Here is a 121,333-nt window from a genome sequence, read left to right as displayed (position 1 = left end):
TCTTAGCCATTCCCACAGCGTTTAAGTAAATCAAGGCAGAGAGCTACAGTGCCATGCTGTTGGGGGCATTTATACCCGTTGGATCAAGTTTTGGATGTACAGATATTAACCACTACCCCAAACGACAGAGGATGGGACCCGGCCAGAAGTACACGTAGCCCAACCAAAGCCTCTCGTGTTCACCGGATCATCTCTGGGCTTTTTGGCAGAATTCCATAACATGATTAACCAGAGAGGTGATGGGTGTTTCTAAAAATAAAATTGATGACATGGCGAGCTAATTCTTAGCCATTTCCACAGCGTTTAAGTAAATCAATATTCCAGCTGAAATTTTTGTCGGTTTCCATCAGTAGAAAGACAACCCAAAATAGAGAAGGTAATCTTTGTCGGATCTCGCCACGTAAAAAAAAGTACTCCGTACTCTATTATCTTTCTTTATAGGGATGGATTACATTAGCAGCAAGAGGCTCACACCCAGAACGTCGCGAGATCGCCCATAGAATTATTCCTATACGTGGACACGTAGGGCCTATCTCTTTCCCGTAATATACTACTCCGTATAAGATTTTCATAGAGATAAGGTGTACTTCCTCCATTTCATATTATACATCGTGACACTTTTTCTAGTATAACTTTGTTAAGTTTGATCAAGTTTATAGCAAAATTTAGCAATATCTAAAATATTAAATTAATTTTATTAAATCTAACATTGAATATATTTTAATAATATGTTTATTTTGTGTTGAAAAATACTACTATATTTTTCTATAAACTTGGTCAGATGAAGTGCGTGTGTACATCCAAAGGAATATCTTTTCTAAAAAATAATAATTTCTAGATAAAATTTTATGTATATGTTTTTAGCAATTTAGACACTAACGATAAGAAATAAACTTGGACGAAAAATAAAAAAAATAATTTCATGCAAGGGAAACGCGCTTGGCCGTAGCGGTCGTCTGATTGGGGGAAAGCGCCAGACTTCCGTTCTCCCGAACGAGACGTCGCGTGGCAGCACGCCCCAATTCCGGTACACCACGAGACGCACGACGCCGTCCGTGCGACGCAGCGGCGGAGAGATACTAGTAGGAGTAGTAGTACTACACTTTTGCTTGGTTCTTTTCCTCGCGGGGCACGCAAGGGTGCGGTCCGTGTGATGACCCACCCCCTCCTCGCGGCCGGTCATTGCGCCTCTCGCCTCGCCTCCATCTCTCTCGCTCTACGCGGCGCAGTGGAAGTGGTAGGCAACGCAGCAGCAGCGGGAAGTGTCCCTGTGTCCGTCTCCGCTTCTCCTCCTGCCTCCTGCCTGCAGTCCCGTCTCTCCACCGACTGCAACTAAAACCCTCCTCCTCCGGCCCCTCTCCACTGCAGAGCAGAGCGCGACCACCACCTCAGACAAACCCCGAGGTTTTCTTCTTCTTCTTCTTGATCGATGCAGCCAGCAGCCGTCGTTCTTGCGGGGAAAGGGTTCTTTTTTCTTTTTCTTTTTTTTTTTGACTGTTGATCGGGGATTATCACCACCTTCGTGCGATCTCTCGTTTTTCTCTCTGTGGAATTGGGGGTGGTGGATGGATGGATGGATGATACTCCTGTTCATAGATGGCGACGGTCCAAGTTTATTCCTTTTAATTTTTTATTTTTTTGTTCTGTTGCTGTAGTTGCCGTTTCTTGGCTTCTTGCTTTCAATGCGTTCTCTCTTCTCCTTTTTTTTTCTTTCTTTTTTTTTTGTTGCTGTTGTTGTTGTCTGTTCTTGGGGGTAATGGTGTCCCGATCGTATTGGACAAGCCTTCGTGTATGTCACTGATTGGAATTGGAGTGTGGAGTTAGACGCCGACAGGTGAGGCAGATGAACCAGAGTTCCAACCCAAAAAAGTTCACTGATGAAGTGGTGTAAATAAAAGTAAATAAAAGGGAGAAAATACTAGTTGCTTGGGGGAGTTGGGATTCTCCAAAAGATAGTGATTTTTTTTCTTCCTTTTTGGTTACGCTTGGTGAGAAGATGATTTTATTTTGGAGATGGTGGACGACGCCTATTTCTGTTTTTCTGGCTGTCTAATTCTGACGATGGCGTCTCATGTTTTTCAGGTGCGTTTTGCGTGAAGCGGGTTTTAAGGATGGTTCTAAACAAGGTGCTCGAGCTGTTTTGTGTGAAGAAGAAGGATTCCAAGAAGAAAGGTGCTGTACAGCTGCACTACTGCCCCTATTTAACATCATCTTTACATCAGCTGCTTCTGTTTGTTTGATTGATCCAAGGATGCTTTCCTCTTTTGATGGCATATTATTAGTTGTCTTGTGTACTGTTTCTTCCATGAATTCTGCATTTTTTTAAAAAGAAAATATGAATGTGTTTTCCGGTGAAAGGATAATGCAGATTAATGAGGTGGTCATAATGGATTAAAATTGTTGCTAATTGTGGCTGCTGTACATTGGTCTGGATTGCTATACCAGATGCTTCAAAGTATACCAAAATGTGATGTGTAAAGTATAAACTTAATCTTGACAAATTCAGAGTGCTATTAGGCTCCGTTCGGTAGTCTAAGTTGCCAACTCCTCCTCCTCGTTTTCCCCACGCACGCTTTTCAAACTGCTAAACGGTGCATTTTTTGTAAAAAGTTTCTACATGAAAGTTGCTTAAAAAATCATACTAATCCATTTTTTTAAAAAAATTAGCTAAAACTTAATTAATCACACGCTAAAATGCTTCTTCGTTTTACGTGCCGGGGAGTGAGGGTTCCCAACCCTCACTCCCGAACACAGCCTTAGTGTGGTTGGATACATCCACTGGAGAGTGAACTAGTGGATAGTCTGGTGTTATGAATCCATGAGTCTTGGTTGTCAACACTGTTTTGAAGTTTGTTAAACTGTATAAAGAAAAAACAAACTTAATATTTCATTAGCCTGTATACCCAGCCACAAACTCTGCATCTGCCTCTGAAGCACGGAGTTCTTCTCATTTTGTTTCAGAAAGATAAAATCAAGTGTTTTGCTCTTCTGCCTGGCGTTTTCTAATAAAAGAATATTTTTCATGCAGGCAAAGCCATTAATCCTCTTTGTAAAGGTATCTTTTCATGCAACTTGTTCCTCCTTATTTGTTTTAGTAATTCTCATGCTTCATGTTGCTGAACCTGTTTTTTAAAGAATAAAATCAATGAAAATTTAGGGTCCTCCCCTCCCGTTCCCCAAAAGGGGGATATTTGTTACTTTAACAGAACTACACATTATCTAAATGTTCATCACTCTGCTTTTCTGCCAGTAGTTAGTACTGATGCCAAGTACACCTCTTTTTTTGCAGTTAAGCGAGCTTCCATATCCCATTCTGTATCTCTGTCTTTAAGATTGATGTGCTTTTTTTTTATAACATCGTGGTTTGAAATTAGTTACTCTACTGACTTTCAGTTGCCGCTCCACACCCCACTGCAAATGTCAGTACAAACAACAGCCTTTTGGATCCCTTTTCAAGTGGGAATGGTACTGTGCTATTAGTGCAAAAACATGAGCCTGAATGTTCAAGTGTTGTATCATCAATGACAAGGACAGAATATGGATCTGAAAGTGATGGTTACAATTTGTTTAACCAATTTGATGTTGTGCAAGATTTTTCTGATCATTACTATGCAAAGAATTCACCAGGGAAGGTAAGCTGTGCCGCTTTATGAATTCTATTTCTATCACTAGATCCAACTGTGAATTAATTTCCTGTCTTTACTTGTGACCACCGACCAGACCTCCAAAGATTGGGTGAAGACAATCCAAAATGAATGGAAGCTTCTACAGAAAGATCTACCTGGTCAGTACATGCTTTTATATGGCAAATCAATGTATGCATTTTTATCAAACCGCCAGTGCCTAGATGGTGAATACATATAATGGTCCTTTCTTATACTAGACCTGCTGTTTTATGCCAATTGTATCTGATCACATGCCAACAGAATACATTTGAGATATTTCTAGACTTAAAGATAGTTGGATGCTCTGTATGGGTTATACCAATTTGCTTGTGTGGTTTGGAGTCTTGGCATGACTGGTGCTGAGTCCCAAACTAGCTAATGACATTGTCTAGGTTTGATGTATAAAATACTTTATTGGTGCCGTATCTATTAGTTTCTGTTGTGTGCCACATATCTTTTAGTTATGGTCTGCATTTGTCACCCTTTTCCATGTAATCTTGTCATAGCAGCATATAACATGTATTCAGAAATTAATCTTTTTTAAGTTTGGGGAATGGGACAAATAGAAATTAATCTCTACATATATCAAATCATGTCACCGAAGGGTATCACAAGTATCATTACATACAATTTACTTTTGTGCCTTAAATCTTTCGTTTAGAGGAGCTGTGCCTGAAATTATATGATGTCTTCGGTACTAGAAACTTGCATCTCAGCATGGTTTCAATCATGCAGAATCTATCTATGTTAGAGCTTATGAGGATAGGATTGATCTGCTGAGGGCTGCTATTGTTGGGCCAGCTGGAACTCCATATCATGATGGTCTGTTCTTCTTTGATGTTCGCTTTCCTTCTGAATACCCACAATCTCCACCGGTATGTAACCACTTCACACACGCTTTCCACCATTATTTTCATGTTACTACCATCATTAATATAACCTCTTTAAAATCATATCCAACGTGTGCAGAAAGTTCATTACCATTCGGGTGGGCTTCGGCTAAATCCAAACTTGTATGAGAGTGGGAAAGTTTGCCTTAGCCTGCTGAACACCTGGTGGGGTACTGGATGCGAGAAGTGGGGCAAGTCAAAATCAACCATACTGCAGGTGCTGGTTTCCATCCAGGGTCTTGTGTTGAATGATAAACCATACTTTAATGAGCCAGGCAACAAAAATTCGGCTAATACAGCTCCTGGAGAAAAGTACTCGTTGGCTTATAATCAGACTGCCTTCCTACTATCCTGCAGGACAATGATGTATTCACTTCGGAAGCCTCCAAAGGTAACTACAGAACCCCATCTCTTGTCAAGTTAAAAGTGGTAATTTCACAAGTCTCCGTGCTGGAAAAGATAGTAATAGAAGAATTTCAGCTGTCAGGGTTATAGCAGTGCTTCTACAGTTATCCAGATAAATGAACTGCTCTCTGTGCCTATATGCTTTTAAATACTGATATACAGTTAGGAAACTACTATAACAATTAGTCATGCTGTACCAACCATACTTGTCACTCCGTGAAACTCTTTAGCAGGCATCCAGTTGCCAGGAGAGCGGTTTTCCGGCTGGAAAATTGTGTTGTGTTGCGTCATGAAATTGCCAACTTCAAAATTTATACATGGCACATTTAACTAACAAAGACAGGCATTGTGATAATGTATTTTGGAGTGTTGGCAGTATGTTATTGCAAATAAACAGCTGAATAAGTGAGCGCATCAGCGCAAGAACTTTTGTTTCTGAAACATCTTCAGTTCATCACCATATGTACCTTCAAAGTCCTATAAACACAATTCAGTTCCATATACCTCTTGCAGTGCTGTTCTTTTTCTTGATGAGATCGATTCGCTCTCACACACACCTTTCATTCACTGCAGCATTTTGAGTCCCTTGTTGCACGCCACTTCCATGAGCGTGAGCGCGTCATCCTGGATGCGTGCAACGCATACATATCTGGCGCAGTTGTTGGATCATCCTCTGCGAAGGGCACCAAGCATCCCCGCGACAACAACAGATCGTTTGCAGATTTCAAGAAGTCACTGGAGAAGTACTCTGAACTGCTCAGGAAGGACTTGGCCGCGAACCGCACACACTTCCTGAAACTGACAAGAGACTCGCCGGCTGCCGCAGATGAGATCGTTGAGTGTACCAGCAGCTAGAATCGTCAGAGCATTTGACCATTGCAGTTCACCTGCCTAACTCAAAAGTGAAAATGGTGTATAGATCATAGCACTCGTTACACATACTTTGTAGGTTTTTTGTTTGGAGGCAAGATCGTTCGGATTAATTATGCAAGAATTCGGGTTGAGTTCAGTGCTAGCCATTTTGTTTAGTAGCTGTTTCTGGTGATACACCATTTGAATGATCGAAACGTGGTCCAATTCTGCCAGCCTAGTCTTGAACCTGTTGCATTTTGAATTTTTAACAGAACCTGTTGCACTAGTTTATATATGCCTATATTTACGTGGTAACAGACAGAGCAGAGCGTGTTCTATCTTTGGTTTTGAATGCATTTTGATGACGTTTATCTACTCTAAGACATTATTATTTATGCTCGAAATTGTAAAGTACCGCAAATTTGGTTTGTGCGGAGGTTTTGCCAGGGTTCCAAATATGAAATGAAATATTCACAGTAGACATCGATGCCGGTCTGGTTTGTGAGGCCTCTTGAACAACAGATCAAGTCAAAATCAAACTAAGGGTGTGTTTAATTCATACCAAAATTGGAAGTTTGATTGAAATTGGAACGATGTGACGGAAAAGTTGGAAGTTTGTGTGTGTAGGAAAGTTTTGATGTGATGGAAAAGTTGGAAGTTTGAAGAAAAAATTGGGAACTAAACCAGGCCTAAAATTTAAATTTTTGCAAAATTTTTCTGGGTTTTACTAGTTTTTTTTGTTGGTAACCACAATTACCGACCTGGGGAGCGGTTTTTTTAGCCTACATTGCATTTGTAAACCCTTTATCATCTAAGAGCAAGTTTAAACTGATGAAACTCACGTAGATAATTTTTTTTTAAGACTGCAAAGCAAGTTTGATCAGCTAAGCTATAGCCTATAATAACAGAGGAACATCTGCATGAGTCGATTTTGTTCAGCTAAGTTGTATAGTAAGAAATGAACATCTGCATGAGGCAGGTTTGATCAGCCAACAAATGAGCTGCATATGAGGCAAGCTTGATCAGCTAAAGAAATGAACATCTGCATGCATCTGTCAGTTGTGTAACAGAGAATATTTTACAGTTCATTAATCATTGTTAGCAACAAGCTAGTATCACATTGTTTGTACATGTGTATACCAGGATTCCAAGAATCATGTATGGGTGTACTGTAATTAAGGAGCAATACAACAGTAACAAAGAATCAAAGACTGTATATATTTTTTCTGTATCTAAATGTATTTCAGTTCCTAGAAATACTCACAGATCGAGCTAGAAATACTCGAAGTCGCCGGAGGAGGAATCGCTCGCCGCCGGCTTGGCCACCTTCGTCGGCGCCGCCGGCTTCTCCCTCACGCCGAACTGGCTGAAGTCGACGGGGTCAGGCACCGATGGCGGGTGGGCGCTGCGCACGAGCGCCCAGTTGACGCCCTCGAAGAAGGGATGCTGCTTGATCTCGGTGGCGCCCCTCCTCGACGCGATCCTCTTGCCGGGGTCCTTCACCAGGAGGCCCCGGATGAGGTCCCGCGCGACGCCGCTCGCCGCCGCCGGCGCCGGGAACGCGCCGCCGTCGGGGAACCGGAGCGGCTGCTCGACGACGTTGCAGAGCGTTGCGCGGTTGCTGCTCCCCTTGAACGGCGTCATGCCGTGGAGGAGCTCGTAGAGGAACACCCCGAACGTCCACCAGTCGACGGCGCTGCCGTGCCCCTCGCCGCGGATGATCTCCGGCGCCAGGTACTCGTGCGTGCCCACGAACGACATGGACCGCGCGTCCGTCGGCTCCGCGTTGAACTCCAGCGGCGAGCCGTGGAGGAGCCCCAGGTCCGACTTGGACGTCTTGCGGCTCCTCTTGGGGAGGATCCGCGGCAAGAACGCCGACGGCTGCATGCAGCCGACGCCGACGCCGACGCCCTCGCCGTCGCCGCCGCCGCCACCGGCGGCGAGGCCCTTCACGACGCCGTTGGCGCCCGCGTGCACCGACGACGACTTCACCAGCATCGGGCACACGGAGCACCGCAGCGACAGGTCGAAGTCGGAGAGCATGATGTGGCCGTCGTCCCGGACAAGGACGTTCTCGGGCTTGAGGTCCCTGTACACAATGCCTAGCATGTGCAGGTACTCCAGCGCAAGCAACACCTCGGATGCGTAGAACCTGATGAAGAAAAACATTCAGAGACTTTCAGAATCATGGTGAGCAAATGATTTAGAGTAAGGCAATTTACACCGAGTTACCAGGGTGTTTTGAAATACTCTGCAATTTGTACTATGCTGCATCGTACTACATCGTTGTGAAATCTTGTAAAATATCAGTGGAACTTATGAGGCTTCTTCAATTTAGACCATGCTTCAGAAAATTCCATTCAGATTTTTATAAAATTTCTTGAAATTTATATAGGTTTAAGGATGTGTCCTAGTGTTAAGTGAAACTTACTTCGATAATCCCCGGTGTAAAGCTAAAACATGTGCTAAACCTCATGTAAAGGAAAAACAAAGTAGCACGTTTTACCTGGTGTAAAGTGCAAATTTACTCAATGACATATATCCATGTCAATGTGCAAGCATTGTATGTAGTATGTTGAGGCAAAGAGGATATATGCTGGAGTGATCTTGAAAATGTGACCAAAACCAACCTTGCAGCTTGCTCGTTGAAATGCTTGTTGAGCTGCCTCTGCCGGAGCGAATGGAGGTTGCCGCCGGAGCAATACTCCATGACGAGGCAGTAGAACTTGTCGGTCTCGAAGTGCGTGTACAACGTAGGGAGGAACGGATGATCAAGGAGGCCGAGGATATCCCTCTCGGTCTGTGCCCTGACCAGCTTGTTCCTGCTGATGAGCGACTCCTTGTCCATCACCTTCATCGCGAAGAAGGCGTCGGTGTCCCTGAGCTCCACGAGGTAGACGCTGCCGATGTCGCCGTAGCCGAGCCGCTTGAGGAGCCTGAAGTGGACGAGGCCGAGGGGGCAGTCCACGGAGCTGGCCGACCGGACGGCGTCCCACCGGCTGTCGCCGCCGGTGTGCCGCTTCGCCTGGCCGTAGCTGAAGCTGTCCAGGCTGTTGCTTCTCGCGATGCTGCTTCTGTCCACGCTGATCGCTGGCGATTTCGTGGTCGTCGTGACGGTCGCTGCTTCGGATCTTGGAGCTGATGATGCTGAATTCTGCGCTGGATTTGGGGTTGTTTTGTCAGCTTGATCCGGTTTCTTCTTGGAGCGTGCTGTTGGTTTGGAGGCTGAGGATCGATTGGCTGAAACACCTGACTGATTCCGATCTAATTTGCCATTGGGGACTGCATTTCCACGGGTATTGAAATCCATTCTGTCATTCGTTATGGACAGCTTGTTGTATGACATGGAGTTCATCTGAAACTTGCACAAAATGCACAGATTAGGATAGTAACAAATCAGTGATGATAATGGTTTATTGATCATTTACTGCCTGACCTCATAAGTATCAGCCAGAAGCAGAATTCAATGGATTTCAAAATCAAGCAGAATGTGAGACAACAGAATTTGTTCCAGATACATTTATATGGAACTCAAACAGACAAGGCCAATGAACAAGAGCATCTCCAAGAACGGTAAATGCAGGTCCGACAAATGCATATATACGGATCATCAGATCATATGCGTTCACCTTTTTTTTAATTCTTTTTTTTCTTTTTACATTTCCCCATGTCTCCTATAGCATACTGTCCATCATGATAGTTTTTCAATATCGAGCCAAACAGGGCATACTATGTGTTTAGAATATAATACAACATGCAGGTATATATAATATAGGTCGTGCAAATGTCTTGAACGCATCACAAAATATACTTTTGAAGCTTTATAATTGAAAAAAAAAAGAATCAGCTAGAACAACAAAAGGCACATCTATACTTGATCCGTTTTGAGTTGCTTTGAACAAAACAACATGTGTGCCATTTCCTACCAAAGGTCAAACCAGCACGTCGACATGATCACGATGCCCAAAATTGTAAATTCTAACTAAACAGATACAAACGAACATATTAAATACTCCCTCCGTTTTTTAATAGATGACGCCGTTGACTTTTTCTCACATGTTTAACTATTCGTCTTATTCAAAAAATTTACGTAATTATAATTTATTTTGTTATGAGTTGTTTTATTACTTATAGTACTTTAAGTTTGATTTATATCTTATACATTTACATAAAATTTTTGAAAAAGACGAATAGTCAAACATGTGAGAAAAAGTCAACGGCGTCATCTATTAAAAAACGGAGGTAGTATAAACCAATCAAACTGAAGAACTGAGGGGCTGTTTGGATGCTTGCTTCAGTTTACCAAAGTTCTATAGCTAAGGTGTGGCATGCCACAATTTATGTGGCTAAGAAATTCTTGGCCACAAGTTAGGCAAATGTTGGCAAAGGTATGTGCCTATGACAAGTGGGGTCACAAAATTAAAAAGTGTGGCATGACAAAGATGTGGCAATCAAGCAAACACTAGGCTAAATTGGTTAAAGTAGCTTGCCAAAGTTATGGCAAAGTATGGTCACCATCCAAACAACCCCTGAACCTAACCGATCGATACCCAATTCCCTACCTCCCCAATGCATGGGAGAGAAGAAAAAAAAAAGAGAATTCATCATCCGCAGAAGAATCTCCCACCAATCACAACAAATTCGAGCAAAGAATGGTCACACAAGCAAAGAACGAAATTTACGGACCTAGCAGTGACCGAACCAACGGCGGCCTTCAAGCTCCACGGCGAGACATCGCGGTGACAGAAGAGAGGCCAAGGCGCGCAAGGTCCATGGACGCACCGCGGTCGCGGCGGCCGGCAAGGGATCGATGAGCCCGCATCCAGCGGCGGCGGGACGGCCTGGATGTGGGTGCGGAGGAGGAGGAGGAGGAGGAGGAGAGGGTGGGGCGAGAATAGGTGGATGGAGAGGAGGAGAGGAGAGGAGAGGAGAGGAGGCATCGGCTAAATTTAAGAGGACGCGCGCGCGCGTGGGGCGGCGGCGGCGGGGGGAGGAGAAGAGTGGAGAAGAGAAGAGGAGAGGCGGTGGTGGAAGCGGTCGTGTCGTCGGCAGGGGAGATGGCCAAGCGGCGGCGGTGTTCCCGAGAGGCTCCGGTCTCCGGCGTACGGCCGGCGGCGGCGCTGGGAGTGTGGTTAGGTGGGCTTGCTTCGACGGCCCAAGGCCCAGGTTACGTTGCTATACGTCATGGTTCCATACGATTTTTTGATCCAGATTGTAATTCTTCGTGATGAGGAGGAGAAAAATATCATCATTACTCCAGGTAAAGTGATTTATTTATTTATTGTGAAAAAAATTGATTTATATAGCAATGACGTAGCATTATATGAAGAGAAATTCTACATTTTGCTATTGGTAGGCGATCGATCATATGAATTGTCATCGACAAACATGGAATATGTTGGTCGGGAATAAGTTCACTTTTACTCCCTTAGAAGTGACACAAATCTAATCCATCACCAATTTGACTCCCTAAGCGGTTTTGGAGGACGGTTTTGCTGATGTGGCACCTACGTGGCGGTATTGACCGGGTCTTCTTTACACGTGGTGTTGACGTTGTGCTTAAGTGCCATTAGAATTAAAAAATATGTGTGGGACCCATTAGTCATTCACACAAAAAGAAACATGGGCCCACTGACATGTGGAGCCCACATGCCAGTCCTCCCTGACTCCTACCTTTTTCCTCCTCCGTCTCTCCCCTTCTTCTTCCCCTTCGGCCTGTGGCGCGTGGTGGCAGAGGAAGTGACAAAGGACAGCAACGGGCGGGAGCAGGCCGACAACGGCAAGGGAGTTGGGTGGCGAGCGGGGGAGGAGGTGGGGGGCGCGGCTCACCGCGAGGAGCAGGACGATGTGGTCGCAGCGCCGGCAGAGTGATGTGGTCGCGGCGGCGGGGTTCCCGGCGAGCCGCGCAGACGAGGGGGAGCAGCGAGCCACGCAGACGAGGGGGAAGAGGCGGTGGCGCAGCGGCGTGAGGGCGGAGGCGAAGCACACGACCGGCCTGCACGCCATGGTGGCGGTGGCAGACGTTGTCGAGGAGATCCCCCACCTCACCCTATCCATGACAGCCACCGCCAAATGCCGCCGCCGTCTTCACTCCCCGCCACGCTCGCGTCTCCTCCGCTCGCCGCCGGCTCCACTTGCCCACCGTCGCGCGCCACAACCGCCTTTCCACCGTCTCCCAACCGCCGGACACCGCCGCCTCTACTCCTGATTGCCGGACGCCACCGCCGTCACTACCGCTCTAGTGGTGAAGAGAAAGGTTGGGGGAGAGAATGAAAGAAGGGAGAGAGAGGGAGGAGGAAGAAGGGTAGGAGAGAGGATGACATGTGGGATCCACATGTCATCCTTTGTGTGAATGATAAATGAATTATTTTTTTAATTCTAATGCCACTTAAGCGCCACGTCAACGCCACGTGTAAAGAAGAGCCAGTCAATACCGCCACGTAGGCGCCACATCAGCAAAAAAAACCGCCCTCCAAAACCGCCAAGGGAGTCAAATTGCACCGGTTTCAATAGTTCGGGGGTCGAGATATTTAGTTTTACGGGTTAGGGTCATAGATTAGATTTGGGTCACATTTTAAGGGAGTCAAAGTGAACTTATTCCATGTTGGTTGCCTACACTAACCCAAGTGAGCCTAGTGGGTGCAAGCACTCCAATAGCCCAACAACCCGCCTCCTCCTCTCTCTACATTACCTTTTTCTCGATCATTCGATCCCCATGGCTCCACGCCTTCACCCACCATGCACGTGAAGACATGAGAGCGAGCGAGTGAGCACGTCCTTCCTCCGATGAGCTCACTGCACCTCTCTTCGGTGAGCCCCCTTCTACCCTAGTGAGCTTCCACTAACGAAGAAGAGGAGATGCAAACGAGCTACCTCTCTCAGGTGACGAAGGGCTCACTCCGGCGAGCTTCACCACCAGGTCAGTTCTTTTCTCCACCAGCACCCCCCACCGTGTCGCCGCCGACCTCGCCGACGCCGAAGGGCATCACCATGCCAATGAGGCCCGCCTGGCCGGGCTCCTTCCCTTCCCATACGCCTCACTTTGCTCCACACCAACACCAGCCCACCACCCGCTGCCAGCCTCTCAGATGCCTTGCCACCCGTCCTTGTCCACCACCCACCGCCTGTCTATTGCCTCCTAGGCCATCCCTCTAAACCCGATCCTCCACTTTCCCCTCCCAAGTGCCAACCTCCCCCTCCCACCCTACCCATGAAATCCTAACCCTAACCCGACATTTGTCGTTATGTTATTGGAAAGCATTCGCGAGATGCCCATGTTGAGAGCGTTCGCACATTAGGCTTTCCGCACTAACCTTGTGCAAAGAGTCCATTTTTCCTTACAAGTGAAATATCAGCCAATACTTTACATATAGACATGACCTCATGCCAATAAGGACAAGTATCTCACTGCCACGCTAGCAGGGCCTAGCTTTCTCAAACTTTGTTAGGTCGTTCACAGTGCGGTATCGTGTCGCGTGGATTCATCGTGCCATGTAGGACAAGTGTTGGGGTGGAAGAGAGGGAAGATGGGGGACCATGGTTTTGTGAGGTTGCTCGGATCCTAGTAAAGAACCAAGTCCATCAACTGAAAAGCCTGCAAAGGAGGAGGAGGAGGAGAGAGAGAGAGAGAGAGAGAGAGAGAGAGAGAGGAGGTCTAGACCACCCATACCAAGCCCCAGGAGGCGGCGGCGAAGGAAGCTCGATGATGGTGGCGACGATAGCTCGATGATGGCGGCGATCATCACGCGCCACCGAGCTCACCAGATCCAGCATGGGGCTCGCCGGATCTGGCCTCGGGAGGTGGCGGCGGCAGTGGCTCGACGACGGCAATGACAACGACAGTGGGACCACCTGACAATTTCTGACGAGGTTCGAGCGTCCAAATAAGGCTTCGCGTTCTTCTTTCAGGCACGACCCACGCCAAGCTGGCTCAGAATCTCCGAGCTGGTGAGGCGAGTCCAAACGCCAAGTCACCGCACTGTGAATGGCCTTACTAGCGCCGGTGTTGCTAGCACACTGGTGCAATTGCAATACAGGGGTGCGACGTACAGGGACAAACCACGCAGGACCTGAAGGAGGAGGAATAAACTAATTTCTGTTAGTAGTTTTGTATGGGATCCACCCTTTTGTTTTAGGGAGGTGATTTTACCCAATCTAATGGAAAGAGAACCATTTTCACACCTTAAATTTTGTTTAGGATTCCCATAAACAGATTTTGGGGGTAAGATTTAGCCATTCTCTTAGGCTGCGTTCGGGAGGAGGGGTTAGAAACCCCTTCTCCCTGGCACACAAAACAAAGCACGTGTTGTTGCATAACTAATTAAAGTACCGTATTAGCTATTTTTTTAAAAAAGATTAATTTGATTTTTTAAGCAACTTTCATATAGAAACATTTTGTAAAAAAATGCACCGTTTAGCAGTTTGAAAAGCGTGCGCGCGGAAAACGAGGGAGAGGGGTTGGGAACTTGGAGATAAGAACACAACCTTATAGCAAGTTTAATAGTATAGCCAACTACTAGCTCCAATTCATCTATAGCCAATCTAATAGCTCACTTATACAATAGTTACATACTACACTATTAACACCTGGTTACACCTGTCATACACATAGCGTCTTGGAGTCCGTGTTACAGCTGGTTACAAATCTGTAGCCCGCTACTCTTCTCTCTCCTTATTTATCTCCTTAAAATATGTTTATAACTGGCTTATAGTGTGCTATTGTACCTGCTCTTAGTGATGCTCTAAGGCTGTGTTTGAGGGAGAGGGGATTGGGAAGATACGCAAAACGAGGTGAGCCATTAGCGCATGATTAATTGAGTATTAACTATTTTAAACTTCAAAAATGGATTAATATGATTTTTTAAAGAAACTTTTCTATAGAAAATTGTTGCAAAAAACACACCGTTTAGCAGTTTGGAAAGCGTGCGCGTGAAAAACGAGATGCTTTTCTTTCTCAATCCCCCATATCGCCCAGGAATGAACGAAGCCTAAGAACAATAGTGTTTCGTTCCCACCAAATTCCAAGGTTGTACTCCAAGGATCTTCAATACACAAAGCACTTGCATTTCTTTTCATGGAAAAAAAATAGTACTACCGTTCTATTCCTACGAACAATTCAATTCTCCCCGAAAAGGTATTACCCTAAATCAAGAGAATAGAATCACACACGTATCCTTTTTAGCATTTAGTCTCATTTACAACATAGGATTTGCCTTCTATTTTTAGAGAAGCTATCAAATCATTTCCTACAAAATCCAAAGATAAAAAAAAGATGTGCAAGTGCAAACACAAACATACTATGCGATTTTTCCACACCCCGTTCACCAGTTCACTACGCACGCATGAACAAACGGTCACTGAACAAACGGCATCGCGGCCACGGCGACAGGCAGGTGGGCCCCCCACGTTGTCTGTCTGCCTCGCCCTCAACGTTCTTTTTGAACTTTTTGAAATTTGAACGAACGCACACCCCGAGATCCCAAATCACACTCTCCTAGTCCTCCCCCAATCAGTTCAAAAAAAAAAAAAGAAGATTCAAATCCAGATGAAGCCCCTTCCGCTCACCTCCCCGGTAATCCTCTCACCCTTCTGCCCTCTCACCCAGACGAGGTGGGGCCCAGCACGCTCCTCCAAGCGAGGGCGTTTCCCCGCCGTCGCTGAGCGGATGGACGGCTGGGATGGATCGAAGATTCAAACGTGCCCGTTTCCCTCCACTAGATGTGGCGATAAACAAATGGGGATTTGTTTTTTTCTTCTTCTTTTTTTTTTTTGAATAAAGAAAGGGAGCGCACCGTTGAAGGTTGAACAGAACACTCCATCCACGCAGCCTTTTGCTGTTGCTTTGCTCTCTTTCCATGCAGTAAGTACATTGATGAGTGATGACCTCTTTCTTGGTCCTCCCTAAATTGCACTGTGACAAAGGAGTCCTCCACCACCATCTCACCCTGGGGATTCAGATTTCAAAATTCAAAAACAGAAGCAGGAGTATCAACTGGCCACAAGGGACAAAAGTCAAATCTTAATCTTAGTGCTTTGACAGTTGATGATTTGAGAGTCAATGAACAGGAATTTGGAATAACCAAAGCAAAAAAATGAAACATTGTCCATGTGAAACTGTGGCCGCAAAGTTTTCTATAGGTGCAGGATTAGGTAAATGGTGTTTATATAGGGTATTTTCATTGGCAATATTGTGCCATTATGGCGTAATTAAATTTTTCCATAGTAGCCTTTCACACAGTTAAGAAAGGTTTAATCTTACGTTTTGACCCGTCTATTAATTATTAATTATAAATATATATAAAACATGTCTATTAGGACATATTTTAAACTTTCCGACCGTTGGACATTATTTTAAACTTCTCAACCGTTAGTTATAAACAATATATGGTATTATATCATGGTACTCCCTCAAATATTAAAAACATGTCGTTTTTGACACATTTTGAACTTCCCGACTGTTGTACACATTTTAAACTCCTCGACCGTTAGTTATAAATATCCGGCATGTATGGAGTAACAGAGTAACGCCTTCAATCTTTAAAACACGTCGTTTTGCACAAAGTTCCAGACCTTCCTGTCCGTTTGTAATAAATCTCCGGTATGATACTTGTAGTATCATAGCGCTCCATCCACTATCGAAAAACAAAGTTATTTTGGACACACTCCAAGCTAAAAACATGAATATCTAAGCATCAATATCATGTTAAATATCCATTACCGTCCACGAACAAAAGAAGTAACACATTGCAATCAATTCAGCTCTACATCCACAATATCCATAAAAAAACGGTCGGAAACATAATAACCCACCCACGAGGCGACCGAATAACTAAAAACCGTTTACGGATAAAATAACCGCAACCCAACCCGATGATTATTAGTAGCAAGGTTGAAGCACATGCCACTGCTTGAAATTTGAACAACTGAACTGCTTACCAGTACAACCCTAGAAGAAAATGTGAGTAGAATGGTAGGCCCTAAACTGCAAAGAATCGAAAGTACAGGGTGTATTCTTAAAGTAGCACTCCTCCCCCTTTTCTTTCATCCCCTACCCTCCCCTCTCCTCCCAATCCCCCTGGCCTCTGTCGGGAAGAGCACCCAAACCCTCGCTTCCGCCCTCGCAAACCCTAGCGCCCGGAGGAGGAGGAGGTGGGTTGCGGTGGTAGTTTGCAGTCCGCCGATGTCGAGCAACCTAGCAGCCTCCCGCCGCTCGTCGTCGTCGTCCTCGGTGGCGGCGGCGGCGGCGGCGGCGGCGAAGCGACCCGCGGTGGGGGAGGGAGGAGGAGGAGGGAAGGCGGCAGCGGGCGCCGCCGCGGCAAAGAAGCGCGTGGCGCTTAGCAACATCAGCAACGTCGCCGCTGGTGGTGGCGCCCCAGGGAAGGCCGGCAATGCGGTGCGTGATGGATCGCTTGTGGGGGGGTTGGGGAGTTTCTTTTTTCTTTTCTCGAAGGCTTTGTTATTTGCGCGGTTTGGGTTCGAGATCTTTCGGTCCGTGATGTGGTTGGAATGGTTTTTGGGGTGGCCTTCTTACTTTCTTTTGCTTTTGGTGGTTCCTCCTGGGCTCTTGGGACGGATCGAGTTCGCTTTTCTGCAGTTCTTGGATTGGGGGATTTCTTGATTCGGAAATTGCCGAAGCGATCTGTATATGATTTTGCTTCTTTTTTTTTCCATCTTTGTGGTGGGCATATGCCTTGATCTGTTGGTTTCAAGCGAAAAATAGTGTTTCTTGAATCCGTCTTCTTGAGTTCTTCCAGAGTACAAGATTTTCGTTTCTTCAATTTCTCGTTGTTTAACCTACAAACGGTTCTTCTCTTCCAATCCCCAAGATTTTCTTGCCTTTTGGTTTTCTAATTGCTGTTCCCATTCAAATTTGGACCTCTGCCAAATTTTTCCTTGCTGATTTTGAGGATTCTCCTCTTTCAATCCACAAGATTTTTCCTTGCTGATTTTGAGGCTTCTTTTCATGGTTATTTGATTGATTGATTTCTTGGGGAGCATCCATGGTCAACAGGTATAAAGTTTATTGGCACCTTCAAAAGTTCAAAAATCAAGCTTTCTTGGTATTTGTGAAGTGTTTTGTACGTTTGCTTGCTTTGGAATCTTCTATTGGTAATATGATACTTGCGTGCTGCTAATGTTTCTAAATTTTTATTCCTTTTCATGCTTGTGGTCTGTGGAATCCCAAATGAACAGATTGAAATAAATTATAAATTGATTTCTCTTGTCCCATCCTCCTGCAGAAGTTGAATTTAGCTGCCTCAGCTGCACCAGTGAAGAAGGGATCTTTGGCCAGTGGCCGCAATGTGGGCACGAATCGGGCCTCGGCGGTGAAATCGGCTTCCGCCAAGCCGGCTCCGGCCATATCCCGCCATGAGAGCGCCACACAGAAGGAGTCTGTTCTTCCTCCTAAAGTGCCTAGCATTGTGCCGACTGCTGCACTGGCACCTGTCACTGTACCCTGCAGCAGCTTCGTCTCCCCTATGCATTCAGGAGATTCAGTTTCGGTTGACGAGACGATGTCGACGTGTGACTCAATGAAAAGCCCAGAATTTGAGTACATTGATAATGGGGATTCCTCCTCAGTTCTAGGTTCCTTGCAGCGAAGAGCAAACGAAAACCTGCGTATCTCAGAGGATAGAGATGTCGAAGGTGTGTTTTGGTTGCTGAAATGCACAGTTATAGCTAGAAAAATTTGTGCTATATGGTGCATTCTATTGGAATGGTTGATCGATCTTATCCCTTGTTTGTTTCGCAGAAACTAAGTGGAAGAAGGATGCTCCTTCCCCAATGGAAATCGACCAAATTTGTGATGTTGACAATAACTACGAGGATCCGCAGTTGTGTGCTACTCTTGCTTCTGATATCTACATGCACTTGCGCGAGGCTGAGGTAATACATTCTTGTCTACACCTTATTTCTCTGAAAACATTTCCCTTGAGCACCTTATTGTAGTATGCTTTCATAGGAAGGCTTTGTTTTGCTTCCTCATGATTTGGGACTTGATTGCATCCATATGAAACACAAGTAAAAAAAGTTTACTTTGATGAGACCATAAATTAAGAAGAGAATAAGTGCACATCACTGATATAAGGCAGTATTCCAATGTAATTTATCAGGATATTTTTCACATTTCACCACAATCCGTTCTTTTCTGCTTTTCGCTTTGTTGGTGCACCTTATCATCTAATACCAGACATGCTTTGTGACCATCAATTTTCAGTAGTTTTGTTCTGCATATTGTGTAAACACCTTACATAAAACATTCTAGAATACTTTTTTTTTCTGAATAGTGGGTTCCATTTAACGGCCATCATATTGAAATTCCTTATAGAACCAGTAGAAGCACATCATATGTTATGAGCACCGGTGAGCGAACAAATTAGGTATGAGTGGGACACAGGAGGTCGAGAAATTGTAATGGAGTTATCTGCTTAAAGCATTGACTGAACCGATGAATTGATACATTTCAATTGTTGTAATCAATGCTCTTGAAGTATTTTTCAATTGCTCATTGTTTTTGCTGTGACATGGATTTCAAATCTGACCTGAGCACAGTGGTTTCAAATCTAGGTTGAATTTCATATTTACATTGTGATTTTCTATTTGACTTGAAGCAGACCAGGAAACGTCCATCAACTGATTTTATGGAAACAATCCAAAAGGATGTAAACCCAAGCATGAGAGCGATCCTGATAGACTGGCTTGTGGAAGTAAGCTTTTATACCAAACAAATTTTTTTAGTTGATTGGAGCCTAAAGACCACAATCGTTACTTACCACTCTATTTGTGCTTTTGCTTTGTGCAGGTAGCTGAAGAATATCGTCTTGTTCCTGATACATTATACCTGACAGTTAACTACATTGATCGTTATCTTTCTGGCAATGAGATCAATCGTCAAAGACTGCAATTACTTGGAGTTGCTTGTATGCTTATTGCTGCGTAAGATCTGACTAGCAATTTTTTTAAATGTGTTTCTCAGTTTGCATCTGAGTTTTGTGTACTGATTTTGGCTTGTTCCTATATCAGAAAATACGAGGAGATATGTGCACCTCAAGTAGAAGAATTCTGCTATATAACTGACAACACATACTTCAGAGATGAGGTTTGTTTTGCATTTCTGTGAGCATTTCTATGTTTATCTCCATGACTAACACATAGATTGTCAGGTTTTGGAAATGGAAGCTTCTGTCCTGAATTACCTGAAGTTTGAAGTGACTGCACCTACAGCAAAATGCTTTTTGAGGTTCTATTCTCTTTCATCTCATCGATGTCTATAATGCTGGAATGAATCGAACTTTAATAACTCTCTTGTTGCCTACAACAGGAGATTTGTCCGTGTTGCACAAGTATCTCATGAGGTGCTGCTCTCTTAATCATCTCCTGCTTGCTGCAATTTCATACTATTTATATGCTGCATTGCATTAACAGCTTTTCATCGTGCAGGATCCAGCATTGCATCTTGAGTTCCTAGCCAATTATGTTGCTGAGCTATCACTGCTGGAGTACAATCTACTTTCTTACCCTCCTTCACTAGTAGCGGCATCAGCTATTTTCCTGGCCAAATTCATACTGCAGCCAGCAAAGCACCCTTGGGTACGTGGTGGCATCATCATATTGAACTTTCCATACATCTTTTATATCACCATTCAAATAAAAAATTTACAAGAGCTAACATATGCTTCTCATTGTGAATTGGAAGCAGAATTCCACCCTTGCTCACTACACACAATACAAGTCGTCAGAGTTAAGCGACTGCGTTAAGGCATTGCACCGCCTTTTCAGTGTTGGTCCTGGGAGTAACCTTCCTGCAATCAGGGAGAAGTATACCCAACATAAGGTATAAACTGCATATCCTCCCCATTTCTTCAGTTATCTGTACTGTTTCTAATGCTGACCTTCTGTACCTTTGTTTCTGCAGTACAAATTTGTGGCGAAGAAGCCCTGCCCACCCTCAATACCGACCGAATTCTTTCGTGACGCAACATGCTGAACTAGAAAAATAAACCAAGGATTAGTTACAGTTGCTGACTGAATTCTTCCTCCAGAGGCACCTATGCCAGGTTGTGCCGTAGACCGTTCAGATAACCTTGATGCAAGGCATGCTGCTTGCCCCCCCCCCCCCCCCCCCCCCCCCCCCCCCCTGTTCTTTCAGGCGGTTTGGCTGAGTGTAGATAGATCGATGCTTCTGCTGTGTGTGGTAACTTTTATGGTACTGATGTGCTTTCTTCTATCTTCTTTTCCCTGTACCTAGATGATCCATGGTTTTCAGTACTTTGTACATCGGAGTCCTGCAGCAAAGCTTTAAACATCTTGTTTGATATTAGCTGCCAACCTGGGCGTCTCCTAGGTTGATGTATGATAGAGTCTCTGTTCGTGTTGCTCTTGTGAAATTCTCAATAAGAGCACCACATTTTCAACAGTGCTCATTCTGAATAAGTGCTACTAGTGTTCTTGATGTTTCTAGTAAAAAATATCAGCTTCAGCTTTTTTTTTTCAACCTGTTCTGTTCTTCTGTTGACAGATATATGCAGCTGATGTGATCGACTTAAACATGATGATTCAGCGAGATTCTTAGATAAAAGCTTCTGACATCTTTTCCAAGAAAGATGTTTTCATGGACAAATGCATTTAAGATTTTGAAAATGAAAAATACTACCTCCATCTCAAAATAAGTGCAGTCGTGGAAACCAGTGTCCAATGCTTGACCGTCCGTCTTATTTGAAAAATTTATGAATTATTTTTTAAAAATAGTCACACATAAAGTACTATTCATGTTTTATCATCTAATAATAATAAAAATAGTAATCATAATTTTTTTTTAAATAAGACGAACAATCAAATATTGAAGATAAATAGTGCAAACCTACACTTATTTTGGGACGGAGGGAGTATTTGTCAATGCAACCTGTTGAAGAAGTGATGCTCAAGCTATTTCCATACTTGAAGCTAAGCACAGCTGTTTAGACATGCATGCCTGCGTGTTGCACCATCATATTGTACTTAGAGCTAATTAATCACCTATACTAATATAAAAAGCATTACTTGTAGTCTTTGCTAGCTACACTAAAAAAAGTGTACACAAATTAACCTCAGGCACCCTGCAATCTAATGGTTGAGATTTCAAGTTCCAGCTTGTCTTGCAATGCAACAGGTGAACTCACAGATTCAACTCCACCTTGGCCCTTGCAAACGTGGCGGTGTGCCGGTGTGCTAGCAACTACACGTCCCAAAATATAAAAACCTATAATCAGATGAGACATTTTTTTCTAGTACTAAGAATCGGCCAATCCAGATTCTCGTCTCGCTGGAGTCTCATCCTCGTCTCACTGGAGTCTGGAATCTATAGCAACGTTGTTTACAGTAAGAGTTAACAGAAATTATCACCGTCTAATTAACCTGCTACTGCTTTACAAAACGGGAGACAATCAGACAACGCCGAGGTGGGTTGAAAAGGAAGAAAATGCAAGCACAGGCAAATGCCGATGATAAGATACTAGATGAGCAAGGCTACTCCCTGGGGAAAAGGCTTTGCTTGCCATGGATTGCAACACAAGATTAAAAAAAATTACAATACAGAAAGAATGATTCGAAGCATGAGTCTAGCAAGGTTAAATCATCACTGAGCTAGGCCTACAACATGTCGAGTTAGAAGTCCTCTTCATCGTCCAGATCTGGATCATTTGATGGCCGTATTCTCTTGCCGTCTCTCCCTCCAGGGCGACCTCCTTTCTTTGGTTTTCCTCTGTCCAAACACACGAGGGGTCAGAACTAGGCAATTCAACTAAAAGGGTTGTTCCTAGAAACACTGGTATTTTTAATATAAAGAAGTGTTAGACAAACACTGCCCCTGGCAAGAATGTATGTAAAGTTGAGAACGATAGCACATTTTTTGCCGCAAAAGTAATCTGAGCACTTACTGCCCGTTTGCAGGAGTGGTTGCGCCTTTCGAACGACCTGATCCATATTCTCTTCCATCTGCCAGGATGCAGCTGGTATTGAGCCCAGAGTCTCAATTGTTCCTGGTTTCAGCTTAATGAAAACAAGAAAGAGAACTTACCATCTCGTCCAGCCATATGTTCGTCGACCTGGAATGAATAAAAAATAATGGTATGTATTAGCAACCTCACAAATATCGGTATAGCACAGGGGGAATAACAATCATCGATCAAAGCAAACCAACAGATTAAAAAAACGGGCACTGGCTTTTCAGTGGCATTAGGATTTAGGATCATTAGTCATACCGCTGGAGATGTAACCGATGACAGGGAGAACAGCCTCTCATCAGCCTGGAACTTCCTGGAGCGCTTGAGACTGAAATTAATAAGACAGAAACTGTCATAACTAATTCTATGTGACCTATTAGCAGAACAGGCATGATAAAACATTTGCTTGTGCAGAATAATGAACACGGAAGATTATGCCAATGGTTATCATAAATCCAACCCTCCCTTGGTGATGCTAGATAGTGCATATAGAGCACCCCTGCAATTGGCCACAACTGATATAACACTATCATAGCATATTTTGGGTTATGAATCTGTTGTATAATACCTGCCACTGCCACTAGAGTGATCAGAGGATCTTTTGTTCATCTGATCATTAGTAAATAAATTATAAGTGATCAGAGGATTTTTTGTTCAATATCTATAACTATAAATTATTCATCTGAATATTAGCTAAATTATATGTGATCAGAGGCTGGTAGAAAGTTCAAGGGCAGGACAGTAGGTCATTCAATCAACAGTCAGAAGTAAGCAAAGAATGTGGCATGAATTCTGAAGGTTTCGAACTGGTAAGTATACAGTGGGATGTCAAAAGAAAATGAATGAAGACCTCCAAATAGTAAAGGGCATAGCAGTCTAAGAAAAGGTTTCTTACTTGGAAGTGTTCTTTGACGATGATAAGAATGATTCAAAACCCTTTAGCACACTTCCGAATTGATTAGACTCTTGTAGGTAGGTTGTCTCCATTTCATAAACCTGCAACATATGGACATAAACATCATTTGCAGGTTGTATAAGAACAACTCTGTTAAAAGCATGAATAGATATTTTGTTAAATTATGAGTGTTTAATATCATATACAAAACTCCCCCTTAAAGTCAAGCAAAGATGGTTGACATTATAGATCATGTGTTGTTCCTGGTATTAAAGAGCGACTGTTTTGTTCTTTCTAAAAAAACAAATATCTGTGCCATTAAAATACTTGATATGAGAGCAATACCCATTTCCTCCCTTTTTAGGATTATGGTTTCTACTAAACCAAATGCTCCTCTTATTTAATGATTTTGGATGACACACCAAGATTCACCATCACAAACATAGATTGGAAGTTGGACCACATAGTGTAACTTTGAAATACTTTGAATAGAAGTAGCTCATTTGATACTTGTTGCAAATAATTTCTGACTAAGACACAGTAGAAACTCCACATCTTATCTTGATAATAAGAACAGATGGAATTTACAGGTTGTAGCTAACTGATTTTCATTTTTACCCTAGAGCAACAAAGTGTTCTCAGGCACAAAGAACAACATACAAGAAATAGAATGGTCATATTCGACAAGAATATCAAATTGATACTTTCTTCCCTTCCTCCTAATTCTATCCAAATTGTTCGTCACAACTGATCCTCTCTGTGAAATGACAATCAGTGGTCACTGGTCCAGCATATTGGTTCCAAATAGGTTCATATTTCTATCATTCCCAAGGCATTAAGAAAGATTGCACAATAAATTGGGGACTGTGTGTAAGACCTAACCTGGCGCTCTATGGAGCGGAGCTCCTCCTGGAGCTTGGCGCGCTTGCTCATCAGGGCGGAGAGCATCGCTGTGGGGTTCGCGGCCGCCGCCCCCAAGGGCGCAGAGCCTGACGCTGCCTTGTGCGATGCCCCTCCTCCGCCTCCCGAGTCCATGGTTAGGGTTTCTAGGGTTCGAGTTCGTGGTTTGCCTGTTTGGGCGTTCGTTCTGTTTTGGCTCGGACACAGTTCACTGTTGTGGAGACGACTAGCCCCTCCTCTCCAATAATCCGATCGGTCCTCTTAGCCAAGGTAATCAATATCGAGATACTAGGTAGGATCCTTTCTCTTCTTGATTTGATCCTTCTCGATCGGTTTGATCCCTTCTAATGGAGAAAGATTCTTGTTTGCTGCAAGTCACACCTGAGCTGTCAAATGCACATGTGAAAATGTTTAGCAATCAATGCATACATACGCATGAGTATAACACAGAAAAGGTTAATAGAGTATTTAGCAGAAATTTGTGTTTCAATTTTTTTTTCTGTTGATGGATAAATTTCACTCCAAATAACATTATTGGAATACATTTCTGCCTATAATCTAAGATGCACATGTTTTATGAGCGATTTGATCATGACCACAAACATGAGATAATGTCCATACCCTAGTTAGGTGCCCATGTGTTGCAATGGGAAAAGAACATTTGGCTATGTACAATATGAATACCCTAATACTCCTTCCCGTCAGGATTATTTGATCCAAAGTACTGAAGTATCCCGCGCCAAATAATATGACTCGAGGGGCAACAAATGAAACATGCATAACAGTTCAGGACCTTGAGCTGTTGAGCATATAGAAGAAACAAATGATACAACCTATGTCACTTATTATCTACAACACGTTGACCTCTGTAATAACAGAATGACATTATCACCATAGATGGTGAAACTTCCTTGAAAAACACACAAAAACGAAATCCAGAACAAATGTGGATCCCCTGGCAGTGATATCACACAAAACACATAAAAAGGAATGAAACCTCTCTCCCTGGCACAGCAATCAGCACAATCCTTTCTTTTTCTTGATTTGCAAACCCTTTGCAGGCAATTTTAAACATTACGAATTCTCATCAGATCTACAACAGTGCATAACAAAAATAAAAACTACATTATTCCACTGTATGTAAACAAATTAGTGAAATGAGTGAAATAACAGGGGCGGATCCAACTTGGGACATGAGGGTTCAGTTGAACCCCCCAAACTTTTGGGGGAACAACAAACAAACTCAAACTGTTACTTGTATTAAGGTTAAGGCTCTGGAATTAAAAGAAGAGCTTCTTCCAGATCTACAAGAGAAGCTAGGGTTTACGCAAGCAAATTCCGGACAGAAGCACTCCCGGTGGGAGGGAGAGATTAATCATCAGAAAGAGGATGTGGATGCTCACCAGGATCCCTTGCTCGCCGGATGGAGATCGGCGCCCCTCCCCTCCCCTGTTCAGCCGCGAAGGGCGAAAGAAGCGGAGGAGACGACGAGACGGGAGATTTTTTTTTTTTTTCTCTTTTACGCGAAGGGAAGGGGGAAGAGATACTGGAGTACTCCACCTTTAGCTCAGATTTACTATGTTACCCATTATGTGTAGCAGGCCAAATGGGCGGCTCGGCCCATCACGGCAAGGGGCCCGCTGATGGCACGGCAACTGTAATGGGCCGTGCGGTGCCAGGTCTTGGGCAGAACGGCCCAAGGAGGTGTTGGGCCGTGTCGGGCCGGCAGGCTACTGTTGCATGGACCGGTGGCCCACCCACTAGCACGATAACGTTATTCGTGTGAAACTACAGTCGCAAGTTTTCTATAGTAGGTAACACAATTAGGCAAAATTGTGTTTTTTTAAGATGATGGAATAGAATCCAGCCTTTAGTCAATAAGCTACAACCAATTATTACACCAATTCATACAAATAAAATCGCATGGCAAAAAAGTTATAAAAACACGGTCCTAAAAGGTCAGGAACACACACCAAGTACTAAAAACCAACCAAGAAAAAGATCACAAAATTATTAAATTTTATTTGTGAATCTCCATCCAAAGTTGGTAAAAAAAACTGCATAACCGTTGACTCAAGATTACGACATGTAGCTTTTATTAACTTGATATCTTCTTCACACTTTTGCAGTTGTGCTCAGGACCGAAGCCAGTGTGTTGTCCTGAAAAGAACCTGCATATAAGATATAGATGGTGATTTGTCAAAAAAACCATATTATTTCTATTCAACCATAGAGCCTAACATATAGCGGAAGCTCCTACCAGGATAAGTTTACTGGTTTTTTTTTTTTGTCAATCCCAACAAGCCAAGCAAAATTGTGTTTATAAGGGTATTTTTCATTGGCAATATTGTGCCATTATAGCCGTGTTAAAAATTCGCATAATTTCCTTTGGCACAACTAAGAAAGGTTTAACCTTACGTCCCGACCCAAGCATTCGTTGTAGATATCCTGAAACACGAGGTTCGGACCTGTTTTACACTTTTCGACCGTTGGACACATTTTGAATTTATCGGCCATTAGTTATAAATATATGGTCTTATATCATGTTACTCCCTCAAATATTGAAAATATGTTGATTTGGATACATTTTAAACTTCTCGACCTTTGGACACATTTTGAACTTCTCGACCTTTAGTTATAAATATCTGGTATGTACGAGAGCAATGGTTTTAATTTTTAAAACACACCGTTTTGCACAAGTTCCAAACTCCCAAACCTCCTATCAAAGTGCTCCATCCGGTCTTAAAAACAAAGGTCCGGTTTCCCACACAAAAATGTTACACCCTGTCACATCGAACGTTTAAAGTATTAAATATAAGCTAAAAATAACTAATTGTACAGATTGCGAATAATTTGTGAGACGGATCTTTTAAACTTAATTGCTACATGATTTGACAATATGGTGCTACAGTAAACATTTGCTAATGATGGATTAATTAAGTTTAATAAATTAGTCTCACGGTTTACTGACGGATATTGCAATTAGTTTTTTTATTAGTGCCCGAACACCCCATGCGACACCCTATATAATACCCGATCTAACACGCAAAAACTTTACACTCTTGGATCTAAACACCCCCAAAGTTATTTTGGATACTACATTCCAAGTTCAAATATAAAACTCTAATGGCAGGTACAATAATAGACTATAAGTTGGCTACAATCTTATGTGGTGAAGATAAGAGAGGAGATAGAATAGAAGCGGGCTACAGATTTGTAGCCAGCTGCAGCACGGACTCCTAAACGCTATGGTGGTGTTTGAATCTCCTGAAGATAAAGATAAAGATGAAGATTAAGTGTTTCACGTAAAACGAGGTGGTAATAACGTGTGACTAATTGAGTTTTAATTATTACAAACTTGAAAAGTGGATTAATCTGTTATTTTAGAACAACTTTCATATAGAAAGTTTTCGCACGAAACGGACCGTTTAGCAATTTGAAAAGTGTGCCACTTTAATCCAAAATTTAATTCACCCCTTTCATGAGTTTCGAACGGGCTTTACGTGTGTATGACAAGTGGGACCAGTAATTAATGATGTAGTGTATATCTGTAGTTAACTATTGTATAATTTACTATTATATTAGCTATAAATAATTTGGAGCTAGTAGCTGGCTATATACTATTAAAATTCCTTTAAGTAGCAAAGGCCGTGTTCGATTATTAGTGTTAGAAACTAACCCTCCAGCACGTAAAACAAAACGGTTCATTAATGCATAATTAATTAAGTATTAGTTATTTCTTAAAAAGTGAGTTAACATGATTTTTCAAATAACTTTCATACATATATTTTTTTTAAAAAAAACGCACCGTCTAACCATTTGACAAAAGCACACATGTGAAAAACGAGAGAGATAAGTAGGAAAATACGATGAGGAATATTTCTTCCGACACGGTTCTAAAGATGCTTCTTTGACAAACGATATTTATAAAAGTAAAATATTTTAAATAAAAAGAGTTACATATTGTGATAGTTTATTTAATGATAAATCTAGTAACATCAATTTCTTTTATGATTGATCTTTTTTTATTTTTTTTCTTATTAATAATTAAAGTTACAAATATCTGACTTGACACTATACTTAAAAAATACTTAGAGCCCCTTTGAATCGTAGTGTAGAAAAAACGGATGAATAGGAAAAACACAGGATTCTGACAGGAATTGAAGCGTAAAACAGAGGATTGCAAAACACAGGAAAGACACAGGAATGGTCGTTTGATTGGAGCGCAGGAAAAATGCAGGAATCAGATGAGAGAGATAGACTCAAAGGAAATTTTCCAAGAGGTTGGAGCTCTTGCTAAATTTCCTCAAAAATCCATACGCAATGTGCCATTTCATAGGAATTTCATAGGATTTGGAAAACTTCAATCCTTTGAATTAAAGGGCCAAATATGAAAATTTCCTATAGGATCTGAATCCTATGAAATTCCCACGTAAATGCTTTGATTCAAAGGGGCCCTTATATTTTAGGAATATAAGGACGGAGGGAATACAAAGTTAAAATCCGTCATCTTCTACGGCAGAAGTAGTAACACACGAAATTAATTTAGCTCTACATCCGTTCTGTTTATGAATAACGGTCGAAAACGTAATAACCCAACCACGACGACATGAAAAAAAGAAAGACAGATAAAACGGTCGAATAACTAAAACAACTTGCTACTACTATTTGAAATTTGAACAACTGTAACGGCCCAAAAACTGGAAATAATCGAAAGAGTCGTCGCCATTTTCTTTCTCTTCTCCTCCTCCGCTCCTCTGAGTCCTCTCCTCTCCGGCTCTCCCCCTCCTCTGTCGGGAAGGGAAGGATCCAAGCCCTCGCCCTCCTCCGCCTCTGATCCCCGCCGGCCGCCGCCGCCCTCGCAACCCTCGCAGCAGCAGCAGGAGGAGGAGGGTTCGGGTGGTGGTTGCCGTCCGTCGTCCGATTTCGAGCAGCCTAGCCTCCCGCCGCTCGTCGTCGTCGTCGGCGGCGATGGCGGCGAAGCGGCCCGCGGCGGGGGAGGGAGGAGGGAAGGCGGCAGCGGGCGCCGCGGCAGCCAAGAAGCGCGTCGCGCTTGTCAACGTCACCAACGTTGCCGCCGCGGCCAACAATGCGGTACGTGAAGGATCGCTTGCTGCTTCTTCTTCTTTTTTTGTGCTTTTTTTTTCTCTCTCCAAGATTTGTTCTTTGCTTTGCGCTGTTTGGGTGGAGATCTTTTGGTATGTGAGGTGGTTGGAATGGTTTGGGGGTGGGTTTTTTTTTTTTTTTTTTTTTTTTTTTTTTTTTTTTTTTTTTTGCTTCTTGGTTGCTCTTGGGGCATAAGTGAGTTGCTGTTGCTTGATTCTTGGTTCCTCTTGGGGCACAAGTGAGTTGCTGTTGCTTGATGCGGAAATGGCTGAAGCGATCTGTGTATGATTTTTTTTTGGTTTTTTTCCATCTTGTTTGTGGAGGACATACGCCTCGATCTGTTGGTTTCAAGCAAAAATAAATAGTGTTTCTTGAATTCGTCTTCTTGAGTTCTTTCTTTCAGCCAACAACAAGATTTTCATTTCTTCAATTTCTCCTTGTTTAGCCTGCAAACGATTCTCCTCTTCCAATCCCCAAGATATTCTTGCCTTTTGGTTTTTCAGTGCTCTTCACATTCAAATTTGGACCTCTGCCACATTCTTCCTTGCTGATTTTGAGGATACTCCTATTCCAATCCACAAGATTTATCTTGCTGATTTTCTGGTTTCTTTTCATGGTTAATTAATTGATTGATTTCTTGGGGAGCATTCAGGTCAACAGGCTAAATTCACTTGAGGGTTTATTGGCACCTTCAAAAGTTCAAAATAAAAGCTTTCTTGGTATTCGTGAAGTGTCTTGTATGTTTGCTTGCTTTGGAATCTTCTATTGGTAATATGATACTTGCGTGCTGCTAATGTTTCTAAATTTTTATTCTTTTTCATGCTTGTGGTCTGGAATCCCAAATGAACAGATTGAAATTTAAGTTCTAAATTGATTTATTTTCTTCAATCCTCCTGCAGAAATTTAATTCAGCTACCTGGGCTGCACCTGTGAAGAAGGGATCTTTGGCCAGTGGCCGCAATGTGTGCACGAATCGGGTCTCAGCGGTGAAATCGGCTTCCGCCAAGCCAGCTCCGGCCATATCCCGCCATGAGAGCGCCCCACAGAAGGAGTCAGTTATTCCTCCTAAAGTGCTTAGCATTGTTCCGACTGCTGCACCCGCACCTGTCACTGTACCCTGCAGCAGCTTCGTCTCCCCTATGCATTCAGGAGATTCAGTTTCGGTTGACGAGACGATGTCGATGTGTGACTCAATGAAAAGCCCAGACTTTGAGTATATTGATAATGGGGATTCCTCCTCAGTTCTAGGTTCCTTGCAGCGAAGAGCAAACGAGAACCTGCGTATCTCAGAGGATAGAGATGTTGAAGGTGTGTTTTGGTTGCTGAAATGCGCAGTTATGGTGCATTCTGTTAGAATGGTTGATTGATCTTATCCCTTGTTTCTTTCGCAGAAACTAAGTGGAATAAGGATGCTCCTTCCCCAATGGAAATCGACCAAATTTGTGATGTTGACAATAACTACGAGGATCCGCAGTTGTGTGCTACTCTTGCTTCTGATATCTACATGCACTTGCGCGAGGCCGAGGTAATACATTCTTGTCTACACCTTATTTCTCTGAAAACATTTCCCTTGAGCACTGTAAAGAATTGTTTTTCATTGTAGTATGTTTTCAGACTTGAGACTTGATTGCATCCATATGAAACACAAGTAAAAAAAGTTTACTTTGATGAGACCATAAATTAAGAAGAGAATAAGTGCACATTCCTGTTCCAGTGGTTATAACGGATATAAGGCATTATTTCAATGTAATTTATGAGGATATTTTTCACATTTCACCACAATCCGTTCTTTTCTGCATTTCACTATGTTGGTGCACCTTATCATCAAATACCAGACATGCTTTGCGACCTTCAATTTTCCGTAGTGTTGATCTGCATATTATGTAAACACCTTACATAAAACATTCTTGAATACTTTTTTTTCCCCTGAATAGTGGGTTCCATTTAATGACCTTCATATTGAAATTCCTTATAGAACCAGTAGAAGCACATCATATGTTATGAGCACCGGTGAGCGAACAAATTAGGTATGAGTGGGACACAGGAGGTCGAGGATTCGGTAGCCTCTTCGACGCCCTACCCGTGGTGGCCATTCAGGAGAAACGGGGATGAGATAGAAAAGTGGAGATGAGAAGTATAGATTGAATCTTGCTTGCCTTTAACCATAAATTCATGGTTCTAAATAGCCTTACATCCAAACTAACTTTGTTAATAAAAAGGGATAACACTCGAACTAATCGCTAGCAATTTGCGTGGTACTGTTCCTCATCCGGCATGACATCAGTCGGTCGCTTCCTCACTTTCTTTGCCGTGTCGCTTCCTCGAATACGTGATGCCGACCATGACATGTCTCCCCTCCTTCGCAAACAGCTCGTCCTCAAGCTGGAACGTAGGATAGGTGCGACAAAACTCATCTTCGTCTTCCCACGTTGCATCGACAGCCGGTTTGCCGGCCCATTGGATGAGCACATGGCATACTCCGGCGTGTCAATTGACCATGAACAGCCGTAGCTGGAAGCAGGAGCACTCTTTCATTCGAGAGCGCTGACAATGCAAGCAACTGGTCTAGCGGTGTGCCCTTGAACACCTTGAGGAGTCCAACGTGGAATACATCATGTATCTTGGCACCGGCCGGCAACTTGAGGCGACACGCCACATCGCCCACGCGAGTGACGACTTGGTAGGGACCGTAGTAGCATGGTGCCAACTTGTCGCGACAAAAGCATAGTAGGAAAAACCGGACCGGTGGGTGACCCGGTCGACCTTTGGGTTCGCCGGTCCAACCGTGAACCGGACGGTCGAACCGCGGTTTAATACATATATGTGTAACATATGTAATTGCTAAATCACAACTGCTTGGATGGCTCGGTGGTCTACGCCGCTTGCTTCTATCCTAAACACCAGAGGTCGAACCCCCACAGGTGCATATTTCCTCTGATTTTTGCCAACCAAAACGCTCTTGGCAGGCTAAATGGGCCTTGAGAGTCTGCCCGGTGATGGTTTAATGGCCTGTGCATAGAAAAACCGTCCGGTTCAGCCGGTTCAAAGCGGGTCACATGCATGTCCTGACTTTTTTTTAACCGAACCAGAAAGACCTCTGGTAACGGTTTTTCCTGGTTGAACCACCGGCCCGGTCCGGTTTTTTCCACTATGGACGGAAGCCGGGAAGGGATGCTGCTTGGCGATGGAGTAGACGCACCTAGACCCAGTCACAGACCTAGAAGGTGACGTCACAATGCTTCTCTTCGTAGTAGAGCTTCCAATAATCCTGTGCTTGGAGGAGGTGTTCCCGGATTTCCTCAAGGAATTCGTCCCGCTCGACGAGGGCTTGATTGACAGCGCGCACACGTGCTGTGCCGTGATCATACACACGGACTTGGAATGGCGTCGTGCGCAGCGAGCTCTGGAACACCGTGTTGAAGCAGTATTCTGCCCACGGAAGCCATCACAGCCAGTGACGAGGATGGTCTCCGGTCAGGCACCTGAGGTACATGCTAATGACTCGGTTGGCTGCCTTGGACTGGCCGTCGCACTGTGGATGAAAAGCTGAACTCAGGTTGAGCTTGATGTCGGCCAGGTGTAATAGTTCGGTTCAGAACGTGCTGGTGAACAGGGTCCTGATCGGCGATCGCTGACAATGGAGCTTGGGATGCGTGGAGCAAAGTTATTAGGACCGGACTGGACCGATGGTCCGACCGGGAAAAACCGGAACTAGGGCCTCGGCCGGTCTGGTCCCCTTAAAAGATCGGATGTGTAATTGAACCGGAGAAAACCGTTTGAACCGGTCAGTTTTTATGTAAACCGGGCTTTAAACCGGAGTGGTCAGATCGGGCTGTCTTTTGGTGATGGGCTGAGGCGTTTTGCCGGGCTTTTGTTGATGGGCTGAGGTGAGGCCCGCTAAGCAAACTCAGCCAAAAATCGGTGGAAAAGGACGTGGGTGTGGGGATTTGACCTTGGGTCATGTGGTTGAGCGCTGCACGCGCTAGCCACCACACCATCTGTTCACTTTTGTTGGTCTAAGACATTTGCATCCTATAATACATCGAATCGTGGTTGGACCGGCCTAACCAATGGTTGAACCGCTAGACCAGTGAACCGAGAGCTTGACCGGTTCATTCTCCGGTCCGGTTTTAATAACTATGGCGTGGAGGCAGACCACCTTGTTGAAGAACACACACGCCGCTGTCGTCACCGTGTAGGGGTGGCCGAGCAGAATGAAGTGGGCGTACTTGGAGAGGCGGTCAACCACAGTGAAGATGGTTGTCTTGCTGTGCACGCGGGGAAGTCCTTTGATGAAGTCCATGGCAATGTCCTCCCAGACTTGCGTGGGCACCGGCAGCGACTGAAGCAGGCCCGCCGGATGAAGGTGTTCGGTCTTGTTGCGTTGGCAGGTTGAACATGTGCGCACGAATTCTTGGATGACTTGCTTGGCATGGGGCGTGAAGAAGTCCGTGCACAGCCTGTGAAGTGTGCGCTTGACGCCTTCGTGGCCGGTGTGGGTGTGGTCGAGCAGCGCGGGCAGTGTCGGGGAAGACGTCGGCACGGACACGGTCATTGCGAAGGATAAGGCCGTCGCGGAAAGCCCATGGCTAGCCCAACCAACCCAGCGTGCCACTGGCAATGTCGGCGGCGATCTTGGCTAGGTCCTCGTTCGTGGTCACCTCACGCCTAGGGATGGCAACGAGGCGGGGCCGAGTTGGGCTGAAACGGCCCCGCCCCTAACCCTTGACTTCATCCCCCGCCCCCAGCCCCGACTGGAGATGTGGGCCAAATCAGGCCCTGTACCCGACCCCTCTAGGGCCCCGCAACCCGACTGGGGCCTCGCATTAGGTAGTCGAAAGGCCGGAGGGGAGAGGGAGAGGGCGACCGGGACGACGAGACCAGAGGAGTGCGTGGTGCCGATTTGTGGGACTTGGGAGGCTGGAAGAGAGAGGAGGGGAGGGGAGAGGGAGCGGACGGCGAGGGGTGCATGGTGCCGGTGCGCAGTGCGCCGCCCCTGGTGCCCTGTGCTCCACTGCCTCCGCCTATGTGATGTGGGTGCGCGTACGGGAGAGGAGAGGTCACCCGCGGGTGAAATATGTCCCCCGTTCCCTCCCCTCCCAAATTGCCATCCCTACTCGCGCCGGAGGTTGTCGAATGCCATGAACGTCAGCTCGGAGATTGCCAAGGCGATGAGCTCGGCGTCCTTCGTGCGGTGGGACAGGGTGTCCGCCACGACGTTCGTGCGACCCGGTCGATATTCTATAGTAAAGTCAAAACCAATGAGCTTACTTACCACCACCGATGTTGCGAGATTGTGGAAAGGCGTTGATCCAAGAGAAACTTCAGGCTGTAGTGGTCGGGGCAGACGAGGAACGCCCGTCCCCAGAGGTATGCGCGCCAATGGCGGATGGCTTGGACAAGGCTGATCAACTCCTGCTCGTAGGATGAAGCGACTGAAGCAGGCCCGCCGGATGAAGCGACTGAAGCAGGCCCGCCGGATGAAGGTGTTCGGTCTTGTTGCATTGGCAGGTTGAACATGTGCGCACGAATTCTTGGACGACTTGCTTGGCATGGGGCGTGAAGAAGTCCGTGCACAGCCTGTGAAGTGTGCGCTCGACGCCTTCGTGGCCGGTGTGGGCGTGGTCGAGCAGCGCGGGCAGTGTCGGGGAAGACGTCGGCACGGACACGGTCATTGCGAAGGATAAGGCCGTCGCGGAAAGCCCATGGCTAGCCCAACCAACCCAGCGTGCCACTAGCAATGTCGGCGGCGATCTTGGCTAGGTCCTCGTTCGTGGTCACCTCACGCCTAGGGATGGCAACGGGGCGGGGCCGAGTTGGGCTGAAACGGCCCCGCCCCCGACCCCTGACTTCATCCCCAGCCCCCGGCCCCGACTGGAGATGTGGGCCAAATCAGGCCCCGTACCCGACCCCTCTAGGGCCCCGCAACCCGACTGAGGCCCCGCATTAGGTAGTCGAGAGGCCGGAGGGGAGAGGGAGAGGGCGACCGGGACGACGAGACCAGAGGAGTGCGTGGTGCCGATTTGTGGGACTTGGGAGGCTGGAAGAGAGAGGAGGGGAGGGGAGAGGGAGCGGACGGCGAGGGGTGCATGGTGCCGGTGCGCAGTGCGCCGCCCCTGGTGCCCTGTGCTCCACTGCCTCCGCCTATGTGATGTGGGTGCACGTACGGGAGAGGAGAGGTCACCCGCGGGTGGAATATGTCCCCCGTTCCCTCCCCTCCCAAATTGTCATCCCTACTCGCGTCGGAGGTTGTCGAATGCCATGAACGTCAACTCGGAGATTGCCAAGGCGATGAGCTCGGCGTCCTTCGTGCGGTGGGACAGGGCGTCCGCCACGACGTTCGTGCGACCCGGTCGATATTCTATAGTAAAGTCAAAACCAATGAGCTTACTTACCACCACCGATGTTGCGAGATTGTGGAAAGGCGTTGATCCAAGAGAAACTTCAGGCTGTAGTGGTCGGGGCAGACGAGGAACGCCCGTCCCTAGAGGTATGCGCGCCAATGGCGGATGGCTTGGACAAGGCTGATCAACTCCTGCTCGTAGGCGGCGAGCCCGGCATGGCTTGGTGCTACTGCCCGGCTGAAGTAGGCTAGTGGGCCCGTCCCTTGGTGTAGAACAACGCTAATGTTGGACCCCGACGCATCGCACTTGACGACAAACGACGTGATGAAGTCGGGTAGTTGCAGCACGGGACCCGTCCACAGGGCATGCTTGAGCTCGGTGAAGGCTTGCGCTGCGTCTGGCGTCCAATGGAATTAGGGGTGAAAACGGTAACGGTAATTACCGGCCGACCGGCGTTCGTTTTCGACTTTCTACCGGCCGAGCCATATGGAAATGGTAATCGACCGAAACAAAAATGGAAATGGCAAAAAATATGGAAATGAAAACGGAAATGGTTTTGCTGTTATACCGATCGTTTCCGTATTTATCGTATTCTCGTGGAAATTACCGTTTCTTATAATGTGGTAATTACCGTATTCTAAATATATCGATATTTATAGGGCATGTCTATACTTATGTATACATATAACATACTTATGTAAAGTTAAATATATATTTTTATAGTTTAATATTTCCGTATTTGTTACCGGCTTCCGATCTGTACCGATATGTTTCTGTCCGTATTGTTCCGTTTCCGGTTTTTCGATATTTCCGATATCGTATCCGAGAAAAATATGGTTACATAAATGGTTGAGGCTATTTTCCGATCGTTTCCGACCGTTTTCATCCCTAAGTGGAATGCTTCGCGCTTAAGGATAGCCGTCAATGGTGCTGCGATCGCACCGTAGTTGCGAATGAACTTACGGTAGTATCCAGCCAGGCTGAGGAAGCTGCGGACGGCTCCCACGGAGAGGGTTGCGACCAGTATGCCATTGCGCACACCTTCTGCACATCCATGGCCACCCTGTTTGCGAACACCACATGGCCGAGGTAGTTGATCTGCTGTTCGCCGAAGTGGCACTTGGAACGCTTCAGGATGAGATGATTGGCGCGAACGACGCTGAGCACTGCCCGGATGTGCTGAAGGTGTTGGCCCATGTCCCGCTGTAGATCAGTATGTCGTTGAAGAACACCAGGACGAACCGGCGTAAGAATGGTTCGAGTACCATGTTCATCAGCGCCTGGAACGTCGCTGGCGCGTTCGTCAAGCCGAATGGCATGAACAAGAACTTGAAATGGCCTTGGTGTGTGCGGAACGCCGTCTTGTGGACATCGTCGGGGTGCATGCGAACCAGATGGTACCCGAAACGGAGATCCAGCTTGGAGAAGAAGTGGGCGTCGTAAAGTTCATCAAGCAATTCGTCGAGAACCAAAATGGGAAACATGTCCTTGGCAGTCACCGTGTTGAGGGCTCAGTAGTCCATGTAGAAGCGCCATGGCTTGTGGACCAACAGAACCGACGACGAGAATGGTGACGTGTTGGGGCAGATGGAGAGCATGTCAGCGCATTATTTCTCCAATTCCTCGTTTTGAAGCTGTGGGTAGCGATACGGTCGAACCACTACCGGGGGCTTGCCGGGCTTGAGGTGGATGTGATGATTGATGGATCGGGTCGGTGGGAGGCCGGTTGGAGCGCGAAGAGGTCGTCAAATTCCGCCAGCAAGGACGAAAGGAGATCGTCGGCGTGCAGTGCAGCGCAGGTGGATGTGAATCGGTTGTCGAGGCTCACGTTGACGAAGTCCCACAGGATTGGTCCCAGCATTCGTAGCCACTGAGTGCCCAAGATGATGTCGACGCAGCTGAGGTCGAGGGCGAAGCAGTCGACGTCGAACACCTCGGTGGCCACCTACAGGCGAAGCCCGTGCATGACACCCACGCCGCGGATGCGATCGTTGTCAGCCACCACCACGCGGAGACCTTGGCGTACCGGTTGGAGAGGTAGGCCGATGCGCTGGGCCAGCTTGGTGGTGATGAAATTGTGTGTTGAAGCCGGAGTCAACAAGGGCCATCACCTGCTCGGCCGCGATATGCGCCACGAGGCGCATCGTGCTAGTGCCATTAACACCGAAAATCGCGTTGAGCGAGATGTGTGGTTCATCGGTGTCGTCTGTGTCGTCCCATTCGCCGAAATTAGCCGTGGTGTCGTCGTACTCAAGTTAGATCAGGCGAGTGCACTTGTGACCTAATGAACTTCTTGTCACATTTATAACATAGGCCTTGTTTACAGTGCTCTGCTAACTCTGCTGGCGAGAGACAACGAAATTGGTGTCCTGGCGTGTCAGCCGCCGTGGTTGGTGATGAGGTTGCGCCAGTCATCGGAGTTGACGCCGGGGCAGGAGCGCGCGACGCGTTTTGCTGGCCCTTCCGTTTGTAGGCACGAGCCAAGGCCATGGCCTCCTGGAAATCCTCGGGCTGTTGGAGCTCGACATCGATGCAGATGTTGTCGGTGAGCCCCGCTGTGAAGAGCTGAACTTGTTGGCGGTCGGTGAGGAGGTCGGACGTGCAGCTACCCAACACCAAAAGGCGCTGCTGGTACGTCGGCACCGTGCCAACCTGAGTGAGATGCTTGAGTTCACCCAGGGAATTGTTGCGGATCGGCGGTCCATACTGACCGTAACAGAGCTGCTTGAACGTATCCCAATCCGGAGGACCCATGTGCTGCTCATAATGGAAGTACCATTCCTGTGCAGCTCCAGTGAGATGGTATGTGGCCATCCAGACACGATCCGTGTCCGGCGTATGTTGCCCCCAAAAGAACTGCTCACAATGATTAATCCAATTGAGCGGATCATCGGTGCGATCAAACTTGGGAAACTCCAATTTGTGAAAAGGAGGAACGGCGCCACCGGAATTGGTGTCGTGCACTGAGCCAGTTCCAGTCGACGGCGGAGGTGGTGGTGGTGGCGGCAGGCAAGATGCCGCTGCCGCCCAGGCGAGGCGCGGACAAGGTGGTGGAGGACTGCTCGAGGGCCGTGATGCGCGAAGTGGCCACGCGACGGAACGACTGAGGTCGGCGAGGTCGCTTTTGGAAGCCAATAGTGAAATGCTGCTCAACACATCCGCCATGGACTCCTAGAGCTTGGCCAGTGCATCAGCACCAAGGGATGGCTGCTTGGAGGAAGAAGTTTCCTCAAGAACCATGGTCTATGATACCAAGTTGTTACGAGCACCAGCGAGCGAACAAAGTGGGTATGAATGGGACACAGGAGGTCAAGGCTTCGGTAGCCTCTTCGACGCCCTGCCCGTGGTGGCAATTTAGGAGAAACAGGGGATGAGATAGAGAAGTGGAGATGAGAAGTATAGATTGAATCTTGCTTGCCTTTAACTATAGATTCGTGGCTCTAAATGGCCTTACATCCAAACTGACTTTTTAACAAACTCGAACTAATTGCTAGCAATTTGCGTGGTACTGTTCCTCATCCGGCACGACATCAGCTGGTCGCTTCCTCGCTTGCTTTGCCTCGTCCTTTGCCGCATCGCTTCCTCAAATAGGTGATCCTGACCTTGACAGTATAATATGGAGAAATTGTAATGGAGTTATCCACTTAAAGCATTGACTGAACCGACGAATTGATACATGACTTCAATTGTCACAATTAATGCTCTTGAAGTATTTTCAGTTACTCATTATTTTTTCTGTGACATGGACTGCACTACTGCAGTCAGTTTGACCAAATGATAATTAATCTGGCCTGAGCACAGTGGTTTCAAATCTAGGTTGAATTTCATATTTACATTGTGATTTTCTATTTGACTTGAAGCAGACCAGGAAACGTCCATCAACTGATTTTATGGAAACAATCCAAAAGGATGTAAACCCAAGCATGAGAGCGATCCTGATAGACTGGCTTGTGGAAGTAAGCTTTTATACCAAACATTTTTTTAGTTGATTGGAGCCTAAAGACCACACTCGTTACTTACCACTGTATTTGTGCTTTTCCTTTGTGCAGGTCGCTGAAGAATATCGTCTTGTTCCTGATACATTATACCTGACAGTTAACTACATTGACCGTTATCTTTCTGGCAATGAGATCAATCGTCAAAGACTGCAATTACTTGGAGTTGCTTGTATGCTTATTGCTGCGTAAGATCTGACTAGCAATTTTTTTAAATGTGTTTCTCAGTTTGCATCTGAGTTTTGTGTACTGATTTTGGCTTGTTCCTACATCAGAAAATACGAGGAGATATGTGCACCTCAAGTAGAAGAATTCTGCTATATAACTGACAACACATACTTCAGAGATGAGGTTTGTTTTGCATATCTGTTAACATTGCTGTGTTTATGTCCATGACTAACACATAGATTATCAGGTTTTGGAAATGGAAGCTTCTGTCCTGAATTACCTGAAGTTTGAAGTGACTGCACCTACAGCAAAATGCTTTTTGAGGTTCTATTCTCTTTCATCTCATCGATGTCTATAGTGCTGGAATGAATCGAACTCTAATAACTCTCTTATTGCCTACAACAGGAGATTTGTCCGTGTTGCACAAGTATCGGATGAGGTGCTGCTCTCTTAATCATCTCCTGCTTGCTGCAATTCCATAATAGTTATATGGTGCATTGCATTAACAGCTTTTCATCGTGCAGGATCCAGCATTGCATCTTGAGTTCCTAGCCAATTATGTTGCTGAGCTATCACTGCTGGAGTACAATCTACTTTCTTACCCTCCTTCACTAGTAGCGGCATCGGCTATTTTCTTGGCCAAATTCATACTGCAGCCAACAAAGCACCCTTGGGTAAGTGGTGGCATCATCGTATTGAACTTTCCATACATCTTTTATATCAGCATTCAAATAAAAAAATTACAAGAGCTAACATATGCTTCTCATTGTAAATTTGAAGCAGAATTCCACCCTTGCTCACTACACACAATACAAGTCGTCAGAGTTAAGCGACTGTGTAAAGGCATTGCACCGCCTTTTTAGCGTTGGTCCCGGGAGTAACCTTCCTGCAATCAGGGAGAAGTATACCCAACATAAGGTATAAACGGCATATCCTCCCCATTTCTTCAGTTATCTGTACTGTTGCTAATGCTGATCTCCTATACCTTTGTTACCTTTGTTTCTGCAGTACAAATTTGTGGCGAAGAAGCACTGCCCGCCCTCAGTTCCATCCGAATTCTTTCGCAATGCGACGTGCTGAATTAGAAAAAAAAACAGGATTAGTTACAGTTGCTGACTGAATTCTTCCTCCAGAGGCATGCTGATTGCCCCCCTGTTCTTTCAGGTGGTTTGGCCGAGTGTAGATTCTAAGATCGATGCTGCAGCTGTGTGTGGTAACTTTTATGGTACTGATGTTCTTTCTTCTTTCTCCTGCTGTTCTTTTACCTGTACCTAGTAGATCTATGGTTTTCAGTACATTGTACATCTTGTTTGTAATGGCATGATTCTTGGAAATATTAGCTGCCAATCTGACCTGGGCGTCTCCCAGGTTGATGTATGAGGGAGTCTCTGTTCGTGTTGCTCTTGTGAAATTCCCAATAAGAGCACCACATTTTTTAACAGTGCTCATTCTGAATAAGTTATTGATCATGTCCTTGCTATCAAGTGCTAGCGTTCTTGATGTTTTTAGTCAAAAGGAATATTTGGACGAATTGCTTCTCATCTTCTACACATATCGGCTTTACTTTTTCTTTTTTCAACTTGTTCTGTTCTTCTGTTGACAGATACTGCATGCAGCTGATGTGATCGACTTGAACATGGTGATTCAGCGAGAAGCTTAGTAGATCATTGTATCTGGACATATCTTTGCCAAGAAAAAAAATATGTTTTTATAGGCAAATGCATTTAAGAATGTGAAAATATTCTGTCAATGTCCCTGTCAATGCAACCTTCTTGAAGAAGTCATGCTCAAGCTATTTCCATACTGGAAGCTAAGCACAGCTGTTTAGACGTGCATACCTACGTGTAGCACAATCATATTGTACTTAGAACTAATTAATCATAGGGAAAAAATGTAATCTACAGAGATCGTGCCAGCTGTGCCTTTAGCAAATCACGGTTAGCAACGACAGGTATATATCGCCTCTCTTCCAGTTGTTATTATGGCAGCTAACTAATTGGCCTGGAGGGTTCGAGAAGATTGCGTTGCATGTTCACCACAGCAATGTTTTGAACTTGCATGATTGATTTGAATTAATTTGAGCCTTGATGGGTTCATAAGCATGATTGGTTCATGTATTTATTAGTTCCTGTATTTTTCATGATCTGTGGTTAAGGGTCATTGTGTATATATGCGTGTACTTCACTGCTTACCTAAGAGAATATTTGCATGTATTTTGTATATTCGTTGGAAAACAATAGCTAGCCTACTAAACTTTTGTGTTTTAGCAGAAGTAGTTGGACATAGATGCTCAGGGGGTGTCACTGTTTATAAGAATTTTATTAGTGTAAAAGCAACTAACACTATTCTTTATGTTGTGAAATATTTGTAAGAAATTGTGATTGCATGATTCCTAGATCACTGTGATCACTTCATACGTACAAAGGAAATATGATTACAAATGTATCTTCAATCATTGTAAGATGGTGCTCCTAAATCGGGTGGCTTGAATAATTGATATCAAGTGTTCCAGAATAAATAGTTGTACAATTAGGAATACATGTACAATGCATTTTTTTTGTGGGGGCAGATGATTACATATGATTGATATTCTATTGCCAAGAATTTTAGGATGTGAATAAGTGTTTTCTTGGCAAATGGCTTTTGCATGTCCCATTGCCATGGCAAATGCGCTGGCACAAAGAGGAAGGACCTTAATATTTCTCCTCACGAAAAATCCCTGCAATTTCTCTTTTAATTATGAGGAAATTGCAATTTCTGTCCTCAAGAAAGCAACAAAAAAACTTACTATTTGGATGGATGGTTGGTTATCCTGAATAATAACCTGATTTGATTGTAGTGACACAAACAGCATTTGCAAGGAAAGTTTTATTCAGTTGGTATTAAACAAACTAAATCTTAGCTCATCAGTTGAGTGTTCAGTTATCACAAGTAACTTGACCTGGAAAATTTGATTCCTGGGGCTCCCTGGTTATCTTTTTCAGGAAGCCATTTCTGACCTAATTAATTTGTGTGCAGGAAACAGAGTTGAAGTACACCACCATTGTTGCTTGTGTGCTGCACACACTCAAGCATAGCTTGCTGACTAGAACTAAAAAATGCTTAAAAAAATAATTTTCGAGCTAAGAATTGGTGTGTTGATTGAGGTATATGCATCAGTTAGCTGGTCTCGTTACCTGGCTCATAAACAGGTGACAGCAAATGAGGGCTGTCATGTGACAAGTGGATACGAATTTTAAAATTATTTAGGACAATAGAGGATGGCCTACGTTTTTGTTTTGTTTTCTTTCATTTCTTTTCATGGTAGTTATCAGTATTATTAGACTAACTCGGCAGTTTGTCATTCAAAATACAACAAACATTGGTTTTAAAAATTTTGAGTCTTGTGAATTCTGTATAAAACATTTTATTCGTGCTTATAAAATTCATAAAAGAAATTCTTACATCCCCAAAAGATCACTCGAGACACGCATGCTTCTTCTACTTCTTCTTCTTCTTCTTCTTATTGACGAGTGTGGAAGTTCTCACCATTTACCATAATTTGCGAGAATCACTTAAGAAATACTTTGCTATAATTTGCAACATATTGCTATAGTTTGCAAGCATCACTTAGGAGTACAAGAGAACACAACAAGACTTCTCCCTTAATGTAGACATACATGGTGTACATTCGATGTGGCAATGCATACGTTCACTTGGGAAGGAGAGGAGCTGTCATGCTGGTAGATGTACCATTCATGCCAGCACATTGGAGTACAACACCCTATTTGTGTATTCTCCCTCCTCTCCTCTCCTCTCCTTAAAACCCTAGCAATAAAAATCTTGGAGAAGATCACAAGAGTATTCTACTATAGCAAATAATAATATAATGATGCAAGTTAACTAAACAATAATACCAGCATGGCTGCTGGATTTTGTCCAACCTGAGACCATTAGGTGGCACTATGGCAGGTTAGCTGGGGCATTGTTCTATTAAACTTCTGATTAATCCAATTTCTTTTTGTGATTGCGAGTACTCTCTTGGCTTCTTGGCCAGGATGAGGCGCTGTGATTGGCTTGGGTGTGGTTGCTTCTTCGAGGTGCTCACGCTACTTCTCTCTCGGAAGGTGTGGGCCCCACCGTCGAGCAGGTGTGGGGCCACACGCAGGAATGCCAGTGTCATGGACAGTGTTAGGATTATCTATCTGGTTGTCCCTGATCTTCTGTGGGGGCAAGGGTGTGTGTTAATGTGTAGGTAGTTATAGCCGATGACAAAGGTGAAGTTTTAAACGGCGTGTTAACATATTGTACTTGTGATGTGATCGCACGTATTTTTTCTCGATCTATATAAAGAAATCTAGAACAATTCGGATAGTGATATATTAGTTAATGCTATTTAGCAAAAAAAAAATCAATTGATATTTAGTTGAATTAATTTGCTATATAGACAAGGTGGTAGTGTTACAATGAAGTTTGACCACCAACTGTCATTGAGTAAACACTATTCTTTAAAAAAGGTGAAAGTTATCTAGGAGAGGGATATTGTCCTTTTTATATCATTCTAACTTCTTCCAGGAAAGTTACCAGTTTGATGTGAACTCGTTATCAACGAATGTCAAAATTAAAGCTAACACTATCCCGGAATAGTTATTCTAGTACTAAAAAGGAAAAAATATATTAGACAACTATGTGATCTTCTAGGGAAACAAGGAACAATAAATAACTCATTAAATTGCATAACCATATCACATATAGTTTATTAATATCTAAATTGGACTCTTCGATTTTATAAAATAACAGTTAAGCATAATCTATGAACTCGCTTGGTTGTGCTAGCTATGGGCAATACCAATAGTTAAGCCAAGCCAAATTTCTTGTAGCAATAATAGGGCGGCTGCACTAGCCGGCTAGCCCTATATTTTTGCTATTTTTTTCCTTATGTCTTTTTTTTTTGCAAATAAATTACTTAAATTAAAGGGGTATTCGATAATGTTAGATGTGATTAATTTACAACCTACAGCTACAGTAAAAAACAAGAGGATCTATGGTGGCAGCTGCAGCTACGGCTGTACAATTGCAATGTAGCATAGCCGAACATCCTCTTTGTAATTTTATTGGCATCCATTCAGTTGATAAAGACCACAGAGTCATAGTAACACAGAGGATCCTAGCAAAAATACTCTTCCTCTTTCTCTCCCCTCCAGCGCAGCTTGCAAGCCTCCACGACCCACCATCATGTCATCCGTAGCTTAATGACACCCCTTCCATAATCTTCTCCATTTTGACACTTATGCCCCTGCCACCTCACTGCAACCATGGTGTCATCTGCAGGGGTAGACATGTAAATCTCTCCCAAGTTCAGGGTGGCTTTCTGGCCAGCCCATTATATATCACTCTCATGGCAAGGTGGCTCCTGTACTACTCTGCCCATTGATAGGCTGCTGGTGATCACAAGCTACACAACACATCACACAAGCAATAGGCATCTCTCTCTTCTTTCTCTTTCTCCTCCTTGCTTCATGTAAGCTTCTTCTTCTCTAGCTTACTTTGATCATTTCCATGGTTTCATGCATGCATGTTTAGTTTCATGATATATATGAAATATCCTATGGATTTTTGTTCTGTACTTTTTTTAAGAAGGGGTTTTTGTTATGGATTTTTTATTGCTGTTGGACAGTTGGAGTACTAGAGATTAATTTCTTGAAGAAGAGAAATGACAAGTGTCTGGAAGACCAAGGTTCTCACTGGACTCAACAAGCTCTTTGACAAGGATGGAAAGAAGGCTGCTGCTGCTGAGTTCTTGAAATCATTCAACAAGGTAGCTACGAATTCATACACAGAGATACTTGAAAGTTGTAAGTATAGTTTGTGTTTATTTTCACAATTTTTTTTATTGATTGGGTGTCATATGTATTTGTGTAGGAGGAGATTGGCAAGGAGATTGATGACAAGAAGACAGAGCTAGAGCCCAAGGTTGTGGAGGTTGTTGAGTCATCTCCTCCTGAGATTAAGGTAATAATTTTTCAGGTGTTTCATAGGTTGCTTGAGGACATCCTTGCTCAAGAAATAATAATTTGCATGCTTATCTGTAAAAATATTGCAGGCTTTGTTGAAGGACAAAAAAACAGCCAGCAAAATCAAGAAGAACGGTCCTGCAGTCACTAAGTTCCTTGAGGAATTGGCTAAGATTGGTAAGAATTGGCTAAGTTCTAATTGGCTTGTATTTGATTGCATGGGGTATTGACTAGAATAATCACAATATGTAACTTGTCCCCTTTTTTTATATTTTCGTTCAAAAATGCATTTTTAATGAAAATAAAGAACCTTTATCACTTATTTCCAAAACGAATCGTAACATAAAAAATGAGTTATTTTTTTAAAAAATAATTTAGGTGTCATTTATGAATCACCTTTTTTTCCCTTAAAAAATAGTAGAATCCGTAGTTTCTTTTAGCAATCATGTTTATTCATTTTCTTATGTTTTTATTCGATAGAGACCTATACTATTTGCCCTCTGAGCAACAATCTAGACTTTATTCCCTCTTGCTAGAAAATTGAACTTCAGAGGAATCTTCTCGTCTACCATGTTTCCTTGAACAGAATCTCACATGCAAATTCCGTTTCTTTAGCTGACGCAGACAAGAGGCCAAACCAGTCGAACAAAAAACAAACGAAACTAACACAGTTTTTTTTTTATTAAACTTCAGCCACTTATTTTTGCAATCATATATAAAAACCAATCCTTTTATAGTGGATTAATTTTATAGTCTTAAGAGGTATTGGGAGACATCAATATTTTTAATACAAGTTTTGGTACCTCCTAATACTGGAGGTATAGATAGGTATTAAATTTTACGCTAAGAAATACCGGTAAAATTAATTTTTTATATATCTGAAAATATTTGAACATGTCTGTTCCTGAATAGACATATTTGCTCGTTAGGTAGTCCTAAGAATTATATAATTTTTATGCAAACAATAAAAGATATTTTAAATTTCCATTAATATTTTTACAATGAAACTAATGCAATCCTCTTTTTTTTTTTCAGATTTCCCCGGAGCCAAGCCGGTGAGCGACGCGGTGGCCAAGTCCGGCACGACGCCGCTCTCCCCGGCGATCGCCTTCATCCTGGAGAAGGTCGCGCCTTTCGTTCCCAAGGAGGAGCCCAAGCCCGAGCCGGAGGCGGAGGCGGCGGCGGAGACCACCTCCCGGGAAGTCGCCGTGGAGGAGGAGAAGAAGGAGGAGGAGGCGGCCCCCGCCGAGCCCGCCGCCGCCGCCGCGGAGGCGGCGGCGCCGTCGACGGAGGTGGTGGAGGAGAAGAAGGAGGAGGAGAAGCCGGCGGAGGCGGCGGCGCCGGCGGCTGAGCCGGAGAAGCAGTAGTGATCACTCCAGAAGCAAGCAAAGCAAAGTTAAGCTAGCTTAGCTAAGCTTAGCTGATGGTAATTAAAATCAAGATTAAGGTTAATGTGATCACACTACTCTCTCTCAGTCTCTGCACAAAAAGTAAGTAAAAATCAAGATACACACACTTGGCATGCAAGAACATTTGTTATTGAATTCTTTCACCCTTTGATCCTTTCATCTCTCTCCTATATATATATATGGTCGCCTCATCGGTTGTAAATTAATTTATGTGGGGTTTCTTGTTTTTTGGGGGTGATTAAACATGTGTAATTATATTCATATGTTTGTTGGTCATGATCATAAGGAGCTTGTGTATATTATCCATATCTTTTTTTTTCTTTTGTTTACAAATTTTCGGCTTGAGGTGTGATGAAGATAGACATATATATGCACCCTCTCCAATTGTAATACAAATTAATGGCTGTGGATATATGTTCATATGGTACAGTTTGTTGTTGTTGATCCATTGGTTACCTTGGGGGGAGAAAACCTTTCCTTACATGTCGTGATCAACTTAATTTGATTGCGTATACATACTACGTAAACAAAAATATGGATAGGTGGGAAGGACATGTCTGGCCTTTGCAATTAATTGTTCCATGAGTGATACCATGTATGATATGCATCTTCTCGTACATACTAGTACGTACTTCATCTGACGTTTGGAGCAATATTCAATCAAATTTGTAAAATTTTGACCATCAAATCTAATGATATTATGATGCCAAGGCAAATCTAGGTATATCATTTTTTTAACTCAAACATTTGGAAAATTATTGATAGTCAAAGCTTTAAAAGTGTAACTAAATCTTATCCTAAATCTTTAATTCGGATCTATAGAATCTTATCCTAAATTCGTGGTAAAGGCATTATCTAGAAAATTGCCACACATATAGATTGTTGTTCTGCCGGCCAATAAATTAATTTGACCATGGTATATGTATAAAATCTAGTAACAAAAGTGTATTTCTCAAATATCAATATTACACATATATATCCCATATTTATGTATCAAACGTTTATACATAAATAAAGTCCACCAATATTCTTTTAGGAAAACATCAACGCGTCATATAGAAAAAAAAATCAAGGCTTGAACATTGGACTTCAAAGCTACTGGACCTAAGTAATGACATCACCTTGATATATATATATCCAAACTTTTCCTCACAAGATAAGCACGAGGAATAATATAAATTCAGTGACAAATAAGCTGGGCACTCCTACTGCTGCTGCATGTGTACCAAATCATGGCACGGAAGCTTAATTATTTAGAGATAATTACTTAGGAACCTGAAGCAAGCAAGCAAGCAAGCAAACTGAGCCAGATATCAATCAGTGCCACGGCGAAAACGACGTGAGCTTGATCCTAATCACGCTCTGCTTCTTCAATCGATCGTCACTGCACGCATATCTTTAAAGGGGAAAAAGAGAGAGAGAGAGAGATTGAGAGGGGAGTTCTAAAAAGAAAAGAGTTCTTAAAAAAAGATTGAAAGGGAGAATTAATTAATTAATTCAACAAAAAGAGAGGACAGAGAGTGAGGGCTCAAAAAGAAATTAAGAAAAGGAGGAGTAAAGATGTTGATTGATATTTAAGTTTTGCCTTGATATTTTCTTTTGTTGTTTAGGTCAGGGGCAAAGTAGTCATTTCAGCTCTTTAATTTTTTTTCCCTTCTAATACCTTGGGCGCTTTGTCGCTGTTTTAGTTCATCACTCAAGCTTGCATCACAAGGTCCACACACATGGAGTACTTCAATGACAATATACCCTGTCGCCAGGAATGTCACCGTGAAAAATAGGCTCATAGTATGATTAAATCTAGCTAGATTATTCATCTATTGGCTTAATTAATTGGGATTTATTCACTTTTTACCTATGAAATAACTTCTTGTTGATTCGCTTCGTCTGGTTCTATTTACTGAGAGTTAGGCTGTGTTTGGAAGTATTGTTTAGGTGGGCTAATTCTCTTTTTTCACCGTTAACATGCTTTCCAAACTACTTAAAAAGTGTATTTCGTAAAAAGCTTTCTATATAGTTTTTTTAATCAAATAAATTAATTTTTTTAAAGTCTGTAGTAGTTGATAATTGATCACGTGTTTTTCCTAGTAGTTACATATACCAAGTTCGTTTAGCTAGAATGGATTAGCTGCAACCGAGCTTGAACATAAACAGATAAATACAATTGCTTACAGCTGAATGAATTGCACAAGAATGATGTGGCTATTTTTAAGTTTATGCACTCGGTAGAAAAAATGGGAAAGATTCATAGGAATCTAAACCATAGGGAAAGCTGGTTGTCAAAGGCACAATACATAATAAACCATGGGAGCTAGATTCCTTCCATTGGTCGTTTTCGGAAAGGATAGGTTTTTGATAAAGACAAACAGGGGATGGAATATTCTTTTTAGTGGTATTTACCTTTTCTTTGACTCGCTTTAGTTTGTCTTTATATAATTTGTATGATCATATTATCTATTATCTAGGGAGTAAATACCATAAAAATATATTTCCTAAAGAAAGTGTATTATAGAAAAAAAAACTAACTCGACATATATACTCTTTACAAGTTATGGAGCATGCTGCTTAGAAAATATCTACCATACAACACTATCGAGTTAGTGAGAGGAACTATTTCTACATACAGTTGGAAAAGGAATTGAAGAAGATATTTCCATGTTTTTTCCCTAATATTAGCTAGTGCAAACAATTCTTTTAAGATAAAACTGATCTCATGTTATCATTTCTTTTTGGAGTTTAGTTGGACAAATTACATAGAGTTGTCTTGAATGATTGTGATGTGTTGGTGGTTGGTCTGGTGGTTTAGCCAAGCCAGGAAGTCCAGGGGGGCCACAGGGCTAGGAGACCAGGACCACCATAAGTATGGCTCAAGAATAGAGATTGATGGTTCCCAGGCCTAATTACCTCATGATGATAAATTGAATATTTGAATTTACTAGTTATCATTACAATTATGAATTTCAAATCTCACTGATTGTCCATATCTCCTTTTTATTAAAAAAAACTTAGAAAACCCATGCTCCCCTGTCATGGAAACATGTTATCGATATATTCATTTTTTTCGAACACACAAAATAATTACACGTCAATTATATTAGAAGAAAGCAGAGTGTTTGATACACAACGCAATCAGCCCAACATGCTTATCGATATATTCGTAAAGCCGAGAAAATCAAGACATTTGAAAATTAACATAACGGCTCAAATTAATTAGTCAAATGTTACTATATCTGATATTTATAAACAATCCAGGTAGTAGCATGTAATTAGTGGGTGAGTTGAACTTTATTAAGGTTTAGCCCAAGTGACACCCACACTGTATGGATTGGATTGATATAGCTGGCAAGAAAACTTGTTATCCCTGAATGTCCTTGCTTGTAGTGTGTACAAGAAATTGTGTCATGATATAGTAGCAAGTGTCACTGTTGATGTAGCAAGTGATGCATGTATGCCATCTACCCAATTTACATGACAGTGCTATGATTATGATAATATGAAAATTGAACCACAAGCTCTGATCACTAAGGAAACATCAGCAGTGCCTCTTCTAGCTGTAGGTTGCTAAATACTCCCGTTGGTTAGGTCGTTATTATGCCATGGTGGTGATAGCCAGAGTTTGACACTTCGGACCGAAATTTTGGATATTTCAGTCATTTCGGACTCCCCCCCCCAGCGGATACGATATTATTTTGGCCAAAAATTTTATTTTTAAATTTTTTTCGTGAATTTTGGTAATATTTGTTCAAATTTGACTAATTTTGGTTCTAAATTTCGGAAATTTCACCATATCGGCGCTGCCCGATACAAACACCGAAAACAAAAAGTTGAATCCTAGTGATAACTACTAGGAGTATTATGCTGTTATTGATTAACTATAACTAACTAGTATTATGTTGTTATTGATTACATGAATTGTTTTGTGAATGAAATAAAACTTTTACAATGTTTATCTATTGATATTAGAAGTAATCTAGACCTTTCAAAAAAAATTCATCCAAAAGTGACATGTAAAACATGTACTCCTATTTCTGCATGAAGAAGTAGCTCAAATGTCTTAATATATTTGCCACAATTGCATGACAGTGCCCTAATATACTAACATTTATGCGGCACAATAATCAGCAGAACCAATTATCACACGTAGTTAATTAAGTTGAAAACAATTGCTATTTTGGACGGACAGGATCATTGCCAGATGCAAAGACAACGTGCATCCCGGGCCTCCGAACATCGCGGCGCCAATCACAGCCACTCATCAGGGCGAGGCGACACAACATGTGCAAATGCAGCTAATAATTCTGAAAACTAACCAACATATAGTTATATGGTCTCATATCATATGATCTGTATATTTATATATTTACCGCTGTACGTGTGTGTGTATGTACCATTTGAAAATGTACATATCTGAATTGGTCCATGGCTGCATCTTGTTACTTTTGATTAGTAGGACTGCAGGAGCAGGAGCAGGAACAAACTTTCTATCCTGATTATTTTCTGACGAAGGGCTGGTTTAGTTTCCAACTTTTCTATCCCATCAAAACTTTCTTACACATACAAACTTTCAACTTTTCCGTCGCATCGTTCCTATTTCAATCAAACTTCCAATTTTAGCGTTAACTGAACACATCCGAAGTGAACGTTTTGGTCTTGGTGCTCTTCAGATACCTGATCTATCCCTTCACAGAAATGATAGAAAGACATAGGAATTCATAGTTCTCTGTGGCATCTAGGAAACCGAATATTTCTCGGGAAAAAAAACCATGTTGATAAGGTAGAGATACGCGGTGCTTGTAAAATCTGCATGGGGCAGTGCAGTAATTTTTTTTCTTTTTAGAATTCCCTGGGACCCTGGCTGTTGTGCGTTGCTGATTTCGGATTTGCCGTAAATCAATACAGGTGAGCAGAGTAGTGCATGTGGGGTGAGTAGCAGAGTAGGCTGTTGTAGGTCATGGTGTTGGAGACATGTAACATGGCACTGCACTATCGCCATGGATTCACAAGTTTTTCCTTTTTCATTTTTTTGCCTGGTGATGATAGCAAAGTGGTTGTAGACAAATGTACTGTGCTTACAGATTTGCTTATCCCATATTTCTATTTAGAGCATCTCCAGCAGCTCATCTAAATTTCAACTTCCATATTTCTAATTAGATAGCCATCCAAAAAGATTCTTACTCTATATTACTTTTCACTTCAACAGATCATCCATATTACATCCTCCATATATTAACATCCTATATTTTATTAATATTTTTCAACCACCACATATTTTTACTCCATTCCTCTCACTTCTCACCACTTAAAAAAAAAATCTTCCTCACTACTCTCTCTTCTACAGCCGAGAGGACGAGGGCCGATCCGGGGGAGCGGCGCGGGCGAAGACCTGAGCGGTGAGGGCGGCGGGGTGGCATGAGTCGGAGGAGCGGCCGGTCAGAGGGAGCGGCACAGTCGGAGGAGCGGCAGGGTGACGCGGTCAGAGGAGCGGCGGCGCGGGCGTTGACTCGGAGCGGCGGGGATGGCCGGGTGGCGTCGATCCGAGGAGCGGCCGGTCGGAGGGGAGGCGCGGTCGCAGGAGCAGCGGGAAGACACCTCTCCGCTGCCAGATTCGCCGCCTCTCCGCCTCTACTCCGGTTCTCTCCACCTCCAGATCCACCACCTCTCCGCCTCTACTCCGGTATGCACTTCCTCTTTACCGCTACTCTCTCGCGTTATGCAGTCTAGATGGTGGCGCAAGTTCGATTGTGAGGTAAGCAGTTCAGGATGGCGTGAGGAGAGAGAACCGCCATATTTGGCTTGGGAAGGGCTCGGTTTGGAGGACCTCTAAAAATGGCGTGTGCAATGGAGACTCTGCTGGAGCACTGTTTTTCTCTTCCATGCGCCAAACACCGGATGGATGACTAGATAGAGGAGCTATTGAGGATACTCTAACACGTAGATCCCATGTTCTAGTGGCAGAGCCAGAATTTTTCCAAACCTAGGGCTCAATTGGTTGAATGTATATAATTTTGACTTTATCTTCTAGTTTTTGAAGTTTTAAAATGGAATTTCAATGAATATTTATTTAGGATCAGGAGTATGGCCAACCTGCCCTACTCCTGTCTCCGTCCCTGCCATGTTGACTCCAACTGGGTTAACCACAATCAACTCGTAACGTCAGCCAAAAACCAGACATAATATCGCCCCGGGAGGCTGGGACCTTAGCTACTTCCGGTATTACAAGTTGAGAAATGCATTATATCTGAGTATCGCGGTTCAAAGAACTCGGCACCACGATGAGTGACCCAATGTAAACTTATCCCATCTGCTTACCCCCATCCGGCCCATTAATCTCGGCCCAACATCTCGTTCTCACCTCTCACCTCTCACTCCTCTCGTCGTCTTCGCGTGTGCGACGCTGGGAGAGAGTACAACCGAACTAAAAGCGGCGAAGGCGTCTCTGTCCAGTCCACCAACCAACCACCGCCATGGCGGGATACCGCGGCGGGGGCTCCGCCTCGGGCGCCGGCGGCGGCGGCGGCGGGGGGGCGTCGTCGGCGTCGGCGTTCGCGACGCGGGTGCTGCTGCTCCTCACGCTGCTGCCGATGGCGCTGGCCGCGTTCGCCTTCGCGCTGCAGTGGCGCGGCGGGATGCGCGACCCGGCGGGCGCGGCGTGGCCCGCGGAGACGCAGAGGTTCCCCGGCATGGAGAACAGCCCGCTCGGATCCTCCTCCTCCTCCTCCTCGGGCGGGGGCGGGGGAGGCGGGTCCTACTTCGCCGTCACCTCGTCGCAGTCCTCCTCCGCGGCCGCAGACTGCGCCGAGATCCTCGGCCGGAGCGCGGCGTCCTCCTCGCACGGCGGCATCTCGCTCTACCGCGGGTGGGGCTTCGACTCCGACGCGGGACTAACCCCCAAGGTGAGGTTTCCGCTCCCCGATCTGATCTGCGCGTGGAGATCTCGTCTCTAGAGCGGCCTCGATGTGAACCTCGTGCCGCTGAATTGCGCTTTGCTTTAGACGTGAATCCAATTTGAAAGCCGCGATATTAAGAGATCCAAAAGTAGCCTGAAATGTTTTGGTGAGATCGCATTTCTGTCCTGCGAGGATGAGATAGTCATCTTCGTGGAATGTAGCAATATTTTGCAGTATTGGCAATACGGCGATGGCATCAAATGGTTATTCTAGGGTTTAAGTACGCTTGCTTTCTGTGTAGGCCTGTTCTGCGGGCAAGGTCCTATCTTCTAGAGTATTTTGTTGCTTCAATGCTGATTTATTTGTCGTAGATTGTAGATTGTTGTGTTCCTGACTTGCTCCTTCGCTACTGCATCAAATTGAGTCCTATTTGATGTGATTTAGATTTTAGAGGTTAGTGGTCACTTAGAGATTGTCTTTTTCAACCGAATTCTGTAGCCCAGAGATAGGAAACGTGTTTGACACAGAGCAATGTCGGGGTGGTGCATTCTTCCAAGAACTTTGGTTGACAGGGTTTGTGGGTGTTGGTTGATTCGCAGTCTTGCATGTTCCTTGTGTGAGCCATTAAAATTTTGGTATTTGAACATCTTGTATTTTGCATTGAAATGGATGGTGCAACTATGATTCATGCACCCTACTATGGTTGTACAATTGTTCGCTTTTATTTGTAATCTGAACATCAAAATTAATCCTGTCTTATTTGTGAGAATGTGGTATGCGAGTCTCGTTTATCATGGGATGAGCTTATGTTAACTGATTATGCCCCTGAATATATCTTCATGATTCTGCAGATCTGTATCACGGGAAGCACATCTGCAGGGTTACACCAAATTCTTCCATGGTTGTACTACCACAAGGTCATCGGTGTTTCACACTTTTTCCTTTTTGTTGAAGGAGAGGCTGCGAAACCAGCTGTTACCTCAGTTCTTGAATCCATTCGGGTAAACAACTCTGCACCATTTCGTTGTGTACTTGTATGACTTTTGCAGGATCTAGTTCTGACTTCTTTTTGTTTCTAATTTAGGGTGTAAAAATCATTTACAGAACTAAAGAATTGAAAGAGAAACAGGACAGAAGGTATGGTGATGTACTGAGAAGCTGTTTAGAGTTTTTTTTTGTAAAAGATGAGGTTTTGTTGGAGATTGGTCCACTGACAATCTAAAATTTAATTCTTCTAGGACACTGCTTTAACAAGATATAGATTAGAAAAGCAGTGATTAAGTCTTATACTGTTTGCTTCAAATGATGTGGTTGAGTTCTAGTAGTAAAGATGGAACCAAACCTTCTTGCTTCTATAACATTTTTGTTGATCGAACCCATTTTACAAGATTTGCAATTTCTTATTTCTGAAGTATTCATGTTGTTTGGGTCCTGTATGTTTGTTTCCCTTTTGCTAGTGAAATATGTGTATGTTGCTAACAAGTTTACCTGTATTTTTCTTGATATTTTTCGTGGTCTGAATTTCTACTGTTAAAACATTTTCAGTCGCATTTGGAATGAGACTTGGCTGGCAGGTTTCTTTTACAAACCGTGCAATTATGAACTATTTGTCAAACAGTCGCTGAACATGGAAATGGCTATCATTATGGCAAGGGTATGAACTGTTCATTTTGCATGTTCATGCACTTTTGATTCAATATTCACAATCATGCTCTTTTGAAATGATAATTATCACAATTTTGATTCAAAAGCACCATAGCCTTTTTGTTTTACCCTTTTTCAGCTACCTCCATGCTATTTCCCCTCAATTTCTAAGGGGAACCATAATTATCACCATATCATGTTCAGCCTCGCTGTTGAACTGTGTAGCATAATACAGAACAAACATGTAAGATATGAGGTGATTTGTGTAACAATACTACAGTAACAAAAGGGGAATATCTCTGGTATAATTAACTAATCAACCTTTTTGTCATTATATTGTTTTCTTCTCACTCACGTGTAGGGTGAGTAATGGGATGGTACAACTAATGCATGTAAAGTTGACAAAAAAAAACAAATACACACACCAGTTAATCATCATAATCAATAATTCACATATCCTTTTTCACGGTCCGCTATAAATGTTAGCCCAATTGCTACTGCTAGCAGCAAAAAGTTAAGAAATCCCAATCATTGTAACATGTTATACTACCGTGCCAATGCCATATGAATGATGTGGTTTTACATCAACCGTTGTTGGCAGTTGGCACACAAGATTATAATGATATGCTTACTCACGAAGGCATTTTGCATGATGTTGTTTGTTTAGTTCTCCAGAAACCCTGTTTTTGGTGATTAGCTTTATTTGAGCTTCTCCCTGTTTGATTATCGTAGGATGCTGGCATGGACTGGATCATTCATCTTGATACCGATGAGCTAATTCATCCAGCTGGTGCCCGGGAGTACTCTCTGAGGCGATTGCTTTTAGATGTTCCTGATAATGTTGACATGGTTATCTTCCCCAACTATGTGAGTTGCAGAATAAATTTTCTGTTGAGGATGTAGCCTGTTTCACATCTAATTTTTATTTATTTTCCCCAGGAGAGCAGCATTGAGCGAGATGACATCAAAGATCCTTTCACAGAGGTGTGTAAGCTATTACTAATTCAAATAAAAGTAAGAAAAGTAAAGGAAAATATTGCCCATATACCACAATAGAAGGCATGATTTAATGAAAACCACTGCAAAAAATATTTCTCCACAGAAAAAAATTGATCACTAGAATTTTGAAAACACTTTGTGAGGCTGTAGCATTTCGGGATTTGTAGTAGACAAGATTTCGCCTGTAATTTGTTGTGTTGTTAGAACTTCATAATTTGAAGCAAATCGGAGAGAAGCTCACCAATTTTGGCAGCGATTAGCAAGAGCCCTTGTTACTGGGCCAGGTGCATGCTTAAAATTTAGAAGAATTAAAGTATGTATTCAGAATTGCCTGCTTTAGTCACAGTGTTACCTTTCACTTTGCATTGCGCTAAGAAATCGAAACCTTAAACTGGTGAAACTTTGGAAGGTAAAACTAATTCCCCTTTGTTTATCCTGTCAAAAGAAGAAAAGCTTCATGAGGATAAAGTTTTGTTGCTTGATGGAGACTAGTTAATATGCAATAGTCCATATTGCTGTTTCCACACCAACCCTATCTATGTTGCGACTTCTATAGCTTCATTACATATTTTTTTGATTGTTTATTGTAAGTTGTGCATGATCAATAATGTGCGTCCATGTGCTTCAAGCTGTTGTTTAATTTTCTGGCCAAAATCTGTTGTCTACAGATTTCATAGCTCAACTATCATCCATCATATTCTCTGTAAATTCTTATCAGTTTTTCTTATCCGCAGGTTTCCATGTTTAAGAAAAATTATGATCATCTTCCAAAGGATACATATTTTGGCCTATACAAAGAAGCAACGCGCGGTAATCCAAACTATTTTCTCACTTACGGAAATGGGAAATCAGCAGCAAGGGTTCAGGAGCATCTGCGTCCAAATGGTGCTCATAGATGGCATAATTACATGAAAACCCCAAAGTAAGATGACAGACATCTGAAAACATTGACATATATTTTTTATAAAACTAAAGTTGTTCAGAGGACAAATTTTAGTGTTTCTTCTGGTCATTTTAGTCATCAGTTATATATTCATGTAGTGAAATCAAGTTGGAGGAAGCTGCTATTCTGCATTACACTTACACAAAGTTCTCAGACTTAACTTCAAGGAGGGATAGGTGTGGCTGCAAGCCCACAAAGGAAGATGTGAAGCGATGTTTTATCTTGGAATTTGACAGATTGGTGAGTTTATTTGTGTTCTTTCCCTTCGTTTCATTTGTAACGTTGGTCGACTTCTTGTTGTATGATACCAATAAAAGTCTCTTAAGAATGAGAAGTTGATGCTCTTTGCATTCTCTCTATCATAGCTTTGCCAAGAGCAACTGTTGTAGCCTGCAATGGGATAACTTGTTTGTGACATTGCATAGCATAGCTAATTGTGTAACAGTGTAAGCAGCTAGTTTGATAACACTAATAAATTTGGATCCACTCTTACATGCCAGGCCTTTATAATTGCATCAACAGCTACCGAGGAGGAAATGAGGAACTGGTAAGCACCCCTTCTCTCCTGTAGCCTGCACCCTCCCTACTTCTCTCCCTTAACTAAAGATTGTATTTGTCGGACTTCCTCTTCAGGTTCCGGGAACATGTTTTATGGAACGACAAAGATACCAATTTGAAGCTTTTGAGGAAGGGTGTGTTGACACGCATATATGCCCCAATGGCAAGTCACAATCTCGAACTTCTATTAGGAGTACCTTTATCTCAACAATGAAGGCAGCAACTCATCTCTTGAATGATTCATCTTTGCAGGCTATCATTCGTGGTCTCAAGGAATCCGGCGTATTCACCACCGCGGTAACTTCAGCAAAAGCGCATGCAAAATTTAAGTCATCAAATACGGATCTCAAAAACAAGGAGTCTATTCATCCAAATATAACCCAAGGTGATCATTTGCAAGCCACAGTAAGAAAGATCCTAGAAATGGTTGATGCCCAGGAAGAAGCGATGCCACCAATGTCGCCTCCCGGTTTCCTTCATCAAACCGTCGAAACTGCTATATCGTGAAGCTGAGTGGGATTCCGGAGTTAAAAACTAGACCGCTATGCCTGCCAATGGCAGCTGTTTCGGTGATTTAAGATCGCTAACCTTACAAAGATGATGAGATTATTATAGACTGCAGACTGCGTATGCCGCTTCACTTATGTGTATAGATAAGCACTGGGGATGTTAGAACATGGACATCGTATAATCTTGCAATTTTTGATGTCTTGTGCTGATGTAAAATCACATATGTTATACCTAGATTGGCATTATCAAGTGCAAATCATCACGGTATCTACCGAGAAACATAATGCAAGTGAAACCCTGCTGTCAATATTTTTATACTAAAATTGTATACCATTTGCACATAGGTTTATCCCTCTTGAATACTTGAGTAGTAGTAGTAACATAGTCAACAAACTTTGCATTCAATAGACGGACCAAAGATTCAAAATGGATCTTATTTCGAGTAATAGCTGGATCATATCCCTTTTCCTTACAGTCTTCACAGATTTCGTCCTCTTGAATACTTGAAAGTGTAACACAATCAAACAAACTTTATATTCAAAGATGTATCAAAATGGATGAGCCTTATTTCGAGAAACAGCTGGACCATCCCTTCTCATTAGGGTGTTCACAGATTCTTGTTCTCTGCATCCAAGTTGGCCCCTAGAACAATCATGGTAACAAATCTACACGGTTACAGTGGCTTCGATGTCCTGAAGTCTGAGGGTAACAGCTCTTCTGTGAGCCTCTAGTCCTTCGACTTCAGCCATCTTTGCAACATGCGGACCCAGACTTCTCAACCCTTCCTCTGACAAGGACTGGACAGTGATGTACTTGAGGAATGAGTTCAGTGACACGCCGCTATACATCCTTGCGTAACCATAGGTTGGAAGGACATGGTTTGTGCCGCTTGCATAGTCGCCCACGCTCTCCGGGGTCCATTGTCCCAAGAAGACCGACCCTGTGATGAAAAAACGATCTCCTGAGATTACCATTGAAGTATGAAAATGTTCAGGTCAAGATTAAGACGCTGACAGGTATGCCTATACCTGCATTCTCGACAAGATCCTCCCACTGTTCAGCATCCTTTACATTGATGATCAAATGCTCAGGGGCATACATATTGGAGAATGAAATTGCCTACATAAGGAAGAAAGAGGGGGCTTGTCAACAGTCCCTGGGAACGGCAATAGATCAGATAATTTTCATTTACCTTCATGCATGCTGCAAAATTCTACGACCTCAAACTCCAGTGATGTATAGTACGTGCCTTACAAATTATAAATAATTCGAGAGTGGGCAGGAATGAAGAATTACCTCAACCATGTCTTTCGCAAAAACAGTGAAACTGTGGCCAAGAGCTTTCGAAGCAAATTCTCCCCTAGGAAGAGCAGAGCACTGCTTGCTAACTTCTGCCTCAATAGCACCCAAATCAACACCATCTCCCGCAACAACTAGAACAACCTGACTGTCTGGGCCATGTTCTGCCTAAAATTTTGAACGAACAACTGTTATATAATATAATATGATACTTAACAAAGCTTCACGACATCATGTAATTCCTATGCCTCAGATTCTCAAATATGGCATTTCAAACAGTAAAGGAAGTTCAATAACAAGTACACATTTCACCAGTATGAAGCAGGGTATTAAGAATAGAAGATACCTGAGATAACAAATCAGCAGCAACATGAACTGGGTTTGCATATTTATCCGCTATCACTAATACTTCTGAAGGGCCAGCAGGCATGTCTATAGAAACCATGGCTTCACTGTTCTGCCATCAAACAAGAAAAATATTGTCACCAGGGCAGATATTGTTCAGGATTTTACAGAATGATCAGAATAGAACCTGAAGAATCATTTTTGCAGCCGTGACATACTGATTACCAGGTCCAAATATTTTTTCAACCTACAAAGACAGTATATAAGTTGATCACCACAAATAATGGAAATGACACAATTGTTATGAATAAATGAGTACAGAAAAATACTAGTGCAACTAAAGCATTTCTGAAGTCTGCTAAGTTAACACTAGTGACAATAAGCCAGCCAAACAGAATCAATAGTGCATATGTATTTCCCTAGTTTGTATTAGAAGAATTCGAATCCACTCAGAATACAATCACAAAAATTGCTCAAGCTGGTTAAGTCATATACTCATATTTGCAGTTCTATAACAATCATATATAGAGTAAAGAGAAGACCACAGCCCCTATCCCCTGCATGGTGCACCTAAAAATAGCCCCTACAAGTTACAGAACAAAAGATTCCAAGTACCTTTGGGCATGAGACTGTTCCCCATGCCATGGCTGAAATGGCCTGAAAGAAAACAACAATAATTTAACTCAACGCCATATTGGGGAACACAAGATAGTACTATGAACTATCAAATGTCCTACCTGAGCTCCTCCAGCTTTCAATACATGTGTCACACCAGCTTTTTTAGCACAGTAAAGAACCTCCTGCGGAGGACAAGAGCAACAACCGATTCCAAATAATTCAACATTAGAAACACAAACATATCAACTTCTCAGAAATAGCAGCAATCCTGCATCCAATAAAATTGTACCTTACATATGCTACCATCACGACTAGGGGGTGTGGCAAGAACAACAGTTTTGCAACCAGCAATCTGTGCAGGCTGGCAGAAAGAGATTTACTATATTAAATTGTAAAAAACAATGAGAAGAGAATGATGAGTTAACACAATTTAAGAAAACATGACCATACCACAGCAAGCATCAATGCAGTGGAAGGCAATACTGCAGTGCCACCTGGGACATAAAGGCCAACAGAACCAATGCATCTTGTTATTCTTTTACATCTTACACCCTTCAACACATCCAGGGAAGAGTTCACAAGTCAAAAGGTATGAGAGGAAGGTAAAGGCAGGGATGGAATTAGAGCTAAATGGGATCAACAAATGGGTCTTACTTTCATATTCTCAACAGTCTTTTCAGGCAACTTTTGCGAAACGTGGAAGGCATAAATGTTGTCATATGCCACATCAAAGGCTTCCTTCACAGCTGGATCAAGCTACAAGATTCAAGATTCACATGTAAGGCAACTGAAACCCATCCAGTAAGTAATGAAAACATGGTTACCCATCCCCCGGTACGCCAGTGTACAAATTAACGCCTTTAGGCGCAACTATCACTTAGCATTTGAAGGCTCTGAATGCAAGTACACAGAGTTCACAACATAATTCTATACTAGTAGAACACAAGTTTAGCACCAAGCACTCACATGCAGTCATCATATAACTAATACAAGGTAAATACCTCCACATCCGGAAGATCGCTAACATGCACAACCACATCATCGAGTGCAACCTTGTCGAACTTCACTGTATAACTGAGCAAACCAAACCCAGGAAATCAATACAAAAATCATGCTATACATGGTCCAAAAGGATCGAACACTACACCATCATCATCATCACTTACTCCTTGACCGCAGCATCGCCTCGCATGCGCACGTCTTCAACAATCGGATTGACCTACTCGCACCCAAAAAAAAGAAAAAAAAAAGACTAAGCCCAATGGTTGAGAGACAATCAATCACAAATTCACGCAGTGACCACGGCTAGTGTAGCTCTCTCTCTCTCTCTCTCTCTCTCTCTCTCTCCATCTCGTCTCTATCTCACCGTGCCGAAAATGGAGGAGAAGTCGATGCGGGGGCGCGCCTTGAGGCCGCCGACCTCGGCGTCGCTGAGCTCCGACAGCCTGTACGACTTCATGGCGGCGCAGCTGGTGGAGGTGCTCAGCCTCAGCTGGGGCCTAGGCCTAGCAGGGAGCGGGGTGTGGAGGGGAGACGCGGCGAGGGGGTGCGCCCTGCCCGGCCGCAAGCTCATCTCGAGCTCTCCTCTTCCCGGTGGTCGCCGGCCGGAGCGGGAGCGGGAGCACGGCGAGCGGCGAGGGAGGAGGATTGGGTGGGGACGAGGCGGCTAGGGCTTTTTTTGGCTTGGCTTGGCTAGCTCGAGATTCGAGAGTAGCTTTTGGGCTTGGGCCGTTGGGCCTTAGGGCCTCTACCTTTTTGGGCTTGGCTCGTGCCCAGGTTTTGTTGGGCCTTGACTTTCTCTTCTTCCTCTATTTTTCATGTAGGAAAAAGTACATTGAAATCCCTCATCTTTTCACCGAATTACAAGACCGTCCTTCAACCGAAAAACCAAATATCTAAGGTCTGCTAGTTGAGGGATAATTTTGTAATTCGGTGATAAGATAAGAGACCTCTGATATATGTTTTCCTTTCATGTATATTTATCATGTGTGAAGTGAAATGATTGAGGGATATAACTTACTACTCCCTCCGTTTCATGCTATAAAACGTTTTGACTTTAGTCAACATCAAACTGCTTTAAGTTTGATTAAATTTGTAGAAAAAATAGTAACATTTTCAACCCAAGACAAATTTATTATGAAAATATATTCAATTATTGATTTGATGAAACAAATTTAGTATTATAAATATTATTATATTTGTCTATAAACTTAATCAAACTTGAAATAGGTCAAACCGTCTTATAACTCGAAACGGAGGAAGTATAATAGAAGAATATACGCTCTTCAGAAATTGATGGTTTTTCGTCACGTAGAGAAAAGGAAGGAGGAAGAATGAAAGCTATTACCTATATGGTTCATGAGTTAGTCTGCCCATGAGAAAAATAGGTTTGTCAAGTAACCTTATAATTTTCATTAGGGGATGGACTTCTAAAATCTAAAGTTTTAATTTTTAGAGTTGAAAATCCTAGCACTATATTCGAGATATGATGAGTTTTTATATTCAATGTATTAGTAACTTTAACTAGAGTAACCTATATCGCGAGGTCTTACATTGTTGTATCGCCAATCAGTATGCAACAGAGGTTATGTGCATGATCAAAATGTCTAAAGCATATATGTAGGGAAATACATTATAGCCTAGAAATCAACAACCTGGATCATTTTCTACTTGTAACACAACACTATTAGAGTAGAGAGCACCGTAAAGTAAGTTTTATATGATCACCTTGGGTATTAAATATGGGGTCCACTGAGAAAATAACCATAAGACCGATGCATATGATCTATCCCTCATATTTGCGTGATGTGTCGGAGTTGTTTTCTGTTGCGCACCAGACAAACGTGACCCGATAAGCTTCGCTCTAATCCGAGGTGCTACCCGTGGCCGGTGCTAGCTTTCACATCCTCGCTGGATTTTCTCACGCATACCATATCACACTACCACCCTTCTCCATCCCGATAACCCCTACTTTACACGCTCGGTTTAGCAACATTTAGATCTTTCCAAACCTCTTTTTTAAAAAGAAAACCTACAAATAAACCCATGCGCGTCTCAAAGATACAAAACCGGTTCACACACACCGACAACACTACCATCGTTATACGTGCTAATCTTTATAGTTGCAATGGAGGTGTCCCCCCCCCCCCCCCCCCCCCCCCCCCCCCAAAGAGAAGAACAAGAAGGCCGAAGGCGTGGGTGCCAAGTGCCACCATCTCATCTCACGAGGAGAGAGAATGAGAATGGGGCCTCTCCATCTCCAATCTCCCTTCCTCCTCTGGTCCCCTGCGCCTCCTACCCCACCACTCCCACCTTCTCCTCCAAGCAAGACGCGCCGCCCACCACCTCCGCCGCCGCCGCCTCCCTTCTGCCCCCACCTCTCCGTCCCTTGCTTCGGGCTGCCATTGCCGCCGCCATGCCCTCCACCGCCCGGCGCCATCCGGTTCCCGCTCTGGCATGGCGCGGCGACGATCCCGGCCTCCTCCGTGTGCCGTTCGGTGAGGGGACATTTCGTCGAGCACCTGCCGCACGTGGAGGGGCGCGTGCCCGGTGACGGTGAGGGCGCGTTCGCCGGCGTCCCGCCGGAGATGCTCCCTCCCAAGAAGAGGCTGCTGCGGTACCACCCGTACGCGGCGGCGTGGACGATCCAGGAGATGGCGAACCATGCCAGGGGACAGGGAGGGTTCGGGGGCAAGCGGCCGGCTGTTCCTACTCCTCCCGGCGTGGAGGAAGACGACGGGCTGCGCGCCGAGCTGCGCCGCCTCCGCATCTCGCGGCCGGCGCTGGTGCTGACGAAGCGGCTGACCCCGTCGGACCGCAGCCGCGAGAAGGCCCGCCTCGTCCTCCCCGAGGGGCTGGTCAGGACGTCGCCGCTGCTGGGCATGCTGACGGCGGGGGAGCGCCACCTGGTACTCACGGGGGACGGCGGCGGCCTCCCCGTCCCGGCGTTCGACCGCCTGGGCCGCGCCTACGCCATGGCGCTCAAGCGCGACCGCTCCCCGACCTGCCGCTCCTACCGCCTCACGGGGCAGTGGTCGCTGTTCGCGTCGCGCCACGCCATGCACGACGGCGACGCCGTCGAGGTCCGCGCCTTCCGGCCCCCCGCGTGGCAGGCGCGCCTCGAGTCCCGCGGCGAGGGCGGCCTCGGCATGGCGCTGCTGCTCCGCCGGCCCCGAGGCCAGCCCACGCCGCCGGCGGCCGTGAACGACGCCGCGTTCTGGAGCTACCGGGAGCGCGGCGCGGCGGACGGCCTCCTCCTCCTCGCCCGAACCGCTCCTCGCCGCGGCGACGGCGGCGTGCAGATCACGGTGCCATAGGTGGTCACCGGACGCCATGATCTTCATCATATGCAAATTACCCGATAAAGAGTATAAACTTAATCGTGTTTTAAAACCAATTACAAAAAATGCGAGGCCTTGGTTCAGGTGATCATCGATCGATCGCTTGCCGCTCGATGCAATGTGATGTTTTGGATGTCACCTGGGTCATCATCTGATGTAAACAAGGTTTTTTGGTGTTTAGCTTTGTAAGTTAAGAGTGATCATGCATGGTAGTGTGAGTGAAGAAGGGTAGATTGCACATTCAACTAGGACAGATAAACATAGGTAGATCTATATGAAATCGCCTTAGTTTTTGGGTGTACTTGTAGTGAGAGAGATGTTTCCATGTGCATGTATGTGATGTTTCCATGTGCATGTATGAGTATGATTGGTGGATGATGCACCCTGGATTCAGTGCAAAATGTTTATCATTTCAGATTTTGATGTTAAGCTTGATTTGCTCCATGTATTCAGAGAGTAGAAACAAAGATACGTACGTCGTTACACATGACACTTGCTATGCACCCTACGAAGTAGGAACACGTCAATCTCGATCGATCATATGTACGTACATGTTAACATGAGATTGCGGACAACCTTTTGATGTCTTAAGAGCCTTGAGATGGATAGGCATATATCTATTTAATTCATCATCTTGGTCAACAGGTTCAGCCCAGTCCAGTCCTAGCAACCATAAGCTAATTATGTACTACGAAATAAAAAAGAGAGAGAAAGATATTAACTTCTCTGCAGTTAGGCAAAGCAGACTAATCCATCCACTCATCCACCACTTCTGCTGCATAACGGGCGCCTCCTACAGGCGCAGTAGTTGTTGCACCAGAGCTCTTCTTCACCTTCTCGGCGAGGAACTTGGCCGTGTCGGCGCCCTTCACGTTGAACTCCATCAGGAGCTCCTCGAACAGCGTCTTGAGGTTGTCGTTGAACGTGGGGCGTCTACTGACGGAATCCACCTTGTCCGGCCGCGGCTTCAGCGCAGCGGCGGCGGCGGCGCTGGCGCTGGCGCTGCTGGTGGATGCTCCCGCGTCGCCGTACTCCGGCTCCTCCTCTTCGGGGACCACCGATCCGACCTTGTGGCCTTCCATGTAGTACCTGCATGCTGCCAGGATGGTGTGCCCGCGCTCCCTGAAGTGGCTGGTAACAAGGTCCGCGAAGTGCTGCGAGGGGGCAAAGAGAGGAGTGTTAAAGCGGCTTGGAAACTTGATTTCTGTTCTACTTTGTGATTTACTCATTTGTCTGATATATGTCGGGGGAAATGAGATTGTTATGTTAAAAATTGGAAGTAGGGTTGGTAACATAATCCAGCACCAAGCTATAGTCAAATCAAATCATGTGTGTTTATTCAGCAAACTTCTCCGTTTCATCCTCCACCTATAATCATTATTTTCAAGAAAAAATAACCTTTAACCCTCCATCAATCTCTATGTTCTGCGTGCTAACCATAATCAGTACTCCCTCCGTCTAAAAAAAATGCAACCTAGGATAGGAATATAGGATGTGACATATTCTAGGACAATGAACCTAGATCCTTTCCTAGGTTGCCTTTTCTTTTGAACAGAGGGAATACTTCTATATGGCAATTGTGGCAAAGTACTGCCATGTCACAAGCATTGTTTACTGGACAGGGTTTCCAGGTTGCATTAAAGTGACAAATATCCTTTCTTTTCAGCTTTAGAGTCTATGCAAAAATTAACAAAAATATTACCTCTGGAGGCCGCCGAAGTGAGTAGAGCATCGTCCTGCATGAGTGCAGAAATGTGTTGTCGTTATACTCCATAGCAATCCGCTCTCCAGATACACTATTGGCGTAGGATGCATATCCTGGCTCATTGAAGTAGGGCTTCTCATTCAAAATGAGAGCTTGAATGGAGACGAGCACTTGTAGCATGGTCGACTGAGATGGATTCCACGTCTCACAACCACTACCTGCCCAGGTACCAAGAAGACTAAGGCATACTTTTCCATTATTGTATAAGTTTGGGTTAATCCGTAGTCCGCCAGAGTGGTAGTATACTGACTGCAACATCATCAACAACAAATATTTCAACACAATAAAAAGGTGAAAATGTCATAAAAGCAGTGCTGAGACTTAGGCACATACCGGAGGATTAGCAGGGTAAGAGTTACTAAATTGAATATCAAAGAAGAAGAGCCCATCGTGGTACGGTGTTCCCTTAGGTCCGATAATAGCAGCCCTAAGAAGGTCCATTCTATCTTCAGCAACACGGACATAAATAGATGCTACATAAAACAAAAATAATCAGGATTCAGATTTCTACAATGAGAAAATACACTGCAACAAAGAAAGCTATAGTTTGTCCAATTTCCTCTAAAGTTTTTTTCCTGATATGTTCAACATCTATGAGCTATGAATGGTGAGTGACAGGATGCTAAATCCTAACATAAGCATCATTCACTATTTCCAAACTCACTGCAGGATTCCCAAGAATTTTTACAGACAAAAGGCAGGTGATCAGCATAACGTAAACAACATTTGGAAACAAACCCACCACAGGATTCCCAAAGATATTTTACAGACGAAAGCAGGTGTAACATAAACAACATTTGGAAACAAACTTGAGAACTGATAGTGTTATAAGAAAAATCAAATCTGGTCCTTCTTATAAGGTGCACTTTAACAAGGCTCAAAGATGTAAGTTCTAAGATTGAGAAGGAAAATAGCTTTAGTACCCTCACTAGATAGTAGTAAAAGATAATGGTCTGTGCAGGCAGACATAAGTTCCACAGTGAGAATAAAACAATAAGAGGAAATGAAAGGAAATAGCATCACATCTACATGAAGCCTTATCAAAAGGACAGGATGAAATACTAGTTTCTCAAAGGGAAATTCAGGTTACATATTTAAACCATGAACAGTTGTGTTCAACTTACATGGCACTTACATGACGAGCATATATAGTCAATAAACCAAATAGTGTAAGCAGCATAATCAATGCTTGTGCTGGATTATTGACCAGCAAACTATTAGCACTAATTGCATCAAAATGCATGGTTAGTGTGAAAGGGGTACTTAACGATCAACTCACAGGTGCAGCCATGCAGAGAAGAAACTAACTCACTATGCCAGTAGGCAAATAGCTAACCTGGTAGATCTTTCTCCAAAAGTTTCCAGTCATGCTGAATCCTCTTCACCCAGTCTCTCTTTGTCTAATATAATGTAAACATGGAGGAAAAATGAAATAACAGATCTAAAACAAGCATAAAACAAAAGCAAACAACAAATTCAACATATTACCACATCCCCTGATGTTGCTGCATAATGATGATCAGAGAAATTTTTAACAGTGTCAAACTGTTTGAACAACTGAGATTTGTTTGCACTTTTATTTGCGCTTTCATCTTCAACTGTCAATTTGGAACTGCTTTGCTCTTCGTTAGTTATAATTTTCTGAAGCCAAGGTACAGTAGCCTCCACGCCTGGAGGCAAATCCAAATCATCAAATTTATCAGCAAGACGTTGGTTGAAGTAGTCACCGCCATCAAATTCATAATCATATCCATCGCCATCATCATAAATGCAATCGTCCTCATCCAGATAGTAATCTTCTTCCTCATTTTCTCCATTATCAAAATCTCGAGGCTCTGGTTCTGACATTTGCAAAGAATTACTTGTGCTCAATCCAACTTGGTCATCAGAAGAACCCTGTTGAATAAGTATGTTATTATAGGTTAGGCTAACCAGTACTTGATGATGTAAAATGTATTGACTCTCCACTACTTTCCTATTTATGACAAGAAAAGTCACAAAAAAGTAAGACCGGCTGACTAGAAATCCGGCTGACTCTGCAGCAGACAGATATCTATGAGACTATGAAGGGTGCAAATAATTTGTATTTTGGGTGTTTTCTCCAGCCACTTGTTCTGAAGATGTGTCATCCAGTAGGGGTAAAAGCTTCAATTGAGGCAAAAGATATAGTTTTCACTTAAACATGGGGCAAATAATAGATGGCCTACTAATTAACTTTGGGGAAAAAGATAAATTTCTTCAATAAAATGGTTGTCAGTCCTCAAAGAGGGAAGATAAAAAGGTGCTGGTGAAAATTGTGGAGATTGGAGAACTGTAGTTGCACTTCAAATTATTTACAGAAGCCAAGATCAGAGTAATGACATGTTATGGCTGGTACTGCACCAATCAACCCCAAAAAGGCTAGATGCTGCATGAATGAATCTGCAAGCCCCTTGATTCCAAAACGATTAATAGATTGACTACCTATTATTTGAATGTTCTTAACCCCTAAATCAGTCGAATTTCCGATTATCAGATGAAAATACAACGGATTAGATTTGCCCCTCCAAACACATAGACTCAAACAGTAATCCCACCTTTCCCCAATCCACTGAGCCGCCATCGCACACAATCCCCAATTCCCCATGACTCGCACTCGCGAGACGCTTGGCGAGCGCGTCTGCCTGTAATGCGCCATAGGTGCCAGCACCGGCAAGCCAGCAAGCCATTCCCCACCGCAGGGCCACTGCCCCCACGCCGCTTTCTTCCTCCTCTCCGGCATCACCTTCTTCCCCTCTGGTAGCCTCACGCGACACGAGAACTCAACGGAAACCGTGTGCGGGCGAAGACCACTACCAAAAACCCAAACCCTAGTGCCGAGGATCGAACCTCCCCCCCCCCCCCCCCCCCACACACACACACACACGAAAACCCCCAATTCCTGACCCCGCCCAAACCCCCCTAAACGCGATGCACCTCGATCGCAGATTTTGACACCGCACACCGCACTCGCCACCAAGCAACGCCAAGATCAAACTCGGGGAAAGCGAAATTTATTATTACGGGGACGAGACGGAACAGGCCGCCGGGGTGGGTCACGACTCACGACCTGGCACCGCTGCCGCTTCTGCTGCTGCTGGGAGGAGGATCCCCACGCCGCCACGTCCGCCGCCCGGCACGACGCCGACGACGACGACGACGAGCTCCCCTGCCCCACGCCGACGTACCTACACCACATTACAAAATAAATAAATAAAAATAAAAATAAGTCCCAAAACAACGCCGGGAAGAGGAGAACCGCCGTCCGGTCGGTCGGCCGGCGGCGACGAGGGGGCCGACTCACCCGAAGTCCATGGCCGTCGCCGCCGCCGCCGCCGCCGACGCCGACGGAGGAGGAGGACGCCGCTCGCGCTGGTTGGAGTGCGGGGGCGGCCGAGGCGGAAAAACCGCGTGCGCGTAGCGATTTTATGCGATCCGGGGTTCGCACCCCGCGGCGGCGGCGGCTGACCAGTGGGCCCAGAGACGCGGTGGGGCCCACTCGTCAGCGGAGGGGATTCGGCGAGGGCGACTCCGGTTCGACGGGGTCAGGTGTAACTCGGGGAGGGAGGGAAGGGAAGCGAGGTGGAGAGTTGGAGCCGGAGTCCACGGTGTGGGCCAAGGCTGTCAGGGAAACCTGGTCGCAGGTGGGCCCCCCGGATCCTATGATCTTCTGTGGCGTGGTCCCCGCTGGGGAAAGAAGTACTGGTGCCGGTTATTCGACACGTTGGTTTGAGGGTGAGTAGGAGGAGCCGTACGGTAGGCCAAACAACCTGGAAAAGTTTTGGGAGTAGCTATACAACAAAGTTTTTTTTGGATGAAAAACTTTTAGGTGCTGCCACAACCAGCACAAACAATCAAAGCTTTTGAAATGTAACTATTATTATATAATTATAGTACGTGTTTGATATGTAACTCTTATAAAAGTGCAACGGAGCAACTAATTAATGGAACAAGTGTGTGTATACTGCAGGGTTTGGTTCGATCCCCATGGCACGCTTGCAAATTTTTTCCATCTTCCTCCACCAGCATGAATCTTGGTGAATCTTAGAGCCAGATCGAACAGGTTTTGGGTTCGATCCCCATGGTGTGCTTGCAAACTTTTTCCATCTTCCTCCACTAGCACGAATCTTGACAAATCTTAGAGCCGGATCTTCCTCCACCAACACGAATCTTGGCGAATCTAGAGCCAGATCGAACGGCCAACAAATCGAAAGCTGAAAATTGTCGATAATTAACTAGCAAAACCCAAAGTTTTTGTTCTCAATTCTCAAAACGAGAGAAAAAAGGTTTCTCAATTCTCAAAACGAGAGAAAAAAAGGTTACACAGTACAAACGCGGACATCCATAGTACGTGTACACTTATTTTTATGAACACACGCACAATTTATCCTTATGAACATCTATGGAAAACTGGACCAACATATATTGAGATTGATGAAGTTACCCAACACATTCTTCCGAGAAATATTAATCACAATGCAAGAATAAATTCCAATTCCTTCTAAATCGCAATTCACCTTACAACCATAAGCATCATTACTACAAGGTTTTAACAATGTGGAACTCAGCTACAAGTCTATTTGTCAGTAATTTTCTTCCAAAGTTTATCTCACTAGATTCTAGTGCTGCTAATACATACTCCCTCCGTTTCGAAATGTTTGACACCGTTGACTTTTAGCACATGTTTGACCGTTCGTCTTATTCAAAAACTTTTGTGAAATATGTAAAATTATATGCCTACATAAAAATATATTTAATAATGAATCAAATGATAATAAAAGAATTAATAATTACTTAAATTTTTTTGATAAAACGAATGATCAAACATGTGTTAAAAAGTCAAACGGCGTCAAACATTTCGAAACGGAGGGAGTAATTCATAATCTGCACAATGCAGATAGTTCGTAGATATAATGTACTCAACATGTGAGCAGTATGGTTCAAGAGGCATCATTATTCCCGTATGGCACCTGTTATTAACGTAGCAAGCTTTACAATTCCCGTCAAAAGAACCAAATATGTTGTTGTACAGCAGCAAAAACAAAATCCCGCCCGAGAACAATCTACAATGTCCGACTCTTTAAAAGAAAATAAAAAGGCAAGGCATCAAAAGAAACTGAGAAGATAAGTACAGCTTATTTCAACATAAAAATCGACATTTGTCTAGATACATGATACAACACAATCCCCCGTCGTGAATTCTTTTCTTTCTTTCTTGGGTCATCTGTTGCAGCACAACATGCAAAACCTGTCCTGAGATTGATCCAGCTAATCGATGGAGTACGAGTGAAGTTTGCGTGAAGCCAAACAAATGCATTGTTGCTACATTCTGAACATACCCATCGCTCTCGGGTTACTTTTTTGAACCACGAGCTGCTGCAAGATGATCCTGAAAGAAAACTAGGACTGTTAACACCAGAGGATGGTGCTTCAGATGTCAAAAACTGAAGTAACATCTTATGCAACTAGCATAGAGCCATAGATTCATACTGCCCACGCATAATGACAGTTGGTAATATTGGCACGTCTATATATGAAATGAAATAAGAATAAATTAGGGACATGATGAAAGCGCATACCGAAACAAAATCAAAAGCTTTAGTTTCATCCTTCTTTGAGTTGCTCATCACAGCAACATGTTGAGGTTGGTTACTTGAATTGAAGATATCAGGAAGCACAGATGCATTTCCGCTGTTCATTGCATTCAAAGACGAATGTCCCAACCCAGCATTGAAATTTCCTAGATTTTGCAGCAGCTGCTGCTGCTGAGCAAGAAGAACACTCATAGCACCATAGTTTAATTGCTGCCCAGCAAATGCTGGATTTAACAGCATCTGTGATGGCAAGTTGTACTGCAAGGGAACCTGCTGTTGCTGATAAAAGCTTTGGCCAAGAATACCAGTCATTGCTGCAGAATTAGCCACATTTGTTGTCTGACTGTTCATGTCAAAGAGCTGTGAAACATTGACAGTATTGTTAGATTCTGTTTTAATCCCAGGCTGAGCTTGGGCAGTTCCATTAAGGTTCAAACCAGCCATCAAATCATTCACGGTTCCTTTATCCTCTACTCTTTCTTGGAAGAATGGCTCAGGGCTGCTGCCAAATATATCTGGCAATTCATTTTTGTTTATTGATGAGCTATCATGCAAGGCTGCTGTTGCCTTTTCTTCTACCGTCATCCCCGAGAATAGGTCGTTAGTATCCTTAGTATCTGCTGTCTCATGGAATGAAACGTCTGCAAATGGATCACCTCCATTACCATTACTGGTGGTGGTACTTATATCAGCAATAGGTTCACCACCCAGAAAATCATCAACCGAAGAAGTAAACGTGCTATTCCCCATTATCCTCTCACTACCTTCCTGAGCTGAATTTTGAGCTCCTGGGTCATCTTGATCCCCTGTATCAATCAAATCAGGCATCTGTGCAGCAGGTACTGTTGTCTTTGTTTCTGAAAAATTATTGCTTCCAGTAGGTTGTTCCCCAACCAGCAGATTTAAGACCTAAGAAAATGGCACGGTTTATTATATAGTAATAATTGGAGGTGGAAATAGCTATAGCCTAGAGAGAGATAGAATCAAAGAGATGCAAAGCATGTATTCTACATAGCAATTTGCAGAAAATAAATGGTGCATTATACAAATTTATTTATTAATGGCTTGCAACTTTACTAACCTTCGAAGCCTTTTCTCTGAGAGAAACCTGCGGAAGCTCACAGCATCTAACAACAGATGCACTGTTCTCACAGAAATATGAAGTAATGATTGAATAAGGATCAGTATCCTGTTTCCTTACAATTGCTTCCAATACACAAATTGCCTTCATGCGAACCTGAAGTAGAACAAATGCATTGAATATTTATGAATATATAAAGTGAAAAGAATGGTGGAAGTGCTTGGTCAAGATAAAATGGTATTATAAATATGATCTAATCATGTATATAAATAATGTGAGATAATATTGTATCAAAAATATAAGAAAAGGTCAGAGAACATCATAGATAATGAATGCACTAATTCTGAACATACTCCGTATTGCTAACCCCTAGTAGAAATAAACCTTATTCCAATGAAAGTTCATGGGGTTATAGGTGAAACCACCATGCAAAACCACTTCAGGGGGTTTTATGGAAGTATTGAGAAGTTAGATGCCTGGTTTTAAAATTCAGATGCTAGGTGGACTTCCATTGATAATTGGAATGTATAACAAGGCAAAACATTTTGATTCCTTTGACCATGTTAAAAGGATATGCTGCCCACTGCCTAATATTTTTTTCAGAACCAGTATGCTGCCTACTGGGTAAATCTTTAAATACGCTAAGACATGTCCTAAACCGCAAAGTAGGGAGGCAGGTGTAAAAGCCCTTAACGAAGCACTTTTAACATGCAAAGAGTTCATGCCGGAACTGTATTTTTCACATGTTATTAATTTATTATTCAAATAAACTATGCTGTCCTGAAAATTGGAAGCTAAGTTAAGCATCAATATGTTTACATACCACTCACTATTATATATACAGCTCTGAACTTTTACCATAAAAAAGTATATGTGAATGGTCACAAGTCAACTCATAAATAGTGTTTTTACTTTTGAAGTTTGAAATCTCAATAAGCACTTGTCAAAATTTGAACAAACATACATATGTTTAAAGTATCTATATATTAGATATCCAAAGTACTTCCATTTGACTGCGGAATAAGAAAAAATATCGATTTGTGCATCAATATACACTAGTCACTTGCCAGAAGCAGTGTAAACCATAATATAGACTAAAGGTACCCCATCCCATAGCCGTACAACTATTGTAACTTGTAAGGTTGAAGTAGATGAACAAAGAACATCGTAAAGTCACCTGCCATAAAGGAGAATTCAATTTGTTCTCAAGGGCACGGCTCAAAGCAACTGCGTCCAATTTGGCAGCTTCTGTTAGAAATATTTGCAGAGCATCTCGAGTTGGTTGCAACCGCACACCACTTGAAGTTGCAATTGTATCTAAAAGTCTCTCTTCACGAGTCTTAACCCCTGTTTGACTTGAACCAGTATCATCAGTTGGTGCAGAACTGGATGGACTAGGACCCCATGAACCAGAACTAACATTCTTTGAAGCACCAGATGAAGAACGGCTCTCGCCTTGAATTTCACTTGGATCATACCTGCCATATTTATCCGTTTCTGTGGTCAGAGACCTACGAAGGTTTGGGCTCTTGTACGGACCACCATTATCATTTGTTATCATTGATGAATGAGAAGCAGCAAAGTTGCTCAAACCCTGTTTAATGGAAGCACTGCCAATGCCCACTACTTCACTTAGCTCACTAAGGAAAGATTTTTTGTCATCTCTTGATGGCTCAAAATTAGTATTTCCAAAACCCTGTATGCGCTTGCCAAGACCTTCTGTTGCAACAGCAGGTTTAGGTTCCTCTGTGGAGAAAATAGCAGCAATGGCATCATTTGCAGTTTCACGGACAGCCTTATTAAGAGAATCCCCTTTCAAGGGGTCAGGGTGTCCCTTGTAGTGAACAAGCTGGCGCATAGCTGCTGAGTGCCGTTGCATTTCCCGCTTGAAATCAGTACCAGACTTCCCAACAGCATATTTAATCAACCGCAAAGCCTGGAAAAGAGCAATTGAAAAGGTTAGTACAGAATTGAAGAACAGAAGCTAGTCTCCTCAATAATTAAACACTACTGTACTTAAATGTTAGACATAAGTTAGGACAGCCTAAAAATTCCATCAAAAACATTAGGGTACATTCTATGATATATGTGGGGGTCACCATGTTTGCAAAAGGTGCAATGTGCCACTGATCAGGACTGACGTGTAACATTCAGTACAAATGCTTAGCAAAGCAAATATTATGCCCATAAGCAGCATTTCCTTTGTGCAGAGAGTCTACTCAGAAGGCTGGTATGAGCTTTACCATTACGAGATCAGGAGTCAGAACGCAACATGCCATGAATGTAAAGCAATTCATTTATAAAATTAAAATTAGTTGTCACAAGTTGAAATCTGAATTCACATTCAAGTTCACTAAACAACCTCAAATGTATGTGTTTGGTTCAGCATTAAACCCTCCCCCCCCCCCCCCCCCCCCCCCCAAAAAAAAAAAAATCCCTTAAATCCAAATCAAAAGTAGACACCATAGTTTACAAAAAAACACCTTCCATTGGTCCATAGCTATAACAATTGTTGTAGTTCATTAGCCACATAAGGCTTCTGCTCTATAAAACAGCATTCACCAAAAACAACCATACAAGCCACTAAGGTCTCAGTCGATATGGAACAGTTACATGCCAGATAGTAGGATGTGGAGAATATTCTCAGCTCTTCAAGAAGCAGTAGGCTAGTTTTAAATTTCAATTGATAGGGACTATGACACATGAATCCATTCTAGCTAATTTGAATCCACGGTAACAGGCCATCAACTCCAGGTGAGCTGTGAGCAAGATATTGTTGCCACCTAGTACTGAAGAACAAAAATATATAGCCAGTTTCTCCCTTACACCTTCACCAAGGCACTGCTCTTTTATGCTAGGGGCTGTGGCGCACAACCAATAACCATTTCATTCAACAACTGCAATTCCCTACTTTCGCCGTTTCCCTTATTAAACCCACATCCAGAAGGCCAAAACAGAACTATATCTTCGACAGCCTCTTCTCCCCTCAACTGATCGGCAATCCAGGAGGCAGGCATGAACTCAAAACAATCACACAAATCATCAGTCACCCACTCAAATCACTCCCCGGATACGTGCGCCATCCTTCGACCATCCAGAGTTCGACAAGAACCGTGGCCACAGAACTAATCATCATCATCATCAATGAGAACACAAGAACACCAATCCATAAGTACTCAATCGATCGATCGATCGATCCACCTCGCCGCCACCCACCTAATACCCTCGCACCCGAGATCACACAAGGGGAGAGAGAGAGAGGAGGAGAAGGGGAACCTTCTGCTTGACGACGGGGCTCTTGTTGTCGAGTCGCTTGAGGACGAAGTCAGCGACCTCCTTGACGACGCTGGCGTCGGAGGCGCGGAGGAGCTCGCAGATCTCCTCGAGCTTGTAGACGGGGGCCACCTTGTCGTCGTCCGCCGTGACGCCGTCCACCATCCGCGACCTCCAGTACGACTCCACCGCCCGCCTGCTCTGATCCATCGCTGCGCCCCTCCGATCGGAGACGGCGAAACCCTAGCGGGGGGAGACCGAGCTGCCGAGGCCGCCGCGGCAACGGCGGATCTGAGAGGGGCGGCGGTGGACCGGGTCTAGGAGAGGAGAGGGGGGAGGGGAGGTGGGCGGCGCGGGTGAGCGGCACGTGCGGCGGGGTGGATGGAAGCTTCTAGTGGCGGGTCGGGGTCAGGTCGGGGAAGGGAAGGGCGGGGTGGTTAACGCGATAACCGTTTCGCTTTCCTTCGTGACGACGGGAGGGGAGGGGAGGGGAGGGGCCAAGAGTGAGGCTGAGGCTGAGAGGGGTAATGCGGCAAAACCCGAGATTCTGCTACTAGTCGCACTGGAAAGTTTCGTGTCACTTTTCTGCCACCGTGTTCAAAATCAAACTTTTCAAAGGTTATGTATAGATCACGTCAAAAATAAAAGTCTGGTTAAAATTAGAACGATGTGACGGAAATGCCGAAAGTTTGTGCGGGTAAGTTTTGATGTCATGGAAAAGTTAGAAGTTTGAAGAAAAACTTTGGATCTAAACACGGCCAAAATTGTAAATCATTTCGGTAGAACTTGCTATCATAGGTTCAAGTCTCCGACGTAACTTTTTTGATCCCAAAGATGTGGATAGAGCAAAGTTTCGTGTCGGTTGTAATGGTTGGGTTTTGGGCGATCTTGATTGTAGTTTCTTTATTGGCCTAGCGGTGGCTGGTCACGATTAGCGATGGCCGGTTCGGTGCTAGCTTTTCTCTTATGTCTATGTGTTGATGTTATCGGTACGTGGATGGTGGTATTCTTTTTTCGTTTTCCTTGTTACGACATTACATGATTATAATCTTGTAATTTTTTTCTGCTTTATCATTATGAACTTCACACTATCTAGTGCGAGTCATTAAAAAAAGTCTCGACATAACGTTAGTGCTTATATTTATGGTTAATTAGAATATTTGACTTAATACCAATGTTTGTATTTACGGGTAATGCTTTGTACTTACTGCTAATTGTTCTTTTTAGTTTAGTTGTCATGTGCATCAACAACGAGATATCGACAATAATTTCACCAATCTGTATGGGCATCAACAGCCCCTCAATTTATATTGTCTCAATCTATATAGGCGTGCTTATAGAGACAAGTGTCGCGAGTACTTTTGCAATACTCTCCTCTACTAGTTTTAAATCTCTTACATACCACTTGATATGGATCCTCTCTGCGGTTCATTATAGTTGTGAGTAGCATAGTAGATTGATGCCACAAACAGTGACATTTTGTTGTTATACTATTTTTGCAGTAGCGATCGAGATGGTCACCGCAGAGCAAATGGTGCACAAATGGGTAAACTAATGTGGAGGATCCCATTTCCTAAGATTGTCGGTTTCCTGCAAATGGAAATTCATCGCACACCCAGTTAAAGCCTGGGACAAAGCCACTGGGATTTTTAAGTTGAAATTTAAGGACCTTTTAAAATCAAAGACTTCTTCAGTCCAGTATTTTTAACTAAACAAACAAATTCAAGAATTTAAAACTGAAAGTGTATCTTCAATTTAAAATTGGGGTTTGGATGGTGCCTTGATGAGTGAGAAACGTGGAACATATGTGAGGCTGAAATGGGACTCACTCTGTGAAACACTGAAACCCCAAGTAGTAACATTAACATGACACGTAATTGAACGCATCATCTGTAACGGCAAAGCCTTAACTGTCCATCAAAATACTAAATTAGAAGGGCAGGTCGCACGCTTGCTTTTCAACGCACACGAGACTTGCAAATTGCCGACAATGCTTATTGCACAAGACAGCGCCAAAAATTGACAGTACAGCTATTCTAGTATCTGAATGCAGGGTGGTTGGCCTCACTAGTAACATATCGCATGGATGGCGCTGTCTACAATTGGATTCTCAGGTCAAAAATCATTCTATTTAAAATGTTGTACACTATTCTATCTTATATCAGTACTACATAACAGCCTCCTGGATCTCATCAGATTCGTCAACCACCATCTCATCTTTGAACAAGAGCTTCAGGTGAGGAAGAACCTTTGGCAGTACTGGCAAGTCCGCCAGATTCACACTCATCAGGTCGAACGCAATGCAAGTCTTTTGCATATCAACCTCATCAAAAACTGGGATTTTAGGGTATCTTTGGCTAAAGTGGGTCAAGATTATACGGTATGCTCCGGCTGATGTGCCTACTGCTATGGCCTCCTTTGTTGTACTATGGTTCCTCGCGATCGCCTCATCCTTCATACTGTCCTCAAATGTTGCCTGGAGAAACGAGTATTGCACAGTTTAGACACGCAATACCATTATTGCCATTAACTAGTGATTAATATCATCAATAATTAGAAGAGAACATTCTGCAGCTAACAGTATACAAAAACATGCAAGGTTAGTTGGTGATGCACTTGGCCAGTTGTCGTCCACATCAATTGGAGAGTGAAATATTTTACTACAGGACACTAGGACAGACAGAAAAAACAGAACTGATAACTCAAATAATATATTGAACTTTTGGAAACCACCTTGGAGCATAAGCAGTGATGGCAAGCACTCAAAAGGGAGGAATATAGAATCATAGCCACCATGGAAATGGCAGTGGATATCAAGTTGGTAATAATGGAATTAGTTGTCCAAAAGATTTATGTTCATCTTACCTCATGTATTAGTACAGTGGCATCTCTGGACGCATCTACAAGAGCTGGGCAGGGCCTCGTGTCACCTGAATAAACAACCTTCCATCCTGGAATAGCTTTTCCAGCACTGCTCACCTTCTCCTTGGCTCTCAGAACAACTCCAAACGCCTGTGGACAGTGCAGAACTGGGACACTGTAAAGAACTTCCAAACCTGATTCATGTAGGACATCTTTCAAATTAGTTAGAGCTGTAGTATCTCTTGGACTTGCAGGCTTCCGGCTGTAGTTCTCCATTTTACTTCCAGGAGCAAATATAGTGCTTCCAAGTTGAGATGTGGCAGATTCAGTAGCATTGCCACTGAGAAAAGCCTCTATACTAGGCTTTAAAGTCTGCCTGCAGTCTAGGAACTGCATATCAAGATCTTCGAGTGTTGAATATGCATTTAGAAATCTTTCAAGTGGTCTTGGTCCAATAACAAGTAAGGGCTTGTGAGGTACCCCTTTTAACAATTTAGACCTCAAAGCAAGAACTCTAGCTACACCTGTGTGGTGATCAGCATGAATATGGGAAATCCAAATACACTTCAAACTTTTCACAGCATCATCAGCACCACTTACACCAAACCTATAAAGAGAAAGTGTCATGACGACAAATATGAAATAACATGCATTTCTCAATTACCTAAAGAAGTATGTAAGAACTAACCTTCTTTTCAATTGCCCTAAGGTTCCTTCACCGCAATCAAGAAGTATACCTCCTTGTGTAAACAGGTTAATATATATGGAACTTACGTTCCGATATTTTGAAGGTTGGGATGAACCTGTACCCAAAAAGGTAATTTCCATATCTTCTCTTGTTGCATTCTCCACACAGCAAGGGATATCAGGAGTGTCCTTTGGGTGCTTTCTCCAGCCACTTGCTCTCAATGGAGTGCCATCTTGTAACTTGCCTGAATTACTATTTTCGTCTACAAAATTACAAACAGAGGAATTCTCAGTAATCCATGGTTCTTCAACCATGAGCATATGCTTGCCAACTGAATTACTTTGCCAGAACTTGCTAATCTGTTCAGGAACTTCTTTAATCTCTGGGATCTCCGACAAGAGCTCATCTACAATATCTCCATAAGTAGTAAGGCTTGGTATAGACGATCTGTCCAGCCCCAGTTGAGCATATGGACGCAGATGAAACTGAAAAGGAGAACCCACTAATGTAATAAACGGCATTGCACTGAACTAAAGAAAGTTTAACCAGCAACTGGTCACATAGATGATGCAAAATTCTTATGATTTATTTATCTCTCCTTCCTCCTGTCAGCTTCATTTTTATGTAGTATCTTTCATGAGAAGAATTTCTCCTTCTCAGCTTCTAGATTGTAATTGTGTGCCATAGCATGGCGTGGAAAATAATTGCAAGGTGCATATATTCAAGCCCATGCTCAGAGAATATAAGCAAGACCAGAACTAACGTAGGGCAAAAAGTAACTGTCTGTGCAAAGATCATCAAGAAATAATGACCAAGACATTCGTCACAGCAGGTTATTTTACAATTGCATTGCATAGAAGGGAAAATCCTAGTCATGCTGCTTTAAAAAGATTGGTATAGTGTGGTAGGTTGACACGTTAAGTTTCGAGACATAAACTATCAGTTGAATTTTCACATCCATATTTGAAACCATTTTCATCACAAAGTCCAGACATACAAATACCAGATAGATTAACAGAAACGCTCGCGTGGTAAGTGCTAACAGGGAAATACAGTATGGTTATAGAGTTAGCCATACCTTTAGAAGATTAGCCGCTGACACACTTTCACAGGCTTGCAATGAAGAAACCTAAAAGTGGTAAGAAAATTTCATGTATATAAGCAGAATGCATTTTTATATTATCTGGTATTATGTATCTTACTGGAAGCTACCTTATTCTTCTCTGAATCAACATCATTTATAGGTTCCACAGGCCAAAATCCAGAGGATGGGAAGAGATGAGGGCATACAAAATGAAGACGTGATGATATCCTTGCACTACCCTTCAGGATAGGAATTTCCATGTTTTTACTGCACATAGGAGGAAAAAGTCCCATCACATGACCAAATATTAGAACTGGATCATTACAAACAAGATGGCAGTATTTGTAGTGGTTTCTGCCGCGCAGATCCTACTATATGCAGATGCACCACACTTGTGTTCACTCATCCATGTGTCAGCAATCCATGTGCCCAGTTGGTAGCAACAACTGTACATGAGAACGCTAAAACAGCATAAAAGTGAGCACACGTGGCAAAAACACCACAAATATCATCACATGGATTGGATTTAAGCCAGATTTAAAAAGTTAGACAATGTTAAGTGAATGATTTAAGCATTTAGGTTGAAAAATTAACCTCTGGTGATAACTGAGGGTTCCAAAATCCTAAAACAGATATTATACAATAATAAAATTAATAAAATGGTGTTTTACCGAGGTGGAATATTATCAAGAAGTACCTTACAAGTTACAATTTTCCGTAGCAAAATCAAGCAAAACTTCACTAATTATCAATTAGGAACTGACGAAGATAATACAGTGACAAAGTAAAACTTCACAATATGCAATCACGACGTATAAATTCATTCCTGGAAGTTACAGATAAATTCCACCAAGTTAAACATTTCTACAATATGGAATTTCTCACTTCTTTTGTAAAAAAAAGCTAACTTCAGATTTACTAACAACAATAGTTTTAACCTAAGTTCAAACTAGAAAAGCCAATAATTGGGGCTGCATGAAAAGCATACATAAAACAGTGAACAGAACTGAATCTTACATTTCATGCCCTGCCATGATATGCTGTGTGGCACCAAATTTTCTCATCCAGTTCTGATAATCGAGAGCTTCAGTCACAGAAGATGGGCCCAAGTGGATTACACAATTTACTTTCTTGGGACTCCCTGCTTGCTCAGAAGAATCTTCATAAAAGCGTATAAGAGATTGCAGGGAAAATAGTTCGTGCATATGATATTTTGTAGGGCAATCCACCAAAAGTACAGTAGGTCCAGGAATCGACGGGCCAAGAACATCACTTGGATGAACCTAGAAATTGGCAAACTAAATGAGCTGTACACAAGAAATTTTCATCCAGTTATCTTGTGCGTGCAATTTATATCTGAAGTAATATCAAAAGCTTAAATTACAGAAAAAAAATTAAATTACGTTATCAAGGAAAGGACAGAAGATAGTCAAGCGGCACTACTTAATTTAGTATTTAACAACTTTAAAGACTAATAAAATTTAATTTAGTATTTAACATCTTTAAAGACTAATAAAATATTACATCAGCAATCTATTCATGAAAATATATAGTGCCACCCCATCCACAGATGAATCACTGAACAGCGGACTCAACAGCCTCCAAAAGAAAAAGTTAGGTTCCCAACGGGCAGCACTGATCTACCTGGTGGCATAGGCTCAAGCTTGAATCAATGAAAAAAAACATTGTAAACAAATACATGAAAGAATATTATTTATAATCCTACAAATAGATTACAGTTTAAATATCTCATTATTCAGTACTAACCATTTTATCGAATGCATCAGACTGCACAGAGTTCCCGAGCTGAAGTTCACGATATTTTGGTCCAGGCTTGAGACCAAGGGCAGCAGCCTTAGCAGGGTCAAACTTTCCTTTAAGTTCTGGCAGTTCACATGCATAAATGATAGCAGTATCGCCAGGCTTCAAGTTGGAGTCATTCAAGCAACTGGCTTCTTTATTGTATCTGGGTTTGACAAACATTGCGGATATTCGAACTACTTCATCATCAACAATGACAGTAGCATCTTTAGATTGGGAAGAAGATACATTTTGTTCCACACCAAAGCTATGTGTGTGAAGCATTGCTCTATTTGGGATAAAGGATCTCATTGCACTAGCTAAAAAATCTAGGTCAGAAGGGCCCCATATATTCACCTATGTTGCAGATAAAAGGGAACAATACAATCAGTATGCAGAAAAGGTATAACAGGATGAGTTGGCAATTAGGTAGTACTGAAAAGAAGGGAATGATGAAATCATGTGATCTCACCGACATGCCCTCTTCTCCTATGCCTGCCAGAGTCAGAACCAGTCCTACAAAAATGAAAAGAAGGAACAGAAACAATTATGTCATAGATATAATCACAGTTCAGCAAATAATGACAGTAGTTCAGTACATAGAGTGATCAAATTTACCTGGAAGGCCCCCTGCAGTTTCTGAGCATACACGAGTCAAAAATATGTGGTCAATCTGGGAGGTGGGGAATCAACATTTAAGCAAGTTGCTGGTTTACAAACACAATCAAACAAGGATAAAAGAAATATGATCAATGCATTGGCGAGAAGGACCTCATACCTTTGATAACTTTATCTTGTGTTCAGTACAGAAACGCTGAAGACCCTATCAGACAGCAAGGTTGTTATTTAGCACATTAAGTTCACCAAAATAAGACATGACAAACTGGTTAAGGATGATAAAATTAGATAAATAAAATACAGAGCAATACACACAAAAAAGCAGGACAAACAGAACTCAATAGACCTGAGCTACAAATTTGCCCCTAAGGTTTAGGAACAACTTGTGCACTTAAGAAGCACATTAATTAAAAACATAAGTATGTTTTAGAGAGAGAGAGAGAGTGATCAAATAAATACAAGTGCTGCAGATACCTCGCCAGCATTAAATATAAACCTCTGTTTGTCAAAGAAGAGTAAAATGGAAGGTGAAGTATCTTGTGTGTCCATTCCTGTACCAAGTATCTGCACAGCAAGAAGCCAAGAACGAAGGGGTAAGATCACTGGCAAAGGCATTTGTCCCTGTTCCCATGAGTTGATCTAAGTGAGGGGGTTGATTAACTGAACAACTATCTCTGAGGGGGGTGACATAAAAAGTCAAAAACAGCTGGAATGATTGCATTCTAGGCCTCTAGGGGTGCTTATACCTAGTTTTCTCACTCTTACTAAACTAGCTCGATTTGATCGCTTGCTTTGCCAGCCAGCAACTGAAGCATCCACAAGACCCTGACAACATAGTATTTTTGGTCTTCAACAGGTAAAGGAAACCCAGAATATACACCCTACAAGTGATTATCAACATCGTTATCATCAGAGCATTGATGTTCTGAATCATTTCTACCAATTTGGTAGCGGGTGGCATTAATATGTATATCCTCCGATGAACTTTGGCATCGTGACAAAATTTATTATTTTATAATTTTCTTAGCACGCAGGTAATAAGCGAACGATGGTTTAAAGTTTGGTTCAGATGCTATACCCCCTTTAAACCTAAGTAAGACATCTATAGCAATCAATTTGGGACAACATTTTAGCCTATGCCCACAGTTAGGTCAGCAGAAAGGAGACACATGCACATTCTTACAAAGCAAAGAAAATTATAACCGGCATGCTGAAACCCAAGGCAAAAGATATCGCGCCATACTCCAATAGGGCATGTTTTGTATCCCAAGTAAGCCCAGGAATTAAATGTGCTTGCTAAGTCATGAAGTAAACCAACATGCACAATCGCCATCAAAGGATTGTAGCAGGTACTAACCTTGTGCTAAAAGGCATATATATATAATCATATTATCATTTTGTTGCTCGACATCGTTCGCGTCTTAGGAAACAAAATGTATGTAGCATAAAAAAAGCAGGCAATCCCCGCTTTAATCGAGCTGAACTGAAAGCTAGGCGCAAAGCAGAGCGGCTTAATAACGAGACCATCGGGAATGTGGCGTGGTGTGGGGGGAGAAATCGGCAAAATCCCTCACCTGTACGTAGCAGATGGTGTTGATGGGGTTGAGCTTGCGGCTCTTGAGCTCCATGCTCCTGCCCTTCCTCCCGTCCTTCCCCTCCGCGCGCGTCTTGTTGAACGCCACCTCCGCCTCCCCTCCCCCTCCCCCTCCCCCTCCTCCGCCGCCCATCTTCTCCTTGCTCCTCTTCCCGAGCGTGCTGTTCCCGCGTCGGAGGAGGTGGTTGTGGTGGCCGCGGCGACCTCCTCCTCCTGCCTGGCCGCCGCGGTAGGCGAGGGCGCGGAGGCACGCGGCGCGAGGGGAGGGGGAGGGGGAGGAGGAGGAGGAGGAGGAGAAGAGGCGGCGGGAGAGGTGGAGGAGCGGGGCCGGGGTGGCGGCGGCTAGGGTTTGGGAGAGCGGGAGGAGGCGGCGGAGAGGGGAGGGCAGTTGCGGCATGGCTTCCTCCTCCTCTCTTCTCAGGGGTTTAAGGGCGGAGGCCTCATGCCGAAGCGAGGGACGGAGCTCCCGGATGGATTACGGGGGGGAGCAGCAGGGCAACGGGGGTGAGGGGCATTTTCGTCATTTGCTCCAGATCTAGCTCATCTCCATGTACATGTAGGCCCGTTTGGCACGGCTATGTCGCTACAGTTTCTCCCATAATCAGAAGTTCCCTAAACAAATTTAGTTTTTGTCCAGATTCTTTGAAGATGTAGTTGTATAATCCAGAAAATGAACTAGAAGCCAGAAGCTGAGAAACCCAGTTTTACTAGATTCTTAGAAGTTGATTATCTACTAGCTGCTTCTCAGAATTTTAAGCTCCTTAAATAGGCCATAAATATCATATCCATTCATAATCGATTTGAAATTTATATGTTAAATTATAATGGTTCAAAATTTTAAGTTTTATGCAAAATGAGAACAAAATGATATATTCAAAATCTATCAACGTAATTATGGATATAAATCCGTGGATTTGTGGAGTTAGGAATATTTTAGCTCAAAAAAATCTTGAATCCGGAACTATGCCTAGGAGGACGATAATCATCCTTCTGTTGCCCTTGCAAATTTTCCATAAGTATTTTTTTCATAGTAACAAGTTACAAAAATACAGGCGCTCACAACACACACGTATATCATACTCTTATGGGCACATTCGAAAGGCTGAATCGGCATATCATGATATTGATGAAATTACCATGGACGTCTTGCTGTTGACGGATACTTCGCATATCACTAAAAGACTAATTAAGTGTAAATACGAACACTCGTGTCAAGTATTTTTTTCTTAATTACACATAAGACGCACGTAAACTCTATTATATAAGTATTTTTACATTTATCTATTATAATTATGTTCATGTTTAGAGAGCTTCTAGCAACTCCACTTTCTCCTAAATCTCTAGGTCCTCCAAACAATTTAAAATTGTATCTAGATTCTAACCGTAAGTTGCTACCGAATTTAAAAAATAGACTTCAAGTCAACAGCTAGAAAATTTATGTTTGTCATATTCTTGTAGGTTGTTTCTTAAAATCTCGAGCTATCGTAAACAGGGCCTATATTATCATCTCTTTGGCAGCCAATGAGTCATAACAAAATAATTTGATCAATCTACGGGAACTATTTCTTCGATGTCTTTTTTCACGATAATAAAGTAAATTTCAGATATTCACACAGGTCATTCCACATTACTAGCTTTTTCTTTATGTTACTTCATCCTTCACACCGTCGTTTTGTTATTTTTAAATCTTTGAAATCTAGATTGGGAACATTTGAGGTTAGATTATTTGAACCTTTTGGTTGGTTAGTAGGGTCTTGGGCCTAACGGGCCTGTTAGTGGGCTTACTATGCAGTAATATCTATGCTTTGTTGCTAGTGCTGCATTGCTGGCCTCTGCTGCCGATCTATCCATGCATGTTCTGCAATAATTGATGGAAATCGGAAATTAGCCCTGACAAGTGTAACGATAGATAACGTACGAGTATTTGAGAATTTTATGGTTATCCCTTATTGTTTGTTTATTACCAGTGAGTTTAGGCATGTGCTTAAAATTATTGACAATGTATCCCTAATGATCGATCGCGGGCATATTTGGTTAGAAAATGCTTGTGGATGGGCGTTCAAAACGAGCCCAGATATTGGACGCCTTCTACTCCTTTGTCTCCTCCCTCCTTCATGTTCCCATCTCTTTCTCTCTCACACTCTCACCGCGCCCGCCCACAGACCTACCATTACACCACCTTTCATCCTGACATGGCCCAACCAAGAGAAGTTGGGCTGCCCATGCTGTCACAGTCGCCCAGTGGTGTATCTAGAATTTTAGAATTTTTATGTGGCTAGTCCAACCTATATATTTTTCTAAAGTACCATAAATATAACAAAGCTTGGAGTATATAATAAATTGATTAGATGTGCATTATAATTTATTAACAAGGAAGTTTTTTTTACTTTTCCAAAAAAAATCATATATGTATATATATACATTGGGCTAGAGCAAAATTTTTTTTTCCAAAAGTTATATTTTTTACTTTTTTTCCCTAGATCTAAGCCTGCCAGTGGGCTGGATTTTATTGGGTGAAATGGATTGGATGTTGATTTGGATGGTGGTGGTTGGATTCAAATGGGCTGATATTAATTTTGGATTGGAGCGGGTTGGCCTGTGAAGAATTGCGGTTTGGGCTGGAGTGGATGCGGGTTGGCCTGTGAAGACTATCCATGGATTCAGCCCATGGGTTAGCCTCCAAAACAAGCCGAACTATCCCCACTTCACTCCAAACCCTACACTCCCCGCACGCGCCTGTGCGCAGTGCGCCGCCGCGCACTGCCGCCGCCGCCGCCACAACCGCGCGCCGTCACCGCCGCGTGCCGTCACCGCCGTTCGCTGCCACCGCCGAGCGCCGTCACCGCCGTTCGCCGCCACAGTCGCCGGACTCACTCAAGAAGGTGACTCATCTTTCATGTTTCTTGAAGTGGCGTTCTCTCTCTGCTTGGTCGAGCTCCGCTGATATATGTTCTTGCTGTGGGTAGGGAGGTGGCAGATCTGCGGTTGCGTGACCTCCATCTTGGATCTCGGTGAGCTGGGGGGACTGTTCTTGGAAGTGGTTCTTGGGAGCATCCTGGTATGGTACCTTGGCTATTTTTGTGCTTTTTCTTTGTTTCGATTTTTAGATAATGTGGGTTGGTTCGATTGGAGATGCTGAAGAGTGGTGGGTTTCTGTTGGGTTTAATGCCGTAGCTGGTGTCCCATCTTAGTTGTCTCATGTGATACATACTCTGCTGGATTGTAGTATGTGTGCCATCAGACATCAGGATTAGTCACAATAATTAGGTCTTAACTCTTGAAAGGTAAAGACTTATGAAGCTATTGCCAAATTAGCAGTATCAATGTCTCATCTAACCTTGAGAAGTCATCTAGATCTCTGGTATACTGCAATGCTACTGAAAAAGAAAAAAAAAGATGTTGGAGATTTGAACAAATTGGAATTACACAAATTGATTGCCAGCAATGTTCTGTTATTCGCAATTAATTCTGTCAGATGGTTGTTTATAATATATCAGTGCAATTGCACCCTTTCCCAAGTCCCAACCTCTAAGTCATGTTTATTAAGCATGCAGCTTTTTTGCTGCTTAATGGTGACTGTTGAGCACATCTAGAAAATCCAGCACTTAAACTTTTAAGCTGTTGGTCAAAGGATAAAACATTTTGAATGTCAGTTCATTCAGTTCCATATAACTACTAATCTGTTGATTTAGGTGGCTGTCTTTCACTGTAGTATTAAGTAGCTAACTATTTTATGTGTTGACATGACATGAGGCCTGTCTTTCTTGTTCAAAGATGTGATTTGATATTCATTATGTTATTAGTGGAGTTTCAAAAGGTGAAAAAAAAGTGCACAAGAATATTTATGCACGGTTCTTTGAAAAGAAACATGTCCAGCCCCCAAATGCTAGATGCATGATTACGGTGTATAACAGGTTGCTGTTGGGTATGCTTATCATTTCACTAGTTTTTAGCACAAGTAGTAAATGTAAATATTAATTCTGCACAAGTAGCAAATGTAGATATTAATTTTCTATTCTTGTCAAACACAGGTTTATTAAACATGTCTATGCAAAATTCTGAAAGTTCATCTGCCAATAGTTCTAGTCATGAGCTGCCTTCACAAACACGTAAGAGAGCAAAAGTGTGGGAACATTTTGAGCAGGAGCTTGTCATGATAGATGGTCTTCCAAAAGCACAATGCAAATATTGTGGCTTAATGTTGTCAGCGACTAGAAAATCAGGAACTAGCCATCTCATAAACCATATTTGCGAATCTTGTCCACTAGTTGATGGTGAAGTTAGAAATAGGTTTATATCAACAGTTAGGAAACAACCCGTGGAAAATTTTGTGTTTGATCCTAAAAAGACTGAAGAGTTGATGATAAAATATTTCATCCATGCTGAGATACCATTCCATAAAATTGAGGATCCCTACTTGGATGATTGGATGGCATCCATGCAGCCAACTTTTAAACTTGTGGGTCGTCAATCAATCCGCGACAAGATTTACAACTATTACAATAGGCTGAAACAAGAATTGCATGCTGAATTAGAGAATCTTGATTCGCGTGTATGCCTAACATCGGACATGTGGACCTCAAATCAAAACCTAGGATACATGGTTGTCACAGCCCACTATGTTGATGCTGAATTCAAAATGAAAAAGAAAATTATAAGTTTGAAGCCTGTGAAGTATCCACACACTAGCTTTGCAATTGAAGAAGCCATGATGAGGTGTTTGACTGAGTGGGGCTTTAGTAGCAAACTGTTCACCTTAACTTTAGACAATGCTAGTAACAACACCGCTGCTTGTCAAGAATTAGTGAAAACTCTCAAGGATGAGTTGGTTTTGGAAGGCAAACATTTTCATGTGAGGTGTTGTGCACACATCCTCAATTTGTTGGTTCAAGATGGGATGAGGGTGATTCGTGCAGCAATAGATAAGATCCGTGAGATCCTAAAGTACATTGAGCATTCACCCTCACGCATTCAAGCGTTTAATTCAATTGCTTCTAGTAAAAGTCTTCCTCCAAAATCTGGTTTCACTCTTGATGTACCAACCCGTTGGAACTCGACCTTCAAGATGATTAGAGAAATATTGCCTTACAAGGCTGTCCTCAATAGCTATGCCTCTGAAAATTGTGAACTTCTACCAATTGATGAAGAATGGTTGCATGCTGAATCAATTTGTGAATTTCTTAAGGCTTTTGAAGAGGCTACTAGAGGTGTATCAGCTCATAGGACACCAACTGCACACACATTCTTGCCCCATGTGCTTTGTATCCGTCATGCTTTGAGTGATCCTGATTGGCAAACCAGCGATCTTTTAAAACGATTGGCTGCTCCTATGCACACCAAGTTTGCAAAATATTGGGATGAAAAATTGGCAAACAACTTCAATTTGGCACTTGTCATTACCACTGTGTTAGATCCAAGAAGGAAAAGAGACTATTTGGATTTCTTTTATGAGAAGGTGTCTCCCCATGGTTCTAATGTTGAAAGTAAAGTGGACTCTATTATAGAGGAGATGAAATCATACTTTCATGTATATGAAGGAATTGCAAGAAGAAGGGGTGTATCCTACATGTCACAGTCTAGTGAGAGAGTTAGTGTTGTAGGCTCACCTGTTTTGGGAAAAAGAAAGCTAGAGCATGAATTCACCCTCTTCAAGTCAAACCGGAAGAGAAATTGGATTTTGATGTTTTGGCATGGTGGAAGAAAAATTCCAAAAAGTTTCCTGTGTTGGCAATTATGGCTCGAGACTTTCTTGCAATTCCACTTAGCACCGTGCCCTCAGAGTCCGCTTTCAGCAGTGGAGGAAGGATTCTTGGAGACACAAGAAGCTCATTGACACCAGAGATGCTCGAGGCACTTGTTTGTGCAAAAGATTGGCTACATAGAGCCAAAAAACAAGGGGATTAAAGGTATAATATCTCACGCCTTGTATTTCGTCTCAGACTTTGTGGTCTGTGCCATACAAATAGTAATTGTAGATGTGTTTTCATTTTATATTGTTTGATTAGTCACAAAATCTAGATTAATTTGTCTGAGTGCCCACCAGTATTACTAATATTTGTGCCAAATTTTCTTTGATCTAGGTTCGTACTGAGTACTGACCATATGATGTTTTGTGAAGAAGGTTTGGTATGATGGCTGTTTTTTTTTACAATGGTGGGGTCCCTGTGCTCAGTAACTTAATGTTGTTTTTTGTTCATCAGTTGGTGAAATGTTAGGCGGAATTTGTAACACTTTGCAATGCCTTTTATATCTATTAGTTGTATCCTTACTTGTATATATTCTTATTTGAGCAGCTAGAGCATGTTCAGGAGATAGATGAGAGCATTGTGTATGTGAAGGATAAGCAAGGAAGGTGGCCTCTCTCTTCTCCCAGAGGGGCAAAAAAGGCCCCAACCAGGACTCTGTCATCCTCTGCCAGGTAACATCTTCAGCTCTAACTCTCTGTCTCTGAATCTTTTCTTTCTGTTTGATGTGCTCAGCTCAGATCAATCCGCTCAATTTCTCCTCTTGATGAGGCTGCTCAGGCCAAATGTTTTGTTTTGTACTCAAAAGGGTTCAGATTAATATTTCTGTTTTGAATTAATTGTCTGCACGTGTGTCTACACTGCTGCTCTCTATACTGTAGCTGAGATCCATGGCTAAAGAAGTAACGAGGCCTCCTGGCTCCAAGCTCTCTGTAGTGTAGCTGGGATCCATGGATTGAATCCATTCCAGTGAAGTGGGCTGAACCCATTTTAGTGTAATGGTTTGGGGTGGGTTGGACTGAAATCTGATGCGGGGTGGGTTGGTTTGGATTTTGGAGGAGAGGAAATGGGGTGGGTTGGTTTGGCATGCCATTCCATGAGGAGGTGGGCTGGGGTGGATTCAAATTGGATCTCAGCCCACTGGCAGGCTTACCTAGATCTGCCTGTGTTGTCGCCACCATATCAAACATATCTTCCTCCGCGCATGCCGACCCTATCCTCAAGGCCCTTAAGGAGAAGAGCAAAGCCAACATCGATGCATGCAGAACCGTCACCGAGAAGAACAATCCCAAGTACAAGCTCAAACAGGTGTGGCGACGCGTAGCAGGTCGGCGGCGGCGTCGCGTAGAACTAGACGTCTAAGATCCACGCTCAAGGAGGTTGTAGAGAAATAAGGTGGATCTGGTCACACTGGAGTAGAGAAAAAAGTCACTATAGGCTCTTGTTAGAGTTTAACGATTTATTGCATTTTTCTCATAAGTATTAATTTGAGTGGTGTTCTCTGTTCCGCTACATGTATACTAGCAGATGATGCGCACAGTTGCATTAAAGGCGTGTACCACACCCTCAGTTGTCCTGGAGTTGCTCATTGACAATTTTTTTTTATTCTTGATGTTGCAGCTAGTTTTTTTTATGCTTTACCTATTGGTTTATTGATGTTGCAGGTCAGTATTTTTAAATATTGTATTAGCTGGTTGCAACATTTTTTTAGCGAGTGATAAAACATCTAATTGATATAATTAATTCTTGGCCAAGTGATGAAATTTGTATAACATTTTGAAACACCATCTAAAATAGTTGTCCAGTTAGGTTGTGGGACTACCTATATATTTATCGATAACTCTTCTTAAAAAAATTGACAGATATAAGTATAGTACAATCATAATATAATTATATTGTAATTTGCATGTAACTTCAAAAATCCCTCATTAACATGCTATTCCTTTAAAATGGTGGTCATGGAACCAAATCCCCTCACATATGCGCTGCCGTAGTGATTTTTTCCTTCCTCGCTTGTATGAAAGTTAAAGCAAATCGAACGATTCAAAATTATATGAAAGTTACACACAAGTTACAATGTAATTACACAACAATTATACTACATTTGCATATGTCAATTTTTGAGAGAAAATTTATCAACAAATATATAGCAAAATTATTAGGTTGTTGCCTTGGAAAGAAGCCTAGTCTAACCGCTTGGTTGCTGGTTGAAAACTATATATACATACATGTCACAGCTGAGATGACCCTTATGATAATTATTGTAGATCTTTTCATGCTGTTGTATTTTAAATATGTCATTTTATAACTAGTTAGAGATGAAGTTATTTGAGACATGTCGTGCTCGATACGTCACAACAAAATGAGAGAGGAGTTATCGATGACTCCCTCCGTCCTAAAATAAACACAGCCATGAGTTTCCATGTTCGATTTTTATCGCGCGTCTTATTTAAAATTTTTTTATGATTAGTATTTTTATTATTATTAGATTATAAAATATGAATAGTATTTTATATGTGATTTATGTTTTTTCTATAGAAAAGAAATAAATAAAACGAACGATTAAAGTTGTAAACGAAAACTCATGGCTGCGTTTATTCTGGAACGGAGGGAGTAATTAAAGATCCACCCGCCTGTGAGCCTGTCCCAACAACGTAGTACGCGTCTTGAGCAATATGACGAGGCCGTACGTTACGTTGGTGCAAGCCGACCGAGCGAGCGGCCCCCCGATCGACGACGGGGCCGGCCGGCCGGCCACCAACACGAGAACGTTAGCGACGGCTAACCGCCGCCGCTCCCAACGTCGCGGGCCGGCGTACATATATGCGTCACCTACCTAGATGTCTCAGCACGCGTAATTAATCGAGCCATATTACTCCTATGTAATTATAAGAGATTTTAACTTTTTTTTTCTCTGGCGCTGTTTGACCACTCGTCTTATTCAAAAGCTTGTGTAAATATAAAAAAGAAAAATTGTGCTTAAAGTACTTTGGATAATAAAGTAAGTCACAAATAAAATAAATAATAATTCCAAATTTTTTAATAAGACGAGTGGTTAAACAGTAAGAAAAAAGTCAAAATCCCTTATGTTATATTATGGGACAGAGGGAGTATTAAGCATGAATGCAGCTGGTTGGCACAATTAACTAGCTAGTCACATATCAATGATTGATATATCCTGTAGCTAATTGATTATATACAATAGTGTTTGAATCTTTCAAGATGAAGATAAAGATAAAAACTAAGTGTTTCATACAAAACGATATGGTAATAATGTGTGATTAATTGAGTTTTAATTATTATAAACTTGAAAAATGGATTAATCTTATATTTTAGAATAACTTTCATATAGAAAGTTTTCGCACGAAGCACACCGTTTAGCAGTTTAAAAAGCGTGCCACTTTTATCCAAAAGTTTATCTAGTTTTTGTTTGAGAAAAGAACAGAGCCGCTTGATATACTCCATCCGTCTCATTTTAAGCGTAGTCTTGAGTTTCCATGTTCAACTTTGATCATCCATTTTATTTAAAATTTCTTAGATTGATATTTTTATTGTTATTACATGATAAAACATAAATTTTACTTTATACGTGACTTATGTTTTTATTTTTTTAAAAAAGAAATTAAATAAGCCGAACGATTAAAATTAGAAAAAAAACTTAATTATAACAACACTTAAGATGGAACTAATGGAGTATATATCATCAATAGTAGCCGTGGTAGCAGCAGTGGCACCCCGCTGCAGTGATGGCCACCCATTTTCCTCACCAAATCCTGCAAACCTGGAGTAGTCATGAAGCCACTAATAATGCGTTGAATGCCTGCATAATTAAGTGCATACACATGCATGGAGTATATATGAGTAAATAGTAATATAGGAGTAGTAGTCTGCTTTGCTTGCTTGCTTGCTTGCGACCACCCTACCACACCAACAAGCTTTGATTTGACAGATCGATCGATGTCCCGCTGTGAATATTCCTGCCGCTGGATATATATTCATTACTAGTATTTGATGATCATGGGCCTGCTTAATTATTACTACTAACATGCATATATAATTGTTGGGGGCTGCTTTGAACGCATGAAAACTAGTCACTCGAATGGAACATATATAGGGAAGAAAATGTATAGGGATAATGCATGCAGTTGTAAAACAAACTATATATTGGAAAAAGAAAACATACTGATCCCTCTGTTTGTATAAGCTACTAGAGATATTCAAAGTTTTTCTGGCATAATAAGTATTTATCCATCTATTGTCTTATTTCAACCAATCAAAGCTATATTTATCATTTAATCTCTTCACTTAATTGCTTAATTTCTCATCTCAATTGATCCTAACCATTTTCTATCTTAACCTTAATTTTTCCTAAAGCTAGCTAAGCTATTATAGGGACGATTAGAGCATGCGATAATGGTAAATAAGCAATTATTTAATATTTATATTTTTTAACGGAAGGAGTAAAACAAAATATAGATATACAACACAAGAATTCTAAGAACCTTAATAACATGAAATCCTATGCCCATCTCTTTTTATGGATTACTTCCTTCGTTTTTTAAAACATGATAGATATTGACTTGTGTACGTATGTTTGACCACTCATCTCATTTTCAAAATTATTGTGTAAATACATGGAAAAGTATGTCATGCTTTGAGTACCTTTAATGATAAACAAATAAATAATAAATAATTATTGTATATTTTTAATAATATTAATATTTAAACGTGTGCTTAAAAGTTAATGGCGCCATCTGTTAAAAACTGAAGGGGTATCTTAACCTTATTTGTTATCTACCTTGTCCTCTTATCCACTTCTGCATCTCTCTCCCTCCCTCTCCTCTCATGGTCAAAGCTCTATTTTTGACTTAAGGATGGAGGGAAGGGGAAACTTTCCTTTGTTTTTCATTTGCTCCAATTCCTTCAATATTCCAATTGGCTCTTTAGTTTTTATTTTCCTTTTGGGATTGAATGCTTCGAAATTCCTATGAAAATGCTTCAATATAAACATGCCCTTAATTAAGTTGTGATTTCTAATAAAGAAACATAATTTTAGGATAGAACTTTATACTATATAGTTTCTACATACTCCAGATTTAGAGTGAACATCCAATTAATTAGTGTTAAAAATCAAAATTAGCTACGCCAAACAAGCTGCCCTCCCTATATTTGGCCACTACACACATACATCTATCTATTTGCATCTAGGCTTGTCTTGTAGCCCTCCAAATATAAAATTAATGGATCTGGAGTTATGCAGAAAGGAAAAGATAGCTTCTTTATTATTCACATGTGTACTAGTACTTGACTCTTGAAAAATTGGAAATCTAGCCTCCGTTTGATATAACTCCAGATCATATATATCCACGACTCTACGCTGGTATTTTAGTTGTTTAGTACAACTTCAGATCATATATCTACGCTTGGTATGGGGTTTATAAGTTAAATTGTAGTATTTAAGATTTTATATTTTATTTAAAATATAAACAAAATAATTCTTCCAAATATTATCAGCTCCACCGAACAAGCTAGGATCGGCTCAATAGCCCCTAGCTATATCTCACCGTACGTACTGCATGCATTATCTGGATCATCGTATGCGCAGGCTCGCGAGAAAAGCTAGGACAGGCAGGCCCCTCGAAAAAATTTGGGAATAATTGTCACCTAATTAAAAAAATGTAGCTCAACCTGTTAGGTTCTTTGTGGTGGGATCAACCACCCGAGTTTAAGACTTTAAGTTCTAGATTTGACACGGGTACTTATATTCATGGCTAATTATTTTTTTTAGTGATAGGTTTTCAAAGGTACGTATTCATAGAAATAAGGTGTGTGCATGTGTATTCACAGAGGTAACTGTGCACGTGTTTTGAGCACTTCGGATTATACCGTGTTTAAAAAATTTGTAACTATTCCATGTATATAACTATATATATAGACAGAGATACAGGGATTATAAACGGCCGGGGCCTAGGTGTTTAATTCCTGACACAATCAATATTAATGCCGCTTTATTTACTGCCATGAGGATGGTCTGATACGATGAGACTGATCAAATGATCGATTTGATCGGAGAGCCGGTTCACACTCCTGTTCATCAGTTTTACGAGTTGCATTCATGATTTGTTATGTTTTTTTTCGAAATATACAGCTAGCTGTGCTACTCATGTATACTCCGTACGTGTCAAAATATAAGCATGTTTAGTTGTAAATTTAAACGACCGCTTGTCCGATCTAGATCACTACTATAAAACCCCTCATAGGTACCGACTCATCGGCACCCTATTGATCTTTTCCCACCTTTGCGGAATGAAAAAAAATATAGAACCGACACCTTTGAACAATTACCGGTGCCAGTTCTAATTAAGGAAAAACCGATATCAATATCCGGTTTATAAAAAAGAACCGGCACCTATAGATAATCTAGGTGTCAGTTTTTATTAAATTAGCACCTATTGTATATTATAGGTGCCGGTTCTTTTAAAAAAGTGACACCAACAAAACTGAGCCGAACCACCCAACGAAAGTGAGCCGAGCTGATCTGGTACTTTTATTTTAGTCCACCGACACACCCAACACCTTATCCACTCGGTTTCTCTATATTAGTCTCCGCCTTTCTCGCGCGCTTCTCTCCGCCACCCCCTATCCTTCCATCCTCCCATGCTTGCGCCTCTCTCTCGTATGCCGCCGCCTCCGCTCCCACCGCTCACGCTTGCGCCTTCTCTACCCCTCTCCCCTTCTCATCCTCTTGACCCCTTCCACGGTCATGGTGTGCTTGGCGGCCAAGTTGAGGGGGGCATGGTTAATTTCAATTTAACCTGCACCTATGAATCGATATCTATGATATATTTTGTAGTAGTGTATGCGCGAAGTTAGTTGCACATGGTTCTCGATCTCTCTTATATGCGTTGGGGTACGTCAATATATAGAAAAAATTATTAGCAAAGACATTAGCGTGATTGTCACTAGAACGGATACCCTCATCTTAATCGGGCGATAAGCCCCATCTCAATCGGGCACAGCGTCCGTCACAGGCTAGAAGTCACTGATGTGAAGAGTTATCTCAATCGGGCAAACGGCCGTCACGAATGAATATATCTCAATCGGGCCCTAAGTAAAGCCCGTCACCGATAGCTTTGACCCAGACGACCAGTCAAACTATAGCCCATCACAGATGACCTATCTCTATCGGGCCACAACTAGCGCCCGTCACAGATGACTACTAACCTTTATCGGGCCTAAACTAGAGCCCGTCACAGATGATACTCATCTCAATTGGGCCTAAACTATAGCCCGTCATAGATGACTGATGACCTCAATCGGGCCTAAACTAGAGCCCGTCACAGATGACTGCTGACCTCAATCGGGCCTAAACTAGAGCCCGTCACAGATGACTAGTGACCTCAATCGGGCCTAAGCTAGAGCCCGTCACAGATGACCTCATCTCAATCGGGCATTTAGTTATGGCCCGTCACAGATGACTATAATCCACAAAAAAAAAATAAATTTTGTTTTTTGGCTAGCCTCAGGCCTTTGCTAGCCATGCCCGCTGCAAAAATGACAGAAACAAACACAGATATCCAATATCCCCAGCTCCCCAGCATCACCCATTCATACATATGCATTCACATACACAGACATCAACATATTTCACACAACCACACATTCACAGCCATCTCATATTTCACATCCATTCACATATTTCACATTCATTCAAATATTTATCATATTTCACCTGCAAAACCGAGTTAATTGGATCAAATATTTATTTAGCAAGTCTTAACATAAACATATGAAATATATACATAAATATAAGCATCACAGTTACATCACCACAGTTGCATAATAAGTGTTCATCATTGCCTAAACATAGAAGTTCAACATTGTTCATCATTTTAGTTTAAGTCTAAACATTCCTTTGGGGTTAATTATTTCGCAGAGGATGAAGCTGGCTATATCCTCGCGAACCTCCTCAAAGCTGGTAGTCAGAGACTTGGTTATTGTGCCCTACATTGTCATAATTCCAGATTAGTTGATCGATCATATATAAGTACTAAAATGTAGTTAGTCTATCACAATTGAGACCACCGAACTCAAACTCAGCCAAAGTCTTCACCTTTTCTCTATACAGAAGTCGCATGTTGTGGCACACATGGAATCCGCACTGGTCACCTATTTGTTGCTTCACCGGGAAGTCTTTTTTGTGGATGAGGGTGTCATGTCCTGTCTTCCTGAGGCCTCCTCTTTGCACGTATTGGGCCCACGCTTCATCTATCGCTAGTTGAATTGGGGTCCAATCATATGCGTTCTTATCAATTCTGGAGTTCAGGTAGTGACATGTACTCCATTTAGGTGTTATGACCAGAAGGATCCAATGGGCACTGCGGCATTAATATAGTGAAAGTTAATTAAGTACTCAAGGAATGTGTCATGCTGTTGTGTATATTTAGTTAACACACTTACTATTGATTATAGGCACACATAATGTACTCCTTGTCTCGGCGGGACCACAAGGTGTCGTAGATGTAGTTGACCATTCCTTGATGGTCATTCTGGAGATTTGTGACAGTGACCACTTGTGGATCAAGGAAGGCAACTTCCGGTGCATGCTTCTGACACCATTGCCAACTTAACCTACACACAGGATCAACGATCTTGTAAGCAAGTTAAACCGATTGTTATTACCAGAATGAGTTGGGCGACAATACTTACAAGGAGTAGCACTTAAGGAAGCTTGTGTCCACCGCTCGGAGCCTATAGAGGTCGAAAAGATCCTTGAAGTCGACCATGATATAATTTGTTGGACCAAGGAATGGCTTTCCATCGTGCTGTCCAAGGATATCGGTAGCTTTACTTGGCTTCCTGGCGTTAGATTTCTCCATGTAGTATAAGTGAAGGTCCTTGCAAGCGGTGCCCATGGCGGCAAGCACGTCATCTCCAACCAATGGCATGCCTAGTTGGAACTCCTGTGGAGCGACGTATTTCTTCTTGACCTCTTTGCCCTTAGTCTCTTCCTGGCCCTTGCCCAGATCTAGCTTTCTTGGAGCTAGAAGCGAGGCCTGCACCTTTCCTCCCCTTCCTCTCCCCTTTGCTTCGAGTTTATCGAGAGTAATTCTCTGAGGGGAAGAGTGTACCTTCCTGCTCTTCTTCATCGGTGGGGGTTCATGAATCGCCTTGCTGTCGGTCTCCATTCGGTCCTCCCCAAAATCCGTGTCGTACTGCAACTGCACATCGTAAGATTGTGCATGACGATCTTGAGCAGGAGGGGCTGAAGGAGCAGAGGCGGGTCTCTTTGGTGGACGACCGCCTGGTGCAGTGGTTGGCCTCGCTGTAACCCTGATCTCAATGAGGTCCTTGGGCCATTGGATGAAGGTACCACGGGCATTTCCTAGTGAGAGGACCTCGTCGTTTGGTGGATACTTCAGAGGGAACAGCTCGTATTCGGGCTTCACCGAGTCGACTTGAACTTTTGCACAGTCGGCCCTGAGTTGCGCTCCATGCACTCTTGTCTCTGGGGTCGGCTTGTACGTAAGTCCCTCGGCTGCTGGAACAGTGAAGGTCGGCATCACCCTAACTGTGAGGGTGCAGCTCGTTGGTTCCTGCGATAGATTAATCAATTTTTTTAGAATATTATATATCATATGGATTCGTTACGTCTTTCATGTATTGAGTAAGTTCACGGTTACCGTTATGTGGTCGACGGCGCTGTCGACCGATGTTGGATTTTCCGCCAACTCAGTTGATGCGCAACTGCTGCGTTTTTCGGTGGGACTTCCTAACTCTTTGTGCACAGCAGCAGCGGCGGCCTGGGGGATCTGTTGCTCTTTTCGGATCTCTTGCCTAATCTTGGCCCTCATCGACTCGAGCTTTTCGTCAAATTCAGATGTCAGCTCAGCTCGTATCGACTCCCAGATCTTGGCTTCAAGTCGTGCATCTTTCTCCGCCTTGTTGGAAGTCCGCTTCTTGTACTGCCACGCGTAGTCTGGAAATCCATACTTCTAGGGAACAGAAGACCCAACGCCCCGTATCCGTCCACGGTGTTCCTTGTTGCCCAACGCTTTCGTGAGGAGGTCGTCCTCGCGTCTTTGAGAGCAGGCCTCTTGCGAGGCTTGTTGCTCGGCAACCAACTCCTTCTGCATTACAATTTAGTGGGGTCAAATAAACTGCACGATGGGAAACAATGCGAACATCTAGTTTGATTAGACACTTACTATAGCTTCGTATACTCGTTGATCTTCTGCATTTGGCATGAAGATTGTGCCATCATCATGTTTCTGGTACCTAGCCCTGGCCCAGTTCCTAGTCCGAGGGTGTGGGATATCGCCAAACACGAGCGGTGTGCACGATTCCTCCGCTTCTTCATCCTCACGCTGCCATTCCTCTTCCTTACCGGCATATCCGGCGGTACTAAGCCGGTGCGGATGCTGGTTCCTGGTCTGGAGCAAGCGATATGCCTCGCTTCTAGCTCTGGACTCGGGGGTCGACTTCTTCGCATGGAATTCCTCCTAGACCTGTTCCGTGATCCAAGGAAATTTCTCTCTTGGATCTGGATTTGCCGGGTTGTAGACGAACTCGCCGACTAGCTTAGTCTTGAAGTTCTTCCAAGCAGTGCCCATAACCTTGAAAGCAGCCCGCCTGAGACGGTCCTCATGCTCCGCAGGATAATCAAAGCTCTCCTTGAACGTTAGCCAAGCAATGTCCATCTCTGCGGCCGGCACGAGCTTGAAGTCGTCTTGCAGAATACTGAATTTCTGCCTCCCTATGACCCCGCAGATAGACCTAAATCGGCTCAATATTTTCCTTGGAGATGTCGGCAACCCTACGGCGTCCACCGCTGTTATGCGGAACCGTTCCTTAGGAATTTTGTTCCCTGTCCTAGGAGTACGTGCCCTTGAGGACCCACTAGTTGTCGTCGACATTGGTTCGCCTTGCTGAGACATTGTCTACTTTTTTCCAAAAAAACAAAAAAAACACAATTGAGTGCTACAATCTATTACAATCTATTAACCATATTTCACAATAATTTCATTAATGCACCACATTTTATCCCAACATAAATAAACCACATTTCATCCCAACATAAATAAACCACATTTCATCCCAACATGAATAAACCATATTTCATCCCAACATAAATAAACCACATTTCATCCCAACATGAACCACATTGCATATAAATAAATTTAAATGAACCACATTTCATCAATCACTACAATCATCTATCACAAAATTCATAAATGCACCACATTTCATCCCAACATCGACATGTCTCACTCACAGTTCAATCACATATCATCCACATCCACATTTCAATGACATGTCATTCACAGTTAGCAGAGGGCGGCGCGATGGAGGACTCACCTGAGGATGGCCGGTGGGGCTCGGTGGCGGCGGCGCCCGGGCTCGGTGGAGGGGGGCGCCGGTCGGTGGAGACGCCGATCGGGCAGGTCGGCACCGGGCGGGCGGCGTCGTGCTCGGTGGGGGTCGGCGACGTGGGTCGGTGAGGACGCAGGCGGCGACGACGAGGAAGGCCAACACCGGTCCGGTCGGTGTAAAGGCTCGGTGGCGGTGGCGGCGGGCTCGGGGGGGGGGGGTCGTCGGTGAGGAGGCTCGGCGGCGGAGGTCCGAATGGAGGGCCGAGGAGGCTCGGTGGTGACGGTGGCAGGCTTGGCGAGGGAGGACGACTGCGGCGGCGGCGGGCTCGGTGGCGACGGCGGCGGGCTTGGCGAGGGAGGATGACGGCGGCGCTAGGGTTCTAAGGAGGCGGGAAACTGTAGCGGGACTTAGAAAAATTTTCGATCCGATCTGAGAAACCCTAGTTATATTAGAGTGATGAGTCATCTCAATCGGGCTTTGCCGTAGAGCCCGTCACAGATGACTCATCGGTGACGGGCTCCATACTAATGCCCGATTGAGATGACATTCAGGCCCGTCACGGATGACTCATCTGTGACGGGCTCTAAGATAATGCCCGATAGAGATAGATTAATCTCTATTGGGCTTGAACTAAGGCCCGTCACCGTTGACTATTTTTCCATTTCCCAGATAAGTCTTTATATTTGTAAGTACAAAATATATAGCTGCTATATAATAATTCATTTTATTAGTCATAACACATTTTTGGATAGTAAATGATTTCAAATCGAAATATGGTCAACAACAAAATTGTAGAGGTTATCAAGATCTACAACTTTTATTTTGGTCATTTGTCTATATAACTTTGTTTCCAACAGCTTGAAATTGATTTTGACAATATGACAAATGTAAACAGCATTTGTAAATATTATATGACTTTAAATGGGAAAGCCATAAACAGCTAACTTGTACAGCTAATCAAGATCTACAACTTTTATTTTAGTCACTTCTTCATCCGACAAAGTGATAGTACCAATGTTTACAAAATTGACATATCTGTGTTGATATTTATAAACCAGATGAGAGAAATGTGATTTTTATGAATAATATAACTATCACTTTGTCGGATGAAGAAGTAACCAAAATAAAAGTTGTAGATCTTGATGAGAGGATCAACTTTGTTGTTGACCATATTTCCATTTGAAATCATTTAGTATTTACAAATGATGCTTATATTTGTCATATTGTCAAAATCAATTTCAAGCTGTTAGAAACAAAGTTATATAGATAAATGACCAAAATAAAAGTTGTAGATCTTGATGAGAGGATCAATTTTGTTGTTGACCATATTTTGATTTGAAATCATTTACTATCCGAAAATGTGTTATGACAAATAAAATGAATTATTATACAGCAGCTATATATTTTGTACTCACAAATATAAAGACTTATCTGGGAAATGGAAAAATAGTCATCAGTGACGGGCCTTAGTTCAAGCCCGATAGAGATTAATCTATCTCTATCGGGCATTATCTTAGGGCCCGTCACAGATGAGTCATCCGTGACGGGCCTGAATGTCATCTTAATCGGGCATTAGTATGGAGCCCGTCACCGATGAGTCATCTGTGACGGGCCCTACGGCAAAGCCCGATTGAGATCGATTAATCTCTATCGGCCGTAAACTAAGGCCCGTCACCGATGACTCATTTTCCATCTTTCATTTGTTGTGAGTGCAAAATATATAGCAGCTGTGTAATAATTCATTTTATTAGTCATAATACATTTTCGGATAGTAAAAGATTTCAAATGGAAATATGGTCAACAACAAAGTTGTAGAGCCTTTCAAGATCTAATATTTTTATTTTGGTCATTATTCTATATAATTTTTTTCTCAACAGCTTGAAATTGATTTCGACAATATGACAAATCTAATTAACAGCATTTGTAAATACTAAATGATTTCAAATTGAAATATGGTCAACAACAAAGTTGATCCTCTCATCACGATCTACAACTTTTATTTTGGTCATTTGTAATAAAACAAAATTAGTCATATTAATGACTACACATATCAAGTCTTTGCAATAAAACAAAATACTTCATTCATTACAATAGATAAGTACAAATGCATCAGTCACAAGGTTATGCCTTCGGTATGATCTGAACGAGCATATGCCACAGGCTCTTGGGGATCATCGTCAAGGTCAATGTGAGGTCTTACATGAAGATTATGGTTGTATTCTTCATCGACGACGTTGTCAACTCCTACAATTCGGCGCTTTCCATCCCTCACGATGTGCATCTTCTTGTTTGAAGGGTCTTTTATGTAGAATATCTGCTCGACCTGTTTCGCAAGTACAAATGGTTCATCGGCGTATCCCACCTTAGATAGATCTACTAAAGTGAAACCTTCCTTGTCGGCTTTGACACCAGTGCGTAGATTCACCCAACGGCAGCGGAACAAAGGAACCTTGAACTTGACGTAGTTTAGCTCCCAGATCTTCTCAATGCGGCCGTAGTATGTGTTTGACCCAACTTGATCCTGGAATGCATCTATACGGACGCCGCTGTTTTGCACTGTGCTTTTGTCATCTTGTTTGACGGTGTAAAATGTGTATCCATTTATATCGTATCCTTGCCATGTGTCTATGGTCCAAGACGGTCCCATCCCCAACAACTGTACTATCTCATTTGGGACATCCGTGGACATTGTCACATGATTCTTGAACCATTCGTTGAACCGAGAATTATGTTCTCTGTTAATCCATGCATCAGATCGCCCCAAGTTCTCATCTCGGATTTTCGCTAAGTGCTCCTCAAAGTATGGGCCAACTTCTGCCATATGTTGGAGCACAGAGTAATGAGCCTGCGCGTACGACGCTTGATCGGGCCTAATTCTTTTCCTTCCGATTGTGCCAACACCTGACAACCTTCCCTCATGACGAGACGCTGGAACTCCGATAGGATCGGCATCGGACATGTAATTGACACAGAACTCAATAGCCTCTTCGGTCGTGTAACCTTCAATGATGCTCCCCTCGGGTTTAGCTCTATTACGAACGTACGACTTCAGAACTCCCATGTACGTTTCAAACGGCCACATTTCCCTTAGAAAAGCCGGGCCACATAGTTTTGTTTGCTTTACCAGATGAACAGGGAGATGAACCATTATATCAAAGAAAGACAGTGGGAAAAACATCTTCAGGTGACAGAGGGTATTCACAATATCGGTCTGCAGCCCATCTAGATCTTCTGGATCTATAACCTTCTATCCAATTGCATTGAAGAAGGCGCACAGACGTTGGATCGTGTGACGCACTTTCGGTGGTAGAATGCCTCTGATAGCAACTGGCAAGATTTATGTGATTAGCACGTGGCAATCGTGAGACTTCATTCCAACAAGTTTTAGATCGTCCAATTTAACGTACTTACTTATCCTCGCTGAATAGCCCGATGGAACTTTAATATCCTTCAAGCATGATAACATTGCGATCTTCTCATCCTTCGACAGTGTGTGGCAGGCTGGAGGGAGGTACACTTTACCTGTCTCTGCATCTCGTATGGGCTGGAGTTCGCGGCGAATATTCATGTCCTGTAGATCAAGGCGCGCGTTCAACCCGTCCTTTGTCTTCCTGGGAATATTCAACATCAGGCCAACCAAACTCTCACACACATTCTTTTCTACATGCATGAGATCAATGCAATGACGGACATCAAGATCTTTCCAGTAAGGTAGCCGCCAAAACATGGATTTTTTCTTCCACATACCCTTCTCCTTTGTCTTGTTACGTTTTCTTTTCTTCCCAAACTCATTGCTTATGTCCTTGACCATATTGTGGACCTCATCTCCAGACAAATCTTTGGGAGCAGGCTGAAATTCTCTCTTACCATTAAAAAATTTCTTCTTTCTTCTAAATGTGTGACGTAGCGGGAGCCACCTCCGGTGACCCATGTATACCATCTTTCGTGATTTCTTCAGCCACCGGCTTCGTGTATGTTCCTTGCAATCGGAGCATGCCTTCTTTCCTTTTATAGTTTGTCCGGAAAGATTACCGAGTGCAGGGTAGTCATTAATGGTGCAGAACAATAGAACTCTTAGCTTGAAGTTCTCCTGACCATATGCATCCCAAGTTTCCACACCTTCTTTCTAAAGAATCTCCAGATCGTCGATAACAGACTCCAGGAATACATCGATATCATTGCCGGGTTGCCTTGGACCTTGGATTAACAAGCACAACATAATATATTTCCGTTTAAAGCATAACCATGGCGGGAGGTTATAGTTCGCAATAAGAACTGGCCAAGTGCTGTGAGTACTACTCATGTCACCGAAAGGATTCATGCCATCCGTACAAAGACATATCCTCATGTTTCTAGGGTCGGCAGCAAAGTCTTTGTGTTTTCGATCTATATTCCTCCATTCAATCGAATCCGCTGGGTGTCTAAGCATACCATCATTCCTTCTTTCCGTGGCGTGCCAACGTACTAACTTCGCTTCGTTCGGGTTGGCAAAGATTCTCTTGAAACGATCAATGATAGGTAGATACCACACAACCTTTGCCGGACCACCCCTCTTTGACTTATTTCCTTCGTCAGCACTTTTCTTTCGCTTGTATCGAGAAGCCTTGCAGACAGGACAAGCATCCAAGTCCGCATATTGCTTGTGGTATAATATGCAGTCGTTGGGACAAGCGTGAATTCTACGGACCTCTAACCCCAGTGGACACAGAACCTGCTTTGCTTCGTATGTCGTCTCGGGCAATGTGTTCTCAACAGGAAGCATAGCCTTCAAAATTCCTAAAAGATCTGTGAAACTCTTGTCTGTCCATCCACTACTTACCTTCAGCTTCATTAGGTCCAAGGTAACTGACAACTTAGTGTGTTTTGCTTTGCATCCAGCGTACAAAGGCGTCTCGGAATCACTTACCAACCTACTGAATTTCATTCCATCTCTCTCATTCTGGGCTGGGTTCTCAACGTCACGTAACATGTCTTGCAGCAGATCGTGATCCACATCAACCATTTCACCGCCCAATGGAGAAGGTATAAATATGTCATGCTCATTTTCATCTTCCTGATTATGCGCACCACTTCTGTCTGCTGCTGCTCCACTTCCTGATTTTTGCTCTCCATACTTCACCCAACATGTATAGCCCTCCATGAATCCTCGTTGTATCATATGACCGTGTACGTCCTCTCCGCTATCAAACATATTCTCGTTCTTGCAATCTGCACATGGACAACACATGTAATCACTGTTTCTTCTTATCCGATCCTCCTCCGCGGTGTTCATAAAATTTATTACGCCCTTTCGGTACTCCGTAGAATGACGTTTCAAATTTTTGGCATACATCCAACTTCGATCAATTGCTACAAAAAAAAAACAAATTAGAGGCACATATTATAAGATCAGTATTGCAAAAGTAAGACGTGATGAAATTGCTCAATTAATGATTTATATTACTCACTTGATTGATCCATTTTGATCACTTTTGATAATTTAATTTCTGTTTTCCTTGGAAAAAGGACAAAAAATCGCTCCCTACAGCCTCCCACCAAAATAGTGAACAGTGGGATACAGTTACACTAGGTGGTGGGGGGTATTTATACTGTGCAACAAATATCTGTAACGGCCCTAAAACAATCAACCGTGACGGGCATACAAGTAATCTCTATCGGGCCTTAATAAAAGGCCGTCAAAAAAGAGTGTCATCTGTGACGGGCAATAAACTTATCTCAATCGGGCCTCTAGTTGGAGCCCGTCACAGATGACCCTCATCTGTGACGGGCTTCTTTTAGGGCCCAATTGAGATATGGAACCCTCATCTCAATCGGGCCTCAACTATAGCCCGTCACAGATAAGTGTCATCCGTGACGGGCTTTAGTTTTATGCCGATATACCATGGCTGTGCGACCATATCTCACTCGGACGAAACTTCGGCCCGATTGAGATTACTTCCTTGTGACGGCCCGCAAATTCCAGTCTTGTTATGGGCCGTCACAGATGGAAGGATCTGTATTAGTGTGTGCTGGGTAGCTGGGCGGACAGTGTCCCACACGCCTAAGCCTCATCAAATTATTTAGCAGAGATCAACCAACATAATAATACACTTTGGAAATATAGGAAATTGCTCATGTTATTTTTTGACATGAACAGTGGCTCATGCGATACTATTTTCTAGATCCGACATTAATTACTCACTAAAACCATCACCCATGTGTGTTTTCAATTAGTACATTACTGATGATACTTAGTACTTAATTAGTACTGCTAGATCTCGATACATTTTGATATCCTTGCGAAGGGGTAGTACATATGTACAAGGCCAACACATTTAACACAAGGAGACACAGCAAGGACACAAATTAACAGCGCACATTTGCTAGCTAGCTACCATGCACAGAAACGGAACGAGGACATAATCCAAAACTTTAGGGTTGCTTCTCTGCTCCGCCATGACGCCAATGCATAATATAATTGTCTCGGCTACCTGCACAGTGCGCATGTTTAATCTGTTTCTTCCTTTCTTCTTCTTCTTCCTATCAAGACTAGCTTAGGTGGTGTTTGGATCCGGGGACTTTACTTTAGTCTCTATATTTAGACACTAATTTAGAGTATTAAATATAGACTACTTAAAAAATAATTACATAAATGAAAGCTAATTTGTGAGACAAATTTTTAAGCCTAATTAATCCATAATTAGAGAATGTTTACTGTAGTATCACATAGGCTAATCATGGATTAATTAGGCTCAATAGATTCATCTCGCGAATTAGTCTAATATTATGGATAGGTTTTATTAATAGTCTACGTTTAATATTTATAATTAATATCCAAACATCCGATGTGATAGGGACTTAAAAGTTTTAGTCTCATTTAAACAGGGTCTTACTGAAGACATGTATACACAGTGCTCTGATCAGTGTACAGTGTACTGTACCATGGCCCCAACTTAACGGTACCGTGCACATAATTTCGCAAGGGAACATGCATGACAATGGCATGCCCAGCTCAATTCGATTGTAGGCCCTCCACGCCACAAAATTGGTCCTAACAGGATCGTTCAATTGCCACTTTTGATATTCTACCTCATAGCATATTTTGTAGTAAAAACCGGTGATCACCCAATACATGTGAGTATAGCTCGTTATTTGAATGATTTCTTCCGATCGACGTGAATTCGCAGTGGACCATATACCAATCAAGCTGGGTTCGTGCGTCTAGCACTAGCGTGACTATGAAGTGATAAGTCCGACTCGAGCTTGTTCTCAGGCTAATTCAGAGCAGAAAGACGACGGTGAACACTGAGAAGGCCTGAGCATGGAGGTGATTGACAACAAATTCACGTTGAAAGAAATGAACCGAATCAGTTACTTTCATATGTACTTCCTCCGTTTCACAATGTAAGACTTTCTAGCATTGACAACATTTATTTAGATGTTAATAAATCTAGACATATGCATGTGTTTAGATTCATTAACATTTATATGTATGCGGGCAATGCTAGAAAGTACTCTTACATTGTAAAACGGAGGGAGTATGTAATTAGGGCATAATTTCAGCCCGGCAATGTCAAGTTCAGGTTGGTGGATTTTTACAACAAAATAAATTATAGGGTAAAACTTAAAACTAAAGTGATAATTAATAATTGAGATAGTTAATTTACGCAATTTTTACCTTGGCCGAAAGCTATGCTGACAAGTGAACAACACGCTTACCGTTGCCGACATCTCTTGTACGTACATAAGCTAGCGACGATCACGGTGGTTCAATAAATTAATCAAGAGACGAGACGACAGCGTATATAGATCGAAAAATTAATCACGAAACGACAGGGTATAGATGAAATATAAATTAAACCCACGCCTATAATTAAGTCGGCCACCGAAGCAGAAGCTAGATAGAGCTAAAGACCAATGCAACAACAGATAGATCGCTTTTACACTAGTGTGTGTACCACCATTAACTGTACGCGCTTCGATCTGTACTACGAATAGTAGAGTCTCTGGTCCTCGATTCATCGTCCTATATATATATATATATATGAACACACTTAATTAAACGCATATGATATGCATCTGCAGCTAGCTAGCTGCTACTCCCTCCGTTTCAATTTCTGAGACAATAATTCCAATATATAATGTGAGCACTTTTATAATTGTTTGATCAGTGCTTAAAAAGGGAATCCAAGAAACTCAAAATTGAACCAATTAGACGACTTTGCATCTAGCTTTATCTTATTCTTAAACTTTACTGAATAAACCTATTAATACTTATCTATAAATTAATCCTATATAAGTATTCCTATTAATTGTGGTTAGGTGTATCCACGTACGTCACCCTACTATATCAGCAATTAGATGAGAGAGTATGTGCGATATATGAATATCATATCGTTCTATTAAATCTAAGCATCACTGGATACTTATATTGTCGAAACAAGACTTCGGCAATACTAAAGGGGGTGGCTATCAAGCTGGAAAAGTGGATGGGTTTAGAGACAATGAATTTTATACAGGTTCAGGCCTTCTTAATAAGAAATAATACCCTACTCCTGTTCGGGGATTGATCCGTCGAGTGTATTATTGATCGTATGATCTGGGAGAAAATCGTGCCCCAAGAGACACCCGGACCCCTCCTTATATAGGGGAAGGGGTCCGTACTACAAAGTACAGCCCATATCCCTAACGGAATAGGTAGTTACATATAAGATACAATCGTAACCGACTAGGATCCCGGGTATTTCCTTGACATACAAGTTTAGAATTTAACCCGAGTCCCTGTAAAGATATTATTCTATCTATACATGGCACCCCATACCCAGTCGGATATACATGCCGTGTGGGTATGGGGTATCTATAATCTCCACATATATCATTGCATCATAGCTTTACTTTTTTATATAGGATACTCTTGTTTGAAGTGGGATGCCATAAATCACTGACCTTCTTCTTATTCTCTCTATTTAATCCAGGAACCAATAGACACCCATGCCGTACATTCTAAGCCACCCTTACCATTTCATTCAGGAAAAATATGTGGTGGAAACCACAAATGTAGTGTAAACTTGGAAACTACCGTTGGATAAAAAAATAGACGTCCGAGATTCGTCCACGTCATCACGAGTTAAAACTCATGAGTACATCCATAAGTAAAATTTTTACTCGAGATGACGTGGAGGAATCTCAGACGTTCATTTTTCGATCCAACGGTAGTTTCCAAGTTTCCACTAAATATGTGGTTTCCACTATATATTATCCCATTCATTTATCTTCATTTTCAGTTTCACATGCATGAGCTTGATGAAGAATCAAGAACATATATATGCCTCTCTAGAAGCCCATATGTTTTGCCACTGATATAATCAGCCAAGAATAGGTGCCAGTCAAGAAATAGATTGTACGTGCTCTGTTCATGTTTCATGCATCATTTTGTATTTTTAGTGTGATTTTCTTACACATGCATCTTCCTCATAATTGCAGTATAATTTTTCCTATTTTCTACATGTATCGCATCTCTAATCCCTTCTCTATGCAGCATGCGAGATCCAAGAAATCTACTATTCATGCATATATGAAGCTCTACTAGAAAAACGTTTTTTTACCAACGTTGGCTTTTTATTTTTAAAGGCGTAAAAAAAAACCCTTTTATAACCGTTTGCAAAAATAGTCAAAGAACCTCTAGATTTAGACCCGCCTATAAAAATAATGCATTTTCGCACACCTTCAAGTTCAGGAGGAGTGGATGGCCGTCTGAAAAAATTGTTTTGGTCCATTTGTAAAAATGATTTTTCTCGTAGTGAAGCTTAATACAGCTGGGATCCGCCGGCCAGGGCCCCGCCGTCGATCGATATCAATCGGCGTCGGGAAAAAAGGCGCCGACGTACAGGGGCGGACCTAGGGGGTGTGCCGGGTTGGCACCGGCATACCCAATTTTTTTGGAAAAAAAATACTAGGATGTAGTATGAAATCAAATGATATAAAAATGGAATCCTTTCAGAAAATAGAATATAACAATGATCACGGTTTAGAAATCAAATCAGGGGAAGAGGAAAGGACTAGATGAAGAGAAACAGTGGGGGGGGGGGGGTGGGCAGCTAGATATATAGATTAGGACATGGGATTGATTGTTCTGAATTTTATTGATTTTTCATGAATTATGGGCCATATTTGAATAGAATTTTGAAAAAGCCGACCAAAATCTGTCGAAATTTTTTCATCAGAATTAGGTGTTTTCTTTTAAAAAAATATATGGTGGAGTGATCGCTAGAATGAATACACCCAGTATAATTTTTCTGGGTCCGCCACTGCCGACGTATGACATGCGACAGCAGGAGCACGAATTTTAAGTGCCATTTGGCATAGAGCATATAAGCCTATTAAGTGGCACGTACGGACGTAGGTAACAGCTGCCAATTATATTTATGCGCATTGTTACATGCGATTATGTTAGTCAAAACGATAATTTTCAGGCGATCTACAACGGGCTTAATTAATTACTCTTTTCATTCTAGTACATCCATTTCAAAATATAGTGCATATTTTATTTTATTTTATTTAGATTAGGTTTTGACTAATAGTTGCTTTCTTAATATGTTATTTATGTGACACAATAGTATAATCATACGGAAGTAATTTTGAATATGAAACTAATAACATCAGTTTTGCTTCACAAAAAAATTATTACAAAAGTAAATGTTGGTTAGAGTCTTATTCTCACAAAACAAAATGCACTCTATATTTTGAAATTGGGGGAGTACAACAAGTCATTTTGGACTTGTCATAAGTCAAACTTCTACAAAGTCTAATCAAATTTATAGAAGATGTAAATACACCACCAAATCAATTAGTTCATTAAGTTCACTAAATCTACCATTATTTTTACTCGGTATATTTGTTTTGCGTTGAAACTATTACTTCTCCTGCGGTTTTTAATTAATAGATATGGCCATTAACTTGTGTGTGTATTTGACCATTTGTTTCATTTAATATACTTTAAGCAATACTTAGATACTACAACTATCCTATAATATAAGTTATTTTCAACTATTTAGGAGTACAAGACTAAACAGTTCTTGCATTGCTTTTTCAATTCCCGTCTAAACTGATCATCAACCGAGTACCGACATGTTGTAATGCAGCCGTATGAACAAATCGCTTCGACTGATCAGTCGTGCGTACGGCCTCCGATAGTTATATATATTGTGTACTGAATGGATATACCTCGTCCGCAGCAGCAGGACTACTTGAATTACCTCATTGCCTGTACTCTCCTGCTGTACCTCTTAGGTAGATCGAGCAAACAGTGGCCAGCCGGCTGATATAATTGCATGCACGTATACGTTAAATGATCAGTAATTGTGCAATAAGATATGGGAGTTAATTTGCTACTCAACTCTGTCCCAAATTATAAGGGCTATATTTTTTTTACACGGTCTTCAATAACATAATTTGACCAGTATTTTATTTCATTCTATGATTCCAACAAATATGAAATCAGCATCACATGAAAGTACTTCAAAATAATTAGTATAGATATAATTAGTATGATTATTAGTCAAAAGCTACCGAGATTGATTTTCCTTAAAAATGAGGCGCCCTATAATTTAGAACGGAGGGAGTACTTCTCTTCGTCTTAAAAAATATTTTTATAAGGGATTAGCAATACAAATTAACGCAGAGCTAAAATTTCTTATTTTAGGATATGGAGATAAAATATAATACTTGTCATTGTTTTGCAAGGCAGTGTGACAATCATGGTTAATTAGGGGTCCTTCAGAACGTGCTGATTTCAAACAATTTTATTGAATTTCCATGTGGGAATTATATTCAATTCAATCACCGTATGATTTTGATATGATGAACCGTGTTTCCAAAGGAGGCATTAGTTTTGTGGGGTGGGAGGAGGTTGGGATCAAGGGTTGGAGGGAAGAGGAGGTACGGATGCATAATGCCACCAAAGCCATAGGGGAAATGGTATAGTGGTGTGTGTTTTTATTTGGCAAATGGGTTTGGTGTGGGTAGTGTTGAGAGGCTACGAGTTAAGGATGTCAGAGATGTAGGACACAAATAGTTGAAAATAACTCTTAACGGAGCAAATGGAGAAACAACAATAGTAACACTAGGCTAGCTTGTTAGTGGAAAAATATAGGGAGAGTGATAGAGTTATATGTGGGTCAAGGAAAAAAGGCTTAGTAGCTAGATAGCTTTTGCATAAGATAAAAGATAAAATTACATACATCACCTCTTATTGCTACAACTTCGCTTTGACTACATGGCCGGTCCACCATTACTCAGCCAATCAATATATCGATTATAATTAAAAAGTGATTTTGAATTCTAGAACTCGATTTTTGGATTAATCTTTGGGCTCTTTTTTAAAAAAATTTCCCAACTCTTTTATAATCTAAACTCGATCGCTTTGTAAACTGAGTTTCGATTTACAATTTAGTGAAATATTGCACATCAATATTCTCTACATTACCATTTTTTATAGAATTGTTTGTAACTATCCATATATATTGTACTCATATTTGATAAGTAAAATGGTACTCTACTAGAGAACATCCTCAAAATCTATTTATTATGCAAGGGTATGAATAATGCAAGCCCCTCTGATGTGCGATTTTAAAGTGAGATAGCATGCCACATAAGCATGGGGCTAATTTCAACATAGTTTCTCCACAATGCAAGCTATTGTTGATGGGATCCACAGTAATATACTATTTTACCACCTTCTTATTTGAGCTTTAGTCCTTCAATTAGTTCTTTTTATTTTTTTGGTCCAAAATTATGCATATAGTACCCCCAATAGAAAAGAGAAATTGTATAAACACACATAAGCCCTTTCCCTACCATCGCGGGCATCAAGTACCACTATAGGCCTATCCCCTCTTCCTGCCTCGACAATGAGCACCACTGCCGCCAGCGTCTTACCTCTTCCAAACCTCGGCAACGAGCGTTGTCACTGCTGACCTCTGTGTGTGTGTTCACCGTGACGAGCTCCCTCTCTAGCAGACTCTCCCCTCACCTAGAGTCGCATCTCCCCTCCTACTAGATAGGCGTTGCCGCCATTATCCCCTCCTCCTCACCAAGCCGTGGGTGGTGTAGATCAAGGCAGCGTGGGCGACGAAGATCAGGGCAACCGGCACCAACGACAACCTTGACAATGGTAAGACATGCGGATGGTGTAACTGTGTAAAGGATCTCAGCGCGACAGATGGTGTGAGGTGTCGAGGGTGAAGCATGCCGGGGCGATCGAGGAGGGCCATCGCCAATCCCCCATGGTGTCATGCGCCTGGGCTTCTTCCAAAGCAGGGCACTCGTGTCTCATAGAAGGCACGAGCACCCCGTGCGAAGACACGGCCCCTCACCGCCTCACGCCCTCTCTCCTCCACGGCCTACGTGGATCCTACGAAGGTACTCGCCAGCGTGGCGCATTGTCCATGGCCGAAACAAAGCAACAATCCCACCAGAGATGACACCACCAAAATTCACCACTAGCCGCTTCTTACGGCAGTACACACTGCAGTAACTAAACCATGCAGTTCCTTGCCGGGACGACGTCGACGTTTGTAGCTATAGCTAAGCCTAGGCCTAGCTTGCCGTTGCCTGCACGCGCGCCGTACGTACGTACATCCACACACTGACAGCCATCAATCTCGCGATCGAGATCTTGCAAGATCCTCTCATCAACCGTCCGATCGACGTCGTCCTCGCTCGCCGCCGGCCAGCCATGGCCGCCGTGGCCGTGGCCATATTTACCTCCGGCGAGTACACGCATGTGCACGCGATATACATCGAGATCTTTACCCTCTCTTTGCCCATATCTTCCCACCTCGTACCGTACGCGCCATTTACTCCGCCCCCCTTAACTCCGGCGAGTAATGGCGCTCCCGCCGTGGTACCCCACCACCACCACCGCGCGCCGCTGCATATCCTCGCCGTCCACGTAGACGACTAGCTCGCCCATCCACCGCTCCTTCGTTTCATCGACCTCGATTTATACCTCGATTTAACGTGGCGTTGGTGGGCAGTATAGCTAGCTACTAGCATGGATGCGATCAATTCGTCGTCGTCGTCGTCGTCGTCGCCAGTGTTGTCGTCATCGTGGTGGTAGGTGGTAGAGTACTGAGCTGGAGGTTTAGTGGTGCAGGGAGAGGATCAGGGAGGTAGAGCTAGTCATGGAGTTTGGGAGGAGGAAGAGTTTTAGCTTCTTTGAGGAGGACTGGAAGGCGCGGCCAACGGCGGCGGCGCGGACGCCGGTGCACCACCACTACGCGCGGTCGCCGGCGAGGGAGGCGGCGCCGCACACGCCGCCGAGGCTGAGCCTCTCGTCGGTGCATGGGGTGGAGCTGCCGGGGTTGGTCGGAGTTGGGGGAGGTGGTGGTGGTGGTGGTGGTGTCGGGGGGATGTGCTCGCCGTGGGTGCAGTCGCCGCTGCACGGGAGGGTCCGGTTCCCGCCGTCGCCGGCGGCGATCTACCACTGCCTCTCCGCGCTGCACCGGCTCGACGGCGACGTGCACGCGCTCGCCGTGGCGAGGGGGGTGCTGTTCACGGCGTCCGACAGCGGCCGCGTCCGGGCGTGGGCGGCGCCCGGGTGCTTCAACCGCGGGTACCTCGACGTCGGGCGCGGCCGCGTCCCGGCGATCGCCGCGTGCGGCGGCACGCTGGTCACCTCCCACAGCCGCGACCACCACGTCCGCGTGTGGACGGTGTGCGCCTCCGCCGTGTGCGACCACATCCGCGCCAAGAAGGCCGCCACGCTCCCGGCGAAGGGCGGCATCCTCTCCTTCACCAAGCGGCGGCCGCCGCACCACCGCGACACCGTGTCGTGCCTGGTGCTCCACGCCGTCGCGGGCCTCCTCTACACGGCGTCGCACGACCACACCGTGAAGGCGTGGAAGCTCTCCGACGGCAGCTGCGCCGACTCGTTCGTCGCCCACGACGGCGCCATCAACGCCATGCTCATCAACGAGGCCGACGGCTGCATCTTCACCGGCTCCGCCGACGGCACCGTCAAGATGTGGCGGCGCGTGTACGGCGGCACCACGCACGCCCTCATCATCGCCCTCCGCTCCGAGCTGTCGCCGGTGAACGCGCTGACGCTCTGCCACGCCGCCGCCGCCACGGGCGCCACCCGCCGGTGCTTCCTCTACGCCGGCTCCTCCGACGGGTACGTCAACGTGTGGGAGAAGGAGGCGAGCGCGGGGCGGCCGGCGCACGCCGGCTTCCTCAAGGGCCACCGCCTCGCCGTCTTCTGCCTCGCCTCCGGCTGCGGCGGCCGGGTGGTGGTGAGCGGGTCGGAGGACGCCACCATGCGGGTGTGGCGGCGCGACGGCAAGGGCGGGAGCACGTCGCACACCTGCCTCGCCGTGATCGAGGGCCACCGCGGGCCGGTCCGGTGCCTGGCGGTGGGCGGCGGCGAGGCCGGCGATGTGGAGGGGAGCATGGTGGTGTACAGCGCCGGTCTGGACAAGAGCGTCAAGGTGTGGAGGATACGCGTCGTCGGGAAGGAGGAGGAGGAAGACGACGACGAGGACGACCTGGACGACGACGACGTCGACGTCGTCGTCGGCGAGGAGGACGCGGCGGAGACGATGTCGACAGCTGCAGGGAAGGTCGACACGGAGGCGAGGGACGAGGCGGCGGCGGCGGCGGCGGTGGTCGCCGAGGAAGAGGCGGAGGTGGTGGTCGGGCTCGGCGCGACGCCGGTGCTGTCGCCGGTGTGGGTGGAGAAGCGGCGGACGAGCCGAGGGTGACACCGTACATCTCGACGACGACGACGAGGAGGCGGCCATGACGGCCATGCATGGTTAATTAATTAACCAGCTCGGTCTTGATCGTGGTTAATTAGCAAGTCCTGTTCCTCCAGCTGATGATTAATTTTTTCGTTCAATTTCTACAGTGTTGAATTGATTGGTAAATAGTAGTGGTAGTAACATAAGTACGTTTCACCACTATATGGCCTGTTTGGATAGCTTCTGCCAGCCGAAGATTCTTTTAGAAGCCACTACTGTTAGACAGTCCAGATTTTCACTCGAATTCTAAGAATCCGTAGTTGTAGAATCTAAAAAATAAACTAGAAACCACAAGCTATGTTTCCCAGCTTCTTCAGGTTCTCACCAGCTAGCTTCTCACCGGTTGTTTCTCAGAATTTTAAGCTCACCTGTTGTTTCTCAGAATTTTAAGCTCCCAGAACAGGACATAGGGTCGTTTGGAAGAGACGAGTGAGACCGTGTGGGGGCAAGGGCCAATTGGTCTCCCTCTGTGCCGTACGGCCCACGCGCACATGGTAGGTGGACCAGAGCATATAAGGACGTACCTGTGGGCTGGGCTGGACGGTCCAGGTCTCTGGAGCCAGGCTAGATTTAGAAGTTACGCGTACAGCCTTGTCATGTTGTCCCATCACACACTCTTGCACAAGAAATTACTCCAAAAGGGCAGAGGCAATGTACGGCTTGTCCCATGGCAAAGGGCGGCCCAGCAAGTCATTAGACGAATCCACGGAGCCGGGGGACCTCTCCTCGATCTGCACAGGCGCGGGGGTGTAATTAAATCGACTTCTCCGGCTAAATGTCAACGCAAAGCATGATTACGTATTTATGTTCCTCTTCTTCCCATATTATGGAGCTACGAAATACTCCGTATACACAAAGCATGAGTACCGCAAACACCAAATACAACGACGAGATATATAACTTTCCTTAGAAAATCCGCAAAAAAAAGTCAAATATAAGTGTAGACTATAGTATACTTATATTGTATGAAAATGCTGCCGCTCGGTCGCCCGAGGGAGGAGGAGAAAATTGGGCGCTCCCCCCCCTCCCTCCACAACGTGCCCATGTGTTTCTACTGGGACCCCACTGTCGACGTTTAATGTCACGACTACGGTATTTGGACAGTATGGGAATCGTTGGTGCTAGGATATACGCGATACTGAGGTAAAAGAGACGAAGACAGGGATTTTTATACAGGTTCAGGTCCCTAAGTTATCAGGTAATAACCGTACATCCTGTTGGCCGAAGCCGGTATTGCTCTTATTCATGATAATCACACCAGTACAATATTTGGGGTAGCCCATCTAACTGTTGTCGACATGGCGGTCTGACGATCTGACTCGTAGTCGACAACAGGGTAGCCTTCCTCCTCGAATCCGTGCCCGGCGAGATCAGAGATAGCGTTTTCGTCTCTCCTGACAGTATCCGGAGACACCGTAGGGTACTAGCCGTGCTTATCCCTGAAGTCGATATCCGGCGGCGTGTCTTGGCGTATGTAGGCCTCTATGTTGATTGTGTTGGGTGTTAATCCTCCGTTAATCGCCCCCTCTCCTCCTAGGGGGCTTGTATTTATACCCATAGGTGTCCCTTTGTCCAAGTAGAACTAGGGAAACCAATATGGATACAATCCGAGTAGTCCTCGTCGTTTCCATGTAGAACTCTGGTTGCCTTTCCTTATCGGAACTCCTCCTATATTTGAAGGTTGTTTCCGTATAGGACACGGTATGTGGTGGGTCTTGCCGAGATTTAATCGACTACTATTAGGTATGTGGTATCCATAACCCTGACACCCACCATGTGTCCCTACTACTCGCCACATATCTTCACCATATACTCTATTGCAAAAAAAAACCCCACATATTTTGGAAACCCCCTATTAAGGGAAATTCGGTTTATTTTTTGTTCCACCAAAAATGTTTCACTTAGTGTACTCACAATGTTTTACTATATATAGATCTAATGTTGCAGTGAACTGAAATACTCCATTGCAAAAAAAAAAAAACCCACATATTTTAGAAACCCCCTATTAAGAAAATTCGTTTTATTTTTTGTTCCACCGAAAATGTTTCATCTAGTGTACTTATAATGTTTCACTACGTATGGATCAAATGTTGCAGTGAACTGAAACATTGTTTCGCTATTTGCTGAAACATTGTTTTTATATAAGGTGAAACAACACCCGATTTAAACGAGTGAAACATTTTTGATCTACTTAGTAAAACAATTCTGATATACCCGGTGGAACATCGTGCAACATTTAAAAATAATTCAATAATAAGCTAAAAAAATTTCGTCGGAATATATCCATGTGTGGTCTTGTTTTGAAGATTTAAT

At 43.2% G+C, this 121,333-nt stretch overlaps 11 protein-coding genes across 11 annotated transcripts; 6 read left to right on the top strand and 5 right to left on the bottom strand.

Moving 5' to 3' along the window:
- Nucleotides 1-1,088: 1,088 nt before the first annotated feature.
- On the top strand, nt 1,089-5,988 carry LOC127777584 (putative ubiquitin-conjugating enzyme E2 39). The gene is made up of 8 exons (XM_052304193.1): nt 1,089-1,404; nt 2,083-2,172; nt 3,029-3,055; nt 3,394-3,632; nt 3,721-3,784; nt 4,401-4,540; nt 4,635-4,946; nt 5,534-5,988. The coding sequence occupies exons 2-8, from the start codon at nt 2,112-2,114 to the stop codon at nt 5,813-5,815; spliced, it is 1,125 nt and encodes a 374-aa protein (XP_052160153.1). The 5' UTR covers nt 1,089-1,404; nt 2,083-2,111; the 3' UTR covers nt 5,816-5,988.
- A 791-nt stretch (nt 5,989-6,779) lies between these two features.
- On the bottom strand, nt 6,780-10,801 carry LOC127777554 (serine/threonine-protein kinase AGC1-7-like). Its single transcript, XM_052304164.1, has 3 exons — nt 10,499-10,801; nt 8,443-9,167; nt 6,780-7,964 (listed from the first exon to the last, which is right to left on the bottom strand). Exons 2-3 carry the CDS (start codon nt 9,165-9,167, stop codon nt 7,085-7,087), a joined length of 1,605 nt encoding a protein of 534 aa, XP_052160124.1. The 5' UTR covers nt 10,499-10,801; the 3' UTR covers nt 6,780-7,084.
- A 6,051-nt stretch (nt 10,802-16,852) lies between these two features.
- LOC127777565 (cyclin-A1-1) lies at nt 16,853-21,536 on the top strand. The gene is made up of 11 exons (XM_052304174.1): nt 16,853-17,204; nt 18,052-18,460; nt 18,567-18,700; nt 19,429-19,521; nt 19,617-19,750; nt 19,838-19,913; nt 19,978-20,054; nt 20,136-20,169; nt 20,255-20,404; nt 20,514-20,648; nt 20,730-21,536. The coding sequence occupies exons 1-11, from the start codon at nt 16,992-16,994 to the stop codon at nt 20,799-20,801; spliced, it is 1,527 nt and encodes a 508-aa protein (XP_052160134.1). The 5' UTR covers nt 16,853-16,991; the 3' UTR covers nt 20,802-21,536.
- Nucleotides 21,537-22,178: 642 nt separating this feature from the next.
- Nucleotides 22,179-26,143, bottom strand: LOC127777594 (uncharacterized). Its single transcript, XM_052304200.1, has 7 exons — nt 25,993-26,143; nt 24,572-24,975; nt 23,690-23,790; nt 23,053-23,122; nt 22,869-22,896; nt 22,729-22,786; nt 22,179-22,553 (listed from the first exon to the last, which is right to left on the bottom strand). Exons 2-7 carry the CDS (start codon nt 24,722-24,724, stop codon nt 22,457-22,459), a joined length of 507 nt encoding a protein of 168 aa, XP_052160160.1. The 5' UTR covers nt 24,725-24,975; nt 25,993-26,143; the 3' UTR covers nt 22,179-22,456.
- Nucleotides 26,144-29,285: 3,142 nt separating this feature from the next.
- LOC127777577 (cyclin-A1-2) lies at nt 29,286-41,649 on the top strand. The gene is made up of 11 exons (XM_052304181.1): nt 29,286-29,683; nt 30,595-31,003; nt 31,087-31,220; nt 39,903-39,995; nt 40,089-40,222; nt 40,310-40,385; nt 40,450-40,526; nt 40,608-40,641; nt 40,727-40,876; nt 40,986-41,120; nt 41,211-41,649. Exons 1-11 carry the CDS (start codon nt 29,561-29,563, stop codon nt 41,280-41,282), a joined length of 1,437 nt encoding a protein of 478 aa, XP_052160141.1. The 5' UTR covers nt 29,286-29,560; the 3' UTR covers nt 41,283-41,649.
- Nucleotides 41,650-45,587: 3,938 nt separating this feature from the next.
- On the top strand, nt 45,588-48,048 carry LOC127762155 (salt stress root protein RS1). The gene is made up of 5 exons (XM_052286563.1): nt 45,588-45,702; nt 45,859-45,999; nt 46,104-46,193; nt 46,285-46,372; nt 47,231-48,048. Exons 2-5 carry the CDS (start codon nt 45,895-45,897, stop codon nt 47,560-47,562), a joined length of 615 nt encoding a protein of 204 aa, XP_052142523.1. The 5' UTR covers nt 45,588-45,702; nt 45,859-45,894; the 3' UTR covers nt 47,563-48,048.
- Nucleotides 48,049-54,012: 5,964 nt separating this feature from the next.
- On the top strand, nt 54,013-59,435 carry LOC127773813 (glycosyltransferase-like KOBITO 1). Its single transcript, XM_052299999.1, has 11 exons — nt 54,013-54,497; nt 55,343-55,492; nt 55,576-55,628; nt 56,037-56,145; nt 56,868-57,002; nt 57,075-57,119; nt 57,869-58,056; nt 58,176-58,317; nt 58,578-58,624; nt 58,711-58,798; nt 58,888-59,435. Exons 1-11 carry the CDS (start codon nt 54,069-54,071, stop codon nt 59,140-59,142), a joined length of 1,641 nt encoding a protein of 546 aa, XP_052155959.1. The 5' UTR covers nt 54,013-54,068; the 3' UTR covers nt 59,143-59,435.
- Nucleotides 59,436-59,550: 115 nt separating this feature from the next.
- Nucleotides 59,551-63,094, bottom strand: LOC127773824 (histidinol dehydrogenase, chloroplastic). Its single transcript, XM_052300010.1, has 13 exons — nt 62,774-63,094; nt 62,574-62,626; nt 62,409-62,481; nt 62,062-62,163; nt 61,858-61,959; nt 61,697-61,768; nt 61,527-61,589; nt 61,405-61,446; nt 60,977-61,036; nt 60,791-60,901; nt 60,442-60,612; nt 60,174-60,264; nt 59,551-60,085 (listed from the first exon to the last, which is right to left on the bottom strand). Exons 1-13 carry the CDS (start codon nt 62,978-62,980, stop codon nt 59,811-59,813), a joined length of 1,422 nt encoding a protein of 473 aa, XP_052155970.1. The 5' UTR covers nt 62,981-63,094; the 3' UTR covers nt 59,551-59,810.
- A 3,126-nt stretch (nt 63,095-66,220) lies between these two features.
- LOC127756037 (uncharacterized) lies at nt 66,221-70,947 on the bottom strand. The gene is given in 8 exon segments (XM_052281570.1): nt 66,221-66,901; nt 67,450-67,761; nt 67,846-67,985; nt 68,849-68,912; nt 69,001-69,408; nt 70,555-70,584; nt 70,586-70,718; nt 70,835-70,947. Coding segments are annotated over 8 exon segments (1,506 nt in total). The 5' UTR covers nt 70,846-70,947; the 3' UTR covers nt 66,221-66,493.
- Nucleotides 70,948-72,458: 1,511 nt separating this feature from the next.
- On the bottom strand, nt 72,459-86,575 carry LOC127760606 (tRNase Z TRZ3, mitochondrial-like). The gene is made up of 16 exons (XM_052284887.1): nt 86,105-86,575; nt 85,005-85,094; nt 84,691-84,735; nt 84,531-84,585; nt 84,385-84,428; nt 83,880-84,269; nt 83,130-83,395; nt 82,241-82,379; nt 82,107-82,157; nt 81,029-81,513; nt 80,344-80,947; nt 79,655-79,954; nt 75,383-76,141; nt 74,206-74,361; nt 73,110-74,033; nt 72,459-72,919 (listed from the first exon to the last, which is right to left on the bottom strand). The coding sequence occupies exons 1-16, from the start codon at nt 86,519-86,521 to the stop codon at nt 72,884-72,886; spliced, it is 4,761 nt and encodes a 1,586-aa protein (XP_052140847.1). The 5' UTR covers nt 86,522-86,575; the 3' UTR covers nt 72,459-72,883.
- Nucleotides 86,576-117,403: 30,828 nt separating this feature from the next.
- LOC127756564 (protein JINGUBANG-like) lies at nt 117,404-119,453 on the top strand. Its single transcript, XM_052281922.1, has 2 exons — nt 117,404-118,708; nt 119,403-119,453. Exons 1-2 carry the CDS (start codon nt 117,404-117,406, stop codon nt 119,451-119,453), a joined length of 1,356 nt encoding a protein of 451 aa, XP_052137882.1.
- The last annotated feature ends 1,880 nt before the right edge of the window (nt 119,454-121,333 follow it).

The sequence above is a fragment of the Oryza glaberrima genome, chromosome 1 (genome assembly GCF_000147395.1).
Source record: "Oryza glaberrima chromosome 1, OglaRS2, whole genome shotgun sequence".
Classification (NCBI taxonomy): Eukaryota; Viridiplantae; Streptophyta; class Magnoliopsida; order Poales; family Poaceae; genus Oryza; species Oryza glaberrima.
The sequence above is the reverse complement of the archived record's forward strand: the minus strand, read 5'-3'. Positions and strand labels throughout refer to the sequence as shown.

Bases quoted from the DNA above. Each gene is read 5' to 3' on its own strand.
- LOC127777565 (XM_052304174.1), top strand. From the start codon at position 16,992: ATGTCGAGCAACCTAGCAGCCTCCCGCCGCTCGTCGTCGTCGTCCTCG. The intron at 18,701-19,428 runs GTAATACATTCT...GACTTGAAGCAG, and splicing joins TGCACTTGCGCGAGGCTGAG to ACCAGGAAACGTCCATCAAC. The intron at 20,649-20,729 runs GTATAAACTGCA...TTGTTTCTGCAG, and splicing joins AGAAGTATACCCAACATAAG to TACAAATTTGTGGCGAAGAA.
- LOC127756564 (XM_052281922.1), top strand. From the start codon at position 117,404: ATGGAGTTTGGGAGGAGGAAGAGTTTTAGCTTCTTTGAGGAGGACTGG. The intron at 118,709-119,402 runs GTGTGGAGGATA...GTTGTTTCTCAG, and splicing joins GTCTGGACAAGAGCGTCAAG to AATTTTAAGCTCCCAGAACA.
- LOC127777584 (XM_052304193.1), top strand. From the start codon at position 2,112: ATGGTTCTAAACAAGGTGCTCGAGCTGTTTTGTGTGAAGAAGAAGGAT. The intron at 2,173-3,028 runs GTGCTGTACAGC...TTTTTCATGCAG, and splicing joins GAAGGATTCCAAGAAGAAAG to GCAAAGCCATTAATCCTCTT. The intron at 3,056-3,393 runs GTATCTTTTCAT...ACTGACTTTCAG, and splicing joins CATTAATCCTCTTTGTAAAG to TTGCCGCTCCACACCCCACT.
- LOC127777594 (XM_052304200.1), bottom strand. From the start codon at position 24,724: ATGGACTCGGGAGGCGGAGGAGGGGCATCGCACAAGGCAGCGTCAGGC. The intron at 23,123-23,689 runs GTAAGAAACCTT...TATTAATTTCAG, and splicing joins TCGTCAAAGAACACTTCCAA to TCTCAAGCGCTCCAGGAAGT. The intron at 22,787-22,868 runs GTAAGTTCTCTT...GCATCCTGGCAG, and splicing joins ACATATGGCTGGACGAGATG to ATGGAAGAGAATATGGATCA.
- LOC127762155 (XM_052286563.1), top strand. From the start codon at position 45,895: ATGACAAGTGTCTGGAAGACCAAGGTTCTCACTGGACTCAACAAGCTC. The intron at 46,000-46,103 runs GTAGCTACGAAT...GTATTTGTGTAG, and splicing joins TCTTGAAATCATTCAACAAG to GAGGAGATTGGCAAGGAGAT. The intron at 46,194-46,284 runs GTAATAATTTTT...AAAATATTGCAG, and splicing joins CATCTCCTCCTGAGATTAAG to GCTTTGTTGAAGGACAAAAA.
- LOC127777554 (XM_052304164.1), bottom strand. From the start codon at position 9,167: ATGAACTCCATGTCATACAACAAGCTGTCCATAACGAATGACAGAATG. The intron at 7,965-8,442 runs GTTGGTTTTGGT...TTTCTTCATCAG, and splicing joins TTCAACGAGCAAGCTGCAAG to GTTCTACGCATCCGAGGTGT.
- LOC127777577 (XM_052304181.1), top strand. From the start codon at position 29,561: ATGGCGGCGAAGCGGCCCGCGGCGGGGGAGGGAGGAGGGAAGGCGGCA. The intron at 40,642-40,726 runs GTGCTGCTCTCT...TTCATCGTGCAG, and splicing joins TTGCACAAGTATCGGATGAG to GATCCAGCATTGCATCTTGA. The intron at 41,121-41,210 runs GTATAAACGGCA...TTGTTTCTGCAG, and splicing joins AGAAGTATACCCAACATAAG to TACAAATTTGTGGCGAAGAA.
- LOC127773813 (XM_052299999.1), top strand. From the start codon at position 54,069: ATGGCGGGATACCGCGGCGGGGGCTCCGCCTCGGGCGCCGGCGGCGGC. The intron at 58,318-58,577 runs GTGAGTTTATTT...CTTACATGCCAG, and splicing joins TCTTGGAATTTGACAGATTG to GCCTTTATAATTGCATCAAC. The intron at 58,799-58,887 runs GCAAGTCACAAT...TCATCTTTGCAG, and splicing joins CACGCATATATGCCCCAATG to GCTATCATTCGTGGTCTCAA.
- LOC127773824 (XM_052300010.1), bottom strand. From the start codon at position 62,980: ATGAGCTTGCGGCCGGGCAGGGCGCACCCCCTCGCCGCGTCTCCCCTC. The intron at 62,627-62,773 runs GTGAGATAGAGA...GGGTGCGAGTAG, and splicing joins TCTCCTCCATTTTCGGCACG to GTCAATCCGATTGTTGAAGA. The intron at 61,769-61,857 runs GTATGGTCATGT...TCTTTCTGCCAG, and splicing joins CTGCATTGATGCTTGCTGTG to CCTGCACAGATTGCTGGTTG.
- LOC127760606 (XM_052284887.1), bottom strand. From the start codon at position 86,521: ATGCCGCAACTGCCCTCCCCTCTCCGCCGCCTCCTCCCGCTCTCCCAA. The intron at 80,948-81,028 runs GTTAGTTCTTAC...TTCTCTTTATAG, and splicing joins TTAGGGCAATTGAAAAGAAG to GTTTGGTGTAAGTGGTGCTG. The intron at 72,920-73,109 runs GTATGCGCTTTC...GTTTTCTTTCAG, and splicing joins AAGCTTTTGATTTTGTTTCG to GATCATCTTGCAGCAGCTCG.